We start from the raw sequence: 144179 nt of genomic DNA, 5'->3' as shown, positions 1-144179 counted from the left end.
AATATGTACCTGACAGTCTGGTCAGCAAACTGTAAATAAGATAATTAAGGTGTAACTTATCAAACTGTTACAATCTACTTCATTTTTTATTATTATTTTCCTAACAGGATGTAAATAGACAATCAGGTTTCTCATTTCTATTTACATTTATATCACTAGCACTTAAATGACATGCCTGAAACTTAAATGAAGTGTTAATATGTTCTGTTATTTGTTCTATAGGGCCTCCTCGTGATGGTGGGGGTGGGGGGTGGGATGGATTTCGCTACAGCTGTGACATTTACTCTCAGGCAGATATGCAAAGCTAGCAAGACAAGATCTATCCTTCCCACCACAGAAACCTAGTAGCTGAGAAGCATTAATCATGTTCATCTTCTGCTGAGCTCCCGGGACTGCCTGGGTCATCCAGGTACTGAGAAAGCCTTTGAGCCTGCCCTCCCCAAGAGATAAGAGAGCTGGCATCAGGTGTTTAAATCTTCTTTTCTGGATGACCTTCCAACATGTGCAACACTGCCTTCCCCTAGGTTGCATGCAGTGTGAGTGGATATCTGTCTGGCTGACCTTCCAACATGTGAGACAATGCCTTACCCTAGGTTGCATGCAGTGTGAGTGGACATCTGCACCCACACCTTTGGGTAGTGTTTTTTGTCTTTTTTGTATATATTTACTTATTAGTCTCTATAGTGCCTTCACAGGTTAGTATTAACATTTCCTGTACTTTTTCATACCTCAGTTTGACCCTTATCATATTCATATATTTATACAGCACAGTCTGATGTCAGACTAAATCTGTACTTTATTACTTACTGCCTAATTTATAAACTGAAGGCATCCTGCCCTAAATTATTGTTGTAACCATTCTTGCAAAATCTGCACCAGCACAGTTATGAAATGAATAGTTTTATGAGATTTTAGTTTAAGCTACACCCTTACCTTTGTAAAAAAGTGTAGTAAAAGCAGTCTAATTTTATAACTCTGTACCTAAGCATTTTCACTGCACCCCCATTCCTATAAAATCTTTTATCACTGGCAATTGGTTGTGACACCAAATACATGTGATACATTTACAAGATGATAACTTTTTCCAAAGCAAGACAAAACTATACCATGTAATAAGCACAATGTTTAACATTTCAATAGCTAATTATTTTATTACCTAAACCAAAGGATGAAAAGGTCACACAAGCAGACCATTCAGTAAAACCTGCAAGAAAAGCCCAACCAAGCTCGAGTTTTCACTGCATGATATCTTAAACCTCCTGTCATGGAGGCCCCTGGCATATATACAAATAACCCCTTAAGGACAACTGGTGTTTCAGTTACACGGCTTTTGAATTCCTATGATTTTTTTTTTCATTTTAAGTCTTTATGGATGCATTAATTCCATTAAAGCAAAACCACACTAGCTGAGGACATGAATGTTTCAGCCTTTTTACTGACCTCACCAACATAGCATACGTGGAATATTTGGTTACACTTTAGAAACACAAGGTTGTTAAACTCAGTTGATCCCCTTAAATATTAAGGTGCCTGAAAAGTACCCCAACTACCATCCAAAGAAAAGGATATCTACTGGATCCTCCATGAATGATAACATTGACTTAGCCAGCTGTTAAAGCCAGCTATTTTACCTCTGTGCCAAGGTATCATCATCATTCTTGTTTCACATGCTAACCCACTCAGGACCAGAGTCTTGCCTGCTTTGGATGCATACATAGTAAGAGCCATCATATCTCTTTGCTACTTCTTTAAGGTTGAGTAGCTTAAGTCATTCACACCCACACAGGATATTAAAAGGTAGTAGCCAGTTTGCCTGGTGAATGGGTTGTATGTGAAATAACTGCTGAAGTAGGCGTTTTACAGTAATTCATGTTGTGTCAGCACTGACCATTCCTGACACCAGTCCTCTACTGAGTATCTCCAAAGAACAGGTCATACAAGCGCTCTTCAAGGCCCAAAATATGGCCTCTATGGGACCAGATAACATCCCATGCTGTTTACTAACTAAAACAAGACCACTTAGCAGTTAGCAGTCTGAGCACTGTTTTTTTGCAGGCAGAGTGGAAAGCAGCAACAGTAATCCCCTTGCACAAAGGAGGTCCATCAACCAACCCTGGGAACTATAGACCAATTAACCTGACCAGCCTTATCTGCAATGCCATGGAAAGAATCTTCATGGGCCTTATCAACCAGGACATAGGTGACCTTCAAACTCTTGACCCAATCCAGTTTGGTTTTGTCAAGAGTAGATCTTGCTTATTAAACCTAGTGGAATTCTTTGAGAATGTCACCAAATCCCTGGATGAGGAAAGGCAGTACATACTACCTATCTTGATTTAGCCAAGGCGTTGACACAACTCCCCACTCAGGGATCATTGACAAACTCATTGACAAACTCTCCCAGCTGGGGATTAACCCATACATCAATAGATGGATAGCAAACTGGCTCACCAAAAGAACACACCCTGTCAAAGCTGGGGATTATACTTGTACCGGTAGACCAGTTACCAATGGGGTACCACAAGGATCTGTACTTGGCCCTCTACTGTTTGTAATCTATTTCTCTGAAGTCCAGGCAAAAGTAGTCTCCAAACTGGGCACTATCATAGATTCCCCAAACAACACCAAAGTCTTACAGAAGGGACTGACAGAGACAAATGACTGTGCCAAAGTCACAGTCTAAAACTAAATGCAAAAAATGTCTCGTTATCCCCTTTGGCAAAAAAGTAGCCCCTGTTAATTATGATATAGATAGCACAACTCTAATCACAAACCCAGTACTGTGACACTTGGGAACACAGGTTGACAGTAATATACATTTTGATCACAATGTGTCCATAGTGGTAAGGAAAACCGTCTACACTGCATGTCTCATAAATAAGGGCATCACATCCAAGACCAAGAAGGCCATAACTTCACTGTACTTGACCCATATTAGACCACTAATGACCAGTAAGACTGCTAATGAGTACAACACTCCCTTCTGTATGTACCTGTTCTGACACCTGCAGCAGATGGAGAGACCACAGAGATTTCTAGCTAAGAGAATTCAAGGCCTCCAGAACATGACCTACATGGAAATACTGAAAGCCCTATCACTGTACTCTGTATCTATAGTCTGCTGAGATGTGACCTGTGCCTGGCCTATAAAACAGTCTCTGACCCTGCTTAATGGAAATGATGCACATCTGCAAAACAAATGGGCAAGTGTTACTCACTTCAGGGATCTCAACCTAGCCTGAGACAGAACATGGGGGAGAGACAGATATGTTTCCCAGATATTGTCATTTATCTGGAATAAGCTCCCAGTTCATGTGAAGCAATGACTTGATTTAAGTGCAATCTTGATAACTGAATGAGTAGCAGTAAATTCACCCTGGGGGTGGCACCTATGGCCCTCATGGACAGGGGCAATCAGTGCCAATCATAAAATCCCTCTATAAACAATGACCATTTAACCATGGTCAATTAGGGTGCACATTTAGTTTTTTTTTTTTTTAACATAGCTTGGCTTGTAAAGGCCCTAGGACTATTAGCCCAGTAACCTGCTATGAATCTATGAAATGATGACACCATACTCATGAATAGAATAAAACTCAGTAAGCAATGCATCAATTCTCAGAGTAAAGGACACCTGCAGTTATTGTAGTTATGTTGACTGCTATATAATTAAGTGTAACTTCTAAGAGCTGTATTAATACAAAAGATAATGTCTGCTATGTTTTGACATATCAAGTAACAAAAAAATAAGTGATCGGCACCTTTATTTATTTATTTGTTTTATTTCCAGTTTGATTACCAGGGAAGTCCACTGGGTCAACATGGCCTGTTTTCAGTGGAGGCCCGGGTAGAAAAGCTCCGAGAATGCATTAAAAAGAACAATTTACATACAGGATTTAAAGAAATACAAGCTAGGTCTGAGAATGCATTTACAGTTTTCAAATATTATAACAAGAGGTACCTTTAGTGCCAGAAACAATTCTGTAGAACTCTATATGTACAATATTTACAAGTTTTGTTAAGCAAAAATAGCTGTAGGAGTAGGTGAAGTAAGGAGGAATAAAGCAGCAGGAGAGTGCAGGGAGAGTTGATAGAGGTGAAAGAGTATGTCTGAGGGAGGTATGTAGGGATTATGTGCCAGTAGTGGGAGACTCTTAAGGCTTGAATTGATTGATACATAAGTATGGAGGGGTTATGTGCTGATAGGGGGTTATTCTGAAGGCTTAAGGTAACCAGACCTTAAGTAGGGAGTAGACAGGGGCATTTCCGTTTAGTAGGCAGGTGTATGAAAAGCTGGGCTTTGAAATTTTCATAGTTTTGGGTGCTTCTTGGAGATTGAGGAAGGGAATTCCATTTTTTGCCTAAAGCATAGGAGAGGAGCAGTTGGCCAGCGGGATGTTTGGGTTTATGCATAGCTATTAAGTTCTGATGTTTAGATCTAAGAGTTCTGTTGGATATATGGGGGGGGGATATTATTTAGAGCAGGGCATTTTGTTGGTTGAAATATAAGTGTATGAGCTGTAGAGAGTTGTAGGTAATCTAGGTGGTATGGAAGTTCTAGCCAGTTCAGGGTTTGTAGAGAGAGGCAGTGATGGGTGGAATTTTTGGATTCGGAGGCAAATTTAGAGATTTTATTGTAGCAGCTTTCTAGTTTGGAGGTAATGGAGGAGGACAGGTTGGTTAGGAGTGGAGCACCATATAGTAAGAAAGGAAGGAGAAAAGTAGAGGCTAGAGTGTGTCTAGTGGAGTTAGAGAGAAAGTGATAGTTTCTATACAGCATACCTAGCTTTTGGTGAGTCTTTTTAATGTTCTGTTGTACGTGTAAATCAAACTTTAGGTATTCATCAACTATTATACCTAGAAGTTTAGCGGATGGGATGACTTCTATAGGTGTATTGGTTTGGCTAAGTATTTTAAAATCATTTTTATTGAAGGAATAGTTCTTAGTGGGTTGGAATAGTAGAATTTTGAATTTGCTAGCATTAAGAGAGAGGTGGTTTTGGTGTATCCAGTTTTCAGTTTTTGAGAAGGCAGTTTGGGTTTTAGAGAGCAATTCAGAGAGGTTACAGGCAGATCGGAGTAGAGTTGTGTCATGTGCATATTGAATGATTTTGGTGTCAGGAATAGCAGTGCGAAAGTTATTTATGAAGATGTTGAATAGCATAGGTCCGAGGATGGATCCCTGTGGGACACCAGTGCGGATGAGTAAGAAGGAAGAGATGGAGTTTTCCATTTGACAGCTTGAGATCTGTCTGACAGATAACTGGAGAACCAGGATAGAGTTTTAGGGGAGATGTAAAGATATGAGAGATGACAGAGCAGATGGTTATGGGAGATAGTGTCAAATGTTTTGGACAGATCAAGAAGAACAATAGAAACTAGCTGTCCTGAATCACGGGCTTGGTTGACAGTATCTAAGAAAGAAATTAGGGCAGTTATGGTGCTGTGGCCAGGGCAGAAGCCATGCTGAGTAGGTGTGAGGAGACTGTTTTAGGTCAGGAATGGTATAAGTTGGAGGTGGATGCACTTTTCAATGATTTTAGAAATAGGGGATAGTAAGGCAATAGGGCAGAAATTTGAGATGCTGGTATTTTTTCCTCCCTTATGGAATGGGAGAATGAAGGCCAAGCACCAGAGTTTAGGAACATAGGATTCTTTTATTGATCTGTTTATAATGATACTGATTGGGAGAGCAATGCCATCTGCGGCATGTTTTATGTAGGATGAGGTAATGTTGTCGGGAGTGTTAGAGCAGGGCTTAAGTTTGGATAGGAGTTTTTTTATGAGAGCTATGGAGACGGATTTTAGCTCAAATAGAGGTGGAATGTTATTTGGAAGGTTAGAAGGGGGAGGGAGAGAGGTAGGGAAAAGATTTTGTGAGGGAGGAAATGGTTTTGATGAAAATGGAATTGAATTCAGAACCTAGTTGTTGGTCAGTTTTACTTGGGTTGGGACATGGATTAGTTTTGATCCTGGGCGGAGAAGTGAGTTTATTGACTTCCAGAATTGTTTTGGATTATTATAGTTATTAGACTGGAGCTTAGTGTAGTAGTTTTTTTGTCCTTGTTGATTAACTTTTTTGAGAGGTTACGGAACTGTTTATATTGAAGCAAGGTGCTGGGCAAATTGTTTTTTTGGTGATGTTTCCACAGTTTGTCCCTTTGGTGCATTGTTTGTTTGGTCTCTTTGGAGAGCCAGGGAACTATGTTCATTTTGATTCTTTTATTTCTAAGGGGGGCTACAGAGTTTAAGGTTTCAAGGAAGACAGAGTTGAAATGGTCTATAGCTTTATCGAGGGGAAGAGTGTAAAGAGTATGCCAGTTCATTTGTTTGAATATGTTTGAGAAAGTAGTAGGGTTAAAGTTGCGAAGGTTGTGAGTAAGGATATATTGATGTTGGTGAGGAGAAGAGCTGGTGGAGTGATGAATGAAGGCTGGTAGATGGTCACTAAAGGTATCAGAAATTGTGCCAGATTTGGTTATTTTATTAGGGTTAGAGACTAGGATCCAGTCTAGGGTGGTTCCAGGGGGATTAATTTTGTTGGGTCAGATGATAGAGAGGATAGTCTGAGTGAAATTGTAAAGGTTGATAGATAGGGAAGGAGAGGGGATGTTGAGTTTGTTCCAATCAATATTTACATCTCCTAAGATGTAAGTCTCAAAGGTAAGTTTTGTGGAAGCCCATAAGAGAATTTCTTCAAGTATTGGTATATTATTACCAGGAGAGATGTAGAGGGCAATGAAGCAAATGTTTTTGTGCTTGTTTAATTTTAGTAGTCCAGTGGTTAGTTCAGTGTTCTTGAATTGGGGGATAGGAGTTTGGAGGGATACTAGGGAGAGCAGATTAGAATAGACTAAAGCGGTGCCAGCACCTTTTTTACTTACACAGTCATTTCTGAGAATATGAAATCCAGGGGGCAGAATCTCTGAATCAGAGATGGAGGGTTTGAGCCAGGTTTCAGAGATGGCTAGGATGTCAGATTGGTTATGCCTTAATCAAGTATGGAATTGGTGAGATTTATTGTTAAGACTCTGAGCGTTTATTGTGAAGATCTTTAGGGTGTTATCAGAGGTGGAAATAGTTATGGGGTTGGAGTTGTTGTTACAGGTTGAGGGACCAGGGTTGGGGTGGATGTCACCTGCTAGGAATAGTTTGTTAGAGGAGACATCCTTTGGCCGTTTTTGCTTGTAGGGAGTAAGTTTGGGAAGATTACAGATTGGACTTGGTGACACTATTTTGGGCTTGGTTGAGAAGATTTTAGGATGAAAAAGGTGCAGCGGGTTGGATTGAATGAGGGAAGGGGAGAAAGAGTGAGGATACAGGGGAGAGACTTTAGAGTTTGTTTTTGTTGGTAGAATTGGACAGGCAAGGGAGGTATAAGAAGTGGTTTGGTATAGGGGAATTAGTAGTAGAAGTAGGAGGTAGGGGGTATGGAGGATTTGATGTTGTAAGGAGAATATGTCAGAGAGGAGAGGGAGCAGTATGAATTAGAATGGAAACTGAGGAGAAAGAGAGAGAGAAGTAAGGTTTATAATGGAAACTGAGTGTTATGACTGGTGTAATGTGTTATAATAGAGGAATTATGGGAAGTAAGTGAGTGTAGAGTTGTATTGGAATTAGAGAAGAGAGGGGGAAAGTAGAAATGTAAGGGAGGGGTGTAATTGTAGGAGTGTATGTAGGAGGGCTGTGTGAGGGAGGGTTAGTGAGGAGAGAATGAAGATTGATTAATTAAGCTGAGGGGTGTGGTAATGAGGAGAGGATGAGGATTGGCTGATTAAGCTGAGGAGGTGTGGTAAGGCCAGGATATAGGAAAGTGCACTGGGGGTGGGTAGGAATTGAGGATAGGGTACGGGAACGGAGTGAACCCACAGGGCGAACGGAGCGGGAAGAGCCAAATCCTGTGAGTGCAGCAGAAAAAAAGTATCAGCAGAGTACAGTTTACTAGCGAGAGCAGAAATTGTTGTACTACAAGTGTCAGGCGAGGTAGAATAGGTTAGCTTTTCAAGAGGGATTGTGCAAGTAGAAAGAAGATACTTACAGTTTAGTGATGTTAGATTTCAGCCAGCTTATTAGTGTAAAAACTAAAAACCAGTTGGGAGTGGACTGATAAACTGGGGTTGTATGTTCAGAGACTGCTACCTAGTGGGGAAAACGTAATAAGTAGCAGGGAAAGACCAAACCTGTAGTAGGTTTAAGTAATTTCTGAGTTAGGGAGAGTTAGAAGTAGATTCACGGTAGGCGGGAAAGTAGAAGGGGGAAGGGGTAAACCGGTCTGTGGAGGGCTGCTGTAGCACACACAAGGAGGTTAGACTCCTAACAAATAGCACAGCAAGTATTCAGTAATTAAGTTCCTTATTTTAAGAACGTATGTTAGCTCAAGTCCTGTAACAGGGTCTCCTTTAATGGAAGTTTCCAGTGTGCCAGGCAAGCAGATAGAGATTCAAGGTGTCTTCAGGAATTAGTCAGAGGTATTCCTTTGTACTAAATGCAGGGAGGGAGGACCCAGGGGTAAAGTAATGCACTTGCCCTGCTTCCACAAAGCCTCTCCGGTGGGTCAATATGGGGTCCTTAACCCAACAGTTAATCAAGCTTATAACATAACGTTTATGACATAAGTCTTACTAACTACCATTGGCCTTTGCCATCTCTATAGCTGCACTTCATTATGCCAAAAAGGCTCATTCCCCCTCTGCAATCAAGAATAGTTTCCACAACTGTGCGAGGTATTAGCAACCTCTAGTGGTCTTTTTTGTTTTCAAAACCTCAGTGATCTGGAAGTTCCACTCTGTGTATGTTGAGCTTCTATTCTATGCAGTCGAGAATAAGTTAATTTTTGATTAAGCTGATAAGTCTTTGAAAATAGGCTAGCAGATGTGTAGTTCAGGCAGTCTCTACATTCATAATCCATGCCAATTTTGTGTAATTCGGCTATGCCTTACTCAACTATAATTTTTGGATTTTTTTTCCCCTTTTTTCTCATTTTGTACTCTATTTATACATATAAATATACAGGCAGTGCAAGCCCTCACCTTTTCATTAATCGTTGAAGTGTGCCTTTACCTTGATTTGGAATACCAGTATAGGTTACTTTAGGCAGTATAAGATTCTCTGTAGGGTGAAAGGATCCATCCCCTTCATTATATATAAAATCCTAAAGAGTGAGCACTTTTCCAAGCCCCCATCCAACCATCTTGGCTACCTCTCTCTCAAGGCAGTTTTTAGTATTACCTTTATTTTTCTGAAGTATCCCTTACTAAGCTCTGGTCTAATTTGTTCACGCCTTATAGGTTCATAGGTTGGTACTAGGCTATCGGCCCTAGGGCCTATACAAGCCTAGCCATAACAATTCCCTGGATATTTCTTCCCACAATATTTACTTCCCTGGACCCCTGTCTAGCAGGATGACTGACATGATCCCTGGGGTGAATTTCCTATCTCCCATCCAGTCATCAAGGTTCCTTTTGAAGAGGGCCAAGGAGGCGCTCTGCTTGACATGTATGGGCAGTCCATTCCAGAGTATGGGCAGTCTCTCTAGCATATTTTGTTTATTGTAATGACATGGTTTAGATCCCTGGAGCATATGACTCTGAGGGATTGGGATTTCTTTAAGTGGAACATGTCCAACAGCTCATGGTTTAACATGGCCTTGTATGTTAACCAGATTGCCTCTGAGTAGACGATATGCCACAGAGTATAGCTGGAGTTTTTTTAGATGGTCAGCATATGGCATCTGCTTTAGGCCTGTGATTCTTTTAGTGAGGTATTTCTGCAGCTTTTCCAGCTGTTGCAGATATCTTGTGAGGTACATTCCAAATGGGGCATTATACTCTATAATGGGACTAATGAGGGATGAGTACAATGGGACAATGACCTCCTTTTTTCTGCATGAAAAGCCCTTAGTGATGAGGTGTGCCACATAGAAGGATTTCCTGACTGTTGTGGCGATGTGGTTATCGAAAGTGAGACCACTTTCCACCTTTGTCCCTAAGTCTCTCATCACACTTTTGGTGTTTAGTGTACTGCCACCTATGTGGTAATTTATGGGTACATGGTTTTTCCCAAAGGGGATAAGTATACATTCTTTGGCATTAAGCTTGAGCCCATGGCTCTGGCAACAAGCACCTGTTTCTGTAAGGCCCTTTTTTAGAATATTCACATCATTTGGGGATTCAATAATGGCTCCCAGTTTGCAGTCATCTGTAAACTTTGTTAGCCAGAGACCCGTAGAGTTGGCCTGTACTTCAGAGAAGTAGATGCCAAACAAGAGCGGTCCCAGGACTGAACCCTGAGGTACTCTACTTGTCACTTGTCTGGAGATGGATTTGGAGTCGGCTACTTTTACAGTCTGTGTTCTGTCAGTAAGCCAGTTGGCAAATCATCGAGTGAGGTAGTGATTTATTCCCAGTTTAGTAAGTTTGTCTATGATTCCAGAGTGGGGGATGGTGTTGAAGGCCTTGTCAAGGTCCAGATAGGCTGTCTGGACCACCTTACCCTCATCCACAGATCTGTAGACTGATTCGAAGAAGTCAATCATGTTCAGGAGAAAAGATCGGCCCTTCACGAACCTAACTGGGTGGGGTCCAGTGTTTGAAGGTTGCCAATGTCTTTGTTTATAAGTTCCATGATAATGCGTTCCATGCCCTTGCAGATCAGGCTCGTCAGAGAGGATTGTCAATCCTAGTCTGCATTTCTCTTAAAATAACTTTGGAACCAAATTTTTCACACCCATTAGTTTGGCATTTTCTGCACAAATATTGCACAATATCACAACTCTTTTTCTTGCACATGTCTCTGTTTATCTGTAGCTTTTAGCAATTTTTCTGGCACAAGCATCTTTCCATCCTTTACTCTTGCGAGATATCTTCTCTCTGTGGGAATTCTGATTTTTTTTGCATTATAATAACAATATATAATCCCTCTTTTATCCACAGATGACTTTTCTCTGAGCTTCTTGCTTAAACTATCAGTATTTTTTTTGAGGACCATTACTTCTTTCTATCACAATCTACCTCTTTGGCAGGAATATTTCCATGTGCTAAGGATACCAGTGGACATACCAGGAGTGGGTACATCTGGAACCTCTGCACTCAGTCTCTTCATTTTATGTCTCTTTTCTCTGCATTCCTACTCTTATATATTCTGCATCCATCCTTAATAACATTCAGGTGACCTTGAGCAATGCTACTGCAAAATAGCATAATTTGCAGCCAACCTTCCAAATAGAACCCACCACCATGCAGTCTTAAGGGAATTACAGTGGCTGAAATTCCAGCATTATCTAACCTATTCACAATTTCCATAAATCTATAACACTGTGCATTTACCTAGCAACTGTCCATCCCGCCTCATTCAAATATAAAACCCTTCCAGGCCACTGCATTCATTGTAGAAATAACCTACTGCATGTATCCAAACCCAACAAGTCTGCAGGCAAATCACTACTATCCCACCACCTTGCTAAATTCTAGAATGCCATCTCACTAGTAATATGACAAGAACATACCCTAAAATCATTTAAATCTCAACTAATGACCTACCTACTCAGTTACCAGCTTTGTACATGTGATGTTCCTGGATAATCTCTAAACCCTTAGTAACTGTCACCACTATTATCTATCTGGCCATAATACAGCTACTTCACAATCTCTAACTATCTGTCATTAACCCTTGCCACTACTATCTCTTTCCTTTTTTACCTACATACGTACATACATACAAATATTACAAGCATGGGCATTAATGCCCTTCTAGCCTGCCAATATACCAAAACACGTGATCTCATAATAAGTGTCCAGGCTGTTCTTAAAAATATCTAAACTAGTGCTTGCTTTAATCTAATTTGGTAGTCTGTTCCATCTATCAGCTGCTCTCTTAGAGAACCAATTAGTACATTTCTCATTCCTATAGAATCTTCTACATAGGTTGTCTGATGATTCTTTACAACTTTTTGATAACCCCAAATGTTTGTACAGGTAGTCGTCTCTAAGTGCCTTATATACCTGAATAAGATGTTCTCTTAGATATCTGAAAGAAACACTGTATATGTTCAGATATTTTAGTCTTTCATAACTTAAGTTTTCACATCCATGGATGTCCTACGTATATTTCCTCTGTATTCTTTCCAGTTTACTCACGCTTGTTTTCTATTAGGGTATCCATACTGTTATTCCATACTCAAGTTTGGGTCTAATGTAACTAACAAGCAATGACTTCATCACTTCGGATTTCCTAGATTTTATAAATCTTTTTTATACAACCTGTAGTTCTATAGCTATCATTAACCAATTGGTTGATTAGAGAAACTCAAAGCTGACCCTACCCATATACCTAGGTCCTTAAATGAGTCTACAGTTTCAATCACTGTATGCTGTATTAAATATTCACCTTTCCATTTATGTCTCCCAAATCTCATATGCTTAGTTTCTGACATATTTAGTAGTGTATTATACTCCTGTGTCCAAATGGTCAATTTAGTCACATTCTTTTGCAGTCATGCCTTATGTGTAACACATGTATTTCAGGTCATCTGCATATAGACTGTAAAAATACCTCAGACAAAAAAGTTAGGTCTGAAAGATGCAATCTAAACAGGTAAGGGCCTAGGACAGATCCCTGTGGGACACCTTGACTGTAACCAAGAATTTCACTTGTCCAATTGTTGTATGATACTTGCCATGTCCTATTTGTTAGCCATGCAGCTATCCATGTTATCAAGAGTACATTGATACCTAGTTGTTCTAATTTATTGATCAGTGTTTTGTCTTGGACCCTGTCAAATGCTGAAGTAAAATCTGTATAAGGTACATCACAGCATGATGTTTTATTTATAGCTGTTATTATATTGTTATAGAACATCAGGTTACAGGTGGTAATAGATCTAATGTCAACATATGCATACTATTATATGGTTTCAAGTGCCAACCTATCCAATTATGACAATAGCTTATTCAATATTACATTCTCCATTATTTTTCCACAACACAAAGTTAGACTTAAGGGTCTATATGACTCCGTGTTTGTCCTACCCACCCTTCCCTTAAAGACAGGTTTCATAAGTGCATGTCTCCAATCTTGAGGAATCTCCCCATATTTATGTGACCTAGTAAATAATAGCTGTAATGGTACTTGTAAGCTCTTGCTGAAGTGCTCTCAGGTCATTATTACTAATTATGTCTCTTCCCTGTGCTTTGTTTGGATCCAGTTTTTGCAGTTCTTTTTTAATATAATCAAAATTGATTTTAGTATCTGAGGTTACCTGGATGTCACTAGGACAACTTATCACCCCCTTTGATGAACCAAACATTTTTGCATAACATTTTGTAAATATATCTATACTCTATTATTTATTTATTTATTTATTTACCAGGAGTGTCCGACTGGACGTAGGTCCATTTTTAGCGGAGGCCCAGGGAGAAAAGCTCCATAGTTAAAATAAACAGATAGCAGTTGCATTGGATTACATAGTGATTAACAATTTAACATAGCAATTACTTACAACATATTTACAGATGAAGAACATAGTACATCAGTAGACAACTAGAATCTTTATCTGTGAAGTAGATAACCGACATTAACAAATGTTACAATAAGAAGTTCCTGCTGTATAGTAAGTACTAGGCTTATGAGCATCTGAGCTTGCTATAATCAAGGTAGTTAGTGGAGTGGAAAGAAAGGTAGTGGTTGGATGGGGTGGGTGATTTTAGAGTGGGAGTTGCAAGGGCATAGCCAGCTTGATTTTAGGTCCACTTTTAGTAAAATTTTGAAGTGGGTGCATGATGGTACGGAGGTAATTGTGGGTGGGAGGGAGTCCCATAATTTGGCTATGGTGCAAGAGAAGAGTGTTTCAACAGCAGAGTTATTGGCTTTAGTGATCTGCAGGTGATTTTTGTTGCTGGATCTTAGTGGTCTGGTGGTGCAATAAGGTTGGAGTAGATTCTGGAGGGATGGGACATTTAGTGGATGGTTTACAAGTTTGTGGGTAAGTGAGAGTTGATACCATTGAAGGAGGTGAGGGAGTTCAAGCCAGCTCAGTTCAGCAAGTGAGAGACAGTGGTGACTATGGCAGGATGCCCCTGTGATGAATTTGGCGATTTTGTTGTAGCAGGTCTCTAGCTTGTTTAGATCGCATTGCCTTAGGTTGGTATATAGTGGAGAGGCATAAAGTAGGGTGGAGATAAGGTGGGAATTTGCTATTGAAATCTTTGCTGCTTAGGTGAGAAGTTGCTTATTTCTGTATAACACTCCTAGTTTTTTGTGGACTTTTTTTATGCTCATGGATATGTGAATGTCAAATTTTAGTTTATTGTCTATTTCCACACCTAGCAATTTGGTGTGTTCAGTTGGGTATATAGTGGTGTTGTCTTTTGCTGTGATGTTAAAGTGAGAGTTGTTTTGAGTATGTTTGGTGGGTTGGAAGATGAGTAGTTTAGTTTTGTTTGGGTTGAGTATTAATTGGGCATCGGATATCCAAGTTTCAACACAGGAAAAGGCGTCCTGTGTGACTTTTTGCAGTTTGGGTAGGGACTGTGCTGAGCAGATGATGGTTGAGTCATCTGCGTTTTGTATGAGTGTGCCATGTTTGGTGGCAGAGGCAAGATTATTGGTGAAAACAGAGAAGAATAGGGGTCCAAGGATGGATCCTTGGGGAACCGCTATGGAGACAGGTAGTTGGGGAGATATGTCATTCTGCCATACAATGGATTGTTGGTGGTCAGACAGGTAACTCTGAAACCAGTTGGTGACTGATTGAGAGAAGGATAGGTTATTGAAGACTGCGATAAGTTGTTTGTGTGGGACCATGTCAAATGCTTTAGATAGGTCTAGGAAAGTAGCAGAGGAGAGATAGCCATTGTTTTTATGCTGAAGGATAGTGTTAGTAAAGGAGAGTAAGGCAGTGGTGGTGTTATGGTTTGGTTGGAAACCATGCTGAGTACTGGAAAGGACGTTGTTAGTAAGGAGGTAGTCTGAGACCTGAGAGTGTATGCATCTCTCTAGTATTTTGGAGAGTGGAGAGAGAATAGCTATGGGGCGGTAATTGGGTAGTTCTGTGTAGGGTCCACCTTTGTGGAGGGGAATTATATGTGATACTTTCCACAGTGTGGGAACGCAACTTTCTGACAGAGATCGGTAAATCAAGATTGATATTGGGTAGGCCAGAGCATCATCTGTGATTTGTAGGTATTCACTTGGGAGGTTGTCTGCTGCTAATTTGGTGGGCTTAAGTTTAGTTAAGAGTTTTTATGTTGGAGGTAGGTACAGGAGAAAAAGAGAAGGCAGTGGGGAGATTACTAGCTGAAGGTGTGGGTTGGAGGGGAGGGGGGTTGTGTTGTTTAGCTAGTGATAGTATGGTTTGTGTGAAGTGTGTGTTGAATGAAGTAGCAATATTTTCTGAGGAGTGAGGGATGTTAGGAGGAGGGGTACTGACTTTACCTGGGTGGAGGATGGAGTTTATGGAGGACCAGAATTGTTTGGGGCTGTGTTGTGCAGAGTCTAGGGCAGACTGGTAGTATTGGAATTTGTCCTGTTTTATTAGCTTTTTGACTCTATTGCGTAATTCTAGGAATTTCTGTCTAGTTGAGGGGGTTATGGTTTTGCACCAGTGCTCCCAGGCTCTATCCCTGTTTTTCATTTCTGACTTAGTGGTTTTCTGTAGCCATAGTGAGCTTTGGTTCTGGAAAGTCTTATGGGGGCATGGTAGTTAAGGATGATCAGGAAGGCAATTTCTCTTTCAAAACTTTTTGCATTCCATCTGCAGTTTTTCCAATGAACACATCACTCGAGTTAGTTTTACATAATGACTTTTTTGCTTCTATATAATCTGTAATTAAACTTCTGTGCATTGGTTTAGATTTCAGTTTGGCAGAATTATCTAGCACCAATTTAACCTTTGTAATCCCATGATCACTGCACATCAATGGTAAAACTTGACTTGAAGTAACAGTAATTTCTTTAGGAACACAAAGAATGTCTAGTATGTTCCATTTCCTAGTAGTTATTTTTTTACAATCTGAAACAATTGTTGGTCTTGAACATACATTGTGAATAATTTCCTTACTAATGTCATCATATCAATATTAATCCAGTCTCATTCTGGTAAATTTAAGTCCCCAGCAAAACTTATTCTTCCCTTCTGTGTTTCATGCAAGAAATGCTGGAATTCCTAGAGCATCAGCACTTGACTTTGGTGGTCTCTACACTCCAACAATTGTTATAAGTTCCAAGGTTGTCTTTACTGACACAGTTACACAGTCTATAGTATAGGTGTTATCATTGAACATGTAATATTCACAGGTCTCATAACTATCTTTAATCCCTATCATAACACCTCCACTTGATTTTATGTTAGAATGTCTGTTACAGTTAAAACACTTATAACCTGACAGAACTGGTTTCCAGTCATTGTTCTTTAACCATGTTTCAGAAACAATAACATCATCAATGTAGACTGAAGATTTTCTGACAGAAAAAATGTTATCATCCTTGTTTCTTTTTCTTTTTTGTGTTTGTTGTAGGCAACCTTTCTTTTTTTTTTTTTTTTCTTTCTAAGCTTACACTCTCAATCCTCATTGCTCTGAAGAATTCCATCAGAATTCCAAAATTGTCAGGGAGCATTTCATAGGATTATATATGTAAGTATGTACATTTATTATGCAAATCGGGTATAACTGCCTTCGACTCTTTCTGTAAAATGGAACATTTCTCCTCCAGGGCTCTGCTGAAAATGGTAGCTGTGCCCAGTCAGCCTTTTCTGATAAACAAAAGCAATAAATAAGTAAATCATTTTAGACCCACCATTCTCCATATATAAACTGCAGCCTGTATGCCAATGTTGTCTTAGTGAGATTTTTTAAAAGCAGGTTCAGCTACATGAAGATACTCACTAAGACTTGAGAATGGATTTTGCTCAAGTAGTACTACTTTAATTTTCTTGCTAATTCTATCTCTCCATTCAGACCCCTAACCATTTCTCCATTCAGACCCCTAACCATCTCTCTATTCAGACTACTTTTCTATGCAGTTTAGATGCTGGTAAAAAATGGACTTGAATTTATTTTATTTGCAGTTTGTTTTCTAGGATAGTCCATTGGGCTACAAGGAGCCCATTTTCAATGGAGTCCTGGGGAGACAAGCTCCAGAGAAATACAAATAAATAGTACAGAAAGAGCACAGATCCATAATATACATTTAAATTAAATGTTAAATAAATATTTTGTATAGTACAAACCCATATTGCACAATTCAAATAGATGTTACATAATACAGAATTTACAGAAATAAAAGATTTTCATTAGGAAAATTACATCAGGTTTTTTTTTTTTTAGGAATTACAATGAGGTAATGATGTAAAACTTTAGGAGGTAGTGACAGGCAACAAAGTTTGGAAAAGAGCATTTCTGTTGTAAAGTAAGGGGCAAGTGCAGTGAGGTTTTAAACAAGGAGAGACTACTGGTAGTGCAGATGGGAGAAGGGAGAGAGTTCCAGAGGCATGCAAGAGAGAAGGACATCAATTGATTCCCAGCAGGATGCATTGGTTTATGCAATTTAATTAGGTTTTGGGAATTGGATCTCAGGAGTCTATCTGGTTTATGCATTTCAAAGGTATTTGCTAGGGAGGGGCAGAGAGATGGGTTATGAATGAGTTTGTGTGCTTGGATGAGCTGGGTATATGTGAGGAAGTTTGGTAATTCTAGCCAGCTTAGTTGATGAAGGGAATTACAATGGTGGGAAGAGGCTCTATGACCTGCCGCAAAGTTGGATATTTTGTTATAACAATATGAGAGTTTTGTTTTGAGGGAAGTTTGTAGGCTGGTTAGGATAGATGCACCATATAAAAGGGATGGCATGAGGTATGTATTAGCTAATGTAATCCTGGTGGTGGGAGAGAGAAAGCAACTGTGGAGGTAAAGCATACCTAATTTTTTATTGTTATATTTTGATATTTGCTTGTAGATGCTTATCAAATTTTAGTTGATTGTCAATAATAATTCCTAGTAATTTTGTGTCAGAGAGTAGTTCTAGGGGGGTATTGTCATTGATGGTAATTATGAAGGATTGTTTGTCTAGGGAAGAGGTTTTGGATGCATAGAATAACAAGTTTTGTTTTGGATGCATTAAGGGCTAGATGGTTGTAGAACATCCACTGTTCAGTTGAAGAGAAGGTGGCTTGTGCTAGATTGTTTAGAGATGTGATGGAAGGGGAGGAACAGATTATAGTAGAATCATCGGCATACTGGATGAGACTGGAGTTAGGAATGGCTTGGAAGAAATCATTTATGAATATGTTGAATAGTAGGGGGCCTAGAATGGAACCTTGGGGGATGACTGTGGATGTATTAAGGAAGGGTGAGGTAGCTTTTTCCATTTAACTGTTTGTGAGATAGCTTGAGAACCACTGAGTAGAGGAAGGGGACAGGTTAAGATTAGAGTTTGGTAAGAAGGAGGTTGTGTGAAATAGTGTCAAATGCCTTAGAGAGGGTGAGGAAAAGAGTGGATACAAAGTGGCCAGAGTCGCGGGCTTTATTGATTGTTTCTAGGAAGGAGAGGATGGCAGTAGAGATACTATGACCTAGTCTAAAGCCATGTTGTGTGGGGTAAGAAGCCGATTATTGATGACGTAGGGTAAGAGTTGTTGGTGTACACACTTTTCAAGTAACTTAGAAATAGGGGATAGGATGGCAATAGGGCAAACGTTTGGGATGTCATTATTACTGCCACCTTTGTGGAGAGGAATAATAAAGGCCTTCTTCCAGAGCTGGGGGACCTGGCTTTCTGAGATAGACTGATTAATTAGTATGCTGATAGGGAGAGCAATGGCTTCTGTGGCTACTTTTAGGAAGTAGGAGGAAATTTCGTCAGGGGCATTGGAACCAGGTTTTAATTTTAGGGGAAGTTTTTTTAGGGTGGATATAGAGATGGGATTGATAGAGAAAGGTGGAGGTTGGGAGCAAAGGATGCTAGGGGAGGAAGGGATGGGAGCATGCTGAGGAGGGGTCATAGAGGTGTTGTTGAAGGATGATGTTAGCTTGCTTATGGACTCAGTGAAGAAAGAGTTAAATTGGGTGGCCAAATCCATGTCAGAGGCATCTGGGTTGGGGCATGGGTTTTCTTTTTTTCCCGGGTTGAGGAGAGATGAAATTCCTTTCCAAAATAGTTTGGGATTGGTGGTGTGGTTAGTTTGGAGAGTGGAGAAATAGGCTTTGCGGTTTAAGGTAATAAGTTTTTTTACTTCATTCCGTAGTGTTTTATATTAATTTAGGGCGATAGTGATTTTATTTTTGTGGTAACGTGCCCTGGCTTTGTCATGGAGTCGTATAGTAGCTAAGGTGTTTTTGCTTAACCAGGGTACAGGGTTACTTTTTATACATTTTGTTTTTAGAGGGGCAAAGAAGTTCAGCAGGTTTGTGAAAGTAGAATTAAAGTAGGACAGAGCATTATCTAGGGAAAGAGTTTTTAATGGGTTCCAGTTTGTGCTTTTTAGAGCATTTGAGAAGGTTTCAGCATTGAAGTTCTTTAGGCAATAAGTGAAAATATAGGTGTGAGATAGTTGTATAATAGAGGGGAGATGGTGGGCAAATGTGGGGAAATGGTCGGCAAGTGGGTCTGGGAGAATACCACTATCAGAGATATAGTGAGGATGGGATACTAGAATCCAGTCTATTGTAGTTCCAGTGATGGAGTTCTTGGAAGGCCTGGTAGTGGAACTGATTAGTTGTGTAAAGTTATACAAGTTAATACTGAGTGAGTTTGCGGGAGATTGGATTGTGGCACATCTCTCATTTGGGTCAAGTTGCAGTGGATTGGTGGGAATTTTGAAAATGCCTTCTACAAGTTGAAGTAGTTGTTTTCCTTGGAGAAGTCCCTAAAGATTAGATTTATTACAAACCTAATATATCTAACATGACGTGCATTGTCCATACTGTTAAAGTTTTATTTTCACATAGTCAGTTATATAATAACAGACTGATACTTTTCCCTAAATTAAAGCTATTACTGTTAGTCTGTATCTGACAAGCACACATTACTTCCTCTCTCTCAGTGTTTTCAGTACATTTGTATTACAGAACTGGAATTACTTTTGTTTAGTACTTTCACTTCTTCCATTCATTCCATATACTACATGCCAGATCTCACTACTTTAGTTAATACAGAGTCTTATATGCACAGTTGTCATAAAGTATTAAAAAAGAATAAATGGCCACGTCACCCTCCCATTTCAGAGAGATTGATTCAGACTGTGACCCACTTACCATTGTACTTAATGTTGGAAAATACACCACCACCAGACTAATGCCCACAAATCAGCAACAAAACTTCCTTTGCAGCAAGGCTTGACACTTCACTGTGACTCTCATCTCATGACTTTTACAGACACCTAAAATCTGCCATTATTGAGAACGAAACACTATGTCAGGGACTCACCGTATTTAGACAGGCTAGACATTCCAGTTAGTGGAGTGGCCATCATTTACAAAGATAATTTCTGCAAATTCAGCTTCCATACTCATCTTATGTCTTCCAGTCAAAATGTAAATTCATTTGCAAACTTAACTTTGCTTCTATATTTGTTCCTTGGACCTCCCTAAATTTACTTTGCAAAGGCTCACTGTAATAACTTACATCAAGTACTCTGTCTGAGCTGGCAACAGTGAATTATTTCAGTATCACATGCATACTACCCTGTTATCCATTATCAAATGCCAATACACAGCTGTTAGTACTAAGGCAACTAATTATTTTGTATTTGACAAAAAATGCATCCTTGAATGGATCTGAAAATACTGTTTAGAATATTTAATGCCAATATCTTCTCCTTCTTTCGGCTTTTTCCCGGTTAGGGGTCGCCACAGTGGATCAACTGTCCACTCATGATTGGCAGTGGAGTTTTACAATGTCAAGTTGCCAGCCGCCGCTGCCCAACCTTCCACAAAAGGTACACACACGCACACACTCACACCTAGGGCCAATTTAGAGTGTCCAGTCCACCTACAGCATGTCTTCGGGATGAAACTGGAACACCCGGAGGAAACCCACGTGACCACAGGGAGGACATGCAGACTCCACACAGAAGGCACCCCAGCCGAGAATCGAACTGGAGAACCTCTTGCTGTGAGGCGGCAACGCTAACTGCTGCACCACTGTGGCCGCTCAGAATATTTAATGCCAATATAGTCACCCTTATTAGTAAGCAGTTTGTTCTATTCTAAACCTTCTTTTGTATGTTTCAGTTGAATATTTCAGCTCCATCTTTCTAGTTATTGACAACATGGCCCTGGTAAGACTGTATTTGAATAGAGGTATTCAGAAATCAAGCTACAGATGTATCATACAGACAAAAACTGGAATCAGTGCCCCAAAAACAAAATTATTACCACTTTTAATTTTATTTTAGAAGCCCAGTATTGCCACATTGTCTTAACAGACCATAGTGGCCAGTAATAATTTACACCCTACCAAAACAAGAACAGAAACAATCCGAAGCAATCTTGGTCAAGATTACAGTACCATTTACAACCTGACACATGAAAATAACATCTTCCTTATCTTTGCCACAATCTTACAAAACAGTTTATATTGTCCGTGCTTTTCTCCTTGGCTTACAAAAGATAATTTACCATTTTCAACAACCACATCCTTCTAAAGAGGCTGACAGATATTGTACTATTTGTAGAGAAGGACAAGGCTCTCTATTCGACCTTACCATTCAATCAGTAAAACAGTTCACTGTACCTATCCAGGCATGTCCAAAGGGCAGTTTCAGGTGTACTCTCTGGTCCATCTGGTGAATCTGGGCATTTTGAGGCAATGTTACAACTACTGCCTCATGTACACAGACAACTCTCTCCTCCTACCACCAAACACTAATACATGCGAGAGATGCAATTATACAGCCAAACTGGAGGCTAAGCTCTTTCAACCCAAGACTGGACCAGACAGTCAAGATGAGAAGGGAATTACTTGCATCACACCACCAGTCTCACATAGACCTATGGAACCAGCACCAGCAAAAAAAACACATAAATACACAAAAACACACTCAGAGGCTCTAAATAAAAATCTGAAAAAGCAACAGAGATCTCCAAAGCAGACACCCAAGCAGCCTCCACCCCCCCAACACAAACCATAAAACGCATACTTCACAAAACAATTGTGCCATGCAATCAGAGCCCTTAATGCAAAATAACATGCCCAATACACTAGTAATAGGTGACTCTATAGTCAGGCACACTGACATCCCATTTACTAGGCTGAACAAGGAGAAGGTTACTGTTAGCTGCCTGTCGGTTGCCAGGATCCACCACATAACACAAGCACTCAGGGCACTCCAGAACAAGTACAAATACGACTCTGTCATTGTCCATGTTGATGTGAATAACCTGAGCCATACCTCCGTGGACTACATGAAAAGAGACATGGAAGAGCTCTCTGATCACGTAGACCAGGCTGGTATGACACTGAACTTGAGTAACATCCTGCCCTCACCAAGAATTATACCATGGTATAAAGAAAAAATGATCAGTTTCAACAATTGGCTAAGCTTCTGGTGTCATTCAAAGGGGACCAACATGCTCGACAAGCCACACTGGTTCTCTAGAGATGGCTTAAACCTGTCACACTAAGGCTTTCGGATACTGTCCAAGGCTCTTGCCACCACCATAGTGCCTTTTTTAGGGAAGGCTCAAAAGCAAACCCACCGCTGTAAATAGCACAAGTAACAAAAAACTGAGAGTAATGCTACTCAATGCCAGAAGTCAAAATCTCAGAATGCATGCACTCGAGGCACTCTTCAGTAGGTAGAAAATTGATATATGTGCAGTAACAGAAACCTGGTTTAAGGCTCCAGAGAGCATTACCAGGCTACAACTCATACCATATATTTCAGCCACAAAACCTGGACTGAAATACAAAAGGCAGGGGCGTATCCACATTCATCAGGGATACCCACACCTCCAGGTAGTGGCACAGCACGATGCTTCAGAGATCATCCACGTGCAACTAACAATGGGCAAAACTGCAATTCAAATTGTAGCTTGTTACAAATCACCCACCATGTCCCAGGGCCCCCATTCCACATTTATGGAAACACTGGGAAACATAAAGGTCCTACCAAATACCCTGATATTGGGTGATTTCAATTATCCAAACATTAACTGGGAGAACTACTCAGTACTAACTCCTTTGCCCAACATTTCCTAGAATTTTTAAACTCAAACACCCTGGATCAACTGGTCAACACACCCACCAAAGGTGACCTGGTCATCACCAACATGGGCAACTGGTGTTCCACACCAGAGGTCAACCCCTTGCTGGTTAGACCTGAACATAAATTAATCACTCTGGATATCCACATTCCGACCCTCCCTGGTCAAAGAAACCACCATGAAAAACTTTTCAGAAGCAAACTTCACGTTACTTAAGACCGTGGTGGAAAGTTTCAAAGCCCCCACGCTAAAGGATAACGCTGCCCAAGCTGCAAAATCCTTTACTAATGTACTCTACAGGCACCTACAAGAATGCATGGATTGTGCTATCCCAAGCAAAACCAAGACTCACTCCTCCAAGAAAAGGAAACCAGTCTAGTGGACCCCTGCTATACAAGCTATACAATAGAAGGAGGAAACTAGTACAGAAAGGAGTAAAATCCCAAGAAGGGAAGACATCCCTGATCAGTATCAGCAAGAAACTATGATCCCTCATAAAATCATCCAAGGCTAGCTTTGAAAGACAAATTGCCAAGGACTCCAAAGATAACCACAAGGCATTCGTTAGCTATGTCAAGAATCTAAGTGGCAATTCTCAGATCTGCTTGGAGTTAATGCAGAATGGCACAAAATACACTGAACTGACCAATATCGCCAACATCCTGGCAGAAAGTTTCAGTGCAAACTTCGCCCCCCCTCACCCCCAAAAGGGCCCATAACCATACCAGAAGAATGTAGTGCCCATGAAATCACAGACACTCAGGTTAAAACAGCCCTCTCCAAAGCCAAAAACACAGCATCAGTGGGACTGGACAGTGTCCTAGGCTACGTTCTACATGAGCTCAAAGATGAACTAACCCCTCACCTAAACACACTGTTCAAACTCAGCCTCTTTACAGGCTATGTGCCCATAGAGTGGTGCACAGCAACAGTTATTCTGCTCCACAAAGGTGGAGCCACAACAGACTCTGGGAACTATCACCCTATAAGCCTGACTAGCTTGGTCTGCAAGGCTATGGAGTGCATCATCATGGATCACATTAACAGAGACACTGTGAACCTCCAAACACCGGACCCTACCCAGTTCGGCTTGTTAAGGGTAGATCATGCCTCCTAAACCTGGTGGACATCTTTGAGACAGTTACCAAAGCTATAGACAAGGGAAAGGTAGTTCACACAGCCTACCTAGACATTGCAAAGGTCTTCAACACCATTTCTCATTCTGGTATTATAGACAAGCTCACCAGCCCGAATATAATCCCCTACATCACGAGATGGGTTGCCAACTGGCTTATGAACAGAACCCACATGCTAAGATTTGTGGGAGCTAGGTCTAACTCTAAACCGGTTACAAGTGGCGTTCCTCAGGGCTCAGTCCTAGGACCCTTCCTGTTCGGCTTATACTTCTCAGAGGTACAGGCAAGCACAGGAAGTCTATGGCTGACCAAGTTTGCAGACGACTGTAAACTAGGGGCTATAATTGACTCTCAGGCTGACACAGACATCCTCTAAAAGGGTCTCACTGAGACCGATACCTGGTGTCAAAACCATGTCCTCAAGGTAAATGCCAAAATGTGCATAGTCATCCCCTTTGGAAAAAAAACAAAGTACCCACAAACTACCACATAGGTGGTAGCCCCCTAAATACGGAAGGCATAATAAGGGATCTGGGGACCCAAGTAGACAGAAATCCTTCTATATGGCTCACCTAATCACAAAAGGGTCTGCATCCAGATCAAAAGAGGTCATTGTGCCCCTCTATGCATCACTCATCAGACCCATCATAGAGTACAATGCCCCATTTGGGGTGTACCTTACAAGACACCTGCAACAGCTGGAAAGACCAGAGAAGTACCTCACCAAGAGGATCACTGACCTCAAAATGATGCCCTATGCAGCTCGACTGAAGAAACTCCAGCTGTACTTGGTTGCATACCGCCTACTCAGAGGTGATCTATGCCTGACATACAAGGCCATGTCCAACCCAGAATTGATGGACATGCCCCACCTATAGAAAACCATATCCCCTCGAGCCACATGCTCTAAGGATCTAAACCTCACCTCAACAATAAACAGGATGTGTTGGAGGGATAGAATCCTGTCCTAGAGACTTCCCATGCTCTGGAACAAGATTCCAGTCCACATTAGTCAGAGCTTCTTGCTAACACTCTTCAAGAGAAACCTTGACGAGTGAATGGGAAACAGAAAGTTTACCCCGGGGATCACTTCAATAGCTCTGATGGACAGAGGTACACAGAACTAATCTAATGGGGCGACGAAAGCCAACACATTCTGGCTAGGCTTATAAATGCCTTCTGGCAGATAGCCTAGTACCTACCTATGAACATATGAATCTATGCTGATTCTCCACTATGATGCCATAACAATCTTTTCAGACTGCAAAATTTAAAGGTATCAAAGCCGATCTGACAATCCTTATTGGTGTTCACAAGTCAATCTCGCATTATTTTATTTTATCTTTGTGAATAACAAGCAGAAACACTGCAATGTTGCCAGATGTTGCTGATGATGATGGTGGGTTGTTTGAACTCTTCAGTGTCTTCTTTACAATTGATACTTAAGTGTGGATTTTACTCTTTTCAAGACTGGTTATCAAACTTAAGTCTTTAACTAAAAGGATGCAATAATGAATGCATATTCCTTGAGAATATCAGCTTCCTCAATGCCTGCTTCTAACATGCATGTTACCTCTGTGGATGGTTTATTTATTCAGGCTTTAAAGACTCCAAAAGATTCACGGGGCCATCTTCGGGCAATGAACTCACATTTGACCTCTATATCAATTATGGCATGGCAAAAACTAATTAGAGGCTTTTCATGATGTACAGGACCAAGTCTTTTATGAATGACTGTGCTAAAATAGCTATAGCTAATGCTTACAGATTGCATTCCCTCCTGTGTGTTTCCGTTGTACTAATTACCCTACTCAAAACCATAACATATAAACTCAATGTAACTGGTAACATTTGACCATATTTGTAGTAGGAATGTAGTTCTACACCCTGAAAGTTTTAAATGAGATCACTTAGTAGAATTTCCTAACAGTATGAAGCTCATCTATTTTACTGTGACACACTCCAGTAATTGCTAGTACTGGATTAAGACAGGATTTTGATGGAACTGCAACTCCTGGACCAGATTTTGCACCATGTGTGCTCATTATTTAAATGGGAAAAACAACTTGATTTTATTAACATGCAGTTTCTTTATTTATTTATTTATTTTTCTATACATCCCTTATGGCTGTCTAATCGATCATGCTCTTTATTGCATCAAAATGAGGATTAAGAGGGTCTCCCTCAATGGGTCTCTATATGGACAGAGGTGTTGTAACAAGGTTGCATGCTAATGTGGCAGTCTGGAGAAGTGGATAAAGCGAACTAGCCATACTCCTTGCAAAAAAAAAAAAAAAAAATCTCAATTTGTTCAGCAAAATGATTCAAAGCTAAACTCAGCTGAATAATGTTTCATTCTAGGAGGATAAAGAGACTGCCAATAAACAAGGTGATCATCCATTCATTCCTGTGGGAGTATTCTGGGTACAGATTAGTTCAGTGAGGAGAAGGGAATGGATAGTGTAGTGTGTGTGCGTGTGTGTGTGTGTGTGTGTGTGTGTGTGTGTGTGTGTGTGTGTGTGTGTGTGTGTGTGTGTGTGTGTGTGTGTGTGTGCGCATGTGTGTGTGTAGCGGAATCTCTTAGTAGGTATATAAATATATGAGTGCATGTGTATGCCTGCATATGTGTGTGTGTCTGTGTACACGTGTGTCTGTGTCTGCATATGAATGTGATGGTATATTTGCTAATGCATTGCAGACGTCCAGATTTTCGCATAATGTACAGATTTTTTGCCTCATTTTTGGTCTATTCATTATAAAATTACTACTTTTCTGGCAAATCACTATGGATTGAAGTCATTAAATATTGACACACATTTGAGTTTCAGACTTCATATGCTTGGGAAAATGCATGTTAATATGAATCCTGTTGTTCGACCAACTTTTTAGGTTTATAAGTGCAATATTTAAAATGTGTCCATCTGTGTGGGCCTTTGTCCCCCCCATTGCTTTAGGCTTTGTCCAGATTTGTTGTGCTAAGAGGCTGAGAGGTATGCACTAGGGTAAACACTAGTGTGTTCAGGTCTGACACTACATTGTTCAATTTAAAAATATGCTAATGAGCCAATAATGAATTATTTCTCATCAGGGCTACACCTCTCTCTGAAACATATTTTCTTGGCTTCCCACTAACTAACACAGAAGTATCTCTTATGCCTTGCTTTGATTCCACAATAAGTTTTATAATGTTACATCAATGCATTTTTCACATTATTATTTAAAAATAAATAAATACACAGTCTTTTCTTTGTCATTATTTACAATGTCTAACATGTTTATCCGTCAGCTGCTACAAAGTTAAACATTTCCAGGGGCAGTTAGTGTGGAGGCTTAAGGCGACAAGCAGGTAACGTACTTCATCACCTAGTTCAGTGTTTGCTTCCCATAGCCTCCAGATGCTGATGTTAAGCAATTTACAGTTCACCTCCTGCAAAAATGATTATCCCTACAAGGTTTACCTAGTTAACAAATAAGAAGAGTAAGTAGTCTGGTCATTACCGCCACAATACAAAAAAAGGGACATTTTTAATGAAAAAGATCGAAAACATAAAAAGACACACACACACACACACACACACTAAGTATATAGAGACATTCGGGTCTATATTGGAACATCGAATATTTAACAGTTCGAATCACTAAAGGTCGACCCTTAGTGATCGAACTATTAAAACATCGAATGTTCCAAAAAAAATTAAAACAACAAAAAAAAAACCTAAATGGTGTAGGCAGACATTCATGTACAACATGCGCACTTACTGGCCACTAACAAGATTACATATTAGGCATTTCTTGACGTGGGAGGAATCAGGATTAGTAGAAGAAAACAAACATGTACACATGGAAGTGCAAAAGATTCCACATGGCAGACATATTCATAATTTGACATATTTTTTTCACTTTTCTCTAATATTTGTGTGATCACTGGTGTCAGATGGGCCAGCTTTTCTTTGGAAGTTTGAATTGCTGGTGTACAAGGATTTTGTCTGTCTCTGTTAGTGCAGGTTGTTAGAGGGTGTGGGGGGGGGGGGGGCTTTTTTCTACTGATTTTTTTTTTACTTTAAAACGCTGTTCATATTCAGCAGCTTTTTTTCAGTTGTTATAGCAATTGTGTGAGGTGATTCCAAATGAGTTGAAAAGTCATGACACAGCCTGCATCCCCTTTTGTTTTTCTCTGGCTCTGATAACATGTTTAGTTGTTTAGATCTAAAATGCCTCTGTTACAAGGAAAATACCACCATATTATGATTTATAAACTGCTACAATATATGAAGACTGAAAGCTGGAAAACATGATGCTCAGGAAATAAGGAACCTTCTCTGTTTGCTTTTTATATTTATAAAAAGTTTTTTTCAAAGTATTTTGGATTTCTGGAATTAAATGTACTGAATCATAGTTATGCCTTAAAGCACACACTGCATATTTAACAGTTTTTACCACAACATTTTTAGAAATTAGCTTTAAATGCATTTTAACTTCTATCCATGACATAATTTCAGTGGTAGAAAATTAATCTTCCTTTAAATGCATAATGCAGCCCCACTTTCAGAAATACATTCACTATCTGATCACTTGTAAACTATAGATTTCACATCTGAACAAGTGAATAATTTTGTGTTGTAATCAGAAGAGTATGGCATAGCCATTTTTTTGCTAGAGACGACAGCAGACAGATAATTCCTGTCATGACCTCCTCATATTTGCAATGATTATGGGGAGTCTTTGTCAACCACAGGCACATGCTAGACATTCAGACTGAAAGACAAAGCATATTACTTGGTTTCTTGGGTGTACTTATTCAGTGAAAAGTCTGTATGATTTAAGTCGCTATTTTTGAAGCTTCATTAACAAAAACATGCGCCATTTGATGGCTACACTAAAAAAATAGGGAATCAAATAAATGCAACTTGCAGAATCAAGGAACCCCTTTTAGTACTTAAAGAATAAAAATAAAAGATTCACTCATTAGGTATTTACATCACGTACAAAAGACATCCATCTTATCTACTTATAGAATTGTAAGTAAAAACCAATAGATACTCTCTGCTATAAATAGATGGATCACTATATCTTTATTACTAAAAAAATCTTTCATAGTACTGGCATTATAGAGCACACTTGTATGGTTTATCAGAATTCACCATACTGATACGTACAAACAAAAAATATATACTTTCTGCATATGTCTCTTCCAATCAAATCATCCTGAAGACTCACCTTGCACACCTGTTTTCAGTTTTGTTCCTTGGTTGAAGATAAGCATAGCAATAAATCAGTTTAACTTGCATTTTAACATGCAATAAGAAGAAATAATTCATCCTTCAGTGCTGTCCAAAGTTAATCCTCTATAATACTTAAGAATTCATGCCTCAGAATGAAACGAGAGCTGTAAGTCAAGATGTCGGTGCTGTGTGTTAATGGTTATAACAAACAAAAATAGCATCATTATAAGAAATTCTGTAACTGGAAACAAGTTTGTCACGATGATCACAACAAGGGAACAGATTTAACCCATAAAATATCAAAATATACTTCTAATCTCAAACAATATACTTTTAAAATTCAGACAGCGAATGTTTAACTGAAACTTGCGTGGACGTAAAAATCAGTTTGCTGAACCTATTCCCATAAAATCTTATGATAATACATTGAAGTCTGTCGGTACAGTTTGTAGCTCATAAAATTGTGTGCTTCAAAATGTAAGAAAAAAATGTCTGAGTGACATGACCAATAAATACAAGAAAGATTAGTGATAAGCACCACTTTTCATATAAAAGAAAAAAAATAACATTAATGACTAACATGAAAAAAAGCAACTGTTTTATTGTTATTAATAATATTAATCACTATTTCAGAGTAAGATGTGTTCAACTACTGATACTTTTTCCATGTAACATTGCAGTAGAATAATATTTTTGCTGTTATAGTTTATAATGCTGGACTTGCACGTAAACTAATTCCTGCTTTTGTTTTTTGGCTGTGCCCTGCCCTGTGGATTGACCTTATTTTTTATAAAAGCTCTGAGATACCATGCCCAGCCATTGTCAGAACAGGCAATGTGGTCATTCCACTGATTAGGGTATAATAGGATTATGTGTCCTTCTGTTCCCACTGAGCTGTACTAAAACATGTGTGATGTCTACAGAGATCTGAAGATATTTAAATCATATTGTTTAGTGACAGAACTTCAAATAACCTGCAGTCCTGTTAGACAGACTTCATAAATGAAAGAAAAGGATTATGGAAAGCAAGCACTGATTGCCTGATTCACAGACCTGCACTAATTTTATTGTAAATCTGAGAGCATTGTGTAACACAGTAGTAGATTTAGGCTTTGTTAGGATTTGCAGACTTTTGTCAGCTGTAGTCAGTATTTATGAGGCATAGAATTTAGAGATGATCCACACTAAACACAGGTATTCTTCCAGCTGGCTCCTTCTGCCTACCTTTCAAAATGGTTATCTTCTTCCTGCAGTAGGGGGTTTGCATTTTCTGGTATAATATGACTTGCTTCATTGCTAACAACGAACATTATTCATTCTATTTGAAAATGAAAGTGAAACTGCATAAAAGAATAAATAGGTCAACAACTCTTATTTATATAGGCAAAGTGACAATTCTCAAATAGTAACATCAAATTTCAAAAATATTAAGCGATTTAATGTTAGGTTACAGCATGGCATCATAGTCTGATGAAGTGTTATCTATCTATGTCTATCAATATTTCTATAGGTAGAGATAGATAGATTGATAGATATAGATATATTAATATCAGAATACTTCAAGAGTATAATTAGTTCCTTAAGCTTTAGCCATTGAGTCAGGTTCTTTTCAAGCCAGGATTAACTCTAGCATTTTACAGCACCTTCTAGTCAAATTACATGAATGTAATAATCATAACACTAATCCAATTTTCACTTACTACTTCTAAATCTTAACATCTAACAACATCTCAATGATCTCATATAAGAAAATGTGTATACAGTTCATTTACATTATGCCCTTTTATGCTATTTATGTGTCATTGATTTTTATGTATGGTGATGGCTATGTATAAAGCTAGACACTTTGGACACACCAATATATACCAGAAAAGGGATTTTTTTTAACCTGAATTATGCAGATTATAATGCTTTCTCCAAGCCTTATAATGTTCTTTATGATTAACAATATTCAAATATTCAAGAAAAAATCAGGTATACACTACCAAAGTACGTTAAAGGAAAAACAGGAAAATGCAGAGAAGACAAGGAATGTTCCACCACGGTAAAATAAACGCAAGACTTTAATGGATATGTATGGTGTAACACGGAAAATGTTTTTGCTTCCTATACTGGATCTGGAAGGCAACCAGGTGCTCTACTGTGGGGATTACTGTTCCGTGTTACACCATACATAGCCAGGACGTTCAGGACTAGTTAATTAGGATCTGAAGAAGGCATATTGCCAAAAGCGCTTGTCCTGTTTCTGAGGATATAAGTTGATTTTATCCATTTAAGTCTTAACGTTTTTTTTACCATGGTGGAACGTTCCTTGTCTTCTCTGAATATTCAAATATTGGCATTCTTCACAGACAACATGTTTAAATGTCTTATTTTGTACTTCGACTCTAATCAGATTAACCTCTTCACAGGTCTATCACTTTTATTAAAAAAACTATGGCTATATTAATGGCTTATAACAGTTGAAATAATAATGCCAGATGTAAGTGTGGATCATCACCATCACCATCATCATCATCACTCTTTCCCCCATTTTTGCATCAGCTATCACTACCTGTCTCGACTCACAGTCATTCTCCTACCTTATTCCACAATCATAGGGATGGGTGGCATCATAATGGTTAAGGTGTTTACCTTACAGACACATGGTGCAGGGTTTGATTCTCACTTGGGGTTATTGGCTAGGCTTAAAAATGGCCCACAAGGGCAGTTAGCCTAGTACTAAAAACTATAAACTAAACTATACCTGCATTTTTTCATGCAGCCCTCATTGTTTCTGCTCTTCTGACCGTCTCTCCCAAATACAATTTACACCTTCTGCATTCCTGTATACAATCTCTCTCCTTGACGTTATCTGTATCTGGGTATAATAGCAAACTACAATTCAGTGACAGTTGTTTTAATGATCGGAGCACAAAGAGGGGTGCTGAGTATATTAGCGTTCCTTTGAACATTTTTATTATTAGTTTTCATCTAAAGTAATTAATCGAGCCATTTCAGTCCCACTCCATGGCACAGAGGGATAAAGTCCTGGTGAGCAATCAAAGGAGCTACCTTTGATTACTGAGCATGAGAGCTGACAGAGCCATCTGTGATGGGCATAGCCACTATGGACTTTCCCATCCTGGAGGAGGAATGCTGGCTTTGGTTTGCTGCAGTTACTTTTCAACAAGTGAAAGCTTGTAGGTTTCAAAAGCAACAGGAACCAGTGTTATCAGCTTGGTGTTACCAACCCATTATATGGTAGCCTTCACAGTGTGCAGTATGAGCATATGTGGACAAAGGGAAGGCACTGTCACTCCTCATGGTGATGTCAATATCTATGACAACCAGCATGAGCAGTAGTTAAGTCTCCCTACAGATCCCAGTCCTCATCAGTCTAAATAGTGCATGGCTACAAATAAGAAATTTAGTATCTGTCTTTAATGTGTATACCCCTGGTCTTTGGGGTGAAGCCAGACACTCAGACCATAGATATTAGGACCACACATGAAGAACAAGGGGACTAGAGTTCAACAAAGAGGTACAATGGGGAATGGAGGCACAAAGCATCCTTTATGGATACACAGATGGTTGCTGTCCAGAGGCTGATCCTATCCTGCCATTTCTCTAGTCTAATACTCAGGTACTGATGAGGGCAACATTTTCAAAAGTGAGAGGTCATCCCACATAATGTGGCATGAGGAATACAGGAGAACAGGTGAACTTAGGAGAAGAAGCTTACTCGTTTAGTTTGTATCTTTCAGACCTAACTTTTTCATCTAAGGTGTTCTACAGTCTATATGCAAATGACCTGAAATTGGGTAAACCAATTACATGTATTACAGATAAGCTATTTCTACAAAATAACTTGACTTTAACCATTTGGGCAAAGGAGAACAATATGTTGATAAAAACATAAAAAAACTAAGCATATGAGATTTGGGAGACATAAATTGAAAGGCGAAGATTTAATACAGAGCACAGTGATTGAAACTGTAGACTTATTTAAGGACCTGGGTATATTGGTAGATCCAGCTATGAGTGTTTATAATCATATCAACCAATTGGTTAATGATAGTTATAGAACTATAGGTTGTATAAAAATATTTATAAAGTCTAGGAAATCAAAAATGATGAAGTCATTGTTTGTTTGTTACATTAGACCCAAATGTGAGTATGGAATAACAATATGGAAACCTTGTAAGAAAACAAGCATTAGTAAACCGGAAAGATTACAGCAGAAATATACCAAGGGTATCCACTGATGTGAAAACTTAAGTTATTGTGAAAGACTAAAATATCTGAACTTGCACGGTGTCTCTTACAAATATCTAAGAGGAGATCTTATTCAGGTATATAGGGCATTTATAGACAACTACCTTTGGGAATGTTTGGGGTTATCAAAAAGTAGTAGAGAATCATCAGACACCCTATGTAAAAGATTCTATGGGAAAGAGGAGTGTACTAATCGGTACTCTGACAGAGCAGCTCTTGCATGCAACAGATTATCAAGTTACATTAAAGCAAGTACTAGCTTACATGTTTTTAAGAACAGCCTGGGCACTTATTATGGGAACACATGTTTTGGTATATTGGCAAGCTAAAAGGGCATTAATACCTGCGCTTGAAATAGTTGTATGCATGTATGTATGTATGTAATGGCTCATAGATGCACAGGTAAATACTATGCTGTCAGTCAGCAGACTATTAAAATCCTAGCCAATTACCAAAGATCACAATCAAGCCCTTTACTTTTATAGGTTCGTTTTGTAGGTTCATATTACGTTAGGTTAACTGCTTTTCCAAGCCATTGTAAGCCTAGCCAATTATCCCTTGGGAGACTCAAACTCTGCACCTTGTGTTTATAAGGCAAACACCTTAACCATTAGGCCACCCTCCCAACCCATTTACCTTTTACCTATGAGGTAAAAACGTTAACCATTATGATTACTCTGCCATCAGCTTGTTGGCACCTTTTGTTAGGCAAAAAGGTCAAAAAGCACATAAAAATATTAGTGCCTTCTTCTTTTTAGCTGACTGTTGTATATATGTGGGTGAAAAATTAATATAAAGCTATCTGTAAATTCCTGCACATAATCTTGGAATTCAATTAATGCTGTCTGACCTTGTGGTAAATAATAAACATATCATCTACAAAGGGCTACTTAAAGCACACACCATTAATTCTTTATGGATGATGTATTTGTTATTTTAAAAGAATTCATGCAGCTTTGATTAAATTACAAGAGTTATATGAAGACAACTATTCCATGGCAGCGGAACCATAGAGCAAAGTGAAAGTGTGCCAACAATAAAAAACATTGCTGCTCATTTGCAGCATTATGAACCTTAATGTGGTAAAACTGAAGACAAAGTAAGTGCAGCCCTTCCAACATAAAACTAATAGCACTTCAACTTTTCTGGCATCCAGACCATCTACACCATCCATTTAACTGATGGGATAGCTGCACTGCAGTTTTTCACTCTTTAATTTCTCCAAGTTTTTTGGGTATTTAATACCATGAAAAGAATGGATACAAAGCCAAACTATTATTAAGGGTTATGAAATGAACATTGATTCAATCTTTGATGTGAGCCAAAAGTACTCTTCACAGCACCTGCAATGAGCCTAAAACAGACTATTTCTGTAATTTATATGTAGATGCAGATATTTGTAGCATATCTAAATTTGACTAAAATCTCTTTTATGAGACCCATTGCTCCTGCTATGGTTGGAACTGTCACGGTGTCTTTCTTCCACATTGCCCTCATTTCTGCCTGGTATTCTATGACTTTGTATCTCTGTGTATAGAAGATGCTGTAATCACTGGATGTAGCAATTTCTGCTTTTGACTTATTTTCATGAACTGGTTTTCTCTCACCTATTTTTTGAACTGTTAGTAATGGTTAATCCCATGTGAAATAAACTCCATCACTGTCTATAATGCTTTGTGGCTCATGTTTCCAACATTTCTCAGATACTTCAGTATTATAATGTCTGCACAATCCTGAGTGCAACAGTCTTGTCACGTCACATTATTATGCCTTTCAGTATACAGGTCATCTGCCATTAGAGAATCATACCCAGCAACAAGATGTGTGACTGCTTACAGTTCTGTTTTACAGAATCTGCATTTGTCTCTTTATCCCACATATTTAATGTACTTTGTAAACCGACTTGTACACAGCCAAATATCCTGGACTGCCAATGCTATCCTTTCAACTTTTGGTTTAAATTCACCTCTCCTTAACCATACCCGCATCAGATCCTAATCGCAATGAGGATGATACAGAAATTTTCTGTACCTGCAAATATATTTTTGCCTTTTTCACAATTCTTGCCTTTTTATCTGATCCATTCCTTATATTCTTTCTTTTGTTTTTTGGCAAATTCAGTTGCTGCCTGAGTTATGTCTATTTCTGGTTGGATTTCCTTTCCTACTTGACACCAATAAGCTTCTGCTAAACTAAGCAAGGAAGACATCTGAGACTTGTTCTCTTCATATTTTGAAATTTTCAGTATATTTGGATCAGGTAAAGTAAAGATATATATATACTCCTTCAATTATGGATCAATACATCTAATCAATTTTGATTAGGCCCATACCTCCTTCACAATGAGGATAAGCTTGGTATACATTGAATTTTAGGGTCTATATTAGAACACCGAACATTCAAAATATCAAGTGTTCTAATATCGAACCCTATCAATCGAAAATTAAAAACACCGAACATTCAGAACAGAAAATTTTTTCCTAGGGAAAAAAATTGCTGTTCCAAAAAACATACAACACAAGCACACCAAACAAACAGCAATCCACCCACATACACCTAAACTTTTACACCTAACCCTACACTAAACTATACATACACCACTAACTATCCACTTACTTTAACCCAAACCCTAACCCTAAGGTCCGTCACTATCGCACAGTCACCTCACCTGCACCCTAACCCTAACTCACCTACCCTGCCCTAACCCTCACGTCCACACAATCGCACACTTACCTGACCCGCGCCCTAACCCTAACTCACCTAACCCGCTCTAACCCTCATGTCCAAACAATCGCATACTTACCTGAACCCAACCCATAACTTTCTACCAGACCGCTGAAAATAACAAAGCAACAGAAATGGACAACCTTCTTTCCCTAGAAAAAAATTCAGTTTTCTGTTTCTTCAATATTTTCAGTGTTTGCTGAAAATGTGTTGATATTAGTACACTCGACATTTTGAATGTTCGGTGTTCTAATATAGACCCGAATTTTATATCATTTGACAAGGGTGAAGCATTTTTTCTTTTTTCCCATCCAACTGATACAATGCCTTTTGGGGCAGTCAGTCACCCCAAAACTGTAATTTAGAACAGGAAAAGCAAATTGTTTTACAGCTTGGACTTTGTTATTAGATGCCAGGGCTGTTTTCAGTATTAATTTTAGTTTTATAAAACAGTTGTTACTGACTTTAGCTGGTTTCTCCCATAAACACCAGAGAGATGTAATGATAAAAAATGGAAACTGTACTCCATCATGTGACAAATCATGATAATTCAAAAACATGACATTGGCATGCCATGGTAAATGTAATCCGGGCTTTAATTGGCAATTATGCACTTTTTCAAGTAAACGTATAGAAGCTGCATACAGATGGGAAGACCAGAAATGGGGCATAATACTCAGGTAAGAGATATAAGGATAGATATCACTCTATCCTTTAATCATTCTGAACATTAAGAAACATCTTTAGCATGAGCAATAGAAGGGATGCCAAGATAGATGTTGTCATAATACTACAACATAAAGCCACTGTGGGAACTTATATCAAATTATGGGCACAGTTTTCAGAAATGTAATGGGAAACTGGAAGTTATTTAGACTGAATAATAAGTTAACTAGGGTGACAGAAGGAACAACTTATCAGAAAAACAAAATACTTCTGCAACCTCCAGAGTATTCCTCTACAGATTGTAAAAGTACTCTGAGATGTATCCTGCATTCAGGGGCAGTAAGAGATATGGCATCTCATGTCATGTAGCAGAGATGGTATACTGTGTGTGGGAGAGAGGAGTTGCACATATCACAGACTATGCTTTGGCTTGTCCTGAGGATGCTCATATGACAGTAAGGGTATTAATAAAGCAGACCTCTATCCTTAGCAAAATGGTGGAATTATAGTCTACAGAGTGCAGTGCACAGATTACAGGTAAATAGAATACAGTAAACAGAAGACAATGCAGACAGTACATTGCATGGAGTGCACTGCAAATGGTGCAGAGTACAGAGTGCAGTAAAGAGAGTACATGGCATAAAATAAGGTGCACAGGGGCAGATACAGAGTACAGTGCAATGTTTGTGCAAGGAGTAGAGTGTACAGATTACAGTACACAGAATATATTCAACAGAGGACAATGCAGAGAGTACAATGCAAGGGGTGCAATACAAATGCTGCAGCATACAGAATGTATTAAATGGACTGCACTATACAGAGAGAGGCACACAGGACATATAGTGCAAGAAGTACAGTGCACAAGGTACAGTTCAAATGTTACAGTGCCCAGAGTGCAGTTTTTAGAGTATTGTGAGTTGGGTACTGTGTACTGAGTGCTTTGACAAAAGTATGGTGAACACAATGCATTACACAGACTGCAGTGAACATAGAACACAGAATATAGTACAGAAAGAAAAGTGCCTAGACTAGAGTTTGTAGTATAAAATTTAACAGTGTACAGAGTGCAGTGCACATTGTATAATGCAGAGACTCCATGCACAGCCTACGGTGAGTACAATGGACAGAATGGAGTGCATATAGTACAATGCAGAGGCACCATGCACAGCACACAGTGAGTACAGTGTACACAATGTACAGAACAGAGTGCACATAGTACAATGCAGAGACACAATGGCACAACACACAGTAAGTACAGTGTACACATCATACAGAATACAACATAGTATAAGGCAGAGACACAATGCATATCACACAGTAAGTACAGTGTACACATATTACAGAAAACAGTGAACATTGTACAATGGAGAGACTCCAAGCAAACAACAAACCATGAGTACAATGTACACAGTGTACAGAATAGAGTGCAAATAGTACAATGGAGAAACCCCATGCATACCACAGAGTGAGTACAGTGTACACAGTGTACAGAATACAGCGGACATAGTACAATGTGCAGATACCATGCACAGCACACAGTGAGTACATTGTACACAGTGTACAGACTAGAGTGCACATAGTACAATGCAGAGACTCCATGCACACCACCCACTGAGTACAGTGTAAGAATTGTAAAGAATACAGTGAATATTGTACAACGGAGAAGCTCCATGCATTCCACAAAGTGAATATAGTGTACAAAGTGTACAGAATAGAGTACAGATAGTACAATGTGGATACTCCATGTACATCACACCGTGAGTAAAGTGGACATAGAGGACAGAATGCAGTGCACATAGTACATGCAGAGATTCCACTGTCTACACAGTGTACAGAAGACAGCGCACATTGTATAATGCAGAGGCTCAGTGGAGAGCAGGTAGTGAGTACAATATACAAAGTGTAAAGAATAGAATGCATGTAATAAAATGCAGAAACTCCATGTACAGCACACAGTGAGTATAGAGTGCAAAACATAGTGTACAAAGTAAAGCACAGAGGAACCATTCACACCACACAGTGAGTACAGTCTCCACAGTGTACACAGAAGAGTGCACATGATACAATGTAGACACTCCATGCACAGCACACAGTAAGTACAGTGTACACAGTATACAGAATAGAGAGCAGATAGTACAAAACAGACTCCATGCAGAGTACAGAGTAAAGTGTACATAATACAGTGCAGAGGAATCATCCACAACACACAGTGAGTACAGTCTATACAGTCTACAGAAAAGAGTGCACATAGTACAATGCAGAGACTCCATACACATCACACAGTGAGTACAGTGTACACATTGTAAAGAATACAGTGGACAGTGGACATTGTACAATGGAGTGGCACCATGCAAACAACACACAATAAGTACTGTGTACACAGTGTACAGAATAGAGTGCACATGGTACAATGCAGATACTCCATGCAAACTACAAAGTGAGTACAGTGAACACAGTGTAGAGAATAAAGTGCACTTAGCACGATGTGGATATTCCATGCACCATGCACAAAATACAATGTACAGAGTGTACAAAATAGAGTGCACATAGTACAAGACAGAGACTCCATGCACACCACACAGTGAGTAGAGATTATGCAGTGTACATAATAGAGAGCACATAGTACAATGCATAGACTCCATGCACACCACAGAGTGAGTACAGTGTACACAGTGTACTGAATGCACTATGCAAACTACAATTCAGAGTCCCCATGCACAGTGAGCACAGTGTACAAATTGTGAAGAATACAGTGAATATTGTACAATGGAGAGGTTCCATGCATTTCACACAGTGAGTACAGCATGCACAATGTACAGAACAGAGTGCAGATAGTACAATGCAGATACTCCATGCATACCTCACACTGTGTACAGTCTACACAGCGTACAGAATTCACTGCACATAGTACAATGCAGAGACTCGGGGAGCAGCACACAGTGAATACAGCATACACAGTGCAAAGAATAGGATGCACATAATGCAATACAGAGTCTCCATGTACAGCACAGAGTAACTACAGTGTAGACAGTGTACAAACATACACAGTGTACAGACCAGAGTATGTATAGTATGATACAGATTCCATGCACAGCACACAGTTTGTACAGTTTACAGAATAAAGTGGCCATAGCACAATGCAGAGACTCCATGCACATCACACAGTGAGTACAGTGTACACATCTTGAATAATACAGTGAACATTGTATAGTGAAGTGGATTCATGCAAACAACACACAGTGAGTACAATGTACAGACTGTACAGAATAGAGAGCACATAGTAAGTACAATTGAGAGACTCTATCCACACCACACAGTGAGCACAGTGCACACGCTGTACTGAATATTCCACATAAATTACAAGGCAGATACTCCATGCACAGAACACAGTGAGTACAGAGTACACATTATGCAATGCAGAGCCATGATGGACAGCACACAGTGAGTATGGCATACACATTGTACAGAATAGATACACATAATACAATGCAGAAACTCCAGGCACAACACACAGTAAGTATAGTGTATACAGAGTACAGACCATAATGCACATAATGCAATACAGACTCCATCCACAGCACACAGTGAGTACAGTGTACAGAACAAAGTGTGCACAGTACAGCACAGAGGCACCATCCACAGCAAAAAGTGAGTACAGTCTGCATAGTGTAGAGAACAGAGTGCACATAGTACAAAGCAGGGAATCCATGCACATCACACAGTGAGTACAGTGTACACATCGAAAAGGATACAGTGAGCATTGTATAATGGAGAGGCTCCATGTAAACAGCACAGGGTAAGGTGAGCACAGTGTACAGAACAAAGTGCACATAGTACAATGCAGATTCCCCATGCACACAACACAGTGAGTATAGTGTACACAGAGTACAGAATGCAATGCACATAGTACAATGAGGAGATTCCATGAACAATGCACAGAGTACAGTGTAAAGATTGTACAGAGCAGAGTGCACATAGTACAATGCAGAGACTCCATGCAAACTACACAGTGAGTGCAGTGCACACAGTGTACAGAATACAACGCACATAGTACAATGTGGATATTCCATGTACAATACACAAAATACAATGTACAGAGTGCACAGAATAGAGTGCACATAGTACAAGACAGAGACTCCATGCACACCACACAGTGAGGACAGTGTACACAGTGTACTGAATACACTACACAAACTACAATGTAGAGACCCCGTGAACACTACACAGTGAGCACAGTGTACAAATTGTGAATAATACAGTGACTATTGTACAATAGAGAGGCTCCATGCATTCAACACTGAGTAAACTGTGCACAGTGTACAGACTAGAGTGCAGATAGTGCAATGCAGATACTCCATGCATACTCCACACTGAGTGCAGTGTACAGAATGCAGCACACATAGTACAATGGAGTGTCTCCATGCACTGCACACAGTAAGTACAGTGTACACAGTGTACACACTAGAGTGCACCTAGTGCAATACAAATTCCATGCACAGCAAACAGTGAGTACAGTTTACAGAATAAAGTGCACATAGTACAATGCAGAGACTCCATGCACAGCACACAGTGAGTACAGTGCACACACTATACTGAATACACCACTTTAATTACAAGGCAGAGACTCCATGCACAGCACATAGTGCAATGCAGAGGCTCAATGGACAGGACACAGTGAGTACAGTATAGACATTGTAAAGAATAGAATGTACATAATACAATGCAGAGACTCCAGGCACAGCACACCATAAGTACAGTGTATACAGTGTACAGACCAGAGTGCACATACTGCAATACAGACTCCATGCACAGTGAGTACAGTGTACAGAACAAAGTGCACATAGTACAGCACAGAGGCATCATCCACAGCAAAGAGTAAGTACAGTCTGCACAATGCACAGAACAGAGTGCACATAGTACAAAGCAGAGAATCCATTCACATCACACTGTGAGTACAGTGTAGACATTGTAAAGAATACAGTGAGCATTTTACAATGGAGAGGATCCATGCAAACAACAGACAGTGAATACAGTGTACAGAACACAGCACACATAGTGCAATGTTGAGATTCCATGCACAGAGTTCAGTAGTACAATGTGGTGATTCCATGAACAGTGCACAGAGTACAGTGTACAGCTGTACAGAACAGAGTGTACATACCACAATGCAGATACTCCATGCACATCATACAGGGAGTACAGTACACATAGTGCAGAATACAGAGCAGATAGTACAATGCAGATACTGAATGCACATCACACAGTGAGTACAATGTACAGAATGCAGTGCACATAGCACAATGTAGAGATTCCATGCACCATGCACAAAGTGCTGTGTACAGTGCACATATCGTGCACATAGTACTATGCAGACACTCCATGCCCTGCACACAGTGAGTACAGTATACATCATGTACAGAATACTGTACACATTGTAAAATGCAAAGGGTCTGTAGACAGCACAAAAATCAGTGTACAGACTAGAGTGCACACACTACAATACAGATATTCCATGCATAGCAAACAGTGAGTACAGTGTAGAGAACAAAAGTGTACATTATACAGCACAGAGGCACCATCCACATCATGCAGTGAGTACAGTGTACAAAACAGAGTGCACATAGCACAATGCAGTGTATCCATGTACACCACACATTGGGTACAGTGTATACATTGTACAGAATGGAGTGCACATAGTACACTGCAGACTCCATCCACACAAAAGAATGAGTACAGTGTACACAGTGTGCAAAACTTAGCACATATAGTACAATGCAGAGATTCAATGCACAATTCGGAGAGAACAGTGCATACAGTGTACAGAATAGAGTGGACATAGTACAATGTAGAGACTATATGCACAGCACACAGTGAGTACAGTGTACAGAATGTACAGAATAGAGTGCACATAGTGTAATGCAAGGAGCCTCTGTACAGCTCACAGTGAGTACAGTGTACATATTGTAAAGAATACAGTGAACATTGTACAATGGAGAGAATCCATGTACACAGTTAGTAGAGTGTACATAGTGTACTGGACTCAAACAAATTCCCTACACTGACCATCTCAAAAAACTCCAGCTTTACTCCGTAGTATATCACCTACTCCAAGGTGATCTCTGCCTAACATATAAAGCTGTGTCAAACCCAGAGCTGTTGGACATGCTACACCTAAAGAAATCCCAGTCCCTCCGAGCCACATGGTCTAGGGAACTAAACCTTGTCACCACAATAAATAGGACATGCTGGAGGGATAGATTCCTATCCCAGAGACTTCCCATACTCTGGAACAGGCTAACCCTCTATGTCAAGCAAAGTTCTTCATTAGCACGCCAAGAAAAATCTTGATGAGTGGATGGGAAATAGGAAATACACCCCGGGGATCACTTCTGTGTCTCTGCTCGACAGTGGCACAGGAAAATAACTTTCTTGGGTGGCGTAAGCCAGGGAACTGTGTTGGCTAGGCTTACATAGGCCCTTGGGCCGATAGCCTAGTACCTACCTATGAACCTAAAATAGTACAGATTGTACAATGCAGATACTCCATGCTCAGCACATAGTGTGTGCAGTGTGCACAGTGTACAGAATATAGCACACATAGTACAATGCAGAGATTCCATACACAGTGTACAGTGCACTGAAAAGAGTGTGCATTGTACAATGCAGAGGTTACATGCACAGCACACAGTGAGTACAGTGTACAGACTACAGTGCACATAGTACAATGCAGAGACTCCATGCACGGTACACAGTGAGTACAGTGTACCCAGTGTACATATTAGAGTGCACATAGTACAATTCGGAGACTCATGTACAGAATAGAGTGCAGACATTACAATGCAGAGATTATATGCACAATGCACATAGTACAGTCTGCTCAATCCTTTATGATGACCTGTGGCAGTTCAAAGTTATGAGGGGAAAAACAGCTGTACTACATGCTACCTGAACACACACTTCTAAAAACCTTGCTGTTCTAATGATGTCCATTTTACAGTCTTTGCAGGTACTGCACAAGAACTTCAGTGCTATTCTTTTGTTTCTAAAAGAAGAGGGTAAAAGGAATGGGGGTCACCGGAAAGTAATACAACTACTATCATAAGACAAGGAAATACAAAACATAAAAATAAAAAAACATATAATACTTCAGCTGGTAACAGAATTCAAAGACACTGATTTTTCCTTTTTTCTATGCAAAATGCTTGCAAATCATATATCATAACTGTTTAAAGCTTGGAGAAATGTTCACAAGGATTCACAAAGATATCTTCTGCATGCATAAAGGCAAATGTAGAAACCTCTTGTATCTGTGATGTGGAAAAATTGAGATGCACATAGCCACAATGATGAATTACATCATTGTCAGCTAATTTACATGTCCCTGAATTGCAGTTAACTACTCCAGAGACCTGATCAATACTTTTTTTTGTAATTAACAGTGTTGGCAGCTGAGGCACCCAGTCTATTCTCTCTCCAACATGCAGTGCACCCTTCCAATGCACACATTCAAACACACATACCAAACACCCCATGTCTCTCCTGTTTCATCAGAATGCCCCATGTCTCCTTTTCACCTGACATAGTAATTCACAGATGATTATAGTCAGCCACTAATTTTAATTTATTTATTTTGTTTACTGAGAAAGTCCAGCTGGGCATAACACCCCTTTTCAGTGGAGACTTGGGTGAGATCTCCATTCACAACTTATTTAAAGGATCAATGAATGGTTAACAAATGGTGTTATGTTGATTTCAATGTGAGAAGAATCTGGAAACATTACATGAATCAGGCTCTCCCTCAAAGGTTTATACACAGACCTCATTTGCTTAATACTTGTGAGACACAAGTTTGGATAACAGTATTTTAATGTCATTTATGCTGATGAAATACAAATTGGAAAATACATCATTCAGTTTTGACACAGAAACCCTACAAAGAAGTATTAATACCTATGCAATAGGGTAAATCTATATATGATGACAATTAATGTGGAAAAGACAAACTATACATTCCTTGGAGTCAGTAAGTGTAACAAATCATATGTCCTTATTAATCTATATTTTGTAACCGGTGTGGTATTGTGGATAAAGAGTTTTCTCATCAGAACAATATTGAGGAAATCAGTTGGATCGCAATAAAACAGTCTATAGTATTTAAAGGTAGGAATGAGAAATGAATGATAGAATTATTTATAACTTTGGTGAAGCTGAATTTTGAATATAGAGAATAGATGTGGTATCTCTGAAAGAAGACTCATCAATAAAATACAACTAATACAGAAAAGATTTACAAAAAGAATTGAGCAATCAGGTAACATGAATTATTTTGACAGGTTAAATGCTATTTATTTTATTTATTTGACATTTGTTAATGGAAACCTGTGGAATAAAAAGCACCAGAACTGTACGGACCAAAAATAGTAACAAAACTATTTATGAATACAGGAGCAAAAGATTATAAACATAGAAAAAACATAAAAAAATGTGTAGTAGTTAATACATTTGCAAGATGAGATTATTTTGGGGGGGGCATTAGGAAAACAGTGAATTAAGACAGAAAAAAAAGAAGTGTTAGTATATGACATATCTTAATAAAATATATTAAAGTAGTGTTTGATTATAATAAAGAAAAGATAATTAAAGTAGAGCTTCTTCTTCCTCTTTCGACTTTTCCCAGTTAGGGGTCACCACAGTGGATCACCTGTCTGCTTGTGATTGGCAGTGGAGTTTTATGGTGTTGAGTTGCCAGCCCAGCACTCAAAATTAAAGTAGAGCTTAATATATACATATTTACATGGGTTGTAGTAGCCTAGCTCATGGAGTTAAAAGAAACAAATAGTGTGTTTAGAGTAGAGAAAATAGAGGAATCTAATATTCATGCACAGAATACTGGCAGGACTTTGTGTTAAGTAAGAGCTGTTTTAGCTCCTTTTTGGAGTGGTTTGGGTAGGGGATGGTTCTTATGAATGAGGGGAGTTTGTTCCAGGCTTAGGCTACAGTGTATTTGTATAGTAGTTTTCCAATGTTTTTGTTTGGTTTATAGATATCAAGCAGTTGTTTATAGGAGGTATGGAGAGAATGATTAGGGGTGTAGTAGGATACAAGGGAGGAGAGAGAGGACCAGGATGTAGGTTTCTATAGAATGGAATGCATGATTTGAAATTGTGACAGTTGGAGTTGGTGGTTTTTAGCCATTGAAGTGTGTTGAGGGCAAGGCAGTGGTGAGAGTTATGAGCTGAGTTAGTAGCAAATCTAGCAATTTTTTTTGTATGTTTGTTCAAACTAGGCTAAAAGTGTAGATTGGATGTTAGTAAAGATTGGAACTGCATTAAGAAGGGAGGGAAGGAGGAGTGCTTGAGCCAAGGAGAGTTTACCATCAGTAGTAAGAAATTTCTTATTTCTCTATAGAAGACCTAGTTTTTGGTGTTTTTTTTTAAATACTTTGCTGGATAGCAGGTTACATTTTAGTTCATCACTGATAATGGTACCTAAAAGCTTAGTGTGGGCTTTTGCTTCAGTTTTGGTCTTGTCAAGAGTTGTGATGATAAAGGTTGATTTGTGGTGAGATACAGGTTGAGGAAGGAATAGAAATATTTTGATTTTTATTTGGCTTTAAGAAGAGTGAATTATCAGAGAAACACTTTTCTAAGGGCAGAAATGAGTCTTGGGTGTGTGGGTAGAGATGTGAGATATTGCTGGAGATGGAGATGAGTGTAGAATTGTTGGCATATTGAATAAAAGAGGACTATTTGCAAGAGGTCTGGAGGTCATTGGTGAATGAAGATACTGAACAGAAGGGGACCTAAGAACAGAAGGGGACCTAAGATGGAGGCCTGCGGGACTCCAGATTTGATGGGTAGGAAGGGGAGCTGGAAGTGAGTCATCTGACTGATTGTTGAGTATTGGGCAGATAACTAGAGAACCAATCAAGTGAGGGCCCAGAGAAATTGAGTGCAGATAGCTTAGATAGAAGTAGAGTGTGAAATGGTGTCAAAAGCTTTGGAGAGGTTGAGGAAATGATGGGAGACAAGTTGGCTATTGTTTGTGGCCTTAGCTACAGTGTGAATAAAAGATAGTGCAGTGGCAGTACTGTGATTTGGCCTGAAGCCATGTTGAGTGTGAGCTAGCAAGTTTTCCTGGAGAAGAAAATTTAGTAGCTGAGTACTGTTGCATTTTTCAAGAATTTTTGAGAGAGGGGACAAGTATGGCTATGGGTATATAATTAGATGGGTCAGTAGAATTCCTGCCTTTATGCAGTGGGGCAGTGTAGAATGATTTCCAGATATCTGGGACTATGGCTTCTTGAATTGATCTATTGATTAGCAGAGATACAGGGTAGGCTGTGGATTCCGTGGCTAGTTTGAGGAAGATGGCAGGTAGGTTGTCTGCAGAGGGAGAGCAGGGTTTAAGTTTGAGCAGGAGTTATTTGATATAAGCAGTGGAGACTGGTTTAAGGGAGAAAGGTTTTCTATTGCCTGGGTTAAAAGTGGTGGGAGGGGGGTCAGAGTTGTGGTTGGACTGAATAAATCTTTGGATCATATATATGAAGTAATTCTTAAGAAGGGTGGGGTATTATTTGGGAAAGGGTGAGTGTGGAAGGGTTTCTAGGATGAAGAATTTTGTTCATGGTAGACCAGAATTTTTGTGGGCTAGATTTTCTGTCAAATTAGGGTTGTGAAAGTTTTTATCTTTTTTAATTAGTTTTTGGGAAATATTCCTGAGTTCTCTGTAGTTTTGAAGCAGAGACGATGATTTGGTTTTAACCAAAGCTTTTCAAACACTGTCTCTTTTATGCAGAAGAGATCGAGTTTCATTAGAGAGCCTGGGGGCATAATTAGCTTTAATTCAAATTCTCCTAGTGGGGGCAAAGGAGTTAAGAATATCAAGGAATATGTGATTAAATGTTTGCACAGCTTCACTGATAGGGAGCTGCCAGAAGAATGAACAGTTAATGACTGATAATGAGAAGTTAAAAATGATGGCATTAAAGTCTGAGAGTTTATGGCAGTCTCTGTATGAGTGTGTTTTAGGTGATTGGTCAGAGTATCTTTGGATGTGGGTGGGAAGATGATCACTCAAGGTGTCAGTAAGGTACAGGGGCTGAGATAGAGGTTAGGGGTGTTTGTGAGAATCCAATCTAGGATTGGATTGTTAAGAAGAGGTTTTGTGCAATCATATGCAGGATGTGACAAGTTGGTAGAAACCATGTAAGTTAATACTGAGTTCTGGGGAATCAGATATTAATGTGGGCCAGTTGATATTAATGTCTCCAAGGATGGCAGTTTCATAGGTTATACTGTGGGAGACCCAAGACAGAATATGCTCAAGGGTGGCAATATTATTCCATGGAGGGAAGTAAATGGAGGCTATGTCAAAAATTTTGTGAGAGTTTAGGTGGCAGTTAAGAATAATTAGTTCAGCAGGGTGGAAACTGGGTACAGGAATGGTTAGTGGTGAGATGCTGAGTTGATCAGAGTAGAGCATGGCTACACCTTCACCTTTTTCTAGGATTCTGTCAGAGCGGTAGATGTTATAACCAGGTGGTAGTATTACCTTATTAGTGATATGAGGTATTATCCAAGTTTCAGATAGGGTTAGACTGTGTGGGCAGGTATGGGATTCCAAGGGTGGAGTTCAGTGGTTTTGTTGATGAGGCTTTGGATGTTCATAGTTAGGCTTTTGGGGTAAGAAGTAGAAGGGCTTGGAAGGTGGGAAGAGGAGGTTGGAGAATGTAGGGAGAAATGAAGGATGAGGTATTGAGTTTGGTTTTGGGAGTTGGGGAAGGGGGCCCAGGATTGGGGTGAAAGTCTCCAGAATGAAGTAAAGCAATTGTGGGTATATTAAATGGTATATGGAGATGGTAAAAAAGTATAACACTTTATTTTGATTTGCAGGAAAGGAGGTGTACTGCAGTATTGTTTATTTATGAAGACAAATGTTGGAAACATTATAGAGAGATGGGGGATTTTATCACAGTGAATGGTGTCATTATTAGTAAGGGTGATTGTGGTGGTAGACAATTATATTTTAGTGAGAGAGTTTAGTGTGATATGAGGTTGAGACTGTGAGAAGGCTAAGAAGTTGGATAGGTATATAGAAGTGGTGTATTGTGCGGTGTGAAGAGCTTAGAAAAAAGGGGTGGAGGGAGACAGCTGGATGAGGAAGCAGTGTCAGTTGAGTGTGGGTGTTCTTAAGGGGGGAGTGGTTATTGGAAGGAAGTGGATGTTGATTGGCCGTTAAGGAAGGGGTGTGAGGGCTAGTTTATACATTTAAGGAAAGTGGAGCTGGGTGGGAATGGAGGTAGAGTAGGGGAGCAGAGTGACACTGAGCATAGCAAGGGTGAATGGACCGGGTTGTACCTGGACTGAGTTCTCAGCAAGAGTGGAAAAAAACAGTCAGTATTTTGCTGTAAACACAAAAGTTTTGTTCAAACGAAGGTACTGAGAATAGAAGAATAGGATAATTGCTGGTCAGTTTTAAAGGTATATGGCAAGATAAGACACTATGTAGGCTACAGGGAGAATTTGGTAATAACACCAATATTGGGTGGCTAAGAGAGGGAACAGTAGCTTATACCAGAATATAACATGCAGGCTGGAGGGAAAGTATACAGTAAAAAAAAAAGAGGTGGGAGGGATTTCAGAGGCTTTGAGGTGATGTGCTATAAATAAACTAAGGAACACTCAGTTGCTATAAAAGGTAATAGTTAAGTCCAGCATGGAATAACACACATTAACTTAATAAACCTTTGGCTGATTGTGCTGAGTTGCAGCAGGGTACTGCAAATATTGAGCTGTGATTTCTTTCATACAGTCAGGGGTTGCAGATAGGTACAAATTAATTGCAGCTTTGAAACCTACAAAGAGGGAGAGAGAGGGATAATTGAGTAGATTAATAATACACAGGATATGTAAAGATTAAAAGGAGAAATAGAGGAGAATTGAAAAAAGAATCCGGGGAGACTATAGCGTTAAACAAGTGTCAGAAAGGGTAATTTGAAACAAAGAAAGTGATAGAAAAATGCAGATGAGAATGGTGAAGGAGAAACACAGGCACAAAACAAAGGAAGGTAAGAGTAAACTGTGTTTAGCAAATACATCCAATTAATATGTAACAATCATTACCTAGTACATAATTCTTAATGACTTTACATTATTACTATAGATTATATCATACTTAAGACTAACAGTGATAGAGTATAAGTATCTGGGGATTAACAGCTTATTCTTGATGTTATATCTCAAGTCTAAAACCATTAGACATAATAGTAGAGAAACAGACTAATTACTTTGATTATATCCAGAGACCGATAATAAAAATGGCCACTGTAATTACATTCAGGAAGTTTTCGGCAATATCCATAAGTTCCTGCAAATCACTATGAATTTTTAAAACAAAGTGTTAATGTATACAAAGAGGACACATTTGTTGCATCATAAGATTGTAATTGGTAATCAGACCCGTCACGGAATTACTGTTCCATAGAAACTCGAATCTTGCATTCAACTATATTCTTAAGGAAATTACTTGCATTGTCTGCAAAATACACAGGGCTAACATGTGCAACAAGCCAGATTGCTAAGCATAAGTCAGATGCATATATTTACAAAGGCAAACATAAACAGAGGTACACCAATTAGAGATCTAGCATGTATAACAATATATAGCAACCAAATGATCTATTTTTGCAGGCAGAAGTTAAAGTATAATATCTGTGGGTAAATTCCATGTAGAATTAAAATATCTATAACCATCAGACACTCGCACATCACTGGTATCTACACCAATATCCACTAACAGAAGGGGATTCAAAGATGGTGCACGATGCTAGATTTGCCTTTTAACATCACAAAGAATCATGGGAGGTTGGGAGCTAGAAGTAAGGTTACTGGACACAAAAAAGCTATCCCACTGGATATTAGAACCTGGACTGAGTTTCCAGCGAGAGTGAAAAAAAAACAGTTTTACCGGGTCTATATTGGATGCTCGAATGTTTAAATGTTCGAGTGTCATATGGTCGACACCATATGATTGAACTTTTAAAAGTTTGAACATCCAAAAATGAAAAACAATGCAAATAACCTACCTGAACATTTTAAGCAGGAGGCAAACCCCTCTGCACCCACCACACCCACCACTATTTAAATATACTAACTCCGAGATCACACTACAGTACAGAAAAGGGGACTCTTCCCATTCCATGCTGTACGGAGATCTCCATTAAAACATTTGAAGTTTCAAAAGTTCAGTCATATGGTGTCGACCATATGACATTCGAACTTTTGAAAGTTTGAGCAGCCCATAAAGACCCGTTTTACTAGCTGTGAATGCAAACGTTTTGTAAAAACTAATGTACTGAGAATGGAAAAATAGGATAATTGCCAGTCAATTTTAAAGGTATGTGGCTAGGTAAGAGATTATGTAGGGTTCAGGGAGAATTTGGTAATAACACCGAGATTGGGCAGTTAAGAGAGGGGATAGTAGCTTATACCAGAATATAACATGCAGGCTGGAGGGAAAGTATACAGTGAAAAAAAGGAGGGATTGCAAACGCTTCGCAGTGATTTGCTATGAATAAACTAAGGAGACACTCATTTGCTTTAAAAGGTGAGAGTTAAGTCCACCATGGAATAACATACATTAACTTAAGAAATCTTTGGTTGATTGTGCCAAGTTGCTGCAGGGTACTGCAAATATTGAGCTGCAATTTCTTTCACACAGTCAGGGGTTGTAAATTCGTAGAATTTGTCCCTATCATACAGAAGACACCATGCTGTGTTATGTCATGATATAATTACTTGCTTTAAGAAGAATTACAATTTAATTTCTGGGGAAATTGAGCTGTAAAACCACACCAAGAAGGAATCTAAATCCAAATAAGCAGTACACCGTTTAACTATCAACAGCATTTAGGCATTCTGACACTTAGGATTTTCAACTTTTGGTAAAGCTAGCTTTCGACATTCTGATCTCGGGATTGTGCAGTTCAGGATTTTGATAATTTGGGATTTGAAAGTAAATATATATATATATATATATATATATATATATATATATATATATATATATATATATATATATATTATAGTTATTTAACTAACCAATCACATAACCTTCCAATGAAATTTATCAATAAATTAAGTGGTACAGAAAAACTATTAAAATATTTAGACCAACTAAAATGCATTGAGATTCAGATTTCAGCAATAGTTTTCCATATCACCACCCGTACTATTTAAGGCAACATGCAGAATTGCGCATCCAGGAGAATTTACTTTACTACAATGTGAGCCATTAAGATAAGCAGCTTCAGCACTTCTTGGTGATACCACTCTTTCTCTTCCCTGATAAGTCCCTCTAATCTACTCTTTCCAGCTGTTTTACAAACATAACACTGAGAATGAGAGCCATCACCATTTGTTATATACATCTCATTATTACGGTTACAGTCACATTTATAACTTAAATAATGTGTATGGCAAGTGATTTTCCTCACCTGACCTCTGGACATCAGTGAGCATACATTACAGTGTCTACACTTAAACATGCCTTTACTATTATCTTTGCATTAGATAGCAACATATTAGAGGCTGCAATATCATAGAGATGATTGACTTTGTGTTAGAAAACATAACTTTCCTAGGAAGAATATCATGCGGTTTTGCTTCAGTCAGCAATAAGTTTTATAAATAATGTTCTTAAAATAGGTGAAAATACATTACATACACTAAATGCAACATGAGCATCTATAACTTATATTATTCACAGTTCTTTTTTTATCAAATCTAGTTACAGCATTAGAAAAACTCTCATTTGCGACTTGTACTAAATAAACCATATAGTTCTGTCAGACACCAGAGGTACATTGCCAAAACAGGTTGCATAGTTGTAGTATGCTTTTTTTTATGAAACAATTCCTCAAAAGGTAAAGCACAGAGCAAATGAGGGTCTAAATTATTAGCAGCCATTGCCAACATGTCTTTACTTCTGCTTCATTTCTGGATGTAATATTACATATGTTCAGAATTGTTTTTTTCAATTTATTTTTTCCTTTGTTAGAGATTATTTGAGTCATCCCTGTATATTCTTCCTATATTAGAACAAGCTGATATATAATGCCCACTTTGGTAGGTACATCACATTACACCTTAACAACCTTATAATATGCTGCAAATTTATGACCATAAAAGTATCTGGACTACACAATATACAGTACACATAAAGACCAAAAGCTCTATCCTTACTCTTTGAATTGCACTGACTACTGTGGAATGATGTCTGTTTAGTTTTTCAAACAAGGAACACACCTACCCATTTCTCTGCTATTGCAGAGCCAACAGACTGTGCAAATTTCATGGAAAAGACCTTGAGTTCCACAGGAAGACCAACAACTTATACTGGTGAGAAACATTCATAATCAGTCATACTTGCAGATTTTGCAATAATCACTTTGATCACATTCATCAACTTTCAAAAGTAGGTGATGAGATGTGATACTATAAATTCATGCTTGGGTATTCAGAAATAATCTTCTTACTAGATGTAATTGATATACGCTCAGTACAAAGGGGTGTTATACCTAAGCTTCTTGATTACCCTACTGCTAAGTACTAGTAAGTTAAGTAAGACCCAGTGATGATGTAAGGTATTGACAGCTATGCCAGGAGAAGTGGACAGTGGATGCGGAACATATGCCAGCATAGCAATCTAGAGTTTTGTAAAGAATTATTTGTCATTTGTATATCAAATTGATTTATACAGGTGCTTGTATTGAAAATGTATTTGTAAAGCTGCTTATATTTAAAATGTACCAACAGTGGGTCCTGCTGGAGAAAAAATAAATACACTTGCATGTCAGCTGTATTGCAACTGCTGAAATGAATATATTGTAATAGAGGATACTGCAAGGGAAGAGGTTAAACTCAGTCCAGCTAACTTTACTGTTCAATATTTGAGTTGTTTTTCTTCTGCAACATACCTACAATCAATTGCATTCCTAGCTGAGTTAAGTACAAACTTGCAGTGTTAAAGATTGTACTGCATTTTGTTTTTATGTCTATTTAATTGTTTCATTGAATACTGTGGTCTGTGTCTCTCAGTAGTTATTTATTTTTCTATATAATTGTTTCATAGAATACTGTGGTCTCTCTCTGTCTCTACAGTAAGGGGGGCTATTGTGTTTCACTTCATTGATATTCAGTGTTAAACTCTTAGCCTAGAGAGTTTCTCTGTATTTATAAGTGTTAGTCACATATCTTTGAATTTATTACTGCTCAGTGTCTGAGTTGTTTGGCTTCTGCTACATACCTATAATCTACTGCATTACTAGCTGAGTTAAGTACAAACTTGCAGTGTTAAAGATTGCACTGCACTTTATTTTTCTGTCTATTTAATTGTTTCATTGAATATTGTGGTCTGTGTCTCTCTGTAGTTATTTACATTTCTGTTTAATTGTTCCATAGAATACTGTGGTCTCTCTCCGTCTCTGAAGTAAGTGGGGGCTATTGTGTTTCACATAACTGATATTCAGTTTTAAACTCTTAGCCTAGAGGGGCTCTCTGTATTTATAAGAGTTAGTCACATATCTTTAAATTTATTACTGCTCAATATCTGAGTTGTTTGGCTTCTGCTACATATCTACAATCAACTGCATTACTAGCTAAGTTAAGTACAAACCTGCAGTGTTAAAGATTGTACTGCATTTTATTTTTCTGTCCATTTAATTGTTTCATTGAATATTGTGGTCTGTGTCTCTCTGTAGTTATTTATTTTTCTATTTAATTGTTTCATAGAATACTGTGGTTTCTCTCTGTCTCTGCAGTTAGTTTCACACCTGCCCTCCCAGTTCTTGTTCTGCTATTAATCTTGGTGGTTTTGGAATTGCTCGCCCCTCCTGTAAATTTGTGTTTGAACACTCCTCCTGGGTATATCTCATTTGCTCACTAAACTGAGTACAGTGAGATCATATTTTGGCTTCAGACACTCCTACCAGTCCCATCTGTTCAGCTCTATCACAGCTCTATAGCAGTCTAGTGTCACCAGCTCATTCTACCTAATACAGAGAGAACATTTGCGAAGGACAAGCCACTTAGGTCCTTAATTTTTAATTATCTTCTGTTTTCTCCCTTTCCACTTTCCAAAAAAAAAATTCTAAGCTTGTTTCCTACCTTTCCTGTAACTAGTCTAGTCCAGATACAGATGTGCTGTACCCAGGACTGTTTGTAAGCTTCTGAGCCTCTAAACCTTTCTGTGTTGGAGGGAAGCCTTCTAGATTATCATTGGAAGTGGTAAGCATTAAGTAGCCTATCTACCAGAAGAGTGGTTTCTGGCCCAGAAATTGTAGTTTATTGGCCGTTTGAGCAGTTTTTCCATTTCTTTCAACTTTATGGTTTAAAAGCCTGTGTTTGCACTTGTTTCCCACCTTTCCTGTAAGTAGTCTAGTCCAGATAAAGATTTCTTGTATCCAAAACTGTTTGTAAGCTTCTGAGCCTCCAAAGCCTTTCTGTGTTGCAGGGAAGCCTTCTAGCTTAGCAGTGGGAGTGGTATGCAATAGGTAGCCTATTTACCACAAGAGTGGTTTCTGGCCCAGAAATTTTAGTTTATTGGCTGCTTGGGCAGTTTTTCCATCTCTTTCAACTTTATGGTTTAAAAGCCTGCATTTGCACTTGTTTCCCACCTTTCCTGTAACTAGTCTAGTCCAGATACAGATTTGCTGTATCCAGGACTGTTTGTAAGCTTCTGAGCCCCCCAAGCCTTTCTGTGTTAAAGGGAAGCCTTCTAGCATATCAGTGGGAGTGGTAAGCACTAGGTAGCCTATCTACCATAAGATCCAGGTACAGATTCTTAGTCTTAGCACTTGAATTTGCTTATTGGTGCTCAGCACTTGTTCAGAACTTGTTGGCACTAAATAAGCTACAAATTACTACAGCACTCAACCTTCATCTTTACCAGAAGAAAACAGTTTTTTTTTATTTACTTTCCGCATTTGCTTAGAGAAAAACAGCTCTTATACTCACTTTCCTCACTTGTCTAGAGAAAGGTATTTTTTATTCAGTCATGTCCATGGGTCACCTCCCAGTGTTCTCTCCTGTCTATCTGATGAATCTGAGCATCTTGGGGCAATGTAGCAATGGCCTTATGTATATAGACAACCCTCTCCTCCTATCACCCAACACTACAAACTGTGATATATGCACTTATCTAGCCAAACTGGAAGTAAAGCTCTCTCCAACCAAGACTGAACTTGATAGTCAAGAGGAGAAGGTAAACATTTGCACACTCATCACATAGTCCTACTAAACCTACACCACCAAATTCCACACAAAGAAACACAAAAACATTTGCAGAGGCTCTCAATAATAATCTGCTCAAGCAACAGAAACCTCAAAAGCAGAAACGCAAGCAACCTCCACCCCCCACACAACCCAAATGACACATAGCCCACAGACTCAGTGTGCCATTAAACAACAGCCCATAAGGCAATGCAGCATACCCAACACACCAGTCATAGGTGACTCTATAGTCAGACACACTGATGTCCCACTCACCAGGCTAAACAAGGAGAAGGTTACTGTCATTTATTTATTTATTATTTATTTATTTATTTTACATTTGTTGACTGGGCTAGTCCAACTGGATATGTCCATAGCTCCAACATAGATAAAAAACATAAACACAATAAAAACAATATATTTGTAATCCTAGAACACATTTGTAGACAACTTGTAGAGTATCCTTACAAGACTTAAGAGCATTAAAATCATAGCTTTAGAGATCAGGAACTTAACATCAATTAAAAAGGGAAGAATAGTATACCATAACTGGAAATATGTATATAGAGTGATGAGCAAGCAGTTTAAGATGCAATATTTTAGTGGTGTAGTTAATAGCAGGATTAAGTTGATATAAGAGCAAGATAACTCTGATACAGCAGGATTGTGATGATACAGATGCTGAAGACTCATACATACTGTTGACAGCTAAGAGAGCAGGTAAAACTCTGAGTTGGGTTATGTAGAAAGACTTAGAAAGTACAGAGTAAGATAGCTAACTGCACATAAGCTGTAAGGTTAATGAGAGATACTGGCAGTTCAGTAGTACAATGAAAAGTGAAAGGTGAGAGTAGTAGGCAGTAGCTTTTTAGTCTGGGTTGGTACTAGGGTAAAGCCAGTGAGTCTTGTATGTTTTAAGTAGCTTTTTGAAAAGTGGTGTAGAGGAGCAGGTGGTTAGTTCACTAGGGAGCTGGTTCCAGGGTTTCCTTACTGTGTTGGAGAATAGAGAGTACCCAACCCTGTTATTGGATTTTGTGGTGGATACTAGAAGTTTCCTTGATGAGCGTAGGGTTTTAAAATTATTGTAGGAGGAGATGAGGGTAGTTAGTATAGGAGTATTGCTAGGATGATGAAGGGTTTTGTGGGCAGTAATAAGTTGGTGAAAGAGAAGCTCATTAGGTAGTTCTAGCCATCCTAGCTGTTTGAGATTGTGACAGTGGTGGGTTCTAAATGGGGATCCAGTGGCAAATCTGGCAATGTTATTGTAGGAGGTATTAAGCTTGTTGAGGTTGTTTTTTGATAGGTTAGTAAAATGGGGTAACTCACACACATAACCAACACACTCGGGTCACTCCACAACAAGTACAAATATGACTCTGTCATTGTCCATGTTGGCGTGAATGACCTGAGACGTACTTCCCTGGACTACATGAAAAGAGGTATGGAAGAGCTCTCCGGTTTTGTAACCAAGGCAGGTATGACCCTAGCCCTAAGTAGCATCCTGCCATCACACAGAATGATACCTCAGTTCAAGGACAAAATGCCAAATAAAAAATGATCACCAGTGAAGAAAAAACAAATAAAACCAAACACAGGAGCAGCAGAGGAAGACACCAACCAGGAATTTAGCGTCAAAAACTCTTTACTCAACGCTTTCATCAAAATAACTTCTTCAGAAATACAATTACAACTATTTTTACAGCAGACTTATATACTTACACTCTCATGTCCCTCCCACTAATCAATTAAATTAAATTACTTAATTGACAATTAACTTCTCAGATAAAAATCGTAATGTGTGTAGTAACAGATCATAATATAATAAACACATTTAAACACAATAGATGAAAATAAAAATATATGAACATTCTACCTACTATCTGATTAAAAACATTTAATATTGATAGATTCATTAAGGCCTGGAAAACTATCAGCACCCAGTCTAAGCTGCCATAATGAATCTTTTCTCTCTACTCTGTTTTTATATTGCCACCTCATAAATCAATGTCAACTTGTTACAACACACTGAAAGTAATTTTTTTATAAGAACTACAAATTACAGAGTGTTTAAACAAGGCATTCTTATCATCTTTAGTTCTAATGGTATAGTAATGTTCTTTTATACATGTATTAAGATTCCTGGTAGTCATAACTATATTATTTACCCCATTTAGATAGAACTATTATTATACAAGGAAGATTCAACTGTAATTCCATCAATTTAGTATATATTGCTTTATGTTCAGGCTGTACTGCATTTTATATAGGTATGACTACCAGGAATCTTAATGCACATATAAAAGAATATTAATATGCCATTAGAACTAAAGATTTGTGTTTGGTTTTATTTATCAAGGAAAAAAATGATTGACTTCAACAATTGGCTAAGCTTCTGCTGTCATTTTAAGGGGATTCAGTATCTGTCTGCCTGGAATGACATGGTCAACAGACCATGATGGTTTGCCAGAGATGGCCTACACCTGTCGCTCCTGGGATTCTGGATACTGGCTAAGGGTCTTGCTATAGTGCTTTTTAGGAAAGGTTCAAATGACAAATTCAGGACCATAACAGGAGCAGGCAAGCAAAACGGAGGGTAATGCTACTCAGTGTTAGAAGTCTAAATCTCAAAATGCACTCATTCAAGGCACTCCTTAAAATGGAGAACATTGATATCTGTGCAGTGACCTGGTTCAAGGCTCTAGAGAGCACCCCTGCATTACCAGGCTATAACTCATACCACACTTTTTGACCATCTAACCTGGACCAGAACACCAAAGGCAGAGGTGTGTCCATATTCATTAAGTATGTCCACACCTCCAGGCTGGTTGTGCAGCATAATGCATTTGAGGTTATCCAAGTGCAACTAACTCTGGGCAAAACTGCAATCCAAATTGTAGCTTGCTACAGATCCCTTACCATGCCCCAGGATTCCCATTCCTCTTTTCTTGATATACTGGAAAATATTAGGGTTCAACCAAACACCCTAATAATGGGTGATTTCAACTACCCCACCATTAACTGGGAAAACTACTCATGTACCAACTCCTTCACTCAACACTTTCTGGAATTCATAAATTCCAATGCCCTGGATCAACTTATCCACACCTCTACCAGGGGCAACAATATCCTAGACATAGTCATTACCAACATGAGTGACTGATGTTCCACACCTGAAGTCAACTCCTCTTTGGTCAGATCCAAACATAAGCTAATCATCCTAGATATCAGCATCCCACCCCCACCCCCCATTAAGGAAACCATGGTAAAACATTTCTCCAATGCTAACTTCATGCTTCTTAAGACAGAAGTGACGAACTTCATGACACCCATGCAGATGGACAATACAGTTACGACTGCTGAATCCTACACAAATGCACTCTATAAGCACTCACAAGATTGTGCAAGGATCATGCTATCCCAAACAGAACCAAGAAGTTATCCTCCAAAAAAAGGAAGCCAATCTGGTGGCCCACTGCCTTAAACAAACTCAACAACAGAAGAAAGAAACTGTTGCAAAAGAGAGTAAAATCCCATGAGTGGAGGAGCTCCCTGGTCAGCCTCAGTAAGAAGCTGAGATCCCTTATAAAATCCTCCAAAGCTAGCTACAAAAACAAAATCACCACTGATTCTAAAGGCAACCACAAAGCATTCTATAGCTATGTCAAGAATCTCAATGGCAACACCCAGATCTGCCCTGAGTTACAGCACAATGGCATGAAAATTACAGAACCAACTGATATTGCCAATATCCTGGCAGATAGGTTCAGTGCTAACTTCACCCCCCTCTTACCCCCTAAAGGGCCCATATCTATACAGGAAGAATGCAGAGTTCCTGTAATCACATCTATGCAGGCAAAAGCTGCGCTCTCTAAAATCAAAAACACAGCATCCATGGGACCAGACAACATCCCAGGTTGCGTTTTACATGAACTTCAGAACTAACTGGCTCCCCACCTAAGCACCATGTTGAATCATAGTCTCACGTCAGGCTTTGTGCCCACTGAATGGCAGACAGCAACAGTTATCGCACTCCATAACAGGGGCGCCACCACTGATCCTGGGAACTATCGCCCTATTAGCCTGATGAGCCTAGTCTGCAAGCCATGGAATATATCATGGAACTCATAAACAAAGACATTGGTAACCTCCAAACTCTGGACCCCACCCAGTTCAGGTTTGTGAAAGGCAGATCATGCCTTCTGACCTGATTGACTTCTTTGAGGCAGTCAGCAAAGCCGTAGATGAGGGTAAGGTGGTTCACACTGCCTATCTTGACCTCGCCAAGGCTTTCGGCACCATCCCCCATTCTGGAATTATAGCTAAAATCACTAACCTAGGTATAAATCTCTACATCACAAGATAGGTTGCCAACTGGCTCACTGACAGAACTCACACAGTAAATGTTGCAGACTCCAAATCTGACTTAAAACCAGTGGCAAGTGGAGTACCACAGGGTTCAGTCCTGGGACCACTCCTGTTTGGTATCTACTTCTCTGAAGTACAGGCGTAGAAAGCCTCTGGCTAACAAATTTTGCAGATGACTGCAAACTAGGAGCCACAGTTGAGTCCCTAAATGATGTGGACATCCTACAGGAGGGCCTCACTGAGACAGATGCCTGGTGTCAGAGGCATGGCCTCAAGCTCAATGCCAAAAAGTGCATTGCCATCCCCTTTAGTAAAAACTCTGTACCCATGAACTACCACATAAATGGCAGTCTACTTAACGCCAAATGTGTGATAAGAGACGTTGGGACCCAGGTGGACAGTAGTCTCTCCTTTGATAATCACATCACCACAGTAGTCAGGAAATCTTTCTATGTGGCACACCTCATCACAAAAGGGTTCTCATCAAGGAAAAAAGAAGTCATTGTTCCCCTCTACTCGGCACTCATTAAACCAATTATAGAGTACAATGCCCCTTTTGGAATGTACCTCACAAGACATCTGCAGCAGCTGGAAAGGCCACAGAAGTACCTCACAAAGAGGATTACTACCCTCAAACAGATGCTCTACACTGACCGTCTCAAAAAACTTCAGCTTTACTCTGTAGCATATCGCCTACTTCGAGGAGATCTCTGCCTAACATATAAAGCTATGTTAAGCCCAGAGCTGTTGAACATGCTACACCTAAAGGAATCCCATTCCCTCCGAGTTATAAGCTCTAGGTACCTAAACCTAGGGACCTAAACCTTGTCACCACAATAAACAGGACATGCTGATGGGACACATTCCTGTCCCAGAGACGTCCTATACTCTGGAACAAGCTACGCATCTATGTCAATCAAAGTTTCTCATTAGCATTCTTCAAGAAAAATCTGGATGAGTGGATGGGAAATAGGAAATACACCCCAGGGATCACTTTTGTGGCTCTGCTCAACTGGGGCACGGGAAATGATCTTTCTTGGGTGGCATAAGCCAGAAAACCTTGTTGGCTAGGCTTACTTAGGCCCTTGGGCTGATAGCCTAGTACCTACCTATTAACCTATGAAAAATAGTCTGAAATTAAATTACCTGGTTTAAGCCATAAAGCTTGCATCTTACAGTTCTGACTGCAGCCAGAGAAAAAATGTCTGTGAAAAGCAGGACTAGGAATCCTACTGTATTGTCCTTAGGGGTGAATTAATTGCTACTCTTGAAGAGTGGAAATTTTTGAAATGGTTTTATAGCTTCCATATGCTATAACACATCTTAGCAAAGCTAATATGTGTGTGTATGGTAATGCATATGTGCAAGATTCTATCTAATTTTCTAGTAAAGGGGGTAGTATGGGAACCAGAAGTCAAGTGACCAGATGTATGTGATGTCATTCTGTAATTCAGCACTGAAATGAGGTTTTAATACTAGATGAGACAGAAGTCTCAGGGCAGTCTGTCTTTGAAACCTGATAAAGAAGGATTGCTCACCCATGTCATCTTGCCTTGCTTTAGTAAGTAACCATGGAATAGCAATTATTCAGATCAGTCAGGAAAATATAGTGAGATTAGTTAAGTATTGTTTTTCTGTATCTGTGTGAACGTTTCCATCTGTGTTATTTTTAATATTTCCAATGTCTGAAACTCTGGTGTTTTTTGTAAATAGATATTTAGTATTTTCATGTTACTTTATTATTTATTATTAAATATATCTAAACTTTTCAGCATGTCTGGTCTTTTAGAGAATATGCTAAATTTGAGAGTGCTTATATTTATTTGGTGATACTGAGGCTGCTTCTGAAGGCATTGCTGCATTAGCAAACATTACCATTTGTATTAGTATTAATTTTACTCAGTATAATTGGGTAGCTTGTAAGAGCATTAAAGTAGCTGGCTTTGTAGTGTTCTGGTGGCAGTATCTATCTTATAGTCTGGGCAGAGTGGGCATAGCTGGTAAATTTGTACCAGCATCAGGTGTGTGTGTGTGTGCGTGTGTGTGTGTGTGTGTGTGTGTGTGTGTGTGTGTGTGTGTGTGTGTGTGTGTGTGTGTATAAATCAAATCTCAAAGAGATTGTGTGTATGTGTCAGCTACTTGGAGCAGGAACACAGAACACTGGTTTCACATAGAGGGTGGTGGAGGACCTGGCTTGGAACATTTGGCTGACGACTTGACTTTACAACTGTGTCAGTGAGGTGTCTTCTTTGGGGCCTGGATATAGAGAGGGAAACCCAGCCCCAGGACTGAGCATGCTCCTTGTGCATTCTTAAGGAAAATTGTGCTTGTTGCAGTGAACTGCATCTGAAAATACTGGATGTAGCAAATTTTGTTCCAACTGAATGGCCCTCTCCAGTGTCAGTGGTGATGACTTAGACTTCTTGATCACTGTCCCAGATGAAGAACATCACATATTGGTGGCAGTGGTGTGATATTAATTGAACTTCTGTAGTTTTTGGACAGTTGTCACTGAAGGTGTATGTACTCTCAGAAGCCACAAGGTAAACATGCAGAGTTTCCTTTTCACAACAGTTTTATTTTTTTTTGTTAGTTTAGTTTAGTGAGGGAAAGCAGGCAAAGATGTCATTAGAGGGTTATGACAAGCTGACAAAGAACCAGCTGGCCAAGGTGTGTGAAGCCAAAGGACTGGCACATGCCAATCTGACTAAAGAGGAAATTATTTCAGCCTTAATTGCAGCTGTAGCCCAGACCAGCAACCCAGAGGATAACCTGTCTAGTGATGGAGATTTGCAGCCCTCAGAAACATGGCAGTTCACTTTTTTCTTAGGGGACTTAAAAACCTGTATAGAGTTAAAAAGACTTGAACTGGAAGCCAAACATTTGGAATCAGTGGACAGATTGCAGCAGGCAAAACAGATGGAATTAGAATCAGCAGAGAGACTGCAGCATTTGGAGGCCAAAGAAAGTGAGACAGGCTGAAAAAAATGAGAATTGGTGTGAACATGAGATGGAGATGTTGAGTATACCCCATAGATATGCATTATATGTATGTGTGTGTCATATATATATATATATATATATATATATATATATATATATATATATACATACATCTACAGATATGCACATATGTGCATATATATGCATACATATGTTTACGTTTCTGTAAGACTGCAGTGCATTGCATTATAGCACAATGAAAAAACATGGGATCACAACTGACCATACTTTGAAAATGAGTGCTAATGTGGGCCTTACAGATGGGGCATGTCTGACTCTACTCACCACTTGCATATGATAATCTGGACTCAATGAAATGTGATTCAAAATTTAGAGCTTGACATAAGAATACTCAACCATCTGACATAACCATCTGCCCATGAATATTTAGAAATACATGTATGTCGCACACACACACACACACACACACACACACACACACACACACACACGCACACACACACACACACACACACACACACCATAACTGTGCTAAACACAAGATGTTTGTCCTTGAAATGGACTGCTTCAGTAATTAAGCAATTCTTGTATAGTCAACAAAAACTGGAATATGTGTAACCAAATATTATTTTAGACAATGATAAATATTTTTTTTTTTCACTTTTGGGTATAAATCAAGCTTAAACATCATAGTCCAGTTTGCCACTTTTTTGTGACTCCATGATTCACTGACATTAAGGAGTTCCCATTCAGTATACAGCACCTAAGCTTAGGTAAAAGCTGCAGGAGGTACATCTTCAAAATGCTGTGAAAGTGAACGTGTTAAGAATCTTGCATGCAGTTACAGACCTCCATCAAACAGGTCCAGACTTGCAACTCCGAATATTCAGGGTGTGTACCTCATCCCTTTATTTACCTGCAAATCCTAAAACTTGGAGTCTTTTATAATAATTTTTAGTTTGATCCTCTCATAGAAAAAAAAGACTGTTTATGGCTTGCCATAGCTTTACTTGATCTTATAAATTTGTACCAGGACTCAAATCCAAGCACAAAATAGTCGACTCAGTCACTGTAACTCATAGACTCACTTAACAATGATTCTCAGTGAAAAAAAAAAAGAAATAACAGCAGAAGTGTATTAATATTCAGAATCTAAATTTAAAAAATTGCATGCACACTAAAGCTAGTACATTAGTACCTTACTACCATGATTTATGTTGCAAGCTTACATGCAGCAGAAGAAGCATATTTCTAAGTGAAGCTGAGAGCAACAACTTACAAGTTTTAATATGCCATCATTCATACCTCTTTACCTTCAGAAATCAAATACATGAGCAAAGCTTCTTTAAAAGTAGGTACATTCAGCCAAACATCTGGACATTGAATTTGCATAAAATGAGTATATCAAATAGCATACCTCTTCCCACTAACAATAGGATCCCAGAATACCCCTCAAAAATACAAGTTTAAAAAGCTGAACATCAACCAAAAACTGAGTATAAATGTTTAGATATTTCCAGCAGTAAATACAAAAATCAAGGAAAAACATTGTCTAAGATATCAGTCCTTGTAGAAAGAATAAGATGACCAAACAGACAAAACATAACATTCCCACAAAACTAAAAAATAAATGTATTAAAAATGCATCTCAAAAATGAGAAATGAACAACTTTTTTTAGCAGCATCATATACAAGGAATTTGTAATTTGTACTGCATTTATGACTGACAAATTAGCTGAGGTTTATTAAGGCAAGAAATATGATATGCTGGTTGACAGAGATAAAAGTATGGCAAAATGGAGTCTTGAGATGGGTCCGGAAACTCAATGCCCAGAGTCTGAAACTTATATCATTTATGTTAAAATCATGGCCACCTCCACTAATGAATGGTTTACCAGTGGAGGTAAAGAGTAAGAAATCAAATATAGTTACGTACGCCTGTGATACCTTTTACGAATAATAATAAGAAAATCAAAGAGATTTTTTTGAAGAATTGGAATATTCTAACCATAGACGAGAAGTTACATGAACTAGTAGGAGATGCTCCCAAATTTACTTATAAGAATACAAAATCACTGAAACGTTTATTATGTTATGAGAAAAATGAGAAAAAATATGTTGAGTCTGATAGGAACGGAACTTATGCATGTAGAAGATGTAATCAATGCTGCTACATGTTGAACAACATTAAGTTCATTCACCCCGATACAAGGCAAGAATATGATTTCAGTTTATATGCAGATTGTAAGACATGGGATTTGATTTACCTAGCTGTTTGTACAAAATGTGGATCTTTCTATGTAGGCATGACTAACAGGACGTTAAGGGAATGAGTAAAGGAATATGCTATAAATAAGGAAGACGACAGTAATGCCTTGGCTAAACACATTATGAACAAAGGTACAACACATAGTTTTAAGTTTATAGCCATTGAATTGATACATAAAAATATTAGGCTAGGTAATCACAAGAATTATATGGAACAAAGAGAAACTAGATGGATCATGAGACTACAGGCAGATAGAGGCTCAGGGCTTAATGAGAGGGTTTCTTTGAAACCCTTCTTGGCTTCTAGAGACTTTAAGCATTAAAGGTTTTTTTGAGAAGCCTTCAATATAGGATGCTGTTATCCATCCACTTTGAGGAGTGACCTCATATATTTATTGATTTCATGTTTTATATGTACATTGATAAATAGTTTTAGATATTAACTTATTAGTTAAGCTGATATTATAGATTTATTCAGCACTTAAGTATGACATAAGTTAGATAGAATGTTTCTTAATAGTCTTTGTCATAGAATTTGTCTCTTAAATTTGTATTTGATTACATAAAGTTTATATAAAGTTTTCTAAGAAGTTTTATATTCAGGTTTTATATATTTCACATATATATGTATATATACATACATTTTCTATATATATTTCTGTATGTACGTTTTTACATTTTTCATTTACTGCTACGAAGTACATGCATATATTTTATATTTTATATATCTCTATATTTTATATATCTCTATATATGGTATATATTTATGTATTTAAGTATTTATGTTGTCATATTAACCAAAGGACATTTTATTAGATAGTAGTTTTTAAAAAGTGATGATAAAGTAATAAATAGGGGTGATATTACACATAGGGCTTCATGTTATACTGTTGTATTTCATTATTCATGAGGGATTAATGTGATTGGTTCAATAATGAGATAGAAGAGGTATTTAAAGGGAAATAATTTTGTGTTGTTTGAACAGTTTGATGAAGCATTCAGTTGAAATGTACTGAAACGTTTCTTTTATTTTTTGACAGTTTTTATTTTCTTCTTATTAAACAGTCAGCTTCTTATTGTCGTGTTGTGCCTCAACAAGCTTCTTTTTGGATTTGGTTTTCGTGCTGTATTTGAGGCACTTTACCCTTGGTTGTTGATTTTTTTTACGTCAATAACTACTTAACAGACAATCAGCAGGCAGTTCTGTGGCAAGGGCAACTGTCTCCTGTATTACCAGTAGGTATAGGTGTCCCCCAAGGGTCAATCCTAGGATCTCTGTTATTCTCACTATTTACTAACCAAATAGCCTTATCCACACTCTCTGCCTCAGCTGTGCAATATGCAGATGATACCACCATTATATGTGCCTCCCCCACCCTAGATGAACTAAAAGCCATAACCCAAAAAAACTTCTCCTTAGCCGAAGAATGGTTCACTAACATAAAACTTATTCTTAATCCCAAAAAAACAAACAAACTCATTCTCTTTGGCCATGGTGGATCTCCTCCACCAAATAATGATTTGTTAGAAAAATGTGTATTTAAATATATGTCAAATGCTAGTTTAAAAACAAAGTAGTATATAATGCATTTTATTCTATTAATCATATAAACAGAAAGGATAAATTCATGTGTAAATGCAAGTAGTTTTGAAACTGCAGTGTGGCTTGTAGCAAACTGACCTCTGACCCTGGCAGATGCTAGCTTGGCAAGTTTTGTTTATGCTTTTCACAAGTGATTATCTGCTGGGTCAGGAAATTAAATATGTGAAATAATGAAATCTTCTGCTCTTTCCTGCTGGGATGATTTGGCCTTGTATATGTGTTACTAAGATAGCATGCAGCTGGTGGGAAAGTGTTACAGTGAACAAAGATGTGTATTAGAAGATTGAATCTGCTATTGTATTCGAACTGGTGTGAAACCTTGAAGAAGTAACTTTACAGAAAGACATTATGTCTGACCAGGTGGATAGCAAGGCCGTATTGTTACCAGAAGAAAACTTTTTTAAATATACAGCATCAGCAGTTTTTATGAATAGAGGACTGTAAGCTAAAGTGATGTAGATGCCCTGTAACATACCACATCAGTTAAGGTGGGCACAGCTTGAATGTTAAGACTATATAAAATTGTGTGCTTCCTGTTTCATGTTAGACAAAATTCTGTACTTGTACGTTTTTTGCCTCGTGGTGTACACTAGTAAAGTTTTGAACCTGAACCTCCAGTGTATTGAATTCTTGATTTTATTTAACAGTTTGGTCCTTCGGACCGGAAATCCCTCGGACAGCTGCAGATCAGAATCTACCGGTGGTCGAATACTGCGCAGGAGAAGTTACCGAAACGGTTCTTCTTGGGTGAAAAGACCTCTGACTGAATTGTCGTTTAAAGAGGCTGGCCACTTTCTGATCTGTGGCCGAAGAGCGGATCCTGGACGACTCAATACCGGAGGCTCAGGTAGGAAGATTTTGCCTTTTTTCTGTTTTGGATCAGGGACTAGGTTACAGTATATTGTTGTCAAGATTTGTTATGCAGATCAGGGACAAAAGGAAGTACTGTATATTTGGTCATAGATCAGGGTAACAGAATAAGGTAGGCAGTTATTGTAGATAAACTGTGAAAAGGAACTGAACTTCTGATATCACGTGATAAGAAGGGTTACGTAACATTTTCCTTTACCATGGGAAATCAGTGCAATAAAACATTGCGAGATCCGCCCCTAACCCGAAGACGCAAAATACATGCAATCACAACGTTCCAATAACGTTAGGTATTATGTGAAATGGGTTAACAAATATGAATTTGATGGTAAACTAGATAAAACTTCAATAGTTAAACTCCTTAAGCAACTTAAATCTGATGTGGGAGGTCAGGCAAAAAAGCAACGCCAATTAGGTATTCCTCAGGCACACAGGTGGATTGAGGAAGCAAATCGTAGAGAACAGAAGATTAAAAATTCAAAAACATTATTTTTAGACAAAGAAGATAATAACTTAGTAATAGCAACAGCTCCTCCTCCTCCTCCCTTGCCCCCTCCTTTACCCTTTTCAGGATATGAAGCGAGTGGACAGGCTGGTCCGCCTCCGCGTTATCCTGAAGTCTCAGCAAGATCACAACCGTTCGGTTATCCTGAAGTCTCAGCAAGATCACAACCGTTCGTTAGAGATCCTATTGAAACTAGGTCCCGGACACATAAAATACATAGGGACACAGAATCATATCAAATAGAGAGAAATCTACAGGATGAGAGTGAGGAAGAAATACGCCCACTTATAGAGGTTGCAAATCCTCAGGCAGGGCAGGAAGGGCAGGACCCAACACTCTTAGTATATAGACCATGGACACCGGAGGATATCCGGAAAGCTACTCAGGGAATCCCCCATCCGAAAGTTAATTTTGCGAAATTTTTAGAAGATTTACAAGGCATGAGGTTGAGTTACCACTTGAATGGGGAAGAAGTAGAAAAAGTAGTAAGACAAATTATAGGTCCAGATTGGCACATGATTTGTGGCACCTGGAATCCTCGTAATGCAGAGTTTAAACCACTCCCACATAGTGATGCAGAATTAGACAACAGAGTGAAAGGTCTTACAGACCGAATCTCTGAGAAATGGAAACCTAGAGCAGACTGGACTTGCATTAATCAATGCATACAACAGGAAAATGAGACAATAGATGGATACTATGCTAGATTATTGGAATGTTTTAATAATCATGGCGGTATGACGGTTCCTGAAAACCAAACGAATGATTCCCCATATGAACAACAATTAAAGAATGCATTTCTAAAAGGTTGCATTGCACCTATTAGTAGCTTCATTACGAAGCATATGATAGACCATCGAACAGGTAGACTACAAGCCTTACTTGAATACGCTAGACATGCTGAAAGACATTTCAATAGCAAAAAGAAAAAGAAGGCGCAAGTCTTCACTGCTGAAGACGGAGCTGAAGTATTTGTGTTACAGTCAGGTAAAAAGGGCAAGAAGAATGCCCAGGGAAATAAACAGTCTGACAAATGATCAGAAGATTTTGGAGAGGGGAAAAAGAGAGGTGAATGCTTCAAGTGCAGGAAAAAGGGACATCTAGCAAGAGATTGTAAGCAGAACAAAAAGGTAGTTTCAGAAGATAAGGGAGATGAGGACTGACTATATGATAGTGAAGATACATCATGCGAAAGTCAGAAATCATCAGGAAAAGTTAATAAGCAGAAAACAAATGTAAATGTGATAGAAGGAATATAGGAAGTGCAAGTAGATATGGAGGATGAAGAAAGTGAAATTTTGGACTTAGCATTATTGAGCCTAGAGCTCTGCTTAGCAGATACAAAACCGGAAGTTACACTTCTGGTGGCGTGAAGGGAAGTCAAATTCCTGTGTGACTCAGGAGCATCATGGACCCTGATACACCCCTCCAAGTTACCAGAACATTCCGAATCACCTGATTATATACTGGTAAAAGCTGCAAATGGACAACTATACAGAGAACCACTTTCCCATGATATAGCAATAACTGACCCTGTTTCAGGTATAACCCAGAGAAGTAACATTGTTGTTTCTGCAAAGTGTCCAGTGAACCTATTGGGCAGGGACCTTATGCAGATATTTGGCATAGCAGTAGTTCCAACTGTACAAGGTATGGAGGCGCAGAGACAAATGGATACCTTTGTAATGCGATCGGAGGGTGAAACTTTTTACTGGTACAGCCAGGACCTAGTCACGACTGGTCCAGGGGCAGTAACTGAGGAACTGATGAATGTAGCCATCAGTAAAGCCCCCTCCCTTGACACTGATCGACAGCATTTGTTACACTGTACTCTATACTACTGTACTACACCAGGACCTGATAGAGAGTATGAGCAAGAATTGTTCAGAAATCATGCAACTAGATTAGTATTGCATACTTTGTACTGGGATACTGAGGGGAACAGTGTAATTAGCTGTTCATTACCTCAAGAATCCCTTGCATTATATAGATCAAATCGATTACCACATGTCAGCTTGACAAAGAATAAAAATGTAAAATGGGTAGACTTAGGAGAAAAGGTGACAAGATGGGAGAAACAGACTGACTTAGAACTGTCAGAACAAGGGATACAGAAACAAAAACTGAATTGGTTGACACAGACGCACCCAGCTGTTCACTTGCAATCTAGCGAGGACAGCTGATTAGCATTTTTATTAGAAGAAGAAGAAAAAGCCTTATGTGAAATTCCAACGACTCTTTGGTCGACAGGCAAGTCAGATGTAGGACTTATTCGAACAGCAGGACCAGTTACAATTACCCTGAAGTCAGCATTTAGACCACAGAAAAGACAATACCCTTTGAGAAAAGATGCAGAAATAGGAATCAAGCCTATAATAGCAGCATTTCTCAAAGGAGTACTGGTAGAATCTCCTGATTCACCATGTAATACACCCCTATTTCCTGTTAAAAAAGCAAACGGGGAATGGCGGATGGTTCAAGATTTACAAGCTGTAAATAATGCAGTAATACCTAGAGCACGTACGGTGCCAGACCCACATACTTTGTTAAACGATTTAAAACCACAACAAAAATATTTCTCTGTGGCAGATTTTAGTAATGCTTTCTTTTCGATACCTATACATCCTGATAGTCAATATTGGTTTGCATTTACATTTCAGGGTAAAAGGTATACCTATACTCGACTACCACAGGGATATTGTGAGAGCCCAACAATATTTGCACAAGAAATGGCTAGCAACCTGGCAGGGTTTACCCCACCAGGAGGTAGTCAGATTCTACTTTACGTAGATGACATCTTGTTAGCAGCCCCCACCCAGCAACAATGCAGGGAGGATACTGTAGCATTATTGAAGTTTTTAGCAGCACAAGGGCACAAAGTAAACAAAAGTAAGTTACAACTTTGGAAAAAACAAGTTAGATACCTAGGATATGTGATATCCAATGAAGGTAGAATATTAGACGAGGAAAGAAAAACAGCGATTTTGCAAGCACCCAAACCAGCAACCAAGAAGGAAATTATGTCCTTCTTGGGTACAACTAATTTTTGTCGGAGTTGGATACCAAATTATGCTTTGGAATCTGCTTCACTGACTGACTTGATATATAGGACGCCAATGGCATCACAAGATTTGTTACAATGGACAACCAAAGCAGAAATGACTTTCTGCAGGTTAAAGCAGTTGATAGCCTCTTCATTAGTTTTAGGACTCCCAAATTATCACAAACGCTTCTTCCAGACCGTAGATTGCAAGCAAGGATATAAGACATCAGTACTGACGCAACAACATGGGGATAAGCAACACCCCATAGCCTATTATTCATCACAGTTAGACCCAGTGGCGCGATCCCTACCTCACTGTGTACAGGCAGTAGTTGCAGCTGCAATGGCAGTACAGGCTTCAGCCTCAGTGGTGTTATTCCACCCTCTCACACTGAGAGTGCCTCATGCAGTCGCAATAATTTTACTGCAAGAAAAAGTAGCATACCTCTCTCCTGCTCGACATCTTTCATGTATATCTATACTGCTGAGACAACCTCATATGACAATTGAATGATGTACAACATTAAATCCATCAACATTACTTCCAACTCCTGCGGATGGCACACCACACAGCTACCTGCAGGAAATTGAACAGTTAACCTTGCCTAGACAAGATCTCACAGATATGCCCTTGGATGATGCCGAGGTGACATATTACGTGGATGGCTCATGCAGAAGGGGCCCTACAGGAAAGAATCTAGTGGGGTATGCAGTAGTTACAGACACTGAAATTCTAGAAGCCCAATCCTTACCATATAACTTATCTGCACAAGCAGCAGAATTGATAGCTTTGACGTGGGCATGCACTTTAGCAAAAGACAAGTGTGTAAACATATATACTGATAGTCAGTATGCTTTTTCTACAGTACATGCATTTGCACAGCAATGGAAAAATAGAGGAATGATAACATCTAGTGGAAAACCTATTAATCATGCACAATTTATTTTGGAATTATTAGAATCTATTCAATTACCTACCAAAGTAGCTATTTGTAAATGTGTAGCTCATACAAAACAATAGGATAAGATTTCGAAAGGCAATGCGAGAGCTGATGCAGCTGCAAAGCAAGCAGCCTCAGACTCAGAAACTTTACTTTTGAATGAGGAATTACAACCCTCTGAGATTTTAGATGTTAAAAACAATGCAGACGCTTACTACAAAAGCGGAAAAACAAAAATGGGAAAAACGAGGTGCAATTCTTGAAAATGGACTGTACATTTCCAAAGAGAGAAAACCGATATTGCCGTCTAATTTATTTAGATATGCAGCTTTGTTGAGCCATGGGCAGTGCCATGTCTCAACAGGGGGGATGGTACAGTTAGCAAATTGAATATTCCAAACATATGGATTCACAAACTATACAAAAACATTTTGTGCAGCTTGTCATACTTGTAACAAGCACCATGCACAAGGGGCATTTAAAACCAAGCAAGGAAGTTTTCCTATACCACCATATCCGTTCCATACTATTTGTATGGATTTTATAGAATTGAGTAAGTGTGAAGGGAAGAAATACTGTTTAGATATGTTTTCTAAATGGGTAGAAGCTTTTCCAACCAGAAATCCAGATGCAGCAACAGTGGCGAAAGCCCTGATAAAAGAAGTAATCCCTAGATTTGGCATTCCGGAAAGGATTTATAGTGACAATGGCACACATTTTGTGAACCAGACAATCCAGCAACTTGGGAGATTTGTTGGTATCTCCTTAAAGAACCATTGCGCCTACCACCCACAGTCAGCAGGACTGGTGGAAAGGTACAATGGTACCCTTAAGAATAAACTTAGGAAGTTAGTTGAGGAAACCCAAAAGAATTGGATACACCGTCTGCCTTTAGCACGGCTGAGTATGAGAACGGTTCCAAATGTGAATTGTTTGACTCCCTTTGAAATGATTTTTGGGAGAGCATATTATGTGCCTCAGTGGAAAGCTCTCATGCCCACAGAACAAGAGGCTGACAGTTCATTAGCTAGTTATATGAGGAAACTGTTAACAAATAAATCTGTTTTGCAGTTTAACTCTTTTTCAGATAAGGAACAGACCAGACCGGTGGAAGCAGTTTTGGCCCCCGGGATGTGGGTGTGGCTGAAAGTGACGAAAAGAAAGAATTGGGTGAGTCCAAAGTGGGAAGGACCGTACCAGGTACTATTGGCAATGCCTACTGCAGTCAGAGTGGCTGAGAGGACGTCCTGGGTTCATTTGACACACTGCAAACCGGTAAAGAACTTTCAACTTGATAAAAACTTTGTGACTGATATACAACAGGACCAAGATGGCCAAAAACAAAGCGAATAGAAATTTAGATCAATCCCAGAGATGCTGCATAATCATTTTGTTGAGTATACATTTATTGACTGTAATTGTGACAATTTTCCTCTTGTTGTGGTTTATCCTGCACACAACCACACAAGTGAAAGTGGGAAGACGTGACGAAACGTCTATAAAATGGCATCCAAATTTTAACACATACCTAGCCATGAAGCGTGTATATGCAAAGACTATGAACATTTCAAATTGCTGGGCTTGTACAGCTATACCAACAGCATATGGAGGACTGATAATGTCCGCTATCCCTTTGGGGATAAATGAGACTTGGGAGAATTTGCTTTTTGATACAGGAACTGTGAGATCACAGGACAAAATAGCTTTATTTTTACCTGTCACGCAAAAAGGAATTGTATGTTTTTACAAAAATGATACTCTGCAGGTGGGCTGGAGCAATTGTAATATAACCATGTCTTACCGGTGTTATATTAAAAATAGTAATGGCAATATTCTTTGCAATACTAATTATGACTCATATTTGAACTCACTGAAAACAACCATGAATTGACATTCGCAAGAATCCTGTTTTGTTTAAACAATTGTCAGTTATAGATAAGAAAATGTTTCATGCAGGGTTAATGCGTATTAGTACTAAAGTAGAAAACTGTTATTTTATTTGTGGGAAAAAAGCATATAAATGGTTACCTGAGAATTGGTCCGGCAGTTGTTTTGTGGGTTATCTGGTTCCGGCAATAAGACATACTGCAGAATTACCTTTGGGTAAGATACGAAACGTGAGAGAAGCAGCCTGAAAACCTGAAGGTCCAGTTGAAAAACCTGTAAATCCAGTTGGACGGATCAAAGCTGGCTGGAAAGACCATAATAGCGTGAAAGACAAAAGTAAATTGACTCATATGGACTTGAGTGACAGTGTTATATCTTGGGCAGAAATATTCCCAGCATATGGAGCAGTCAAATCGATCTGGGAGCTGAGGAAGTTGTCGAAACTTCTCGAAGTAATGAGTAATGCAACTTTTTCTGCCCTAGAACTGGTGATTGATGAACTGAATGCAATGAGAACTGTTGTGCTACAAAATCGAATGGCTCTTGACTTCACCCTAGCGGCGAGAGGTGGTACGTTCGTGCTTATCAAAGAAGAATGCTGTGCATACATACCAGACAATAGGCATGAAATTAACAACCACCTAGAGGTAATTCAGCAAGTATCAGCCATGACTGAACCAGGCCCAAACCCACTGACGGACTTTTTCCAGAATCTATTTGGGGGGTGGGGTTCCATCCTAATGAATATTCTGATTGCCATTTGTGTGGGTATACTTCTAATAGGAGCATGTGTTTGCTGTGGAATTCCCTGCATGAAAAGACTAATCAAAGATTTTATTGATGTATCTGTTACTGAAACAGATACATACGTACCTCCCTGGACTACATGAAAAGAGACATAAAGGAGCTCTCTGAGCATGTAGCCCAGGCCGGTATGACACTGACCTTGAGTAGCATCTTACCCTCACCAAGAATGATGCCACAATATGAAGACAAGATGATCAATTTCAACAATTGGCTTAAGTACTGGTGTCATTCAAAGGGGATCCAATGCCTGTCAGCTTGGGATGATATGCTTGACAAGCCACGATGCTTCGCTAGGGACAGCTTGCACCTGTCATCCCTGGGCTTTTGGATATTGGCAAAGGCTCTTGCTACCCCCATAGTGCCTTTTTTAGGCAAGGCTCAAAAGACAAACCCACCTCCATAGGTATCACAAGGGATAAGAAACTAAGAGTAATGCTACTCAATGTCAGAAGTCTAAACCTCAAGATGCACGCACTCGAAACTCTCCTTAGCATGGAGAACATTGATATCTGTGCAGTAACAGAAACCTGGTTTAGGGCTCACGAGAGCACCCCAGCACTACCAGGTTATACCTCATACCATGCTTTTCGGCCCCAAAACTTGGACTGAACCACAAAAGGAGGGGGAGTATCGATATTCATCAAAGATACCCACAACTCCAGGTTGGTGGCAAAGGACGAAGCGTCAGAGATTATCCATGTGCAACTAACAGTGGGTAAAACTGCCTTCTAGTTTATAGCCTGCTACAGACCACCCTCCCAAACCCAGGAACCCCACTCGGCCTTCCTGAGAACACTGGAAAATATGAAGGTCTCTCCAAACACCATTATATTGGGCGACTTCAACTACCCAAACATAGACTGGGAGCATTACTCTAGCTCCAGCACCCTAGCCCAAAGGTTCCTAGAATTTATAAACTCAAATGCTATGGAACAACTTGTTACCACTCCCACAAGAGGGGAAAACATACTGGACCTGATCATCACCAACATGGGGACTCTATGCTCCAGACCAGAAGTGCATCCCTCACTGGTAAGATCAGACCATAAACTAATCTCACTGGCTATTCACATCCCGACCCCACCCCCTGCCCAGAAAACCACAGTGAAAAACTTCTCTAAAGCAAATTTCACACTCCTCAAAACCGAGGTGGAATCCTTCAAAGCCCCTGAGCCTGTGGAAAATACGGCCCAGACCGCAGAATCCTTTATAAACGAATTCTATGAACACCTTCAGGAATGCATGGATCATGCGATCCCAAATAAAACCAAGACCCAATCCTCCAAAGGCAGACATCCTGTCTGGTGGACCCCAGCCATAAACAAACTATACAATAGAAGGAGGAAGCTACTAAATGATAGAGCAAAATCCCAAAAAGAGAAGGCATCACTGATCAGTATTAGCAAAAAACTACGGGCACTCATAAAATTGTCTAAGGCCAGCTTTGAGAGAAAACTTACACAGGACACTAAGGATAATCACAAGGCTTTCTTTAGTTATGGTAGGAACCTGGGTGGTAATTCACAGATATGCTCAGAATTAGTCCAAAATGACAAAAAATACACTGAAACCACAGACATTGCCAACATCCTAGCTGACAGGTTCAGCGCAAACTTCTCCCCCCCCTCCCCACCAAAAGGGCAAATATCTATCCCAGCAGAGTGCTGCCCCCCTGACATCTCAGATGCTCAGGTAAGAGCCACCCTCTCCAAAGCAAAAAACACAGCATCAGTGGGACCAGACGGTGTCCCAGGCTGCGTCCTACATGAACACCAAGAAGAGCTAAACCCAAACATAAAACTACTGTTCAATCTCAGCCTTACTACAGGATATGTGCCCAAAGACTGGCGTACAGCAACAGTGGTCCCTCTCCATAAAGGTGGTGCCTCAACGGATCCTGGAAACTATCGCCCCATAAGCCTGACTAGCTTGGTCTGCAAAGCTATGGAAAGGATCATCATGGACCTCATAAATAAAGATATTGGGGACCTACAGACACTGGATCCTACCCAGTTCGGCTTTGTTAAGGGCAGATCCTGCCTCGTAAACCTGGTTGATTTCTTTGAAACAGTCACCAAGGCCATTGACGAGGGGGAGGTGGTCCACACAGCCTATATGGACCTCGCAAAAGCCTTCGATACAATACCCCACTCGGGCATTATAGATAAGCTCACCAGCTTAAATATAAACCCCTATGTCACTAGATGGATTGCAAACTGGCTCAAGGACAGAACCCACATGGTTAGAATTGCTGGAGCCATGTCAGACTCCAAACCAGTTACAAGTGGTGTCCCACAAGGCTCAGTCCTGGGACCTCTCTTGTTCGGTATATATTTCTCGGAGGTACAGGCCAACACGGAAGGACTGTGGCTGACCAAGTTCGCAGATGACTGCAAACTGGGCGCCATAATTGACTCTCCAGCCGACACAAGCATCCTCCAAAAGGGCCTCATAGAAACAGACAACTGGTGCCAGAGCCATGGCCTCAAGCTAAATGCCAAAAAGTGTATAGTCATCCCCTTTGGCAAAAACAAAGTGCCCACCAATTACCACATAGGTGGTAATCCATTAAGTACAGAAGAAGTAATTAGGGACCTAGGGACCCAAGTTGATAGCAATCTCTCATTTGACAACCATGTGGCCAAAGTGGTTAGAAAAACATTTTATATAGCCCACCTAATCATGAAGGGATTCACATCTAGATCAGGGGAGGTCATCGTGCCTCTTTACTCATCCCTCATCAGGCCCATAATTGAGTACAATGCCCCTTTTGGGATGTACCTTACCAGACACCTGCAGCAACTGGAAAGACCCCAAAAGTACCTCACCAAGAGGATCAAAGGGCTTAAACAGATGCCATATGCTGCCTGGTTAAAGAAACTCCAGCTCTACTCAGTGGCATACTGCCTGTTCAGAGGTGATCTGTGCCTGATGTATAAAGCCATGTCCAACCCGGAATTAATGGACATGCTGCACCTCAGAAAATCCAAATTCCATCGAGCTACGTGCTCAAGAGACTTGAACCTCAGCACTGAAATAAATAGGATATGCTGGAGGGACAGATTCATAACCCAGAGGCTCCCTTCACTCTGGAATAAAATCCCAGTCCAGGTTAGGCAGAGTCCCTCATTGACTCTCTTCAAGAGGAATCTTGATGAGTGGATGGGAGATCGTAGGTTTACCCCGGGTATCACTTCTGTGCCACTGTTAGACAGAGGCACAGTATACTAACCTCGAAAAAGGGCATAGCAAAATAAATTTAAAATGGGTGGTGAAAGCCAAACACATTCTGGCTAGGCTTATAAATGCCCTAGGGCAGATAGACTAGTATGAACCTATGAACCTAAACCTTGTATCAAGATATTGAGATTGAAAAATTGATCTCAGATGACATTTTTTCTGAAGTATAGATTGAATGACTCACCTAGCTGAAAATCCTTAATGGAAGAGGTTGGGAGATGAAATGACACTATGCATACTTCAAAATAGAATAAAAAGTATTAATAGGAGGGAAAATGTTAGAAAAATGTGTATTTAAATATATGTGAAATGCTAGTTTAAAAACAAAGTAGTATATAATGCATTTTATTCTATTAATCATATAAACAGAAAGGATAAATTAATGTGTAAATGCAAGTAGCTTTGAAACTGCAGTGTGGCTTGTAGCAAACTGACCTCCGACCCTGGCAGATGCTAGCTTAGCAAGTTTTAATGTTTATGCTTTTCACAATTGATTATCTGCTGGGTCAGGAAATTAAATATGTGAAATAATGAAATCTTCTGCTATTTCCTGCTGGGATGATTTGGCCTTGTATATGTGTTACTAAGATAGCATGCAGCTGGTGGGAAAGTGTTACAGTGAACAAAGATGTGTATTAGAAGATTGAATCTGCTATTGTATTCGAACTGGTGTGAAACCTTGAAGAAGTAACTTTACAGAAAGACATTATGTCTGACCAGGTGGATAGCAAGGCCATGTTGTTACCAGAGGAAAACTTTTTTAAATATACAGCATCAGCAGTTTCTATGAATAGAGGACTGTAAGCTAAAGTGATGTAGATGCCCTGTAACATACCACGTCAGTAAGGTGGGCACAGCTTGAATGTTAAGACTATATAAAATTGTGTGCTTCCTGTTTCATGTTAGACAAAATTCTGTACTTGTACGTTTTTTGCCTCCTGGTGTACACTAGTAAAGTTTTGAACCTGAACCTCCAGTGTATTGAATTCTTGATTTTATTTAACATGATTTTACCATAACATGTAGAGACACAATACAAATTACCCCGACCACACACACAAAGCTATTAGGTGTTGAAATCGACAATAATCTAAGATTTGACATTCATATAGCTCAAACAATTAAGAAAGTTAGCAAAAAGCTTGGTCTCCTCTACTGGAGTAGACAGTTCATCACTAGACCTATGAAGGCCACCTTAGCAAGAACTCACCTCTTATCCAGTCTCCTTTATGCCTCCCCTATCTTAACTAATCTTCACCATAGCAAAATAAACAGATTGGAATCCTGCTACAACAAAATTGCTAGATTTGCTACTGATTCCTCTCATAGGTTCCATCACTGTCTTGCCCTTAAGCAACTAAATTGGCTTGAATTACCTCAACTACTCCTACTCAACCAACTCTCAATAGCGCATAAACTCTACTACCTCCCTGACAAAACTCCAGCACTTCAAAACTTAATTCACTCCTACACCACCACCAGGACCCTAAGATCTAGTCATCAGAACCACATAAATGTCATCAGACACAAAAATGATGCAAGTAACTCTATCTTTGCCTGCACCATCACCAGAATCTTGAACTCACCAAGCCACTTAACTTCTACCACCACTACTTCCCAATTTAAAAAACTTTTCAAAACCGACTACATAACTAACTGGCATTGCACATGTTGCTCCCCAGGCTAGGCCATATCATTGCACTGGTGCTAGGATTCTGCTAGGGATCAAATGGCTGTTCCCTATGTCCTGCTGCTAGAAATCTGCTTAGTATCAAATGGTTGCTACCCAACTTAAAAAAAAAAAAAAAAACAAGGATTATATCCTTTATACTTATATTAATATTGGCTTTCTGCCAACAAATCTGCTAACTATTTTTAAATATATTCAATGTTCTCTTAAGTGATACAATGTTTGTACCTATATTTGTGATTGGAGCCATCTGCACTCAATTGCATTCCTTATATGTATCCTATATGTATATTATTATTATGTTTCCTTAGATGCTGCTCTTATTGTCTGTGGAAATGTATTATTTGCTTGTAGCTTTTCTCTACAGGCCTCTGCTGAAAATGGACCTGTGTCCAGTCGGACTTTCCCGGTTAAGAAATGTAAAATAAAATGAAATAAAAATAAATAAAAATATTTATAGATGTGATTTTCAAATTTTAGTAGATGTTGTTACAGCAGAAGAGGGAGTGGTTGGAGAAGAGACGCAGCCGGGACCTGGGTTCAGGTGGACATTGCCGCATAATATGGGAGTTTAGGTAAGTTGGTATTACATTTAAATTTTAACTTGCATGGGATAGGTGAAGGGTTAAGAAGTTTATATCTGAAGATGAGATGGGGCTAAGCCAAATAAGCTAGAAGCAATATTAATAGTGAACCGCTGGCAAGTGACATAGGCAGTGTCATTAAGGGTGGGGGACTGAGAAATTGGTGCAATAGGTATCATACAGCATGTAATGTATGATTGTAATCAGAGTAGATATGTGGATAGAAAGATGAGGACAATATTTGGTGTATTAGAAACAAGAGTCTTGAAGACAATTCTTCAGATCGTTTACCCCCACATGGAGTATGATGGACTTGTGGTGTACATATTGTGTCTGATTCTTTAAGAATTATGTGGAGGTCAGTAAACACGAGGCAATTGCTACATAGTCTCAAGATGTCCATATCTGCCAAGTCATCTACAAAGAAATTATGAAATTGCTCATCCATACTGTACAGTCATTCGATTTGTGAGCTCCAATGGGGTAGTGTATTGGAGTTAGAAGAATATGAAGGGTGCCTTGTTTGTTCAGACTAATAAGAGTACTTTATCAGAGCAAATTATGATCAACAGAACTAAATTCTACTAACTTTAATGTTTATCTCTTTAAAAAAAAAAGGTTTGGCAATGAAGTGCCTGTTTCAGATCATGGGTCTGGCGTGTCAGGGCTATCAGCTCTTAGGATCATAGGAGGTTACTAGGCTATCAACTCAGTGGTCATTTCAAGCCTAGCTATTTCATCCCAATGGAATATCATAGATGCTCTAATCAATACCTAGGATTGTATTTAGTAACGACTGCCCATGTCCAGGAGGGTTGTGGGTGCTATCCCAGTAAGAATTTATGGTGCCCCATCCACTCATCCAGGTTCCTTTTGAACAGTGTCATAGAGGTGCTCTGCTTCACATGAATTGTCAGCCTATTCCAAAGATGTGACAGTTGCAGGGAACCAAATCTGTAACTCCAGCACATCCTATTTAAGTTGCAGGCCATGTTTAGGTCCCTGGAATGGGTAGCTCTAGTCCTGTTTGATTTATGGATGTGCAGCAGATTCATTAGATTTAGGTTGGAAATTGTTCTGTAAGCCAGGCATAAGTCTCCCATTAGCAGTCTATACAATACAGAGTATAGTGATAGGAACTTTAACTGGTCTGTGTAAGGCAGGTGCTGGAGTCCCTTGATCTTTGTTAGAACCCTCTGAGGTCTCTCCAATTGCTGCAGGTGCTTCACATGGTACATGCGAAAAGTTGCTTAATACATCATTATAGTTAGAAGCACACATCATGTTGCACATAAACTTTTGACACTTTCAGTTTAGCATTCATATCACATATACATTCAGTACTCAGTATAACTATAACTAAAACAAAAATGTACTATAAGAATTTGTAATATATTAGAGATGCTGTTGTTATTCTATTTAATTTATTTCATTTTATTGTATTATTTTTGATAACTACATTTCAAATACTTAGAACAAGCTGTCCTGTGTAACAAAGAACCAAATCAGAAAGAAAGTATTCAAATCCAAAGTTCATAATGAGCTCCTGAACCCTAACATATGCAGACTGTAGGAACCAAGTAACTTGATTAAGTAAAATAGCTAAACTCTAAGCACTGAAAGCCATCTGTGCATACAGATTGCAACATAGCAGATTAATATACTGAAAAATGAAGCCATTATTAAGAATCATCAGTTACCCTTATCATGTACAATGAACAAAATGTAGCTTAATTATTCAAGCTGTATGTAAATAATACATTAAATGTTTAGCACGGTTTCAGACATAATGGTATAACATGAACCAAAGAGAGAACATAGTGAGGTTAAAATTTATACTTAAATTATTGCAGATTCCATATTGAGAAATTATAGCTTACTATACTGACCTTTAGCATGATAGGAATATAAGCATACTCAAAAATGGCAGGCTATGAGTAAGCATATTAACAATGAAATAAACCAGATCATTAATTCTCTACAGTCTAATGGGCATCATAAAATTTCTAAGAAATACAGGGATTTATGCCAGATAATGAAGCAGTGCTCATCAGTAATATCACTTCAGCTTTTTTACATTATTCTACTGATCTCTTCCTAAGATCATTTCCTATTCTGAAGCTAGGATTAACTTGTAAAAATGACAGAGAATATGAAAATGAAGAGAAACCAACTTCATTAATGAAAAGAAGCCAGATTCATTTGTTCTGTTTATTTTTATGATGACATAACAATGTAATATGTTCTTGCATTTCATTTTTTTTGCAGTATAAAATATGGCTTATATAAGTAAACAAGATTTTTTATGAAAAATGACTTAGAATTTAAAACTGCATTACCAGTATCCCAGATAACAGCAGAGCTGCATAATCCCACACACCCATCTGTGCATGTAATATGGTACTTCATTTAAAGTGTTATGTTTAGAAACAGTAAAACTACTTAAAACACATTTATTATATATATTTTTTGTAACTAAATATGAAACTAAAGAATGTGATGATAAGCAGTCTATCAACAGTGGATCTGTGAAGAGAACATGTCAATAATTAGACAACAGGTTGACATCTTTATCACTAAACATATGTATTTTGTTACAAAACATGCTTAAATCTTTTTTCACATCATGTTTTATGACAAATGAAAATGGAAATCCCTATGGAGCCTTTCAAATAACTTGTCTGTTGCTGTGCTTATAGTTTTACACTCAGTGTAATTTCTCCAAATCTTTTGCGTTTCTAATACTATGATAAGAATTGTCCCCATTCTTAAGTCAAAGTGTGATTAAGGGTCATGAAATTAATATAGTTGACGTTAGCAAAAAGTGTTCTTTGTAGTACCCACAATGTGCCCAGAATTGACTCCTCCTGCAATTCGTACAGACTTACATGAATTGGTAACATATTTAAATATGACTATAAATTCTTTTTTATGAGACCCATTGCTCCTACTACTATTGGACTTGTCTTACTCTCATTTCTGCCTGAGAATCCTGGCATTTTATGACTTTGTGTATCACTCTACATAAGACACTGTAATCACTGGGTGTAACAAACTCAATGATCAGTGCTACGTTTGTCTGTTTTTCAATGGATTGCTGTATGATTTTCTTGCATCTGGTTTTTGAACTGTTGGTAATGAGTGATTCCATGTAATATAAACTTCATCATTCTCTACAGTGTTTTGTGGATCATGTTTCCAATCCTTCTCAGATACTTTGGTGCTGCAATGTTTGCACAATCCTCAATGCAACAGTCTTGCTTTATTATTATGCATTTATGTATACAGGCCCTCTCCCATTAGTGTACATGCTTATGTTTAATTTCTCTAAGTCCTTTGGATTTCTAACAACATGATGGGAATGGACCTCATTCCTAAGTGAAAGTATGATTAAAATTCATGAAATTAGTATTGTTTCAGTCTTTCATGTTAACCATAAGTGCTCTTCGCAGCACCCGCAATGTGCTCAGTAATGATTTCTTCTGCAATTCATATGGAGTTACTCGTATCAATAACATATCTAAGTATGGCTGTAAATTTGTTTTTATAAGACCCACTACTATTGGAAGTGCCTAGGTATTCTTCTTGCACATTACCTCATTTCTGTCTGTAAATCTTGGTATTTTATGACTTTGTGTCTCTCTGTAAGTAAGACACTGTAGTCACTGGGTGTAGCAATTTCACTTTCAATGACCAATGCTACTTTTGTCTTCTTTTCATGGACTACTATATCTGGTTTTCTCGCATCTATTTTTTGAAATGTTGGTAATGGGTGATCCCATGTGATATAAACTTCATCATTTTCTATAATAGTTTGTGGCTCATGTTTCCAGTGTTTTTCAGTTACTTCAGTATTATAATTTTTGCACAATCCCCATTGCAACAGCCTTGCCACGTTATTATCCCTTTCAGTACACAGTCCTTCTGCCATTAGTATATCATACCCAGCAATAACATAAGTGGCCGTTTCCAATTCTGTTTTACAAGACATGCATTGTTTGTTTCTTCCACATATTCAATGGACTTTGTAAACCATTGTGTAAATAGTCCAGTATTTTGGGCTGCCAATATTAACCTATCATTTGGTTTAAATTCACCTCTCCTTAACCATTTCTGCATACGGTTTTGATCGACATGAGGTTGTTCCAAGAGTTTTCTGTAGTTTTTTATTTTTTTTTTATTTTATTTTACATTTGTTGACCGGGCTAGTCTAGCTGGATGCATGTCCATTTTCAGTAGAGGCCTGGGGAGAAAAGCTCCATGTTGAGTACAACAAGCCATTAACAAATGATATACAAAATAACAATATAGAATAAAAAACACCAAAATTAAGTACGATCATGAAAAAGTATACAGAAGAATACAACAAAATAGAGTCAATGAAGAAGTATCAATTAGTTGTATACAAAAACAGAGCACAAAAAGCATAAGCATAAATATAATTGCAACTCTATTTATGCATTTTCCACATTCCCTGCCTTCTCATCTGATTCGTCATCTTATAGTCTTTCTTTTGCTTGTTTGTTTTTTAGCACATTCAGTTGCTGCCTGATTCTTATCTACTTCTGGTTTGATTTCCATTCCCGATTGAATGGATATGCGTCAGCTAAACAAAGCAGGGAAATCATGCTAGATGTACTCTGCTCATGTTTTAAAACGTTCACTATGTTTGGATCTTGTGATGTCAGCAGACATGTATGCAGTTCTATGATTGCAGATATATATGTTTTATCAATTTTCAGAAGGCCCATACCTCCTTAAGAATGGCGACTATATAATGTTGGTATACATTCATTTTTTAAATCATTTGATAAGCATGATGCATTTTTCTTGTTATCATGTCCAACTGATCCAATACCTTTTGGGGTCCATTCAATCACACCAAAACTGTAAGTTAGGACAGGAAGAGCAAATTAATTTATAACTTGGACATTGTTCCTAGAAGTCAGAGCTGTTTTCAGTATTATTAATTTTAGTCTCCTAAAGTATTCCTTACTAAGTTTTATTCACATGTTCACGTTTTATTGCTGACACTTCATCAATTCCCAGATATTTATATACTCCCTCTTGCTTAAGTTCTTGTATATCACATTCCTGTCCCAGACTGATATTTTGTTATTGCTGTAGCTATTACACATTCATCAAGACCAAATGACATTTTTATATCATCTGAGAAATTTTGATCACTTGTCGTTGTGCTTTCAGTTCCTCAACTGATGAACTACACAGTTTTAAATCATTCACAAAAAGAAGATGAGAAGCCTTTAAACTTTGTTGTTTTCTAGGAGCCAAAATGTAGCCATGGCCTAATCTGTTAAGCAGACAGCCTAATGAGTTAAGGGCCACACAAAAGATCAGTGGTGACAAAAAGTCACCCTGGAATATCCTCCTTTTAATTTTTTCCCTGGAATAATAATTTGTCCTTTATCATGGATTAACTGCAAAGTGGTTTGCCACTGTTTTGTGGTCACTGTAATGTAATTAATCAGTTTAGGGTGCATCTTATACATTTGTAAGCACTCTTTTATCCATTATTGTGAGACACTGTCAATTTTTTTTGTAGTCCTATCCATACCATAACATACTTAGATTTTTTTCCCTTTTTACAGTTTTCCATTATGACTTTACTTCACAACAAATGATCCTTTGTTCCATATGACTTTCTTTTGTTGCTTTTTGTTCTGTCACAATTTTTCCTCTAAATGATTATAAACTCTGTCAACTTCAATTACAGTGTATAGTCTATACATCATTGGAAGGCAAGCTTATGGTCTATAGTTTTTAGGTTATCCTGAAAGTTCGCTTTTATGGAAGAAGTATTGCTTGTCCTGTTTGTAACCTGGTTGTCATCTGTTCAGGGTGTACATGTAAATAGTTTTTACTAATGGCTAACTTTTTATGTAAAGTTAGTTACATCATCCTGGCTTTGTATTTTCCAATTACGAGCTTTTCTTATAGGATCATAGGTCCATAGGTGTGTACTAGGCTAATGGCCCTGGAGCCTTTACAAGCTTAGCCCATAGAAGTGCCCTGACATCAGTTCCCAGTGCCTCTATCAAGTAGAGCCACTGCAGTGATCCCCGGGTTGAACATTCTATTTTCCATCCACTCATCAACATTTCTCTTGAAGAGGGACAGTGAGGTGCTCTGCTTGACATGTATGGGAAGTTTTTGCCAGAGCACGGGGAGTCTCTGGGTTATGAACCTGCCCCTCCAGCATGTTCTGTTGATTGTGGTAATGAGGTTGAGGTCTCTGGAGTGTGTGGTGCGGAGGGATTTGGTTTCAGTTTCCATGGCCATTACTTTTGAACTTCTTACTCTTTCTTTCACTTCTTCTATCCATTTAGCATCTTTGTTATGTTCCACAGGATGTTCATAGATAGACATTTCTCCAAAATGTGTCTGTATCTTCTTTTTTGGTGGTGTTTCTAGTCCATTTACCTTGTTTCCAAATTGTCTATAAAACACTTTTGGGTCATCGATAAATTGCTTATTTTGTATTTTTCCTTTATATTTGTCTGCTTGTGCTGATATCTTTAGTTTATTATTTGCAATAGTGTACGATAGATCCTCATCTGTTCTGATATTGCACATCGGTTGCATCACGTCTATCTTTATGAGTATTTTTGCTGATCTGTTCCCTTTTCTGTACTCTTCTAGCTGCATGTCTTAATTGCTTTATAGTTTTCTGTATTTGATACTTCCATGATGGCATTTGATTTCTCCCCTTCATTTCCCTTACTGTCCTGTGTTTTTGTCGTAAGCCTATCTGTTACTGATTTAGCTGCACAGTAATATATCATATTTACTTCTGTTATATTGCTTGAATTTCTATGAACCATCCTGATTACTGTGTTCATTTGTTTTATCAAACTTCTATCATTTTAGTTCTTATTGACTTTCTGTAAGATATTTATTTCACTGATCTTAATATCTTAATATGTTTGTTTATCTCTGTTAAATCAAGCAATTCTTCCCTTAGATCATTTTTTGCTAAACTGAGGGTATATTCTTTGCTGTCCATTTCCTGTGGGCATTCTACAGAATGTTCCAGAGCATCTTCCTGTGTCATAGACTTTTCAGTTTTATCCTCTGTCATCCGTTGCTGTTTCATATGGGAATGCACTGGCCGATCACTCCACACCACTGACTCTTTCAAAGTTGTAACAGTTTCCTGTACCTTCCCTTGCTGTACAACTCCAACTGAACATTTATACTGGTTTGCTACTGAAAGCTTCAAAGTATCTTCATATGACAACCAATCAGATGTTTTCTGCTCCACTGGTTTCTCCTTAATTTGGGGATTCATTATTCTATCCTGCTGTGATGTCCTCAGAGTTAGATTTTTCAACACTAAATCATTCATTTCACAGGTAACTTCACTTTCTATATTTTTTAACTTCTTCATTACTAATCCTCCTTTCTACATTCCCTCTTTGTTTTCTTATTTTTTGTATTATAAACTTTCCCATATCCAGATGCCTTTGCCTGTATTTCTCTTGAAATATCTTTTGTGCTGATTTTTTTTTGTATTGATTAGTTTTAATTTCTCTTTGCATTTATATTACACCATATTAACTCTGTTTTTTATTTGCCGTGTCCGTAGATCTTCTTCAGTTGTCTCCGGCTCCTCTGGTTCTCCTTATCTGGGGAACTCATTGTTCCATCGTGCTGTGATATAACCTGTAATATACTTTCTATGCTAAATCCTTCACTTCACAGGTATTCCATAATTTCAACTTCTGTTTTTTTTTTTTAACTTCTACTTTACTAATCTCCTGTTCTTCATTTTCCCTTGGTGATCTTATTTTTTGTATTGTGAAATGTTTCATATCTGGGTGGATTTGCCTGCATTTCTCTTCAAATATCATAATGCTGCCTTTTGTATCGATTAATTTGGCTTTCTCCTTTGCAGAAATATTGCACCATTTCAGACCTCTCTTTCTTTATCATGTCCATATTTCTTTTTCATACCTTTCAAGAATCTCTAGATTTTATTCTTTATAGTTTTGCACTTCATCAGTCACTTCTTTTTCCAAATGGCTCAAGGTTTCTTGGTATATATAACATTTTTCATGAACCTATTGTATTAATAAATGCAAATTTCATTTGAAACTTTTGTCAGTGTTTCTTGTGCAAATATTTTTTCTTTTCTCTAATTTCTGTCTTCATCTTTGTGTGTATTTTCTGTCTGGAAATTCTGGGCTTCTTGCATAATAGTAACAATACATAATTTCTTTCTTATCCTCGATAGTCCACTCTATCATCTTTATGGCTCTTTTTGGCCTATCCATTTTTGTAGACTACTACTTCCTTCTACAACAGGGGCTATCCTTCCTATGAGCCTAACCTAGCCACATTGCAGGAATGTTTCCATGCTTATGTTATATGAGGTCTGTGATAAACAATGGACTGCATTTGATAATTGCTGCAATCAGTTTCTTAGTGATTAAACAGGCATTATTTCATTGTTGCTATAGTTTATATAAGTGTACAGAACTCTCCTGGTACTTCCACATGATGCTGGTGGCCCTTTTCCACCATGACAGTGGTACATATGCCACCAGCCTAAATTTATTGCTACTAGAACATAACTCACATATGTATAAGGAATTGTAAACTTTGAACGAAAACTCTGAAAGTCCTTCAGATATGCTTTAAACATACCTTTATCAGAGGGTGGGCAAGTACATCACATTTAGAGAAAGAGGAAAAATAAAGATTTCATCACTCTAAGGTTGTTATGCCTCTAAATCAAAATGAACACTACCGTGAAATAAGAATATAAGCCTTTTTGATACCTAAAATGAATTAATTTAGTATCATACTTTAAGGTAGTCCTTTTGCCCAGTTCTGACATAGCACAGGCTTCATAATGGGGCTAATGAGAGCTGTGTTTCTTCCAAACAAACATTGTCAATCACTCATGGGGCTGCATTGTGTTAGCAGCGATTCAGAGATTCAGAGATACATAGACTGTTACTAGGCTACTGATATAAGGGGCCTCTCTAAGCCTAGCCAAGTTTCCTAAAAGAATAATGATGTCCTGCATCCAGGTAGAAGAATGAGGGCCAGGCATTTTTAGCTACCTCTGTCCATAATGGAAATGGGTGCCAGGCACAGTGTAAATTTCCTGTTAACCATCCACTTGTTTACATCGTGCTTAAACTGGGTAATAGACAAACGCAACTTCACATGGATGGAAAAACTGTTCCATAGGAAGGTCAGTCTCTGAGGCACATATCTGTGTCTCTAGCATGTTCCGTTTATGTCACCAACAAAATTCTGGTCCCTAGACCTTGTATTTCTGGTACTCTGACTATGTAGGAGATCCGTACATGTGGGGTTTGTGGATGCATTGTAATCCAGGCATAGATCACCCCTCATCAATCTATAAAAGACTGAGTAGAGGGAAAGGGCTTAAAGGAGCTCTACATAAGGCAGGTTTAATATGACTTTTGTTCTGTTTTTAAGGAACCTTTTAGGTCTCTCTAGTTGCTGCATATGCCTAGTCAGGTGCATATCAAAGGGAGCATTGTACTCTATGATTGGTTTGATTAACGGCGGAGTACAGTGGGATAATGACTGACCTTTTTGGTTCTAGATACTATTCCCTTACTTATAACGTGCACAACATAAAAGGATTTCCTCACCACTGTGACCACGTGGTTTTTGAAGTTAAAGACATGATAGTTAGCCTGGCTGGTTGATTTCCCAAAGGGTACAATTATATATTTCTTAGTACTGAGTTTAAGACCATGGCTTTGGCACCATTTACTAGTCAGAGATAGAACTTCTTGAAGAATGCTAGTGCCTGCAAGGTAGCTGATGATAACCCTCAGCTTGCAATCATCTGCAAACTTGGTCAGCCATAAACCATCCACATTTGCTTCCATTTCAGAGAAATAAATGCCAAAAAGGAGCTGAGCCAATACCAAGCCCTGGGGGACTTAGCTATTGACTGGCCTCTTGGTGGAAGTGGACTCGCCTATTTTGACCTCCTGGCTCCTATCAGTGAGCCAGGTGGTTATCCAAGGGGTGGTAAAAGAGTTTACACCCAAATCAGTGAGCTTGTCTGTAATGCCTGATTGGGATATTACATCAGACGCCTTGGCCTGGAATATTTTATCAAAAGCCTTGGCCAGGTTGTGGTAAGCTGTGTGCACAGTCTTACCTTCATCCAATGCTTTGGTGACTATCTCAAAAAAATCCACCAGATTTAATAGGCATGACTTTCCTTTAACAAAGCTGAAGAACTGTGAGGGGTCCAGAATTTGCAGGTTACCTGTGTCCTCATTTATCATGTCCATGATGACTCTTTCCATGGACTTACATATGACGCTGGTAAGAGTTATGGGACTGCAGTTACCTGGATCAATGGTTGCACCTCTGTTGTGCAGGGGAATGACTGTAACTATCTTCCATTCCTTGGGCAAAAAACCTGACTGAAGGCTCCAGATAAAATGTGATTTAAGTGGATGAGAAAGGTCATGTTTCATGGTATTTATTAAACATCACGAGATGTTATCAGGGCCCATTGATGTAGTGTTTTTGGCCTTGGAAAGTGCATTAATGACCTATTCTCTAGTAATGGTTGGGGGAGGAGTGTTATGTGGTATTTCCCTTGGACTATTTTGGGGATGTTGTGGACTAACAGGTTCACCTCAAAATGTTGGCAATGGCCTTCATTTCAGTGTGGGTGATGCCATTTACAATAAGTTCTGCACATTGTTGTGTATTTCCTCTGAGGTTACAAACATAGCTGTAGAAAGCTTTGTGGTTGTTTTTTGCCTGAGAAGGGTTTTTCCTTCAAATTTAGCCTTTGAAGTATTAATTAACCATCTTAGCTGCCTGTTTAGATTGGTCAGGGTTTAGTATGTATGGCTTTGCTCCTCCTACGCTTGGCCAAGAATTTTTTCTTTTGTTGTATAACCGAGATGAGATGCACTTGCCCTGTTTAATCCAATGACAACATTGTACATGTCTCTAACAAAGTCAGCTGAGTGTTAATGGCTTATGTTCTGTTATGGAACATGATGAAAGACTGAAACCTTTCTGAAGATGTTTCACCTACAGCAGTACCACAGCATGCTGAAGAAATTAGCTAGGATAATATACATTTTTCACAACCAGCACATCTTAAGGGAAGGGCAATGTATGTTACTGCTCTGGCAATTAGACAACATAGTAGCTTATAGTTTAATCACTCGTAGTCCATGTGAATACTATGTCACCATTTTATTACTATTGTTAGACACAATGATAGGCGGCCACGTTGGTGCAACGGTTAGCATTGCCTCCTCACAGCAAGAGGTTCTCAGGTTCGATTCTCAGCTGGGGTGCCATCTGTGTGGAGTCTGCATGTCCTCCCTGTGGTCATGTGGGTTTCCTCCAGGTGCTCTAGTTTTCTCCCACATCCCAAAGACATACTGTAGGTGGATTGGACACTCTAAATTGGCCCTAGGTGTGAGTGTGAGTGTGTGCATGTGTGTGCCTTCTGTGGAAGGATGAGCACTGGGCTGGCAACTCAACACTGTAAAACTCCACTGCCAATTGTTCTGCAGACCATTCTTCCACTGTGGTGACCCCTAACCGGGATAAGCCAAAAGGAGATGATGGTGATGATGATGATGATGATGATGATGTCAGACAAAATGATAAAAGATAAGCCAACTGTTTATTACTGTGTCAGACATATTGATATAGTATGAGCCAAAGGGAAAATGTAGAAGACAGCAAACAGTTTTATATGATGACATTATTTCATAATATATGCTAGCATTTCATTTGCACAGAACAGACTTGTGGTAGATATTAGAAATGAATTTGTTGTGCATTAGTGCATGTAATAAAGCATTAGTAAGAAATTGAGGGCCCTTCATCAAGTCAACTAAAGCTAATTTTGAAAAGAAAGTTGCCAAGGATAACCATAAGGCCTTCTATGGCTACATCAAAAACCTAAATGGCAATGCTCAGGTCTGTTCTGAGCTAGTACAAAATGGAACAAAATACACTGACCCTTCTGACATTGCCAACATCTTGGCTGACAGGTTCAGTGCAAATACCCCCCCCCCCCCCTCACCACCTACAGGGCCTATTACCATTCCAGGAGATTGTGTAAGTCCAATTATTACTGATACGTTGGTTAACAAGGCATGATCTAAAGCTAAAAACACTGCCTCCATGGGACCAGATGGATGCCTGACATCATGAGAACATGAGTGCTGTATTTACCTTCCCAGACGTATTCCTGCCATATTTCTCTGATGTGTTTATATAGACATAACAACATACTGATTGAACAATATTGTCACTAACAAATGCTACACAATTGCAAAAGTCAAAGAAATTTTTCACTACTATTCAGTATGTGTACTGACAGCTATATTGGAAAAAAACAACAAACTTCTTCATTGCTGTGATGGCTTAGTGGTTAACTGCTGTGACTATAGTGTACAGGGTCCTGAAGACCTCTAAGGGCTTTTTATTTTGTTGCTAGCAGAACAAGGACTGTTGGATACAGAGTGGTTAAGGCAGCTTTGAGCAACTTTAAGGTGGTTTGCATGATGGTAAGCACTGCTAACATACGGTTAAACATATAGGCACTTACACCATATAGGTTTCACTTACCAGTACACAAATATACTTAGCATTTACATTTAAGTATTGGCTGCACCTGTTAAGCATAGCTTAAGCCTTGATAACCAGTGATCACATTCCAATCTGATAAAATAGCAGAGTAACATCTTTAATAAGTGTATTTAATTCCATGTACATAACATGCTTCTATGTGCTGTCATTACAGTAGCAAGGGATGTGTGTCTACTGTCTGGGACACCTGAGTATATATGGCTTGTACAACACTCTTTTCCATTTAAATGTGTTTAATACATGGGTAGTATCCCTAGTTATATGCAGTCACACTGGCATGTAGTGTATCATTATGTTACTACTGTTAACAGTGCTTTCCCAAGTAAGAGTAGATTGCAGATTGTAGTACTGGAACTAAACACCCCCACATGCAAAGATGAACTGTGAGTCCTGACTATTGTGTTCTTGATGTGTGAGCTGTGTGTCATTAAGTATTTCCTACTGGATATTGATCTGACATGTGGATATAACCTGTAGATTACTGTGTGTATAGGATATGTCATTGAGGGCTGCTGTTATGTAGTAATGGCATACCAATCAGTGTCAGACATCTGTCAAAGCATTCATCCTAATGCATAACCAGTTGGCTAGCTGATGTGTGTCTGTCCGCTGTACAGATGTGCAGATGTCAGGCATCCATCTTGACTGCTTGCAGGCAATCTATGCTTGACTGACACTGACATGTCTACATAGCTGTGTTATGAATGTCACAGCTAGGAAACCCCACCCTGTATGAAACACATGCCATGGATACCATAATTACACTACCACAGTCAACAGAATATGCTTGGGTACAGGTCTCTAAGACAGACACTGGCCATGTTATGTAATATATGTTGCATAAATGTCAATTGGAAAACCTCACTGGCCCATTGCAAGAGACAACCAGATGATTGGATGTTGCATTTGACTCTCACCATGAGGATCACTCACATGGCATCAGTTGATAGATGGCCTGCTGACAAATGGCAGGTGGCATGATACCACTGTATGCACATCTCTCCATGGACAATATCCTGATACACACCTAGGAACACATGCACCTATGGACCCAGTAATACCAAATGTGTCAGTGTGCATTACTGAGAATAACAGTGTCTATGTGTTTGTAAACCTGTAGTGGATAATACCCTGAGTGCCTTCTCACTAACTACACCCCCCGTTGCCATAGTTAAAAATGGCTGCTGCTGTAATGGACATTACATGCACCTTGTTACACTCTTCACCTTATGGGCTCCCTGGAGCTTGCAGTACCAGCACAACACTGTTGTACAAATGGGTAAATAGGCATGGGTTACCCTCTGAGTCCTGGCAAGTGTGTATATGTGTACAAGTGTGCATATTTGTAGGATACAGCATTCTGAGGCCACATTCTCCTAATACAATACACCTTGTCATACAGTATAAGGGGATAGTGATGTTGCTGACCATAGGAGAGCCATGACAAACCATCACCCTACTATCCCTGTGGCATGTGCAACAGATGTATATCCCTGTAGCAGCACTCTTGAGACACATACATACATACATACATACATACAAATGTTTCAAGCACAGGCATTAAAGCCCTTCTAGCTTTCCAATATGCCAAAACACTTGTTCCCATAATAAATGTCCAGGCTGTTCTTAAAAATATCTAAACTAGTACATGCTTTAATGTAATTTGGTAGTCTGTTCCAAGCATCAGCTACTCTGTCAGAGAACCAATTAGTACACTTCTCATTTCTATAGAATCTTTGTCAAAGGAAAAAAATTCAAAGACCAATTTACTTAAGGTTCAAGTATGGCACCCTTTATTAACCTGCAGCAAGGAGACAAAGCATGCAGGTAGAATGATTTGTCTGGACATTTATAATTAGTATGGCATTTTTACACAGTTCTTTCCATGTTACATAGAAATGTTACTTCTATTGCTGACTGTATTGTTCTACAGAAAATGTTACTAGACTAATTGCTGACTAGTTGAGAATAACAGCTGATTTACAAAACATTTGAGAAAAACAACCTGGCCTTGGGGCTTATTTTAGCCCAACACAAACTTTCAATTCTTCAGTTGTGCAGTTCTAATATATATATGTTACATGTTGTCTAGATTCAAGGTGCATTTCTAGCTTAGGTACAAGTAATGCTGGCTACGGTTTATACTTTCAAGCAGCCTTTGTGCTCCTTATCAAAGTTTCTAACAGCTGTGTACTTTCTCATGGTATAAGCAGAAAATCAATAACGCTTTATTAAGTCTCATGACACTAGTAGAAATTAAATGCTTCTTGTTATTTGCTGAGATTAGCAGAAAATAGAATGCTTCTTGTTAAGTTTCTAATAGCTGTGCAGATTCATGCAGTGTGAACAGAATAAATGTATTAACCCTTTTAAGCCTCAAATGCTTAATGCATATTACTAATACATATTTTTCTAACAATCTTCTACATAGGTTATCTGGTGATTATCTAGTATGTTTTGATAACCCAGACATTCACAGTGGTAGTTGTCCCTAAATACCTGAATAGACAATGGGTTATATTGCAGTCCTGTTCAATGTGTGATTGTGGGTAAGTCAGAGGATTATCATGGGTTTCAGTGAGTAAAATATCCAATGTGGGGTGTGGGTGCTGGGTATACTGTCTTTACATCATGGTACCCCCAATACATGTCCCAAGGTCCACTGTATGGGGATCACTGTCACCATCAACCATACAGGTAACTGATTACACTATTCAGCCAAATGATGCATGTGCTGTGTACAAATTATCTGTAACTCAATGGACTCACTGACAAGGTAGGTGGCACTGATAAACCCAGGTCTGTTAGATGTGTCTATGACTGTTATGTGTTTGTCAATGTGTATATGACAGTATATCACACTATGTATTGTTCAAACACAACCAGTACATTCCCCCATTACCGTACTTTACAAGGCCTGATGATCCTTTTCACTTAAGTAAGCTGGAACACACCTCATCCTAAAAGCTGTGTGGTGTGTGCAATTAATGCCACACACATTAGTAGAAATAAGTACCTAGCTAGGGGTTCTTCTTTCAGTGTTACCAAGTAAGAATGTGTGTGTGAAGGGATCTACTTCAGTTTGCAGAAAATACATGTATCAGGAGGTCATCTGTCCGAGAACTGACTGGCAAATGCTAACATTTCAAAGGTATCACCTTGTGGAAGTTCATTCCATCAAAACTAGTAGTAGTTGTGTAAATGCCCTCTTCCACACTGTATAGCTGTACAGAAATACTGGGGTTGGTATATATAGTTGGGTGTGGATCTTGTGGACACAGCCACCATCATTGGTTATTGTTGTGTGTATTCCCCCCCCCCCCTCGCATAGTCGGCTGTAATACTTTAAGTTTATGTTAACATGTTAATTAGTTGTCAATCACACTATCTTTGGTTCTACACCACCCCACACTCTCCAAAGGGTAAGGCTGTGCCACCCACACCAGCACACCTATGTTTACCAAGTCGAAGATTGCACTACATTGGGGAAGGGGACATATACCCTGCCAGTACCATCATCAATGACATTAAACTAGCAGACTGATTATTTACTGATGTGATGTTGTGCCTATTCTGATTTGGTGGAATTACATAGGCTAAAATGGGTTCCCTGCAAAAGTACACACATCTATGTGTACAGTATTCTCTGTGTATTGCATCAACACCAAAGCCTCTGTGTATGTGTGTTATACACAAACATGTGGTGTGTACCACCCAGTACACTAATCATTGTCCCCTGTAGAAGGGCTGCTGACATCAGCCACCATGCACTCTCCTGTATACACCACTCAGACCTTTAGCCATGTGGCACATGCAGTAACTATTATACAGACCTATTACTTGTGTTCAGCTGTACCCAAGATATGGCACAATCAAGGTGTCACCACAGTGCCATACCACTTGTAGGAAACAACAGCTGACCAACATCTTGGTGACACATAGATACCTACAACACAAATGGAATACATTGTGGAGACCACAACCTCTTGGTGTTAATAAGAGCTATAATGCATTATGGTTGAACATCTACACATCCTGACATGTAAGCATTAAATGTTAGCACTGAAAACATGTTACACAGCATTACACTGGTACATCTTAGTACATTCATCCTGTGCATCAGAACCATATTAGCCTGTCCCTGCATCGATGTTATGAATGACAGGGATGTGGCACAGGTGTCATTATATGCACAGGGTGTGTTGTGGGTTTGCCAGAGACCTAGGCTGAGCCATTTGGTTGACATCATGTGTGTGCATTAGGGGGTTTCATTATTAAATGGGCTGTGCAGATGTGGTGTGTATAGGTATGGGGTTGCCCTAGCTGTGGTGGTGGTGGTGGTGGCGGTGGTGTGTGTGTGTGTGTGTGTGTGTGTGTGTGTGTGTGTGTGTGTGTGTGTTTATTCATGCATGCAGTTCTACCATGTAGCTGCCCTATACAGGGGTTTGTTGGACAGCTGCAGACCATACCTGGCAAGGTGTGCAGTTCATCTCCAGCCATGGACATGAGAACTGTGCCTGCCAGGGGTTCCATGGGCATTACCAGTTACAAGGTCAGATATGTTACTCTCCCCTGATGATGACAAATGTCCATTGGGACCAGCCAGGGCCACCTGCACATAGCCTGCCATGTTGTGGTGTGGCCAGCACCCCTCTGTAGTGCTGATGTTGGCACTGCCACTATGGGAGTGGCTCTGACTTGTTGCACGTCCATGTCGACCTCCAACTGTTGGCATTGCTGACCTACATCCACGTGGCTGTCACACTACTCCCACCATCTGCTCAAGCACAGACATTGCATGGTTGAGGATTCCCACCATCTCATCCAAACATCTATCCACGACCTCTGCAAAATAACGGTGGGCACCTGCAAGATCACGGATGATGTCAATAACAGCAGAATGAGTAGTCCTGTGGAACCTCAGACCCTGTCTGGTATAACATTCCACACGTGCCTGTGCCTCCATGATGGCCTGAAACATGCATCTGGTGCCAAATGCTGTGGCACTTCTGCCTGGGTCATGACGACTAGCAGCCCTCCTATGAGCACCCGTGGATATTTGCCTATGTGGTACCTCACCATTGATCCGGTTATGGCTGCTGTGTCCAGAAACACTTGCCATAGACACCACACCGTCCTGTCCCATGCCGCCACTTGCAAACTGTCCCTCATCTATGGCCACTGGTGATAGGGTATGTATAGACAATATGGCTGTGTGCAGGGATGGGATGGATAACAGTAGGATGCCAACCGATAGCACAGCTTCAGCCCCTGACAACCTTGCCTGTGCCTCACCATATCTATCATCATTGTCAGAGTCTGCATTGACCCTAACATTAGTTTGCCTGCAGGAGGAGCCCTGACTCACCTCACCACTTGTGAAGGGAAAACAAGAAATGCACTTTACGACCTGCACGTCATTGCTTAACTGTATATACACACACACACACACACACACACTTACAGGTGAGGTTGCACAAAGATATTACACACAGACCTCTCATTACCCAACTGTTAACATGCATGACATATGGCACTCGACAGTATGCACTGCCGCTATAGTCATCCCGTTACCAACATTATACATCTCTGTGATGCATGAGTTGCGTTGGTATGTGATGCCTCTTCCCCTGGAACACACTGCACTCATATACACAGTATTGCACCCTGGCATGTACTGTGCACCATACAGGTGTACACGCCATTGTTGAATTTGTATATGTGTGTCAGTTATGTTTGATCTGCTGCTCACAGCCCCTGTGTGTTTTTCAGACACATACCTGGGATGATATGAGGACAGATGTCAATAGTGAATGCCTGATGTCTAATTTGCAGATCTCATCATCAGCGGTGCATGTATGAGCAATAAAATACAATTACATTGACAACCTTCAAAGCTTACTGTGGCTATGAGGAGTGTACACACCCTTACTGACATGGCACCCTCTTCCCTGATATGCCATGGGGCCACAATACTGCGTATGTTAACATTGCACAAACTTGATACATGATATATAACCTGTGCAATCAAATGCAGTATCAAACAAATGTGTTAGTTGTGCAGATGCTAATTAAGATGCATACAATATGTGGGTCCATAAGTGTGCACTCCCCTAATATGATGGTTTGTTGCATCAACTGTTAAGTGTACTATAGCAGTCACTACTCTTGGAAGGGGTATACTAGCATGGCCCATCTGCACTTGCCAGTACTTGGTCACTCTGCCCTACAAATGTCCCCCAACTCTGCCATATTGCAAGGTCAACTCATGTACACAGCCCTTAGAGGTCACACGGTGTCTTCACTATCGCTGTGAAGTCAGGGTTATGTCTGCCACAATTCATGACCTTGACTGTGTGCAAGCTTTGGATGTCTGCTGCAGTTCACTGTTGTGTTTCAGGATGACACCCCTCCATATCCTCAGCCTTTTTGCAGATGCTTGACAACTATGGGCCACATAGGAGTGTCATTTTGGAGTGTCCCAAATTCAGAACACCATGTGTACCAGCCTAGTCCCTGCTAATGAACAGCAAACATACAGGTGTACACTGGCACCAACAAGGTACAGATGGGGGTGGTGGGCCTGAGCTGGAGTGAGGTGTTGCTTGTTCAGCACATGTATCTTTATTAATACTGTCTGTAAGTTTTGAACTTGGTCTTGGTACACCATTACACACTGCAATACATGCCATTGGGGGACTTTTGATGTTGTGCATATGCTACCTGTAGAGAGCCTTGGATGATGTTTCCTATGGAACAACATTCCCATCTGATTACCCTAACCTATAGGCCACACTTATGCAGAGTCCGTGTGATTGTCAACACAGGTATTGCACACCCAGTAACACACAGAATATAATTCTTGGCTCTTTAAATTTTCAGAGTTCTACATTGTCTTAATTTTTGCCTGAATTATTTTATATATTTGCTGACTGAATTATTTTATGTATTTGCTGGCACTGTTTTTTTTTTGTTTGTTGTGTTCCTGCTCCCTTCTGAAACTGATTCCTTCCTGCCTATTTCTGTGTGGTGACATTCCTGCAACTCCCTCAGTGTTGTGGTATGTTTCTAGGCAGCCTCCATGACCAGTTTGCAGCACGTGTCATCAATCTGTCTTGGCTGGTCATCTGTTTATCTTCGACATTAAAGTTGTCCCATACTTCCACATCACATACATGACTGTCTGCACTGTTTGCCATGGTATATGCAATGGTATGTTAAGGCTATATCTCCCACTCCTAAGTGCTACCAATGTGTGCAAGCCACAGCTGCGTCTGTTGCAGGATAGTGGGCAAATGTCATGGACATACATCTTGGACAGCAGACCATTTCTCAGTGTGACATTGAGGGCCTGTACTTGATGGAAGCAGCATACTCATGAAGAGTGAATGCTGTCAGTACCTCAAAAGCTGCTTCCACAATATTTTATTTGGAGTGTGTGCACACATATGCTTTCAATGTTTCTTAAGGTATGTATTCTCCATATTTGCTGTTCTAACATAGGATTCCTAATTACACATTAATTACTCATGTTAAGATCACATTACAGGTTGTAAGGGTTGTGGGATGTGGTATTGTGATATGCCATTGTGTAGATTTGTAACAGTTGCCACTGTAATAGTGGGATATACACTATTGTAGCCACTGTATTAGGGTAATATTTCAGACATGTTCCTACTCTAGGCCATTTGTCCCACCATTATATTCATCTCTGTGCACACATCTTGCAATGACAGTTTGTTAGTTATATTGCAGGACTCTTATAAACCCTTCAGATATGCCAGCATGGTGACCACAGTGATGCAGTGTGGTTAAAAGCAACAATAAGTGAAAATGTACAGCATGTATTATGGGTAGATGTGATAAATGTGTACACGGCAAATACCATGGACATAACATGCTCAATGTATTGGCAAACCTGATAAAAAAACACCATACCCACCAGCTACAGGCTGCTGTCCCAGAGGTATACCAGAGTAACCTACATAGTTGTGTGAGAAATATGATGTCAGTAGCCACACCTGTGGCACTGGTACAGGGTGGGAGCTACATTTCAGTACATCAACAGTGCATACCCACAATACTACACATTATGCACCTCTGTTCATTACTACACTGCAGTGACAGACTATATATATATATATATATATATATATATATATATATATATAATCTCACATATGCATGAAGAAACTTTACAGATGCAGATGGATATGCAACAGTGATCTACTGATGTGTCCCATGGCCTTATCTGCACTCTCCTCATCCATTGTGTGGGTAGCACCCACCTCCACAATGCTATCAGCTGGTTCTTGGCTTTGCTGGAGGGCAGGTGCCCCAAGGCTGGTGAGGAGCTCCTCAGCATGTGTTGGGTGGTTGGATGGCATGACCCCCACCTGTGGCTAGCTGGTCCCTCCTAAATGTAGCAGCATGCTAATGGGTATGGCAGATGAAATCAGTGCAGCGATGTTGGACCTGCTCATAACTGTGGTTATGCAGGTCGACATAAGTTAGCCTGTGGATGAGCTTGTTCCACAGGGCAGTCCTCTCCTGCAGATCATGGGCTGTATGGCCAAAGAGGATTTGATGGTGCTCTACCAGGTAGTTGATAATAACATTATTTTCCTTGGGGGAATACACTGGCAGGTGCTCCCTAGACATGGTACCAGAAAGACATAAAGAGGAAAAAAAGGTCTGAGGACCTCATACTGCAAGGATATAATAGTTGTTAACTGACATCTCTGTCTCCTCCCCACCATATCTGCAACAATAATCTGAACACACAACTGAATGGGTATGTTTACAGCAAAAACCTACTGTTGGGACATATATCATATTGTATGACAAATATTGCAATGTGTTTCTAGTCATGTTCCATGTTGAAACACTATCATTGGTGGCCTGTTGCTAACAATGTCACATGCATGCCATTGTAAGGGCCACTATAGTTTCTATATATGTATGTGTTCTGTTTGCTATGCGACTGCTCCAAATCTGGTGTTTTGTGTTAATGGGGATATTTATGCATGCTGTTAGATGTAATCCTGGATTGCATGGACTATTACTACCCACATATGTTCTATAACTGCAATACAATAGCATGGTTGGGAAGGCTGTTCGCAGCAGAACCACCTCTCCCACCTCATCTGGCCACGTTATAAGGCCACAGCACATCTGGGTTCCACCCCGGGACCTCATCATCTGCTGGTCCTGCACTACCTTAATGTGGAACAACCAGAGGGGATGGTCCTCATGCCCCCCCCCCCCAGGGAGCACACACAGACAAGGTCCTGTCACCTGAATTCAGGTCCAGGGTATGGTGCATAGGGAGGTCCACAGGGAACACCACCTTGAGGCACTCAATACACAAATACAGGGTCTGCATGCTCCTCCTGCTCAGCCCCCAGCTCAGCCACCTGCAGGGCCAGGAAGGTGGCTCAGTCCCAAGCTCAGCCACCTTCAGGGCTGTGAAGGTGCAATGGTGACTGCCCATGGGAGGGGACCTTGGTCCCACTGTTTCCATTTGGGGGCTCATGGGCTTCCACTTTCCAAACACCCCCCCATCCAAGATGTTTACCCACCATATATGTCATATACCACCCCTGTATGCAGTCTTGTCTGTCTTCCAAACCCAACCTACCTCCCCAAATATACCTACTATCCTTCCCCAACATCCCACTCTCACCTTCACAAAGGGCAATGTGTTCCCAACATGGATTTCACACCAGACATAACTGTTCATTTTGTACCCGCTTACAATTGTGCATATATATATATATTATAGATATATATATAAATATATATATATATATATATATATATATATATATATATATATATATATATATATGTGTGCGTGTGTCTGTATATCTGGATACATACATATATCTATATATATATTTATATATATGGCGTGCATTCAGACATCAGGTCCACACTCTCTAAATGTCCTTCCTCCACAGATGCACTGTTCTGCCTTGCTACAAAACAGAAGAGTGTCACATGTGGACACAGCCTAACATTAGGGGATATATATATATATATATATATATATATATATATATATATATATATATATATATATATATATATATATATATATATATATATATATATATATATATATATATATATGGGCAGATTGTGGGTACGCCTATTACAAACCTATGATGTTTGTGCATGATACATTTTACATTAACATGACTGTCCTGAAGGTGGTGGGTTCTGAAACTCATGTGTCTATCATGACTTCATTACTTCCACCTTCAGCTATTTGCCACACTAATATGCATGTCTTAAATTACAGAACATACACTATGATGGATTACATCATGTCATCCAGTGCAGATCTGCACAGTTGACAGGTATGGCTCACTGCCCACAGGGCCAGATGCTATGTCCATAGCAGTTGTTCAGCAGGACATCATTACAGAAACAAGTCTTCATGGCACATATAAATCTTTCCACATCATCTATTCCATAATTACAGACCAAGTACTACATTCAGTTACATGCCTACATGTTTTACATACCTTTTTTAGTATTGTCCTTTCTTCTATGTACACTTGTATATGTCCCTTGTTTTATTTTATTTTGTTTTGGTTTGGAGTATTTTCTTTCTCTCTCTGTCTCTCTCTCTCACCACTACAGGGACTGAGCTGGTTTGAGTAGGTTGCAGCATGGATTTTGTAGGTGATGCTTATGATCAGGTGATAGCCTCTGCACCAATCGGTGTTCACCACTTGCTAATTGCATGCAGCTAGCTGTGTAGTATTTCCACTTACCAATGTTATGGCACTGTCTAGTACTTCCACTTACCAATGTCATGGCAACCCACTACTATAAATGACTACATCATGTGGGGCATTGTCCCTTTACCTTTCCTGTATGGAAGACATCCTTCTTGTGTGTGGGCAGCAGTGTTACAGGCAGCAGGTAGCAATACTCTTACAACAGGACTGGCAGACACAGGCCAACTACATATTTGTATAAGGTTTCAGACCTATGGACAGTGTAAATAAAGCCGTTATATGCATTGAAAACCGCTTGTTTTACAGGGTTTGTGTGTACATGCTAGCTTTGCATGGAATGCAGTCTGTCTGAATAGCTCTCAACTGTGGGCCTATCCACATGATGGCCAGAGGATTGGCTGTTATGTTTTGTCTGTTTACCACATAGGTCTTGTCCATTTGTGTTTCTGACTTCATATTCCTGAGTAAGGGTATGTGCAAGCAATACTTTAACACCAGCAACTTTCACAGTGTCCTGTGTTCCAACCTCTGTCCTCCACTTATATACCAGGCTTTGCCCAGATGTCATGCAGTAAGAGGTTAAGTAGTGGCCTATCATTATTTAAAGCTGGCATTCTTGCTATCATTCCAGTGATGTTGTGGACTCCCACACAAACTGTGGGGTAGGGTCCATGTATATGAGGGCAACAGCTGGACAAAATGTGTGTGACCTTGTACAGTCCAGAGGTCAATGTATGTAAAACACTGTTATATGCCCTTGTAAGACATTTTATGAGGGAGGGGTTTGAATAGTTTTTAGCCTGGGCTGTTACACCATGTGAGGGATATCAGTAGCAAGACACATTAAGGTATATGGCTGTACATTTTCTTACATTTCACCATGGCAACAGGAGTTGGCTAGAGCTTACTATCTTACAGACAGTTCTGTTTGTCAGTGTGATAATGATGTTTTAAGTTAAGCGATGTTATATTTTATTTTATTTATTTTATTTATTTTACATTTGTTGACCGGGAAAAAAATCCAACTGGATACATGTCCATTTTCAGCGGAGGCCCGGGGAGAAAAGCTCCACATTTAAGTTAGTTTATATACAAGAGATTAAGATGGCACATAGCAATACAATCGGTTATGATCCAAATCTGGAGAGGAGCAAAATCAGTTAATAAAGTCATACATTGGTTATACTAAGTACAAACAGAAAGAATATGGAGCATAACAATACACTTGATTATATGAAACACGAGAGGACCACAAAATCAGGTCATATAGTCAGTCAGTGCAAAAGCAGTACAGAAAGTTAACATTTTTCGATTGGCCCCTTAGGGAGGTAAAAAGGAAAAAAAGGAGCTTGGATGAAGAGATAGTAGGAAGTCGAGTACCCTCAGGAGAAGGTAGGGAGGAGAGAAATATTTAAGACAGCTATATAGAAGGGGATTTAGTCTGTATGTGAGCGTTGGCATAGCCAGTGGGACTTGAAATACTGGAATAGACTTTTCTTAAAGTTGTGTAAGGAGGTGAGGGTGGTGATACTAGCTGGAAGGGTGTTCCATATTTTGGCAGTGACATTGGTGAATATAGCATCCCCCCCTGAGTTATTGGATTTTACTTTTTGAATAAGTGGTAAGTTAGAGGAACATAGTCTGTTTAGATTAGTATATGGTATGACTAGGTTCTATACCATTTTCATTGTGACAACTTAATTCTTTTCCCCATAGGGGTTGAATACAAACTGTAATTGGAGGCTGCTGAACTGCATCTGTAATTAATAAGTGTTGATTGGTTCTTATCTTCAAGGCAAGTGTTTCTTTTACCGCTGTACTACGTGAAGGCCTTAGCCTAGACAGCAACATGTTATGTTTTCAGATTACTGTATCAAATATTTTGTTTGAGAGTTACATTACTTGGTTATTATGTATTTCAAACACCTAACTGTTATGAGAAATGGCATATAAAACTGAAATAGTACACAAATAAACATTTCTATTTATGCAAACTTGTGTGTGGTGTCATGTCCTTTGCATTGTCTGTGGGCATATGTTTAATGTGCTTTTATTCGAATTGCATTTGGTCAAAAATGGAATATAGCCCCTGCCCCACTGCAGTGTGACCCTGGAGTGAGAATATAAAACTGGGGGGTGTGGGGGCACAGCCCCCCATATTGGTGGTGTGGGGGGTGTAGCCCAACACATAATTGCAGTGTATTCACTATTATATACTTGTCTATCCATTAAAAATAAATTGAAACATATAATGTCAGTAAAAACTAGTTGCAAAATGTAGGGGGGTTACACCCCCCACACTATCCCAGTGTAGGGGGCTGTGCCCCTCACACCCCCTCTAACTTTATATTTTCACTCCAGGGTCGCATTGCAGTGGGGCAGGGGCTATATTCCATTTTCGACCAAATGGAATTCAACCAAATGTACTTTCAATCAAATGAGCTTTCAGTGAAATGGGCTGCCTGAAATCATTTTTGAACAAATGTAATTAGACTAAAAGCAGTAGACCCGTACATATATATATATATATATATATATATAGATATATAGATATATATATATATATATATATATATATATATATATATAGATATATATATATATATATATATATATATATATATATATATATATATATATATATATATATAGATATAAATATATTTATACATATATATAAATATATTTATATATATGTATATATATATATACATATATATATATATATATATATATATATATATATATATATAAATATATTTATGTATATATATATATATATATATATATATATATATAGACATATACGTTTTCCCTACTGTTGAATGACTGTGCTGCATGATATGTTGGAGAAAATATCAAATTTATTGATATCTCAAATGGCTTAGTGAGAAATCATTTTGGCTATAGTGTGCAGGGTTCTGGGTTTGAGACTTGCAAGGGCTGATTATTTTCTTGCTGGGTAGAACAGCAGCTGTTAGAGACAGAATGATTAAGGCACTTTAAAGCAGTTGAAAGCAGGTTTGCTCAGAGCTAACCAATGTTTATGTGAGCTCAGCAACGCTTATGTGAGCTCAGGTTTGCTTACGCCCACTTACAGACACTTAAACCCTTGTTAATTTCAAATAAAGAAAAGAAAAAAGATGATAGGAAAGTGTTGAAATTAGGGCAAGCAGGGTAACAAACAAGAGGAGAAACAGGTAGGGATGTGCAGGACGGGTGTAGGAAAGCAACATAGTTCTGCATTTCTTTGCAGCAACAGCTGCTTTCAATGTGGGCAATTTAGAATTTGGAGCCTCACACCCTACAGGGAGTTATGTGGGCATCATACAATTTGGATGACTGGAAGGGTTAGATTGTGTGATGGGTATATGTCTCTGGGTGAAATGCAGAGCTATGTATGGGACGTGATTTTTTTGGGACAGATGCCCTTTTTTAAGATGAGAGTGGGATGTTAAGAAAGGATTATAGGTAAGTGTGGTGAGGGAGGTTTGGTATGAGAGGTTGCATTTACAGACAGACAAGACAGCAGACAGGGGCAGTGTAGGACACATGGATGGGTAAACACCTTGACGGGTATGTGGTTGGGAATCAGAGGCTTATGAAACCTCCAGATGGTAGTAGTGGGACTGATGTCCCCACCTGATGGCAGTCACCACTACTCCTTTACAGCCCCAAAGGTGGCTGTGCTGGGGGCTGGGCTGGAGGGGCCACCTGCTCCTCTAGCTACACCAGCCTGCCCTCCACTTGGTGCAGTTGTTATCCAGCTCCGTCTGAAGGACACTGTGCACCATACCACAGACCTCGCCCTGGGTGACAACATCCTCACTGTACCCACTTGCAGGGGGGCAAGCCCCATCCCCTACAGCAGTTCTACCCAATGGTGGTGCAGAATCAAAAGATGAGGGAGATCTGGGTTGGGTCCCAGATGTGCTGGGACCCGGTTCCTCAGCCAGGTGGGATGGGAGAGGAGGATCCGCTGGGATCTGCCTTCCCATATGTGCTATAGTGTGTAAATTAACAATTAATATGGGTTAGTCATGCACAACACATTACAACATTAGTCAAAATAGGATCCATGAATATTCCCACTTGGCCAAAACAGTGCAATTATAACAGTGCCATAGCAAATAGAACCCATGCATATATGGAATGGCATTCAGGGTTGCAACAGCATGCCAGTTAGTGATATGTCAGGCAGGCAATAACAATGATTAGACAACAGGGAATATTGGTATGCACACAGTTTAAACAATGATAAACCAAATGGAACAATTTCCCAACAGTAGAGGTTTGTTTAGGAACATACCCATGTTGGTTTCAGTGTGATGGTTGGATCAGTTGAGTGGTGGGGGAAAGGAACATATTCAATTGACAACTGCTATCAAGTACATTTGTCAGTACACTACTATTCACTAGTCTACATTTTGATCACACTTACACTCTGCCTGGGCCATGGGGCTGCTACAGCACACCAGCAGCTATAGATATCAACAGAGCAACTGTACCCTTATTTAGTTATAAACATCATACCTTTTTTATACCAATTTATTTACCCATGGGCCCTGTGCAGATGAAATGTGTGCACGTTACATTGCTATTTCTACACATTTTTCAGATTCATATATTAGTTTCAGGCCCTAGAATGTGTGTTGTGCCTTTGACACATATCTACTGTGACATTCTCTGAGTGCAGGTTTCTTGGCAACTGGGGAAACTATCCATGATAGCGTGACACTTGAGGGGCTTGTCTGGGCCATACTGCAGAGTGTGGAAGTCTAGCTTGCATCTGTTTGTACGACTGGGGCTGATCAACACAGCAGTTGTACACCTTTCATAGTTTTACACATCATGCTAGCATTTCTATTCAGATTTCTTTACCTGTGTGCCCTGGAAAAAGCATGTGTTGCAGTACATTACTTTTTCTATTCATCTTGCAGTTTACAACTTTAGAACAATACTGATATGTTAGTGGCAGTCCCTGAATTCAAAGCATGGTGTGTGCAAAACTGAACTACAGGCCTAGTCTTTATCAGACTGAGCTACTGGGAGGTGTTGTGTGTTGCTTGTGACATTTCTATCTAGTACATATTTTTGTGCACAGTACTTTTATTATGACATGTTGCATTATTTGTTTCCCATTTTCAGTACAAATTATGGATCCACAACAGACGTTGTTGTCACTGTTTTTGAAACATGTGCGCATTAGCTGGATTGCACATTTGACTGTTTTACAACTACATACTGTAATTTAGATTCCTAAGTACACAGTGCAGGTTTTAAGTCTGCACCTGTTAGCCTTATACATTTTTCAGTACATTCACAGCTACATATTGTTGAAACTGAAAGGATAACACAGGACAATGCTAGCAGACAAACAAGTAAAACACATTCGGATGGAAATATGTACTGTTGCTTTTTTTCAGTTATTTGACATGCCCATTCTAAGGTATGCAGGCAAGCAGTGCTACATCAGTTCATCTCAGTTAATACATTCTGCAGGATATACACATTTCTATTTTTCAGGTACAAGTGAGATGACACACACCAGTTTAGGATCACCTTTATTAGTTTTGACATACATACTGTGTACAATTCAGAAATCTACAATTACTATTCTTGGATGATCTGCACAGGGGAATGCGTTTGATTTCTAAGTGTTACAGTAGCCCTGACATGACACTTTCTTGGCAGGTTCACTCAGACACACTCATACATATTCGAATATCCTTCTCTTGCATACTGTACCTTGTTTGCTACTAACATCTGTATTACACAGCAGCTAGGGATAGTCCATTGTAATGCTGGCAGCCTGACACAGGCATTTATTCCTGACTTTTACAGCACAATTTTATATATAGGCAGTACTACCATTACTATAATTTTGATTTCCTACTGCTAATATTAGAGGGCATACTATACTCACCATACTGCCAATGCAGCCGGGCATGAGCCTCAACATTCTGGGACCTCCCTGCAGCAGCTGTATGGGGAGAAATCACACCTGCACAGTCACAAGTTTAACTTTTTCCATACTTAGAGATACATTAGACTGCATACTTACAGACAGGTGGGATATCCTGCGCTTGGGCTTCCTGGATCCACTGGTCCAAAGTGCACTCCTCTTCCGCTTCAGGTCTTTATGGTGGTGACATACCTGTTCACCAGTCCAGGGTATGCCAGTGGCACTGGTGAGATCACATGCAAGCTGGTCCCAGGCCTCCATTTTGATCTGCGAGTCCTGGTACTGGCACTGCAGCAGCCTGCTGTCATGTTTTTTTTACTAGGAGCCCAACCATGTCCCTGGATGCCCCAACGTTGCGCTCAGAAGCAAATACCTTCACCGATACCAAATATTGTGATCCTGCTGTGAGCAATCCCAAATGGTTATGGCTGTATTCTCACCTGTGCGGTTTAAATAGGGTAGTTTTCCTGCACTTTTTCTTGACTGGCTGGTTTTAATATGCTGAATTATGCTTAGCTCCACACATATACGCATAGCAATGCTTACACCAGTTAAGCATAGTTGAAAGCCATTAAGCAATGCTTACACTAGCAAAGCATTGCTTCAATCTATTTTTTTATTATTATTTATTTTATTTTACATTTGTTAACCTGGAAAGTCTGACTGGATACATATCCATTTTCAGTGGAGGCCGGGGAGAAAATCTCCAATAGCATTTCATAAAGAAATTACACAAGAATATCATACAGAGATATAGTTCCATAGAAACATAAGTTATGTATAGATTAACAATTCCTTTAGTAAAGTCAGCATACAGCATTCTAGTAGTAGGGTATATATAGAATATAAAATATAAACACACAAGAAAAACATTTTTTTTTCTTTCTAAATTATGAGTACTCTCAATATTTTTTTACAGAAATAACCAGTGATTATTAAGCTTTACAGTGAAAAGAATTAGGGGACCTTTAGCAGAATCCTTGAACATGGTATTGGTGTAAATTAACCTGGGGGGGGTAGCATGAGCAGAGCCAATTGTTTGAGAAGTGGGTTCTCAGGAGTTTCTTAAATTGAATAGTGGAGGTTATTTGACTAGGTAGTGAGTTCCACATTTTGGCAATAGTGCAGGCAAAGAGAGAGTTTCCAGCATCATTTTTGTATCTGATAACACCTATTAGGTTCTGAGAACTAGATTGTAAGGTTCTGGTAGGGATGTGGAGGGTAATTATATTTTTATGTGCAGGGTTTTTTTCTGGAAGGCAGAAGAGATTATGCAATATTGTGAGTTGATTAAACTGAAGTAGCTGAGGTAGCTTGAGCCAATTGAGTTGGTTAAGGGTGAGACAGTGGTGGGATTTGTATGAGGTTTCAGTAGCAAACTTGGCTATTTTGTTATAACAAGATTACATTTTGTTCAGATCACTCTGGCGGTGATTAGTAAGGATAGAAGAGGCATAGAGAAGGATGGATAAGAGATGAGTTCTGGCAATAGTAACTTTGGTTTGTTTAGTTATAAAGTGTTTATTACTGTAGAGAAGTCCTAGTTTTTTATTAATTTTCCTAATGGTTTGTCCTATATGGATGTCAGATTTGAGGTTATTGTCTATTTCTACACCTAACAGTTTAGTATGTGCAGTTGGAGTGATTTGAATATCTTTGGAGAGAATGGTGAACATGTTGTTGAGAGGGGGGAGAGCATGACCTGGACCGAAAATAATTAATTTAGTTTTTATTGGGGTTAAGAATGAGTTTGATGTTTGTGAGCCATGTTTCAGCTAGAGTACAAGTGTTTCAGGTGAGGATTTGCAGTTTCTTTAATGTGGGGGCGGCACTTATAAGGGTGGTGTCTTCTGCATATTGTACTACTGATGCTGTGAATGAGGAGGAATTTATTTGGTTGGTGAATAGTGAACAGTGGGCCAATGATGGATCCTTGAGGGACATCTATGGATACTGGTAGCAGGGGGGACAGCTGGCCATACCATAGGACTGCCTGCTGTCGACCAGATAAGTATCTAGTAAACTATGATATAGTGGAGGGTTTGAGGCTTAAGGTAGATAACGTTTGGAGAATAATGTTATGGTCTACCATGTCAAGGGCTTTAGATGAGTCTAAGAAAATGGAAGATAGAAATAGTCCCTTGTTTCTATTGTCATTAACTATATCTGTAAATGATAGTAATGCTCTGGTGGTGCTGTGGGATGGTCTAAAGCCATGCTGGGTTTTGGAGATTTATTTGTTTTGTAAGAGGTACCGTAGTAGTTGGGAATGTACAACTCTCTCTAATATCTTGGATAGAGGTAGAGTATTGTCATTTATTTCCATTAAATTTATAATGCACTTTTTACAGTTAGATTTTATATATTCCCACCCCTACTGTGCTATATATGAGCCATATGATTGACATTTATCATTCAATTTTCTTAAAAGTTTTTAAATAAATTGGCAGAGGGGAGATTTGAACCAAGCATGTTCTACATACTAAACCATGGCAGTACCTCTATGCTACAGCCACTTGATGATGTTTCGTATCACAGTAGCACTTGTCTATCATTTTCAGGATTTCAGCCAGACTAAACATAGTGACGCACCATGCAAACAAGCTGCGCACCGCTTAAATTTCGGATTTATTTGATGAAAAAAATACATTTTTTGCATTTTTATTGCTTTCCTCTTGACCTACTGCTTCCATGCATGTAAGGCAAGAGTGCATACATTTGAGGGTGTGCATTTGAAGGCTGCTGCCTTCTAGGTGTTTGTGTTTTATTTTTTCAGTGTCCGCGGACAGTGAAATGTTAGGTAATTACATTTCAGTGTGTGTGGACACTGGTTTAGTATATAATATTACAGCCAGGCTCTAATACTATATACTGACACTCGTCTGTGTCACAAAGTGCCATATGGCACTTTCTAAGTGAAGGGGGCATGTTACATATGCAGGCACTGCTGACACACACCCCCTGCACTCGTTCCTGGTTCATGTCCATTTAGATTAGATATCAGCTTGCCTTCATGCATATGCAAGGTGCGCAGCTATTCTAAATAATCTTATTCTTGCATGAAGTTTCATGTATCCTGGGGATTGTCTCTCTCTGTACACAAGACACTGTAGTCACTGGGTGTGGTGATTTCATTGATCAATACTACTTTTGTCCTCTTTTCTTGGACTACTATATTCTGTTTTCTAGCATCTGTCTTTTGAACTGTTGGTAATGGGTGATCCCATGTGATACAAACTTCATCATTTTCTATGATGCTTTGTGGCTCATGGTTCCAGTGTTTTTCAGCCACTTTGATACCATAATGTTAGCACAATCCCCAGTGCAACAGTCACACCACATTATTATGCCTTTCAGTATACAGTCCTTCTGCCATTAGTGTGTCCCAGCCAGCAACAAGGTGTGTGACTGTTTCCATTTCAGTTTTACAAAACCTACATTTGTCTAGTTCTCCCATCTGTTCAATGGACTTTGTAAATCAGCGTGTATATAGCCCAATGTCTTGGGCTGACAATATTAACCTTTCATTTCTTGGTTTGAATTCGCCTCTCCTTACCCATTCCTGTGTTCAATGTTGATCAACATGAGGCTCTTCCAGACATTTACTATACTTGCAACTACATTTATGTTTTTTCCACATTTCTTGCCTTCTCATCTGATCCTTCACCTTATATTCTTTCTTTTGTTTTTTGGCACATTCAGTTGCTGCCTGGTTTTTATCTACTTCTGATTTGATTTCCATTCCTGCTTGACGTCGATATGCTTCAGCTAAATTAAGCTGAGAAGTCATCATATATTTATTCTTCTCATGTTTCAAAACTTTCACTACATTTGTATCTTGCAAGGTCAGTAGATATGTGTGGAGTCCCACGATTCCAGCTCTATGCATGTAATCAATTTCAAGGAGGCCCATGCCTCCTTCGGAACGGGGAATATATAATCTTGCTATACACTGATTTTTATAAATCATTTGGTGAGCATGAATCATCATCCTTGTTTTAATATCTAATCTACCCAACACTTTTTGGGGCCAGTCAATCACTCCAAAACTGTATGTTAGGACAGGAAGAGCAAATTGATGTATAGTTTGGATCTTGTTCCTAGATGTCAGTGCTGTTCTCAAGGATTAATCCAAGTCTTCTAAAGAATTCCTTACTGAGTTTTATCCATATTTCATCATGTTTTATTGCTGATCTTTCATCAATTCCCAAGTATTTATACACTCCTCTTGCTTAACTTCTTTTATATCACATTCTTGTCTCAGACTACTGTTTTCCTGTTGATGCAGTTTTCCTGCTTTAAAGGTTCCTTCTGCACATTTGTTAAGACTAAATGACATTCTAATATCATCTGAAAAAGTTTTGACAACCTGCAGCTGTGCCTTTGTTTCCTCATCTGATGAGCTATACAGTTTTAATCATTGACAAAGAGAAGATGAAAAGTTATTAGACTTTGTTGTTTTCTAGGTGCCAAATTGTTGCCATGGCCTAAGCTGTTACATAAACAGCTTACTAGATTAATGGCAGGCCAGAATAGCAATGGTGACAAAGAGTCTCCCTGCAATATCCCCCTTTGAATTTTTATCCCTAGGATAATAATCTGTCCTTTATCATGGCTTAATTGCAAAGTGGTCTACCATTGTTCCATGAATGTGGAATACTATCAAATGCTTTTTTGTAGTCAATCCATGCCATACTTAGATTCTTCCCCAAAGATTTCCCACTATAACTTTATTTAACAACAAATGATGCTTTGTTCTATACGACATTCTTTTATTGCCCTTTTGTTCTACTGCCATAATTGAGTTTCCTTCTAAATGATTACAAACTCTGTCAGTGTCAAGTCCCATGTATAGTTTACATGTCATCTGAAAGGCGAGTTATTGGTTTATAATTTTTAGGGTAGCTTGCAGGTTCTCTCTTAAGTAAGAACATTGTTTTGCATGTTGTTATCCAGTGTGGTATCTGTTCGGGGTGAGCATATAAATAGTTCTTACTCATGGCTAATTCCTTGTGCAAAGATGTTAACACTTTTAACCAAAAGTTAGACACTGCATCTGGGCCTGGGGTTTTCCAGTTAGAGGCTTTTTTTAACTTTGTTTCAATTTCTCTGGCTGTTATTTCAACCCATTTCATATCCTGTACCTTTAAACTTATTATTCTTTCTTTTACTTTTTCTGTCCATTTGGCATCTTTGCTATGTTCCACAGGATCTTTATAGACACTTCTCTAAAATGTATCTACTTTGTCTTTTTTTTTTTTGGGGGGGGGGGGGTTCTTTCAATTCCTTTACCCTTATTTCCCAATTCTCAGCAAAATTGGGTCATCAATAAATTGCTTATTTTGTACTTTCCCCTTATATTTATCTGTGTCTGTTCAAAGAATTTCTACCTGTGCTGAAATGTTTAGTTTGTTATTTGCTATAGTGCATGATAGATATTGGTCTGTCCTAATACTGTGCATTGCTTTAATCAGATATTTCTTTCTTAGTATTTTTGTTGATCTATTCCCTCTTCTATAATCTCCTAACAGTGACAGTTCTTATCTTAATTGCTTTATAGTTTTCCCTCTTTGATACTTGCATGATGATATTCGATTTCTCCCCTTCCTTTCCCTCACTACCCTGTGATCTTGTGGTAGAACTTTATCAGTTATTAATTTAGCAGCACAGTAATATATCCTGTTCACTTCTGTTATATCACATGGATCTCTATGGACAGTCCATATTACTGCAGTCATTTGCTTTATCAGACTTCTTACTTTTGGGGTTTTATTGACCTTCTGCAGTCTATTTCTCTCATTGATATTAATATATCTATCCGTGTCCATTAAATCAGGCAACTCTTCTCTTAGCTCATTTTCTTCCAAACTGAGGGCAGATACCCTGTTTTCCATTTTCTGCTGGCATTATATAGAAAGTTCTATAACATCTTCCTGTAGCAAATTCTCTTCAATTCATCCTGTGTCATCTGTTGTTTCATAATATGGAAACTCGCTGGCCTATCACCCCCTCATCATTGACTGCATCGGAGTTTCCACAGTTTCCTGTTCCTTTCCTTGCTGTCTAGCTTCAAGTGAATGTTTACACTGGTTTACTGTGGAAGGCTACAAAATATCTTGATATGACATCTGATCAATTGCTTCCTTTTCCACTGGTTTCCCCCTTAATTTGGATATGTTTTGCCCTATCCTGTTATGGTGCTTTCTGCATTCAGTTTTCTACACTGAATCCTTCTTTTTGCAGCTGCTCCACAATCTCAATTTCTATTTCTTTGACTTCTCCATTACTAATCTCTTTTTCTACTTTTCCTCTTAGTCTTCTTATTTTTTGTATTGTAAAGTTTTCCATATCTGGATTCCTTTACCTGTATTTCTCTTCAAATATCTTTGGTGCTGCTCTTTTTGTATTGGTTAGTTTTGCTTGATTTCTCCTTTGCATAAATATTACAACAAATTAAATCTCTTTTCCTTTCCCGTGTCCATATTTCTTCTTCACATGTCTCCTGATCGTCTTGCTTTTCCCTGTTCTGGGGACTCACTCCATAATGCTGTGATGTAGTCTGTGTTAGACCTTCTACATTAAATCCTTCACTTCACAAGCACTCCATAATGTTGACTTCTATTTCTGTAACTTCTGCTTTACTAATCTTCTTTTCCACATTAAATCTTTGTGATGATATTCTTTTATTGTGAAATTTTCCATATCTGGATGCCTTTGCCTGTATTTCTCTTTGAATATCTTTGAGACTGCCTTCTCTATATTAGTTAACTTGGCTTTCTCCTTTGCATAAATATTGCATCATATCAAATATCTCTTTCTTTGTCATGTCCATATTTCTTTTTTATATTTTTCAAATATAACTATAGAGTCAAACTGCAAACAAACTTCTGAAAAACAACAAAAAATAGCCAGGCAACAGTAATTCTTAAACTTTTATGTTTAGCGCTTTCGTCAAGTATTCTTACACTCAACTTCATCAGACATTAGTTAAAAGAATGGTAGCCATATTTAAAACCAGATTCAAAGTCACATGTTCATTCACCTCACATGACACAGTCACCTGACAAAATTCTCATTTCTATAACACATGTAGCTAAAAGTTGTATAAACAACTGTGTAAAAATGTATATATACTTTCCTATTGACTTAATACTCAAATTCATATGTACATATACAAATAATACATAACTATACATGAAAGAGCCAGCTAAAAAATCCAAAAAACAATATTAGTTATTGTGTACATAAAAATTGTTACATGTCACTAATCAACCTAAATACATTTCAGTTGAATGTCATAAATGCATGTACTTGTGCATAACGGAGGGGGGGGGTTAATGTGTATATAACAAAGACAAAGAGTGCCCCAAATTATGTCTATTCACCTGAGTATTAGCCTTGTGTTAAAGTTTTAAACTACTCAGTTTCAAGACACATGCCAAAGAGCATACATCGTTCAACCCTGGTGTCACATAGGCCCTGGTTCTAAGCTGTCAAATCAGCTCCTTCATCTCAAGTTTTAATATGGTTGTATGCTTGGTTCACCTTGTTTAGATAAACCTGCATGTATGCATACAAATTAAGCATATTTTCCATTCTCTGTATGTAGTTTGTACGATTAAACAACACCAAACCACCGCCGTTGTAAGCCTTAACAATTCTTACTTCAGCATTCCTCAAGGTGTCTATCAAAACCCATTCATCCCTTGACATGTTAAAGGCTTCACTCCATAGATTATTCACATTGTTGTTTAGTTGGTACAAATGTCAAGCCTTTAGAATTTGACATCAGGCATGGTCCATTAGGCTTAAAACTGATTTGGCAGCTTAGAACCAGGGCCTATGTGACACCAGGGTTGAACGATGTATGCTCTTTGGCATGTGTCTTGAACCTGAGGAGTTTAAAACGTTAATACAAGGCTAATACTCAGGTGAATAGACATAGTTTGGAGCACTGTGTGTTTGTTATATACACAGAAACTCCCACCCCCTATGCACAAGTACATGTATTTATGACATTCGACTGAAATGTATTCAGGTTGCAACAATTTTTATGTACACAATAACTAATATTGTTTTTTGGATGTTTTAGCTGGCTTTTTCATGTATATTTATGTATTCATTGTATATGTGCATATGAATTTAAGTATTAAGTCAATAAAGCGTATATTTATGTATTTGTTTGCAGTTTGACTCTACACTGTTTTCTTTTTGGATATGGCAACTGGTGAGTCTTTAACAATCCCCAGTGGTTCATCGTTCCCCTTAGGAAGGGAGAATGACCTGAGGGCTGGAGGATCTGAAATAAGTCGGTTAATGTTTATTATCAACAACCTAACTAAAAAAGTGGATGATTTGACTGACCTTGTGAACAGCAAATGGCTCCCTAACAACTGGGAGCAGGTTATGATACAGTGTAACACTTTTAACCGGGCTGGTTTGACCCCACCAGCCAGTTCAACAGTTTCAATGTCACTGATGGCACACATATGAAAAGGTGTCTAAATATGAGATGTGTAGGGCCTACACAAAGGTTGATTGGCATCTATATGAACTTTTGGTTGATGGTATGATTGACAAGGATGAATACGATTATTTTATGGTGGAGTTTCCTATTACTCCATCCATTTTTGGTATCCCCAAAATTCATAAAAATATCACAACCCACCCTTTAGGCCAATTGTTTCAGCCAGAGGTTCAAAAATGGAAGCAGTAGCCCATTATATAGATTCTAATTGTAAGGATATTTTAAAAAAGTTACCGCATATACTTAGAGATTCCTGGCACTGCCTGGATGTTGTTAGAGAACACACAGCAGATATAAGTAAAAACACTATCTTGGTGATGATAGATATTGTTAATTTGTTCTCAGTTATACCACACCAATTGGGATTAGAAATGTTTAAGACTAGTTTGTTCAACTTTGGTCATATGCACACAGTGAAACGAAAATTAATGGTTGAATTAATGGAAATGGTTTTAGAGAACAATTATATGTTTATGGATGGTGAATATTTTAGACAGAGTACAGGAGTAGCTATGGGTGCCAGGTGTGCACCCATTTATGCCAATTTAGTATTGGCCCAATGGGAGAGACAAAGTATTTTCAATTCTAGGTTTTGGCAAAACATAGTGCTTTATTGCAGATACCTGGATGACATACTTATTTTCTGGAAAGGAAATAAAGAGGAAATATCAGAGTTTATTTTATTCCTTGACACAACATCCACTTTCCTGACCATTACAAGCAAAATACACAAAAATGATTGTGGATATTTCATTTCATTCGAATGAAGGTGGTATAGAATCTAACATCTTTAGGAAGAAAACATATTCTAATTCTTTTTTAACATTATGATAGTTGCCACCCTCATTTTCAAAAGAAAAATTTGGTCAAGGGGCAGATGGTCAGGTTATCCCGGATTATAAGTGATGATACATAATTTTCCATTGAGATGGACAAGCTTGCCACTATGTTTAAAGATAGAGGCTATCCACAACAATTACTTAATAAGGCAATGAATGAGGTGCAGGTTAAAAGAAATACATTCTATAAACCTATTATTAAGTTTGGGCAAACCATTACCTCAACAACTACCATAAGTACTAAAAATACGAATAGAAAGGATGCATTTATATTGCCTTATAATCCAACTTCTTGCACTATAGTTAACATATTACATGAGACGTGGAGTAGTGTGTTCACTAACAAGATGGAACTTATCAACATTTTAGGCAGCTTTCTGATGATTACCTACAGTAGGGGGTCAATTTAAAATAATTAATGGAGAGCAACAACAATAATTATTTGTATAAAATGTCCAAAATGAGCAAATGTGGTTGCTGTAGGACATGTAAATATATAAATGATGGTCCCTACGTAATGGTTCAGAATTTTGGTAGATCTATCAAGTGTCCAGGATTTTGTAATTGCAACACCAGAATGGTGGTATATTTGGCTACCTGCATATTGGCTTATTATGTAGGCAAAACTACTAGGAAGCTCAGGGAACGTATAATGGAGCATAATAGAGATATAAAAAACAAAAACAATGGTGAACTCTTTATATGCACATAGCTACAAATGCAAGGATTTCAAAATATTCATATTTTTTGTTATTGATAGGATTCCTCACAATTTTGCTAAAGGAGGGGATGATAAGAACCTACTTGAGGTTAAGGAATGCCTGTGGCAGTTGAGACTTAATGCCAACAATGCACCAGGCATTAATGAGTACATTTCCATCACAAGTATTCTAAAACAGAAATCTTACTTTAACATCTTTGTAGTATGTATCACCTCTGTTAACGATGAGTATACACATATATTTTCCACGTTTACAGGTTTTTAGTTTACTTTTTTAATCTGTTCTTAAATCTATTTTAAATGTCATTTTAACTGTTTATTTGATTTTGATTATCAAAGTGCATTTATAATTTTATGAGCTCTATATATATATTTGGACATTATTTACATAAATATTTTTTAAGCATGTTTTAAGCTATTTTAGGTCCGAGACAATATATATATAATTTTTATTTCTATTAATATATCTTATATATATGTCGGTATTTTATGTTCATCACAGAATTTTATAATGGAAGTATTCCTCTTTTTTAAATTAATGTACCATCCAGCAATTAATTAACCAATCAGGGGTGTTGTGTAACTAAATGGATGTATATACATATTACACTTGTATGATGTTTCAAGCACTCTGAAGATGCCCATTAACTAAAAGGGTGAAAGCGCTTAGTACTTTTTGTTTTTTTTTGGTTTTTAGCTCTGGCTGCTTGTTTTTATTTTTATTTTTACATGACTGTGGTCCGTTTTATTTTTGGTGAATAAACTTCGTTCAGCGAGTCAACTGCTCTGCTTTCGTTTGTTTTACTAGTTTATTGGCTTCTGTCTTTGGCTATACATGTTAAATCAGTTACCTGTTTGCATAAACCCGCAATAAGAGCAGCCTTTGCATTTGTACATACCTGGAATATGTATCATTTTTGGGGGTGGCAGTTCCATGAGGTTTTTCAAATTAATCCCCCTCCTGTAAGCTACATTTGGTGCAAGTCCAAATATAGTAAATTCTTTGTCTATTTGGAAAATATTCCAATTCTTTTGCAAAATCTGTCTAATGTTTTCACCATCTGAACTAAACGTAGTAATGAAGGCGTACCTATACCTTAGGTATATCCCTATATACCTATAACCCTTGACTTGGTCATGGAGAACAGAATTGATCTAAATTTGGTAAACGACTTAACTATGGTTTCCCCTAAAACCCCTGTGATTTCGGGATTCCAAAAATCCACAAATGCTTGATGGACCCTCCCATGTGCCCAGTTGTGGATGGAAGGGATTCAATGACATACCTATCGGCAAAATTTGGCAAAATCATATAGGGATCAGTGCAATTATTAGCCTTGTGTTAAAGTTTTAAACTACTCAGTTTCAAGACACATGCCAAAGAGCATACATCGTTCAACCCTGGTGTCACATAGGCCCTGGTTCTAAGCTGTCAAATCAGCTCCTTCATCTCAAGTTTTAATATGGTTGTATGCTTGGTTCACCTTGTTTAGATAAACCTGCATGTATGCATACAAATTAAGCATATTTTCCATTCTCTGTATGTAGTTTGTGCGATTAAACAACACCAAACCACCGCGTTGTAAGCCTTAACAATTCTTACTTCAGCATTCCTCAAGGTGTCTATCAAAACCCATTCATCCCTTGACATGTTAAAGGCTTCACTCCATAGATTATTCACATTGTTGTTTAGTTGGTACAAATGTCAAGCCTTTAGAATTTGACATCAGGCATGGTCCATTAGGCTTAAAACTGATTTGGCAGCTTAGAACCAGGGCCTATGTGACACCAGGGTTGAACGATGTATGCTCTTTGGCATGTGTCTTGAACCTGAGGAGTTTAAAACGTTAATACAAGGCTAATACTCAGGTGAATAGACATAGTTTGGAGCACTGTGTGTTTGTTATATACACAGAAACTCCCACCCCCTATGCACAAGTACATGTATTTATGACATTCGACTGAAATGTATTCAGGTTGCAACAATTTTTATGTACACAATAACTAATATTGTTTTTTGGATGTTTTAGCTGGCTTTTTCATGTATATTTATGTATTCATTGTATATGTGCATATGAATTTAAGTATTAAGTCAATAGGAAAGCGTATATATTTATGTATTTGTTTGCAGTTTGACTCTACACTGTTTTCTTTTTGGATATGGCAACTGGTGAGTCTTTAACAATCCCCAGTGGTTCATCATCCCCCTTAGGAAGGGAGAAAGACCAGAGGGCTGGCGGATCTGAAATAAGTCGGTTACTGTTTTTTATCAACAACCTAACTAAAAAAGTGGATGATTTGACTGACCTTGTGAACAGCAAATGGCTCCCTAACAACCAGGAGCAGGTTAAAGTACAGTGTAACACTTTGAACCGGGCTGGTTTGACCCCACCAGCCAGTTCAACAGTTTCAATGTCACCTCGAGGAAATATTGGGAATCCAAATGTGATTAACCTTAGTAATTCAACACCTTTAATACTTAGTGACTGGCTGCAACCAGGCATTGGTTTGCAGAACGAAGTTAACCAAGCTCATGTTAGTGCCAGCTCTTCCAACAATAACATCAGCATTGTGAACAACCTCAATACTTTGGATTATAAGTGTTTCAAGCTAAAGAAATTACCACTTGAAATCTCCTATTTCAAGGAATGCATCAAGCGGTGCCAGGTGCCAAAAGGGCTTCGTACCTGGCGTTATCTGACAGGGCTGATTTCCAGTTCAGCCTTCCATGCTGAACTCTTGAAACTGTTTGATCAACATGGGCTCAAATTTCTGGAGGTGCTGGCTAAGCACTACCAATTCATGGCAGACACCCTAGTGCAGGAGATCAAGTATGTGGATAATGCTACCAGGACAGATCTTGATTTCCCCCGGTACCAATTTGATTACCAGTGAGTTTTTGCTAGTATCGACAAGCAAATTTAGAAATTAAATCTTTTAAAATCAAAAAATTGAAGCGAGATGAGGACGTGTACAGAAGAGGGATGGCTTATCCGGACACTCGCCCCTCGTAGCAATGGAACGCTTGAGCAGAAGGGAATAACAATTTTCCGAACACCCGGGCTAACAGTGACAACGAACCATCCAATATAGGAGAAAACAACAGCTTCTCCTGCTTAGACCAACAGGACTTGATTGGTACAATTATTTATTTATTTTATTTTACATTTGTTGACCAGGATAGTCTGACTGGATACATGTCCATTTTCAGCAGAGATCCAAGGAGAAAAGCTCTAAGGTAGTCAGAGTCAAAAATATAACAATGTAGGAGATCAAGTATGTGGATAATGCTACCAGGACAGATCTTGATTTCCCCCGGTACCAATTTGATTACCAGTGAGTTTTTGCTAGTATCGACAAGCAAATTTAGAAATTAAATCTTTTAAAATCAAAAAATTGAAGCGAGATGAGGACGTGTACAGAAGAGGGATGGCTTATCCGGACACTCGCCCCTCGTAGCAATGGAACGCTTGAGCAGAAGGGAATAACAATTTTCCGAACACCCGGGCTAACAGTGACAACGAACCATCCAATATAGGAGAAAACAACAGCTTCTCCTGCTTAGACCAACAGGACTTGATTGGTACAATTATTTATTTATTTTATTTTACATTTGTTGACCGGGATAGTCTGACTGGATACATGTCCATTTTCAGCAGAGATCCAAGGAGAAAAGCTCTAAGGTAGTCAGAGTCAAAAATATAACAATGTAGACATAATTACAGGTAAGTTATTTACAGAGGATACATGAAAAAACATGAGATAGGCAAGTTCACAGGTATAGTTATCCCTGGTTTAAGTCAGGGGAAAAACATCGACAGTAGGCAGAAAGTAATATATATATTTATGAGGAGGGTTAACTAGGCTTGTTGCAGTGGCAAAGCCAGTTTAGTGCCAGATGTTGTCTGAGTTTGGTTTTAAATTGGCAAAGGGAGGAGAGCGAAGTAATGTCAGCTGGAAGGAGATTCCAAACTCTGCCTACAGAGTTTGCAAAGAGGGCATCCCCAGCTGTATTGTTAATTTTGATTGTCTACAAGTGAGGGAATGGTGGAATAACCCTACAAGATACCCAGGAATTAAAAAGAAGTGAACGGCTTCAAAATCAAATTGAAGCTGCTCATTCTCAGGCAAATATGAACTCATGGTCAGTAGCTTATTATTCAAATTTTCAGCAGGGACAGAAGCAAGATCGGGCAACCCAAAACAGTGGAAGCAATGGGTAGAAGACCAACAACAAGCGTCAAGGCCGCAAAAGGTAACATCTAAAATGGTGTTGGAAGCAAATACTAATTTTCAAAATCTTTGGTTCCAACTGTAATTTGCAACCCATCTTAGGGCAGTCTGAGTTAGTATGTTTACCACATGTAATAGTTGACTCTGGAGGTGACTTTAAGACTTTCAACTACTCGGAATATATTGTTCAACTGAAATTAGTTAATGTCCTTTCTAAGGGCTTGACATTTGTACCAACTAAAAGAATGGATATTTGTGGTGCTTTGATTGACTTAAAGTTGTACTTACGGAAACTCAATTTAAACCTGTTGTTCAATAATGAGTTGAGTGTAAATGCACAGCTTAAAGTACTCAGCATTTAAAATCCACCCTTACAGCCATTGTTGGATATATTTGAAAGGATTTGCGACATTGACCTTAGGTGTTTATCGGCTACCAAAAGGAATAGGTTCAATGTGAATAATCTAGGGAGTGAAGCTTTTAACATGTCAAGGGATAAATGGATTTTGATAGACACCTTGAGGAATGCTGATGTAAGAATTGTTAAGGCTGATATAGGTGGTGGTTTGGTGTTTGATCGTACAAACTACATACAGTGAATGGAAAATATGCTTAATTTGGCTACATATATGCAAGTTTCTCTAAACGAGGTGAAACAAGCAAACAACTGTATTAAGGTGTTTGTTAACAACTTGGTCATGGAGAACAGGATTGATCTAAATTTGGTAAACTACTTTACTATGGTTTCACCTAAAACCCCTCTGATTTTCAGGATTTTGAAAATCCGCAAATGCTTGATGGACCCTCCCATGTGCCAAATTGTGGATGGAAGGGATTCAAAGACATACCCATTGGCAAAATTTGTGGACAGTTTGTTGAAAAAATACGTATCAAGGGAACTCTTTATTTTCAAAGACTCCTGGTCTTTTTTGGAAGCAGTAAACAACCAGGTCTTTCACCCTGATTTCAACTTTGCCACAATTGACGTCAAAGATTTGTATACCGTCATCCCACGTGATGTGGGTATTGAATGGCTCGAGTTTCTATTAGTAAAAATAGGAGGACCTGCATCTGAAATCAGCCTAATAACAGAACTGTTGGACATAATTTTGTCCAACAATTTCTGCTTGTTCAATGGCCAGTTTTATTTACAGAACAGTGGGGTAGCAATGGGGTCACCAGCGGGGGACAGTTTTGCTAACCTAGTAATGGCCTTTTTGGGAGGACCAATTTGTGCATAACACCATAAACAAATTTAAGGGTGAGATTCATTACTATACACGATTTTTGGACGATATGTTTTTTGATCTTTAAGGGAGAAGAAAGTATGTTTAAGGAATTTATGACATATTGCAACAACACAATGGATTTTCTGATATTTACTCACATATTTCATACTGAAAGAATAGCTTTTCTTGATGTTGAACTAAGGAAGGATAATGCCAACAAACAGTATTTAGCCAAAATACATTGGAAGGACACTTATTGTAATTCCTTCCTCCATTACAGTAGTGCCCACCCCCAACATCCAAAAAGGTCCGTAGTAAAGGGACAACTGGAAAGGGCCACAAAAATGTGTATTATGGTTATTGACTTTGAGGAGGAGTGTAGATTGCTATTGCAAATGTTCACAAACAGAGGATACCCTGTAAACATGTTGAACAACCTATTTGAGGAAGTTCAAAATAAAAGGACAAATGGCCATTTTAAAGCCATTTCAGATAACAGCAATCAGGGGATGAGTATTGATGATAGGGTACCTGTTGGAGGTGAAAGTAACCTAAGGGTCAATTATAGGTACGCCTTCATTACTACGTTTAGTTCAGATGGTGAAAACATTAGACATATTTTGCAAAAGAATTAGAATATTTTCCAAATAGACAAAGAATTTACTAAATTTCGACTTGCACCAAATGTAGTTTACAAGAGGGGGATTAATTTGGAAAACCTCTTGGGACTGAGACCCCCAAAGAAGATACGTATTCCAGGTATGTAAAAATGCAATGCCTGCTCTTATTGCAGGTTTATGCAAACAGGTAACCGATTTAACATCTTGGATGAAAAATTCACTTGTAAGGGCAGATTTAATTGCAATTCCGCTATGGTTGTTTACCTTGCTTCCTGCCAGTCTTGTACGGATTCTTACATCGGCAAGACTGAGTGTAAAATAAAGGGAAAGAGTGTATGAGCATATTTACCACATTAGGAAAGCCAAAACAGACAATGCTCTTGCAAGACATGTGGTAGAAAACCCTGGTCATTCCTTCACATTCAGGGTGATCGACCAAATTGAATTTGATATTAGTGGTGGTCCATTAGGCTTAAAACTTGAGGTGAAGGAGCTGTTTTGGCAGCTTAGAACCAGGGCCTATGTGACACCAGGGTTGAATGACATATGCTCTTTGGCATGTGTCTTGAAACTGAGGAGTTTAAAAAGTTACTCAGGTGAATAGACACATAATTTGGGGCTTTCTTTGTGTTTGTTATATACACATAACCCCCCCTTATACACAAGTATATGCATTTATGACATTCAGCTGGAATTTATTCAGGTTGATTAGTGACATGTAACAATTTTTATGTACACAATAACTAATATTGTTTTTTTGCTGTTTTTGCTGGCTTTTTCATGTATATTTATCTATTCTTTGTATATGTACATATGAGTTTGAGTATTAGGTCAATAGGAAAGTGTATATACATTTTTTACACAATTGTTTATACAACTTTTAGGCACAAGTGTTTTAGAAATGAGAATTGTGTCAGGTGACTGAACATGTGACTATAAATCTGGTTTTAAATATGGCTACCATTCTTTTAACCAATGTCTGATGAAGTTGAGTGTAAGAATACTTGAGGAAGGCACTAACCATAAAAGTTTAAGAATTACTGTTGCCTGCCTATTTTTTTATTTTTCAAATATAAACTAGGTTTTGTTGTTTTTATTTTTGCACTTCCTCAGATGCTTGTTTTTTTTTCAAACAGATCAACGTTTCTTGACCTATATACTCTTTTTCAAAAATCTGTTGTAGTAATGAACACAAATTTTTATCTGAAGCTTCTGACAGTTTTTCTTGTGGAAGTATTTTTCTTTCTTCCAATTTCTCTATTAATTGTTTTGTATATCTTGTGTCTGGAAATTCAGGGCTTTTTACATAATAGTAACAATACTTCATTTCTTTCTCATCCTCCGTAGGCCACACTATCTTCTTTACGGATCTTCTTTGGTCAATCAGTTTTTGTGATTTTTGCAGACTGCTATATTTTTCTACAACAGGGAGACCATCCTCCCCCTGGGCCTGGCCCCATACTAGGAATGTTTCTATATTTTGAGAATTCTGCACTGTCATTTTTTCCAGTCCTAGCACCAGTGTACCTATCAGGATTGGGCACTGTGCTATTCTGGATCTTGTGCACCCAGCTATCATATTTTTTGTTTTTGACTTACTTCTGTCCATGATATATGCTATATAAATGCAGTCTATATATCAGTGTCGCCTTGGTGAGATTTTGTGAAAAACAGGGTCCACTTCACAAAGGTACTCACCAAGACTTGAGGATTAATTCAATTTCAGAACTACTACTCTACTTTGCTTGCTGAATTTTCATCACTCCATTAGCTTTTTTCCTGTATGACAGCCTAAATGTTCCCCAAAATATGCAGACTCCTTGTATTCTAATTATCATATCTCTCCATCGCTGCTTTCTTAATTGTTCATTCCCAGACTTTATCCCTTAGATGTCTATCTCTTCTTCATTGAAGTCAATGCTCCGTAATTCTCCTGTAAAACCCTAATCCTTTACTTTTTTCTTCATTAATAGTCAATTTATTTATTTATTTATTTTATTTTACATTTGTTGATCCAAACATCTTCAGTTCTTTCTATAGCTGTTTTCATCCATTTTGTATTCTTAGCATTAAATTGTCTGCATACCTAAACATAACTGGAATCATAATTGCTTCTGGTGTCTGATATCTAGCTTTTTCCAATAGAAAATTGATCTCTGTGACCACTGCATTCATAATGAATGCAAATAAGAGTCTGCGGGTTGAACATCTTTGTTTAATACTACTTCTTAGACTTAGTTTCACTTATCCATCCATTGACTTCTAATCTTACTTTGTTTTTCATGTAAACTAACTTCATAATATTTATGATTTTATTGCTTATATTATATTCCTCTAAAATTTCCCACATTTTTTTGTCTTGAACTTTGTTGACAGCTTTATTTACTTCTCATATTAATATTTTTAATTCTGTTCTGTTTATGTCATCTAGCAATCCCCTTATTAATATTAGTATTTCTTGATTTCTTTTACTTCTAGTTCCAAACATTGTCTCAGATAATAGTTTATTAACCTTATTTTCTCTACTTTTTTGTGTTATTTTCATGAAAATCTTATAATCTGTATTATTTAGTACTAATGGTGTCCAATTTTTATATTTGTTTTTCTCCCTTATATTCTCTTCCTCTAAAATGTTCCACAATGCTTTGTGTTGAACTTTGTCAAAAGCTTTATTTACTTCTACTATTAATATTTTAAATTCTGTTCTTCTGTTTATATCATCTACCAATCCCCTTATTAATATTAATAGTTTTTGATTCCCTTTACATGTAGTTCCAAAGATTGTCTCAGATAATAGTTTATTGATTTTATTTTCTATACTTTTTTCTGTTATTTTCATGAAAATCTTCTAAAATGTATTATTTAGTACTAATGATCATCAATTTTTATATCTGTTGTTTTCTCCCTTTTCCACATGAATTTCATTGCCCTAAACATATCTTTTCGTCATTTATACCATTTTCAAACCACTCATTCATAACATCTACAAAATATTTTTTGCCTATCTTGCATATTTTTGTACATTATGTATTTGGATCCCATCTGTTCCTGTAGCTGATTCTACATTTACTCTTAAGTATGTTTTCTAATTCTATTATTGTAATCTTTTTGTCTATCTTTATATTGTCTTCTTTAGTTAACTTGCTTAATTCCATCTATCTTTTAAAGTAATGACACATTAAAAATGTCTCTACTATATATTCTTTGTTTTCATAATTTCTTCTTGTGTATTTACTATGCCATCTTTTTCATCTTTAATTATGTCATTATTCTTGTATTTTCTTTAACCATTTTACTTAGGTATGGTTCTATTTCTTTGCATACAAAATACTTTGCTTAAACTGTTTTTAATATTTTCTTGTTTCATTTCACACAGCTTTCTTTCTTTTTCTATAAACTCTTCCCTATTACTTGCTATGATTCTGAATAGTTGATTACTAATTCCCTTATATACATCAAAGTCTTCTCAATTTTTGCCAATTTAATACTTATTTTCTGTATTTTTCTTGCACATTGATCCACCAACTCATCCAGTCTTTAGAAAATTCTCTCATTCCTATATGATCTTGACATAATTGTAGCATTATATCCTTTGACTGTTCATCCAATTCTGATTCATTCATTCTTTTTTCCTTTACCTATTTTATATAATTCCTTGTTTCTTGTATTTTTTTCCATATGGCTAAATGGTCAGAAAATCCTGTGTTTTTACATCCTTGATATGGTATAATCAAAGTGTCTGAAACTATAAAATATTCAATTTTAGTTCTTAAATTGCTTCTATTGTATGTCCACTTCTTATTTTCCCATAAATACATTTTGTTATATTTAAACATAAATAGAATTACTTTACCATCTGCTCCTTCTTCACGTCTGTGTCTTAAATCCCAATTAAAGTCCCCATTATAATTACTTACATGTTTAAATTTACATGATCCCTTATTTTTAAACATACTTTCCCTTTGTTTCTGTAAGTTATATGCATAAAGTGCAATTATTATATAAAATTAATTTTTATACCTTATGTCTAATATTATTATTTTTTCCAATAAGTGCTATTGTATAATCTAAAATATTTATCCATTCTTTACATTGGAAGACTATACCATAGCATTATTCACTACCTAAATTCCAAATTACTTTGCCTTTCCATAATCTATTTGTTCTCTATCTTTGTCTATTGCTATTGTAATATATATTAGTGCTATGACATCCGTATCTAATGTTATACACCATTCTAACACTCCTAGCCTGTGATGAATATTCTTCATGTTGTTGACATTAATGGCTAGGATTTTCACTATAGTGAATGAATTCTGTTTTCATCCTTTTCCTTTTTTGTTTTCTCTTGTAGATACATTTTTGAACTTGCATTTTCTGTCTTTTACCTATAGATCCTCTTTTGCTTCCCACTTTTACCCATTTATTTTCTCCTTTATCACTTGTATTGCTTATTTCTTCTTCCTCATTTGTCTCCATCTTTTACATCATTCATATTCGGGCTTGCATGACATTTTCTTCTCCGGTTCCTGTGCTAATATTGTTTCTTGTGTACGTCTCTCTCATTCTATGTAATCCATCCAAGAATGATCTATCTTTTCACATTTTGTACACTTTAATTCACATTTCTTTGCTTCATGACTCCTTTTTCCACATATAAAACATTTTCTTTTATCACAATTACTAATTAAGTGATCATCCTTGCCATATAGAAACACACACATTGGATTGTCCCACTATCTCACCATGCCTTTGTTTCCATTAATATTAATTATATTCAGTAAATGTACATTTTTTTTCATCTTGCATTTTCAATATTACACCACATTCCCAAGCCCCAGACCATAAGCCTCTATTACTATATATTTTCATTACATGTATAACATCTCCACATAAAGCCTTTAAAATTTGTTTTAATTCAACTCTTTCAAATTTAGTTTGAAACTGCACAAACAATTTGTTTTGGCTTCTCTATAAAAAGCTTGTATCACACATGTTCCAAGGATAAATGTATTTTCTTTTATCCTACTGTTCTAAAAACTTTTCCATATGTTGAGCCTCTTCAAAAAATGTATCCTTATAAATAGAAATAAAGGCATAAATAGAAATAAAGGCTCTTAAGTTTCTGGGTTCTATACCCAGTGGTAAAACAATGCTGTCCTATACCAAATACCTGCCTAATTCCTTGCCTGCCTTACTGCTTTTCTTCTCTCAATTTTTTCTTTTAATTGCTGCCTTTTTTCCTTCTTTTCTCTCTCCTTCTCTCACTGTCTGTACATGCAGTCTCTTTTCTTTTTTTTCTCCTGTGAATTTTCATTCTCCTGAATTCTGTCCATTATCTGTTGAAAACAGATTACTTTGAAATGATACCCTGAATCCAGCACCGTGCTATTTTCCACCTGTTTCTTCTCTCCTCTCATATTGTCCACACATGGCTGCTATTCTCATCCTTCCTCATTTCTTCCAGATCCTTCTCCACTATACTAGCTACCACAGCTACTCTATTAACAACACTTTCATCCTCCATAGCAATCACTGTGCTGTCCTTCTCCTCCATACTTCTTCCTTCTCCAACCTGCCTTCATGCTTTGAAGGGAAGACAGGAAGTGCCACAATGAATTAGATCCCCATATGATCCCTCATATGAAGAGTATTTTTTATAGCATCACTCAATCCATCAACTTCTTTTTAAGTAACCCTCCCAACCTTTTACCCACAACCAAAACTATATTTTTCAAATATTTTTATTGTCCATTTTCCATTGCATTCGATCTCATTAAGTCTCTCATTCCATATCATCCATATTGCATTATTTATTATTTTATTTATTTTACAATTGTTTACCGGGAGAGTTTGACTGGGGATAAAACCCTTTTTCAGAGGAGGCCTGGGGAGAAAAGCTCCATTGTTAGTAAACTATTTTGTTAGTCGACAGAACATTATATAACACAATAAAGAAAAAAAATTGTAGCAGACATTCATAATAGTAAAAAGACTAGAACAGAATAAATTGGTCAAGTTGGAGACAAGGCCAATAGTCTTGTATAACAATGCTTCTAGAAGACAGTTCTTACAGTAGTAGCAGGTAGTGACATTGTATACAATAAGAGTGCAATTACGATACTTAGTCTTATATGCAGGTAGCATAGCAAACTGAAGACTTAAATTCTGGTAGATATTAACAGTGAGAAAGAAAAAAAACAACATAAGGTAGTCATATGGCTTAAATTCAATACTCATTACATATGCAATTAAAATTTTAAAATCAGCTAGTTCCATGGTTTGGGCTACCCTTGCCCAGTACATTTACAAGTCCAGGAATTGGTGAGGTTGGCTTTAATGTGATGCTTAAAGTTATTTAAGCTAGTTATAGTTCTAATTTCAAGTGGTAAGGCATTCCACCGTTTAGCAATGTAGTAGGAGTATAGAGAATCACCTGAGCTATTCTTACTCCTGGTTACTTTAATTAGAGTTTTATTAGTGGATCTCTGTGGACAGGTACTTATATGACGATTGACAAGGCCTTGTAGATCTGGTGTTTTATCGGGTTTATAGTACATTTGGTGGGCAGTAGAGAGTTGTGTGGGAATGAGTTGGTGGGGTAGTTCTAACCAAGATAGTTTTCTTAGGGCCTTACAATGATGGGTTCTAGGAGGACAGCTATTGGCAAATTTGGCTTTCCTGTTATAGCAGCTTGCTTAGGTCTGATTTGGAGAGTTTGGTAAGGATGGGTGAGGCATATAGTAAAGTTGACAGAAGATGAGATCTGGCTGTGGTTATTCTGAAGTTTGTGGTTAGGTAGTTTTTGAATCTGTATAAGGTACTTATTTTCTTGTGTACCTTTTTGCAGTCTGGGCAATGTGTAAGTCAAACTTCATATTTTGATCAATAACACCAAGAAGTTGGGTGGATGGTACTGGTTCAATCAAAGTGTTATTACCGGATGTGATGTTGAAGTAAGTGGATTGGGTTTTGAATTAAGTGGAGTGGAAGAGCATGAGTTTATTTTTTTTGGGGTTCGGGCAGCTGCCAACCATGATTCGATAGCACTGAAGGATGTTTGGGTTAAGTTCTGTAGTTCAGGTAGAGTTGGGCCAGAACATATGACAGTGGAGTCGTCTGCATACTGTATAAGGATGGCTATATCTCTGTCCATTTCCTTCTCTTTTCTTGAGTTGTTGTTCCATAATAACCATATTCTATCATGTCCATATTTAATATTTCAAATTTCAAGTAATCTTTAATCATATCATGTTTATATACTGCTTTCCATAACTCTTGAATTCTTTCACATTTAAAAAAATGTTCTGTAATTTCAAACTCAGTACTTATTACATATTCTTTCCTGTTTACTTTTGTATGCCATATTTGCTTTTACTGGTAATTTACCTATGGACAACCTCCACAAAAAAGTCATTACATTCTGTAAATCTTTTATAATTTGTATATCTCATCATCATTTTTTTGTTTTTCTTACTTATTTCTAACTCTTTCCATGGATCAAAAAAAATGGAAAGTTTTCATAATATTAACATACTTTTTTGTTCTTGTCTATTACATTATACCAAAAAGTAACAAGCCAACAAGATGGATAATTCCCAATAAGGTCCTGACAAGATGCAGTAGCATAAGTAACACTTTAATACAAAAACAAAAAATGGTCAAGTGTTGTTCTTCCAAAAAGGAACTTATTCAGAACTATTTTACATAATAAAACTACCATTTAAATAGCATTTAAAATTATCATGTGACTTGTTCACTCAATGTTTCCTTAAAGAAACAGTAACATTACACTAAATACATCATAAAATAATTGCTCTTTTCTTTACAACAGGCTAATGATATATATTCATTAGTACCAGGCAAAGTTGTTGCATTCAACCTTAGTTGCCATTTAAGTTCACATTCCTCAACCCTATTCTCCCAAAAGCTGCCCTTGTCATCCCTTTTAATTTTTTCCAAAATGCCAAATAGGAATTTTGAATCATAACCACTGTATGTGGTATGCTTATATAAAGCATTGTTCTCATCTTTGTTTTTAATGGCATACAAGTGCTCATATATACATTGACGTAAACTCCTAACAGTTTTCCCAATATAAAAATCATTATATTTGGAGCAAGTTGCAATGTATACAAGACCAGAACTGCCACAATTTCCTGTGTCCAAACTAATACATTGTTCCGGGTTACTATAGACACTGTTTTGTTTTGTAAGATGTAACTACAGCAATTACATCTCCCACATTTTTTAGTTCCATTAATCATTTCGCTGTTCACATTTGTGGGATATTCAAAATAGTTTTTCAAATTCTGCCCTGTTTTATACACAAAAGTAGGATTTGGACCTAAACTGTCAAGTGTTGCAGCACTACTTCTAAACATTACCCAATTTTTTGTTATTAAAAAAAAAAAGTTAGTAACCTAGTTAGACCAACCCAGTTAACAAAAAGTAAGTAAGAGCCAACCCAATGAGCATAACTGAAGGGAAGCAAATGTAAATGTGTTTTTTTTTCCCTTTCTAGGGTGTCAGACTACCTATATGGGAAGCATGCCCCCAACCACTGAACATATATATATATATATATATATATATATATATATATATATATATATATATATATATATATATAGATAAAATAATATCCGGTGCTTTTGTCAAACGATTGTTTTGTCAATATCTGTTTAGTTGACAGAATTTTGTTGAATAAACATATGGCCAACAAGTGTTGACAGGCATGCAAGAATGGATGATTCCTGTGGATGGGTATTCTCCCCAAGAAATGTACAATTTTGGCGTTAGTACATATATTTGCATGAAATGAAGTTGTTGTTCAGTGCATGTTTAATAGTGTGTCAGTGTGGGAAGTGATGACAATTTTGTGTCAATGTTGTGTATGTCGGCATTTGATTTGTTTGGTATATTTGAATAGACCAATGTAAAACACATACCAGTTCCACAGCTATACCCATATTTAAAAAATAGAAATCTGTAAATTCAAATGAATCACTAGTTGAATACACTTTAAAATGTCACTAGTGGTAATTTTAGATTTTAGCAGTCAGGGAATTCAACTTCAGTGAGATGAAGTTAGAGAAGTTCCTGAACATTTTTTTGGGGGGTGGTTGAAGGGCTGTTAGAGTGCATTAAGTTTATCATAATTAGAAGAGAGAACGTGCATAAAAAGGAGGACAAATTTAAGCTGTGTATATATTACAATGAAATGTTTTTTAGATGAGTAGAAAAGTATGACTCAGATGCTAAATGTATGCCACTTAAGGGTACTGTGGACTGTTTGCAACAGATCTATATGTAGTCTTGGGAGAAACTTAAAAAAATGTATGAGTAATTTTATTAAGCAGATAGGTTCACTTTACATTCAGTCCCTTTTACAGAAGCAATTAGGGAGCAATGTCTGGTTAAGTGACTTGCTCAAGGTCACATAGTAGGCAAATGTGATGAATCTGCTGAAATTCAAAAAAGCTAAAAGTAGAGTCCCAGAAATTGATGAATGAAAGATTAAAGGGAAAGAAGTGCTTTTGATGAAAATATGGTCATGGAAGTGACAGAGATAGAAAATTATAAATTATCATGTATTAAATTTGTACAGTAGTTTAATTAATGTAGTAAGGTGAACCGCACGGGTCTTTATCACTTCATCAAATGGCTAGTCACTGAATAGCCATTCATTGAACAGCTATTTAGTGAAGCCACTCTGCATCAAATCTCAAAGTTTAAGTAGGGCAAACAAGCAGTTGTCCAACTGAGTGGCCGCAAAAAAAAAATAAATAAATAAATAAATAATATTAATACCTGACAAGGTGGGGAGCTATGCTCCTCACATCCCCTAAACTAAATATATCAACTCCAAAATTGCAATACAGTGGGGGAAAAGGGCAATTCTAGATGGTGGCCAACTGCGTGCTTTGCCCTAGTTAAAACTCGCCATTCTATGAAAAGTAACTTTATTAAATAGGTGTTTAATGATTGGTTGAATAGCCATTTGATGAAATAATAAAGACCTGAACCACACACGATACAGTAGAATAAATATAGTGAAAATGATGATTCTATCACATATACTACATTTGCTTAAGCATCTAGCATATAGAAAGGAGGTCCTTATGCTTAAAAGGTTCTAGGATAAAACATTTGGGGACACAACAGGCCTAAAATAATTAAGCAGAGGATCAATGGTCTATGTCTGAAGTACAAAGAGTGACTGCATGCCTTAGCTAAGGTCCTATGCAGTGGACGCAATTGTAGAGCATTCATAGAGAAGGAAAGAAAAGGATGTAAATAGTAAATTACTTAGCAAACGTTAAAAAGACAGGGAGCCTATCTATTAGGAAGATGGGATACTTTGTGGATGGAAAGCAGATAAACACAGGGCAAAGGGCAGATGTCATAAAAGTGTGGACTGCTATGGGAACACAGTAAAAAGTGGTGATAAATGATTGGAGGGAAGGCGGGAGGAAGGTAAATTACCTTTAGGGACTTAGCTGTATGTATGATTAGAATATTATAGGATTACAGAAATGTTATAAAATAAGAGGGTCAAAAGTGCTATCAGGAGTTGGAGGAACAGAATTAATAATGAAGATAGAATGCAGCAGAGAAGGTAAGGGTTGGAAGGAGGTTTTTACTTTCTCTTCAACATTCAAAGCTGCAGGATTTATGTGTATCTATGTATGTATTTGTCTCTCTATTTTGATTACCCATATATCCAGCTAGGATAAGATGTAGCGGGTCTAAATTAGAACACCGAACTTTCAAAATTTTGAGTGTTCTAATATCAAATCCTATTAATCGAAAATTTAAAACATCGAACATACAGAACAGTGAATTTTTTCCTAGGGAAAAAATTTGCTGTTCCAAAACACATACACACAACACAAGCACACCAAGCAAACAGCAATCCACACAGATACACCTAAACTCTTATACCTAACCCTACACTAAACTATACATACACCACTAACTATCCACTTACCTTAACCCAAACCCTAACCCTAACGTCCTTCACTATTGCACAGTCACCTCACCCGCGCCCTAACCCTCACGTCCACACAATTGTACACTTACCTGAACCCGACCCGTAACTTTCCACCACAGTGCTGAAAATACTGAAGCAACAGAAATGGACAACCAAATTCTTTCCCTAGCAAAAAATTTGGTTTTCTGTTTCTTCGATATTTTCAGCGTTCGCTGAAAACAGGTCGATATTAGAACACTCAAAATTTTGAAAGTTCGGTGTTCTAATATAGACCTGATGTAGCTATATTCCCCTTCACATGGTCGACATTTCATAAAGTTGAATATGGTCGAGACCATATGATCGACTTTTGAAATGTCGACCATGTGGAATGAGCATCTCCGTACAGTATGGAATGGAAAGATTTCCATCTTTGTCACTGTTGTGCGATCTAGGAGTTGGTATATTTAAGTTCTGGGGGTGTGGGGGGCATAGCCACCCACATGGGTTGGTTTCATGTGGTTCAGTTTCATGTTTTGTCATGGTGTGTCTGAGTTCCGCTGCACCTATATGCTTTTACATGAGTGTTTCTGCGCTGTATTACTGCCACTGTGTTTATGTGCCATAAATCAGTTAGAAGACCCATATGTGGCCCTCTCTTGTCATTTTCCCGAGTTACTCAATCTGCACATTGACCATCCCTCCTTCCCAGTAATCATCAGATGTATTGTAACACCAGCATTACTAACACCAATCTCATTTTTTTCTGCCTTTATCCCCAACATTTATGGCACATTTGCAATTTTAGACTATTACACAAGATATCAACCACAATTAATATCATGCTAACATATGGCCACATAATATATGGAAAATGTTAGTGTGGTCAGGTGGCACCAATGTCTCTCAGTGAGAAAGTAGTGCACTCCAAGTCAGACTGCCATCCAGTCACAAGTGGAGTCCAACAGGGATCGGTCCTGGTCCCACTACTGTTTGGCATCTACTTCTCAGAAGTCCAGGCCAACTTGTAGGGACTCTGGCTGACTAAGTTCACAGATGACTGCAAGCTGGGAGCTATTATTAACTGCCCAAGTAATGCAGACATCCTACATAAAGGCCTCACTGACACCAATGACTGATGTTAAAACCATGGCCTTAAGCTTAATGCCAACAAATGCATCATCATCCCCTTTGGTAAAAACTCAGTTCCCACTAATTACCACATTGATGGAGCCCACTGAAGGCATTATAAGAGATTTGGGGACACAGGTTGATAGCAACCTCTCCTTCGACCACCACATTGCCACTGTGGTCAGAAAGTCCTTCTATGTGGCACATCTCATTACCACGGGTTTTGCATCCAGGAAGAAAGAGGTCATCATGTATCTCTACTCTTCCCTCATTAGACCATTCATAGAGTATACTTCCCCATTTGGCATGTACCTCACTAGACACCTGCAACAGCTGGAGAGGTTACAAAAGTGCCTCATGAAGAAGATCCTAGGCCTTAAACACATGTCCTACATGGACAGACTAAAAAAACTCCAGCTATTCTCTGTTTCATATCGTCTACTAAGAGGTGATCTCTGCTTGACTTACAAAGTCATGTAGAAATGCTACATCTAAAGAAATCCCAATCCCTCTGCACCACATGCTCCAGAGACCTCAAGCTCATTACCACAATCAACAGAACATGCTGGTGGGACAGGTTCATAACCCAGAGACTGCCCATGCTCTAGGACAGATTTCCCATACATGTCAAGCAGAGCACCTCAGTGGCCCTCTTCAAGAGAAATCTTGATGAGTGGATGGGAAATAAAAAGTTCACCCCGGGGATCACTCCAGTGGCTCTGCTCGATAGAGGCACTGGAAATTAATGTCGGGCGGCACAATGCCTGGGCACTTCTATGGGCTAGGCTTGTAAAAGCTCCAGGGCCATTAGCCTAATACACACCTATGAACCTATGAATACAGTCTGTACACCATCTTTGCCATGTGAGCCACACATGCATATATACCAGGTCAGGGAGCTCAAATAGTGTTGAATCTCTGTCTGGCAGTGCATTGTACAACAGTTTGGCTTGCCTGTTTGTCTACAGGTTCTTCTTGCATAGGGACTTCATAAAGCACCAGCTTGAATGATATGATGGCACATTTAAAACACTGAGGGCAGGTGTCTCCTGACAAGGGTATTATCTGATACCCCAGGCAAAAAGCTCTGCAGGCCAGTGGTGAAGCTTTACTGGAATTACTTGATGCCGCTCTGAGGTGCTTCACAAGTGGGAAGCAGAGGTTCAGGAGATGAAGCCAAAGAAGTACCTCAAGTATTTTTGGTTTACTTTAATATTCCAGTTTGTTATTGATTGTTCAATAACGCTTAACAGAAGGGCTTTCTTTGTGTTACAGATTCTTAGCAGCATCAATTTAATATTGCTGGTTGCTACAAAGTTAGGAACACCTTACCAGGTAGGAGGGTATTTTTGTCTTCCAAAGCCCTGTAGTGTATAACTCCAGTGCTGCTTGTGTTATATCTGTATTGTCTCATCATCTTCTTATTTTGTGTCCCATATGCAGGTATGAGTGAAGCAGTGAAGGTGCATGACCACATACACCTAAGACTCCTGCAGCTGTTGCTTGGTCACTGCCTCTCTGGAAAGTGAAGAAAACTCTTACACTGAAGTTAGATAGGCTGTCACTTGGTATGGTATGAAGGACAGAGAATGTTGCTTAATAAATCGTCAGCTGCTAAATGTCTATCAGGAACAATGCAAAGCACTGCAATAACCCACAACATATCCATCATGATGTTACCCTTTCTTCTAGTGTCACTGCCCTTGCCTTGTTCATTACGAAACCATCCCTATCTGCGTACCCTTTTTCTGTAAGTGTCCATGCACAGTCCATTTCCACAATCTGCATATGGATGCAGTTTGAAATATCAACATTTCAGAACGCTGACATGGAAATTATAAAGACAAAAATGTCACCTCTCTGAAATGTCAGAAAACATTTAAACACTATAAACACTATATTTTTGCAGGGGGAAATTGCCCTGCACCCCCCACACTCCATGCCAAAGTATATATACCAACTCCAAGACTACACTACAATGCAGAAAAGTGAATTCCCTGATTCCCACTATATCACAGTCTCAGTTGCAGTACACTTCCTGGAGTACTCTGTGTTCATAGTTTCAGAATCTACATTTTCATTTGCATGTTGACATTCTGAAGTGTAGATGTTCTAAGCTGGAACCCTGCATGTACACCATCCCTTCCTATGTGTGCCTGTGTTCTGTTTTCGTCCATCTGTATTTGCAACATGCCCCTTCTGTCAACCACCCAAAGCTTTGCAATCATTATCTTTCTTTTCCCTCATTCTATTTTAGTTGCAACAATGAAATCTGTCCCAACAGAAAGAAATATATACCCTGCTTTGTCTGAGTCACTTGTGCCTTATTGCTTAACATCGTGTTTTCCCTTCTGATGTTTTGTCCTCCTTTCCCATTTTTCTTTTTGCTTCTTTTTCTTCCGATTTCTCTGATCAGCAGATTAAGCACTCTGTTATGCATAACCATATCGGTGCTTCTCTTTTGAGGTATGCATTGTTAGGCCACCCTAGCAGTGACTTTATACCACTCTGGTGATTCTAGCATTGTTTAGAGCCACTCATAATGCTTTGAGCACATAAGCATGACTTTTCCTATGATGTATGCACAGTATGGTAATGTTGCAATCTCCTGCTATAGAGCTACACCACCTGTTAATGCTAACCAGTATTTTATGCTGTTTTGCTTGGTAAGATGATACTGTCCCTAGACTGCTACCTCCATTAACAGATTTCAGCCACTTTGTGCAACAAGCTGCAACAAGCTTCCTTTGTTTTAGTCTAAGTATTTTATTTTTATTTTATTTATATTTGCTTACTGGAGTAGTTCACTGATCAATATTGACCGATATACACTGTAATGAATGTGCACAGTTCAAAGTACAATATATACATTAGTTTCTCATTGGGTCATTCTTCAGTGAATTTTGAGAGAGGAGAAACATTAGATGGTTTGTCTTTTGTTGAAGAAGGAGTATATGGCTTGGATGAAGTGCTTTCTGAGTTACATTCTGAATTTGGAATACGTGTTGATTTCCTTAATGCTGACGGGAAAAGCTTGCCAAAGAGTAGGTGCCTGAGAGGAGAAAGCATGTGAACTGCTGTGGAGTTAGAGCAGAATCACAAGCCTATCATTAGTATGACTCAAAGGATAACCATAACTAATTTAGACAGAGTGTCAGAAATGCATAGGACTTTCTAGTAAATGAAATAAAAGGAAGGTAAATCGGAAGTAATGCCTTACGAAGAACCTATACAGAGTAAAAGTAATGTAAAATATTTAAGTACAGTGTCTGTTCAGTTGAGTGCTGGTGTGTGTGAGTATGTGTGTGCATGCATGAGAATCCATGTGTCTGTCTGTCTTTCTCTCAATTGTAGTTATCACTTTTACTTGTAACATGAAGCTATATTATATCATTCTAACATTAAATGCCTAGCAAGCTTCAAAAGATGATAAAAATGCATATTTTATTGAAGAAGGATTAAAATGTATTGAAAAATAATCAGAAATGTTACCTAATGATTTTTTTATATATTATTTTGAAACTAAAAGGCCTATTTGTCCTTGTTTTGCGTGTACAGTAGCCTGTTTGATGTCTTAATAAAATGCAAATGTCCCCTAATTAAGCAGACCGTGTCTTAGGCTGCTACAGAGGATGACCTTATTTGTGTACTGCAAATAGAAGAAAGCAGTGATGCATGACAAACTAAATTCAGATTTCATAACCAAAAGATGTTATTCTAAGTGATAAACACATGAATGTAAGTAAGCAGTTTGAAATGCTAAACAGCAGTCTCATAAATATTAAAGAACTGGATAGCGATTCTGTATGAAGTATTTGGAATCTAATCCTTGTGAAATTGAGGAGAATGACAACCATGTAATTCAAGGCAACAAAAACGAATATCTTCAAATTGTACAACAGCATCTTTCCATAAAGATTCGGAAAGGCATCTAAAGCAGTGGATTTGAGTGAACAGCAAAATAATATACAACAAACATAAGGGAACTTTGAAAAAAGTATGCTTATTCAAAAATTTGATTGAAAATCCTAGACAGAAACTGTAGATTTTGGGTTGAATTTATTACAGACAGTGGTGATAATTTATGAATTATACAAATCATGGAAAAAAAATGTATCATAATTGAGCTACATGAATATGCACAGAAAGAACATATATTTGTGCTAAGTTAGAAAAACAGATTATTCAAAATCATATCATCCTGTATCATTCACGCAGGATGTGAGGGGGGGGTATGCTATTTTTGTGCCTTCTGATTTTTATAGTTTATAGCTTTGTGAGCTACATTTTTTAAAAAGTGAAGGTAAGAGAAATGTAATTCTGTTAGCAGCAATTTGAAACATGGATTGCATTTTACTTAACAGAGGACAATGTAAGAAACTTATTTTTCCTAGCCATTATAACAAAAATGAGCACCACTAAGCTTGTTGTTATAGTTCCTCTCTGCAGGGATGCACCCCCATTAACTGAAGCTTTAGCAAGATGAAACAGACCAGATGAAAGTTCAAAAAGAGATAAAGCACACAAAAAAAAACACTTTCTTTTTAGGAAGTCAATCATCTCTGATCTCCTTTATAGAAATTACTAACTACTTGATTGCATAAACATAAAGAAGACTCTGAATCACTCTGGGAGTACTAACATACCAATGCACCAGGAAGTTATCTCAATGGAAAGCACTGACTTGAATTGCAGCTTCTGGTAGGTTATGCAAGGATTTGAAAACCTGTGCATTTTTTCATTCAGCAAATAAGGAATCTTTTTGCTGTATGATACAATGCTACTCCCAGTGAACTAAATATATATAACCCCATAGCACTGAGGACATCTGCATAGCATAATGTTTTGGTAAAAATGTAAACTGAAAAGCTCCCCAATCAGTGTTATCCCTCAACTCACTACTGCCTAGTGACGCCTCCTGGCTTTCTTTAGTTACTTCCTTCTGATGCCTCTAGGTGCCAAATACTGCTTGCTCATAGTTGCATTAATATCTGAAAACCATGGTATTTCCAAGTTATCAGCAGATTTTGCCTTAAAGCTCACATGATGGCAAATATAACTATTCATTATTCAACGTCCTTCTATTTCATCTAAAGAGATGATTTTGAAAATTGTGTATTTTTACTTGCATTTTAATAGTTCTAAATAACTGAGCAATCAAGTCACACAGGCTTAAACTCGTATTAAAGTTCTCAGCTGTATGAATAAAATCCTGCTGACAGTATGTGTGCTGTGTGAATGCTTACTGAGCTATTCTAAGCTATTTATACAACACTACAAAATGAATATTCACTGC

This window comes from Protopterus annectens, chromosome 15.part0, assembly GCF_019279795.1.
Source record: "Protopterus annectens isolate FY-2018-M chromosome 15.part0, PAN1.0, whole genome shotgun sequence".
NCBI classification, from domain to species: Eukaryota; Metazoa; Chordata; order Ceratodontiformes; family Protopteridae; genus Protopterus; species Protopterus annectens.
Note: the sequence above shows the minus strand (reverse complement) of the source record.